The sequence below is a fragment of the Procambarus clarkii genome, chromosome 27, assembly GCF_040958095.1.
Source record: "Procambarus clarkii isolate CNS0578487 chromosome 27, FALCON_Pclarkii_2.0, whole genome shotgun sequence".
NCBI classification, from domain to species: Eukaryota; Metazoa; Arthropoda; class Malacostraca; order Decapoda; family Cambaridae; genus Procambarus; species Procambarus clarkii.
Genome location: NC_091176.1, coordinates 19,151,394 through 19,295,572, shown reverse-complemented (window position 1 = coordinate 19,295,572; position 144,179 = coordinate 19,151,394). Strand labels below are relative to the sequence as shown.

Below are 144,179 nucleotides of genomic sequence, written 5' to 3'. Positions count from 1 at the left end.
AACAATGGATTTGGCGGCTGGCTTAACGAGCATCTGACCAATGTCATCCATTCGTCAAAATAGGATTGGCTAGCTGACCAGCGCCAGGTCAAGGTGTGCGAAGCACCTGCTCTCAGTGTTACCCCAGCTGGCAGTGTGTCTGGACCAGGGGCGGTTCAGTGGTGCGGCCGGTTGTTTGTGTGGCGACATGGGACACCCTCTTTCCCACTATCCACCGATCAGAGACGATTGGATTGGAATTTTCTGGCTGGGCGTCGTACCTGGCAGTTGAAGTAGTCGTCTGGATATGTTCAGTGTTAATGTAGCAGATGTTTGTGGAGTGCAGATTCTTACGAACCACTGGGAGCTGGTTAAGTTCAGCTCTCCACCTGTTTACAAGGATCTAGTGGCCCGTTATGATGGTCATTTGTTCTCCCTCCCTGCTCCCAACCCTCAACTGTGGTACCGTTGCTGTTTCTGATCGCTGCTGCTCCCTCACTTATGTGGCATTGCATTGGGTCCCCATCGAGTTCTCGGACAGGTTACTACGTCGTTACTTTGCTAACTATGGGACCATGGTGTCCCTGCAGATGAACACTATCTCTTCTGTGTGGAGGTAGAGGGGTGTCTCGAGTGGTACCAGTACCATCGCTTTGTGTCTCAAGTCTCCTGTGCCGTTGACTGTCACGTTGATGGGCTACACCATGTATGCCGTCTACGCTGGACAGCCCCTGACATGTTTTAGGTGTGGCCATGCGGGGCACCAGGTGGCGGACTGCTGTGGAGTGTCCGTGGCTACCGTGAATCTGTTTAGGGAGGAGGACTCTCCCCCGTTGGTGGCACCAGACCTGTCGCCCTGTGATGTTATGGTGGGGGAGGCTTCCCTGCCGTCGGTTGCCCCTGTGGTGTTGCCGAGTTTCTCGCTCTGGGTGGACGAGTGTGCGATTGGTGGTGTGAATGCGGGAGTGGTGGTGCGAGGGGACCTGCCCTCGCAGCCAGCTTCCTCATCTCTGCCAGCTCCCTTGCCTCCGCCAGCTGTGCCTGCCTCTTCTTCAGTTCGGTGTCAGCTGTGAAGTGTGGGTTTGTGCCCTTTGTCATCGAGGCTGCTGTGCTTCGGGATCGCACTCTGCCCGGTGTGATGCAGTCTCCTCGGGTGCCTCCTGTTGGTGGCAACAGTTCGGATGATTCCCGGCCTGTGCCTAAACGCTCTAGGACAGTTAGGGGTATGTTGCCCCCTCGTGAGTGGGCTGCTGTGTGTGATTTTGGGGACTCTGAGGGCTTTTCCCTCTGTGGTGTTCGGTTCTCGTGTGCAGGGGACTGGTGTGATGCCGGACGGTGGCGTGGGCCTTGGCGTGGGTCCTTCGACAGTGGTGGCGGAGATTCACGTGCCTCCTGCTGGCGCCGGTGCGGGTGCCTGTGCATTGGCCTCTGTACCTCCTGCTGTGGGTTCCCAACTGTAGGGGATAGTCTCTCTTGTGTCAGATGCTGTGGAAGGTGGTGAGTCCCGGGGCTCACCACCTTCACCAACGTCTCACCAGCCGACATCCTGGAGACAAGAGAGGGTGTTTACCTGCTCTTCTCCAGTGATACAGACTTTGAGAAGATATTCACCACCGCCACCAGGACCACCCTGCAAGACGCCAGCCCCACACTCACGCCACCACTACGCTATCTGGTGGACAGGACCTTGTTCAATAGGAATATCAGCACGTGGATCACTGACCGTGACAAAGACGACATCCTTGCCAGCATCAACGACCAGAACCCGACACTGACAGCAGTAGCGGTCAAGACCATCTCCAATGCCGAAGTCAGCAGTAGACCAACACTGAAGGTGACCTTCACCACGGCCATCACAGCAACCAGACTTCGGACTTAAATGCGCTGGAATCACTATACCACCCACCCAAGTGACCAAGGAATGCTTCACAGAGCTTCAAGTGCTACCAATACTCTCACAACACAGGAAGTGCACCGAGCGAGCACAGAGATGTAGCCTCTGCACCCAGGAGCACCACTACATGGACTGCACATCCTTTCACTGACGTTATTGCTCTTCAATGGCCTACACTCTGGGGTCTCACCTGACTGTCTCCCCTCCTCCGGCAGGAGGAAATCCGAAAGATGATGGCTACAGCTTCCTCCACCACCATACCTCGACCAGCAAACCCACTCCCTTTGGAATTCCCAGTCATACCCACACATGTGACTCACTCCCCACCACCTGGCCCCCTGGGGATGCCGCACCCAGCCAGGCCAGTGGACCGCACCACCACCGACCCAGCCTGCAGCCTTCCTTTTACCTCCCTTCTGATCTCCTTCAAGATCACCCTTTTTACCTGTCTTCCTTCACTTCGCCGACAAAATGGTGGGCAACGACATTACCCGCTACATCCAAGTCATCAACAGACTACTCGTCGCGAATGGACTTCTGACAGCTGCTGTACCCGATGACCTTCTTCCAGCTTCGACAAGTACTACCGGTCCCTCCGCCCCGGGGACGCCTGAGTTGACCCTCAAGGGAACCCTCTCTGTCCAGCCACAGTGACTCAGCAGTCACCAAGCTTGTCCCACTGACAGGGATGGCAGCCGTCTCTAGGACAGCTGATCAGGACGACGAGGCCGACACCGAAGACCCGACCGACTCTGAAAACTCGACCAACTCTGAAAACTCATCCGACTCCAAAGACTTGACCAACTCCGAAGCCGAACCCAAGGAAGCCGACCACGATGACTCGACTGACTCCGATGCTTCCCTCGATGTCAGCGCCTCTTTCATACAAGAGTTGAGTACAAGTCAAACCCAACTTGCAGGGCAACCCATCCTCCGTATTGACAGTAGGTTTAATACTAAATGTAATTAGTTCTTTTCTTGACTGTTAGGAATAGTACATAGTTACACTTACTTGTGCCGTTACATTTACCTCCCCATTTATTCTCCTCGTTTTCTGTCAAGACACTAAGAATTTTAGGATGAATTTTTCAAGTTCAATTTGCTATGCACAAGTTTTAAATATCAGGAATTTCTTTTTCAGTTTTATTAAACAATAGAGATTTTATACAAAATTTGAAAATATCCTGAGTTACTTTACAATTTATTGAAATATTTTAGTTTTGTTTTATTAGTTTTATAAAACTGTAATATCAATATAGCTATAGGTTAAGTACTAATTATAATTAAGAAGCAATAAAATGCTTATCTTCAAATACTAGGAAGGTTAGGTTAGGTCGTGGTTTTCTATTCAGCTTTTCAGCCAGATTGACAGGCTCCCATGCTGCCTCCTCCGGGTATATCGGAGGTATGCCACCATATTAGTTACCGAACTGACAGATATAAGTTGCGAGGAAAGGCTACGGGAATTAAACCTCACGACACTGGAAGACAGAAGAATTAGGGGAAACAAAATCACCACCTACAAAATTTTGAGGGAAATTAACAGGGTGGATAAAGACAAATTATTTAACACTTGTGGAACACGAACAAGGGAACGCAGGTGGAAACGTAGTACTCAAATCAGCTACAGAGACATTAGAAACATTTTTTTTTCAGTATCAGAGTAGTTAACAAACGGGATGTTCAAGGAAGTGATGCGGTGGAGGCTGACTCCATACACAGTTTCAAGTGTAGATATGATAGAGCCCAGTAGGCTCAGGAATCTGTACACCAGTTGATTGACAGTTGAGAGGCGGGACCAAAGAGCTGAAGCTGAGCCCCTGTAAGCACAACTGGGTGAGTACAACTTGGTGAGAACGAACAAAGAATCCTCCAGCTAAATTTAATGTTCTGTTGAAAGAAGTAATTCCTTGCGCAAATAACTACCAACCATGTCCCCACAGATGGCGCTTGTTTTCGTTAGCTCAAAAAGTTAACAACAAAAAAACCAAGCCTTTCATTAACTTTGAGTGATTCTGAATGAGAAAAGAAAATGAATACCAATTACTCGCTATTCATCAAAGGGACATTTTTAAGGGTCTTGAAAACCCCACCAGCGGCCGGATAATTGAGAAGTGCGGACACAAAATAGTTATATTTTGCTGAAAATATAAGTGAAAAGGAGTTCGAGAAACGTCTATGTTGGTGAAGGTGAGCTGCACACCTGGCTCACACCTGGCTCACACCTGGCCCACGTCTGGCCCACGTCTGACTCACACCTTTCCCACGTCTGACCCACGTCTGGCTCACATCTGACCCAACTCTGGCTCATACCTTGCTCACATCTGGCTCACATCTGGCCCACGTCTGGCTCACATCATCTTAGTTTCATTACCTGTTCTTTCACTGTTGTTTTCCTCCAGATGTGACTATGGAGCAGCTTTGGTTCGGTCTTGGTTTTGTTTCCTATATCATTTTCAAAACTTTTCTCTGCTTCTCTTCTCACCCTGACATACTCATTCCTGGTTCTCTGGTATCTCTCTCTCTGCTTTCTGGTGTTCTGTTATTCCGGAAGTTCCTCCACGCCCTTTTGTTCAGTCCCTTTGCTTCCATACATGCCCTATTATACCATGGATTCTTCTGTTGCTTCTCGGATTTTTCCCTTTGGGACGGAATGAACCTGTTTACTGCCTCCTCACACTTTTGGGTGATATAGTCCATCATTTCTTATACAGACTTATCTCTGAGGTCTGTGTCCCAAGGTATTTCCCTCAGGAAACGTCTCATCTCCTCATAGTTTCCCTTTCGGTATGCCAGCCTTTTGTTTCCTAGTTGTTTTTTGGGGGAGATAATTCCTAGCTCTACCAGGTACTGGAAGTTTCCTACACTGTGGTCACTCATTCCCAAGGGTGCTTCCATCTTAACTTCCCTTATATCCCACTCATTTAGGGGAAATATCAGATCGAGCATGGCTGGTTCATCTTCTCCTCTCATTCTTGTTGGTTCCTTCATGTGCTGGCTTAGAAAGTGTCTTGTTGCCATGCCCAGCAGCTTAGCTCACCATGTTTCTGTGTTTTTGTTCCTCCATGCGGATCTCAGTTCTCCAAGTCTATTTTCCCGTGGTTGAAGTCTCTCATAATTAGTAGTCCAGATCCATTCCTGCTGGCAACAGAAGCTGATCTCTCTATTATGTTAATGGTGTCCATGTTGTTTCTATCATATTTCTGTCTGGGTCTTCTGCCATTCGGTGGTGGATTATATATGACTACGACTATAATTTTTTGTCCTCCAGTTGTTATGGAACCTGTTATGTAGTCACTGAAACCCTCACAACCCTGAATAACCATCTCCTCAAAGTCCCAGCCCTTTCTTACCAGCTGAGCTACACCACCCCCACCTCTTCCTTCCCTCTCTTTCCTCATAACATAATAGTCCTGTGTGTGTGTGTGTGTGTGTGTGTGTGTGTGTGTGTGTGTGTGTGTGTGTGTGTGTGTGTGTGTGCGCGCGTGTGTGTGTGTTCAAGATATGTGTGCGTGTGTGTGTGTTCAAGATATGTGTAAGTTGATCAGAATTGCTTGTCACCTTTGTAAACGCATTAATGATAGTGGCAAAGACACCTCGAACAGTGTTTATGTAGGACAGACGTAAATCTGTGTATATATGTAGTAATACATGAAGGTTAGATTAACCTTTTAAAGGCACTACCATCACCCTCTGTGGTTGATTGTTCAATAAATCACTGAACTATATGTTTAACAGATCTCTAACCCTGTCCATGGAGGACAGAATGAAATGTATATATTCTGGTTAGCATTCCAAATGGGTGGACGTGTCTGTGGTAGTAAAAAAACTTCTGTCCAACTATTACCGTTTGACCTATTAAATCTTTCATCCCTAAATCCACATCATATAAAATATGCTTAAAGTGTCATGTCAGTAAAACGAGTCTCGAGGCACTGAATTCAGTTCTGAAGAAGAAAAAGTAATATAAGAAAACCTGACAAAACGATAAGGTATAACTGCGTTGTTATTGTAATAATACTGTAAGACGTGAAGTGAGTACGGCGGAGCAGTGTGAACTCGAGGCAGCTCCAGCCCAGAAGTGCAACCTCGGGAGATACTCGCCAAGATGATCAATAATTGAGCCAATCTGACAAGGTGGGTGATGGCCGTGAAGGAACCGGCGCCTTGAATGATAGCGGGTGAAGACAAGCGGAACTGTCGCACTGACCCGTTCACCCGTGTTGCACCACCCCTGGGGCTCTCTTCTCAGCCACCCACCAACGCCTACAGCCACCCACCAGCGCCTACAGCCACCCAACAGCGCCTACAGCCACCCACCAGCGCCTACAGCCACCCATCAGCGCCTACAGCCACCCACCAGCGCCTACAGCCACCCACCAGCGCCTACAGCCACCCACCAGCGCTTACAGCCACCCACCAGCGCCTACAGCCCCCCACCAGCGCCTACAGCCACCCACCAGCGCCTACAGCCCCCCACCAGCGCTTACAGCCACCCACCAGCGCCTACAGCCGCCCACAACCAGACACCACCTACCATCCAAAACCCAGAAATATCCAGCTTCACCCACCAGACACCACCACCACCACTACCACCGCCCCCATCCCCCCGTCAGCACCACACTCCCCCCTCCGCTAGGTCATGCACTGCTTCTCACTATTGACTACCGAGATACTCAAACTCTGTTATTTTACCATCTCCGCCTCGGCTCGTGCCGCACCTGCCCCAATCTGGCCGGATAAATATGACGCGCGCAGTCTCAGTGCCGTGTGGGGTGCTGCCCCCCTCTACCATGGCCTTGTCTCCTGGTTACCTGTCTCTCTGTTTATCACACGCACACGCAAGTACACACACACGCAAGTACACACTCACACACACACAAGTACACACACACACACACGCAAGTACACACAAACACACGCAAATACACCCACACACACACACACACACACACGTGGTGGGGTCTTGCGGCTGAGTGAATAGCGTTCGGGAGTCGTAGTCCTAAGTGCCTGGGTTTGATTCCTGGCCGAGGTGAAAACAAATGGGCAGAGTTACTTTGACCCTGATGTCTCTGTTCTCCTATGAGTAAATAGGTACCTGAGAGTTAGACAGCTGCTACTGGCTGCTTCCTAAGGATCTGTGTGTGCGCGTGTGTTAGAGAGAATATATGTAGTAGATATAATAGAGGAAAAAGAGATTGGTTAGAAAGGCGGGGTCGTCCAAGAACTAATAGCTCGATTCTGCCTGCACAAATAGTAAATACACACACACACACACACACACACACACACACACACACACACACACACACACACACACACACACACACACACACACACACACACAGTGTTAAAGTTGTTAATAGTTGGAATTGGTTAGATGAATATGTGACTGAAACTAACTCAGTACACAATATGAATTGCAAAAAATGATAAGAACTAGAAAACTAAATCATTGCAAATACCTGCAACATGTTTGGAAGGCGGGGCTAGGAGGTGAGATCTTAGCACCCACATCTTAGGTGAGTACACCTCGGTAAGTATACACTCGCTCTGATTGCCTCAGACACATCAGCCGCCGAAACCAAACGATAATAACAATATTCGTCAAGATCGTTCGCTTGCAAACTGTCTAAAAGCTTTTTTGTCGACATTCTCTAACGAGAAATTGGCGAAGGAAATGATGGGGAGAAAGCACTAAGCCAGTGTGAGTACCAGCCCTTGGGAGGGACATGAGAACAAGGATCTGGAATAGGACGAAGAGAAGGATTTGTGCACAATCTCTTGAACCATCGAGGATCGAGCGCCGAGCTGCAAGAAGCAAGACTGTCGCTATACCGACCAGTTTAAATGGGTTATTGCTTCTGTAATGCTACGCAAGTTATCTTTTTTTTTGTTAACTCAGGAGTATATTCAGGAGAATATAATTACGGAAACTACTGTAGAGACTGTGGTCACGCACTTAACGCGGCGCGTCTCTCTCGCCCGTAACACCTCCAGGCATTTGTGTACTCACCTAGTTGTACTCACCTAGTTGTGTTTGCGGGGGTTGAGCTCTGGCTCTTTGGTTCCGCCTCTAAACCGTCAATCAACAGGTGTACAGATTCCTGAACCTACTGGGCTCTATCATATCTACACTTGAAACTGTGTATGAAGTCAGCCTCCACCACATCACTTCCTAATGCATTCCATTTGTCAACCACTCTGACACTAAAAAAGTTCTTCCTAATATCTCTGTGGCTCATTTGGGCACTCAGTTTCCACCTGTGTCCCCTGTACTCCCCTTCATATAGTTTAGGGCAGCTAGTTCTTGACACACTCTGTACTCCCCTTCATATAGTTTAGGGCAGCTTGTTCTTGACACACTCTGTACTCCCCTTTATATAGTCTATGGCAGCTGCACAAATGCAAATGTACCTAAATGTATTAAAAAATGCTGCCGGAGAAAGTGACAGGGCTTGACCCAGCTGCTGGACTGATTTGATTGACACGATTGAACGACAGTCCTGGAGGTGCGGTGATGTAGAATACTTTTTTCATTCTTCATAGGTCATCTTTCTTGGTGTAAACGTCATCTTCCTTCCCTTTCATTAGCCTCGTGTATCCGGTAAAACACCAACAATATGATCGTAAAAGAAACAAAAAAATCATGGCTAACTCAACCTTATCGTATCAATCCATTTCCAGAGCAACAATATATTTTCTTGGCTGAGTTGAGGAAGATCTGGCAAAGAAATCTGGCCCACTGAATAATGTTTCCCCCACTTGTTTACTGGGCCGAGGCCAGTGAAGTGTTTTAACACGGGAGATGACCAGACCTGGAGGAAGACCAGACCAGGAGGAAGACCAGACCTGGAGGAAGACCAGACCAGGAGGAAGACCAGACCAGTAGGAAGACCAGACCAGGAGGAAGAGCAGACCTGGAGGAAGACCAGACCAGGAGGAAGACCAGACCAGGAGGAAGACCAGACCAGGAGGAAGACCAGACCAGGCCATAATAGTGACTCCAACACCACACAAACACTCGTTGAAATTCTATGAACAATATTCAAAGTTTGTCTTTTAAGCTATTTTGGAGGTGCGTGTTTGTACAGGTGATGGATGCGGTTGTGACCGTGATAGTTGGGTTGGTTGGGTGTATATATATATATATATATATATATATATATATATATATATATATATATATATATATATATATATATATATATATATATATATATATATATCTATATATATATATATATATATATATATATATATATATATATATATATATATATATATATATATACATATAAATATATATATATATATATATATATATATATATATATATATATATATATATATATATATATATATATATGTATGTATGTATTTATATGCATGTATGAATAAATCAATAAATAACAATAAAAAAATGAATAGCCTTGAACAAAACAAGATGTGTGGAAGCATCGGAGTGTGTACATATGAATGCTACACAGTATTCATCTATAGACATTCATATATGGTGAAACACATGTGAAAAACCTCTCACACACTCACAGCTCCCTGACAAGAGAGAGCCAGCTTAGCTTAGCTGCCAACACCCACACATCGTGTCAGCAAGACAGACAGCCCGCCTGCTTTCATACCTCTCACTGTATTTCCCACTTCTAAACTTCCCTTCACCTATGCCTCTCCTTCCTCTTTACTCAAAAAAAATCTCCATTCTTACATGCAATAGATGGGGATGTTTCTTAAAATAAAAGAATTTTACCTGTCACAGGTGGGGCATGTATACTTATACTTACGAAATGAACGGTATGGTAAACAAAACAGTTCAATTCCAACGCAATGTCACAAAAAATACTTAAATCAAAATTAAAATCAATCGAAATCTATGAAAATTTAACTTATCAATGCAATCATAAACATTGAAATGGAATCATAACATATCTTGTAAAGCATGTGTTGCTCTTACGTGCAACAGATGGCACTGTTTAAAAAAAAAAAAATATTTTTCTGTCACAGGTGAGGCATGTATAAAGTAGGCATAAAAAAACACGCGCCTATTCGAATGCAACGTTGTGTTAAAATTTCAAAGCAATTGGTAAAGAAGTTCCGAAGATTTCCCTTACATGAAAAACACAGTTTTTTTAAGCATGTTTTTTCCCGTCAGAGCCGTGACATTTTTATTTCATGCATATAAAACCCCGCTCTGATGCAAATGGAAGGTTGTGTGAAAATTTCAAAGCAATTGATGAAGAACTTTCGGAGATAAGCGATTTTGAACAAACGAACATTTCCATTTTTATTTATACAGATATGTGTGAGTGTGTATGTGTATGTGTATGTGTGTGTGTGTGTGTGTGTGTGTGTGTGTGTGTGTGTGTGTGTGTGTGTGTGTGTGTGTGTGTGTGTGTGTCTGAAAGAGAGAATCAGTAGCAGCCTTTAGATGGATTCGAACCCGCTCAATTGGCACTCCCAAGCAATTGTCAACGATCTCTACACCACAACACAGTAAGAGAAATGCCACCTGGGATTCAGCTGAGTCTACTAGAAGTCCTGAGGCTTCCAACTGTAGCCACCAGGGGGGAGGACCACAACAACCAGGCCACCAGAGGGAAGGACCACAACAACCAGGCCACCAGAGGGAAGGACCTCAACAACAAGGCCACCAGAGGGAAGGACCTCAACAACCAGGCAACCAGGGAGGAGGACCACATACAGTAGGTCTTGCAGTCTCGTGTTGTGAGGTGGTAAATGCACTCTCTCGCTCTGGTTCCTTCACTCGTTCACTCTCAGTACCAGGAACACAGAGTCTAAGGCTGAAGACGCTCATTAATGTTACCGCTGTTAATTAGATATGAGGCGTAGCGCGGTAATTGTATACAAGGGGGCGCGGTAAGTGAACTAAATTAGGGGAACGTGGATGCGTAAGTCAGTTCCCGAGTTATATAGCCGCGTCTCTTGAAGATTTCTTGTTCTTGCGGTTATGGGGTTCAGTTTCATATAGACTCGATCGATAGATGTTTACTGTTCGCTGTCTCTGTTCGAAATAATGAAATCTTATCATATAAAAGCCAAAGGGTGTCGTCTCAGTTCGAAATTGTGAACTCCTATTGCAACCCGTCCTCGCATTCAAAGATCCAAGCTCGTTAATCCAGCCGCCAGTTCATGCAGCCCGTCCTCCAAACAAAGATCCAAAAGTGATTCCATGCACCCGCCAAACCCCCTGTTTATGAATGAAAAGCGGTTTACACACGACTCACAACTGCTGACGTTCGAACATATCCGGAACAAGTGCTTCACTGACGAATTTTGTTCGAATCACAACGCTATAAATGCTTCACCCACGTACTACAAATACAAATAATCGTCAACAGCACCTAAACACCTAACCTATCCTATGCCTATATATACACAATATGCTAATATAATATCATATTAATTTATACTTGCGAAAATTCCCGTTTTGAATGAACAGCATGTTAAAATTTATGAATGCGTCTGTGGGGTTGACCGCTGAATGTAATGGACTTGAGTCGAGGACGGATTGGTTCATGAATGGAAAGCGGTTTGCACACGACTCACAACTAATGACGTCCGAACACTTCCGGAACAAGTGCTTTGCTCACGTCCTCTGTTCGAACAATAATTCTGTAAATGCTCCACCCCACGTTCTTCAAATACAAATAATCGCCAACAAAACCTAAACACCTAACCTGAGCTACGCCTAACTATACATCAATTTTTTATTAATAATAATATTAATTTACATATGAGAACACACCAATTTGTAATACACAGTGTGTTAAAGTTGATGAATGCGTCTGGGGAGGACGGCCGCAGCTTTAAACAGCCTAGTGTGAGAACAGGTTGCCTATTGTGTGTACGGCACGGATTTTGCCTGTACTTAATAAATTCAAATTCAAATTCAAATGTTTATTCAAGTAAAGTACATACATACAAGATGTGATACAAATATTGATGAATTTATAGATAGAGCTAGTACATACAATGCCTAAAGCCACTATTACGCAAAGCGTTTTGGGCAGGAAACACTAAAGACTAAAACTTAATACTAATTGAGATTAAAGTATAAAATGTCTTGAGAAAATATAAAAATAAAAAAGGGGGGAACATGGCAGAATAACAGCAAAAAATACAATTTGGTCGACAAACAGCATTGTTTAAAAAAAAATAGCAGACATGGGTTGACATTATAGGGGTAAGGTAGGTTACAGGGAGTTAATTAGGTAGTACTTAGTTTTTATCTTAAACTGGTTGAGAGAGGTAAAGTCTTTAACATGATTGGGAAGGTCATTCCACATTCTGGGTACCTTGATGTGTAGAGCATTTCTAGTTTGATTAAGTCGTTCTCTTGGAATATCAAAAAGGTATTTGTTTCTGGTGTGGTGCTCATGGGATCTGTTACAACCTTCAATGAAGCTTTTAAGGTCAGGATTGACATTACAGTTCAGCGTTTTATATATATATATATATATATATATATATATATATATATATATATATATATATATATATATATATATGTAATACACATGAGAGGATGTGCAGTGACTTAATATTTAACATATTCGGAGATTTGAGTAGGGGTACCGAGTGATGTCTGGGGCCAGAGTTGGATATTGTCCGAACAGCAGCTCTGTGTTGAGTAATTAGATTACATAAATGATTTTGGGTAGTAGAACCCCAAGCACAAATACCATAGTTAAGATAAGGATAGATGAGAGAGTAATAGAGTGTCACCAGGGCAGGGCGATGTACATAATATCTGATCTTAGAAAGAATGCCAACAGTTTTTGAAACTTTTTTTGATATATTTAGGATGTGTCCCTGGAAATTCAGCTTGTGGTCAATGAGAATGCCAAGGAATTTGCCATCTACTTTGTTACAAATTTGGGTATTATTCATTCTGAGATTTATTTGATTTGAGGATTTATTGCCAAACAAAATATAGAAAGTTTTGTCAATGTTGAGAGTGAGTTTGTTGGCAGTTAGCCAAAGATGGACTTTATTTAGCTCAGTATTCACTGTGGCATTTAATGCAAGGGGGGTCAGGACTGGAGTAAATGAAGGTTGTGTCGTCAGCAAATAAAATTGATTTGAGGTGTTGGGAGGCATTTGGGAGGTCATTAATGTAGATGAGAAAGAGGAGAGGGCCAAATATGCTGCCCTGAGGAACACCAATGTTGATGGGTAGGGTGGGAGAAATGGAATTATTCACAGAAACATACTGGCGCCTGTCAGTAAGGTAAGATTTGAGGTACTGCAGGGAGTGACCTCTGACTCCATAATGATGTAATTTAAGAAGAAGGTTTTGGTGGTTGACAGTGTCAAAAGCCTTACGCAGGTCCTCAAATAACCCAACAGGGAACTCATTTTTATCAAGAGCTGCATGTATCAAGTTAATCCCTATCTTCCCTCTCATTTATCCAATTAATACCCATTGTTCCGCGTTCTGTCTAGTGTTGGTCAAAAGTTTGTTCACCTCATCCAAAACTGTTGCAACATATCACCTCACCCAAATGCGAATATATAAGACAAGCTGTTTAGCGTCAGAATAAGTAAAACAATGTTAAGTGTTTTCAGGTTACAGTTGTGTGTGTGTGTAAACTATATATATAGCTTATAGTCATGACTGGACTATATAGTCATATATATATATATATATATATATATATATATATATATATATATATATATATACATATATATATATATATATATATATATATATATATATATATATATGTATATATACATATATATATATATATATATATGTATATATATATATATATATATATATATATATATATATATATATATATATATATATATATATATATTATATATATATATATATATATATATATATATATATATATATGTATATATGTATATATATATGTATATATATATATATATATATATATATATATATATATATGTCGTACCTAGTAGCCAGAACGCACTTCTATGCCTACTATTCAAGGCCCGATTTGCCTAATAAGCCAAGTTTTCATGAATTAATTGTTTTCCGACTACCTAACCTACCTAACCTAACCTAACCTAACGTTTTCGGCTACCTAACCTAACCTAACCTATAAAAATAGGTTAGGTTAGGTTAGGTTATTAACCTATAAAAATAGGTTAGGTTAGGTTAGGTAGGGTTGGTTAGGTTCGGACATATATCTACATTAATTTTAACTCCAATAAAAAAAAAATTCACCTCATACGTAATGAAATGGGTAGCTTTATAATTTCATAAAAAAAAATTAGAGAAAATATATTAATTCATGAAAACTTGGCTTATTAAGCAAATCGGGCCTTGAATAGTAGGCATAGAAGTGCGTTCTGGCTACTAGGTACGACATATATATATATATATATATGTCGTACCTAATAGCCAGAACGCACTTCTCAGCCTACTATTCAAGGCCTGATTTGCCTAATAAGCCAAGTTTTCATGAATTAATGTTTTTTCGTCTACCTAACCTACCTAACCTAACCTAACCTAGCTTTTTTTGGCTACCTAACCTAACCTTACCTATAAATATAGGTTAGGTTAGGTTAGGTAGGGTTGGTTAGGTTCGGTCATATATCTACGTTAATTTTAACTCCAATAAAATAAAATTGACCTCATACATAGAGAAAAGGGTTGCTTTATCATTTCATAAGAAAAAAATTATAGTAAATATATTAATTCAGGAAAACTTGACTTACTAGGCAAATCGGGCCTTGAATAGTAGGCTGAGAAGTGAGTTCTGGCTACTAGGTACGACATATATATATATATATATATATATATATATATATATATATATATATATATATATATATATATATATATATATATATATATATATATATATATATATATATATAAAACTATACACAAACTGACAAACTGAGGTAGGTTGCTTAAAGGTTCTTTCAATAGATGGCCAATACAAATTCAAATAACAAATAATAATTCTATAAAACAAAAGTTACTTACTATAATATTATAATTACAATATAGTTAATTACTTAAGTTACACTGAAACAAAATGAGGTAGATTAGCTAGAAGTGCACTCAGGTACACTGAATGATAAAGTTTAATCTAGAGGAATGGAATAAGGGAGTATGGAATATATAAAAAATATAGTAACAAATAAGAAAAAAAAGACAATAACAAAATGAGAATTTAAAAAAAAATTAAAACCTTTTGAATGGAAAGGCAGAGCTATAGTACACATTGGTCGTTAGATGAGACTATAATTTGTATTCTGGTTATTCAGCTGTTATCTTACAATCATTCAGGAAAGAATTCATTAATAATAATGAACTTCTATGGCATATAAGCCACGAGCTTCGTCCCTGTTCTAAATAGTAAACTTATCACCAATTTTTGTTTTGTTTTTATTCTATCTAATGTTATAAATAGTTTTACGGTCGTTTGGTGAGGTCGATAACTAGTCTGATAGCGGTTATCGTGCGTGATGCGCGAGTAGATAATTTACCTCTAGTTACCGCGGGTGTCTGGGACCGCCAGGGTGGTGGTGGAGGCCGCCACGACTCGCTTCCCCTCTCACGTTCATCTTCGCTAAATGCAGTGATTGGTAATTACAATTTCTTGGTTTACATACAGTGAAATTAACAACTTAAAGCTTCAGCCTGGAGTGTAACTTGTGACCTTTTGTTAGGGTTTTAAGTCTTTTTGTAAGTACAAGAAATGTTACACTTTTATAGAGTATTAGAAATTGTATATTTTTTTGTAAAAGTTCAAGAATTATTTTATCTTTGCTCAAGACACCGTGAAATGTTGTGATCTTGCTCAGGCTGTGTAATCGTCCCCACCTTCCCTTCGTCAGCCGCTCTCAGCATCAAGGTGAAGACGAGCGGAGGTCAGGTGCTGGTGGACAGTGACTACACTGAAGACACAATTACAGACCCACTGAGCCATGAGCACCATGCTGGAGCGGGCGAGCCCTCCCTCCCTCACTCACCAGTACGTTATCTCTTATCCTAATGCTCTGACACCACTGTACATGCCCACTGCCACCACTGCTCGTATCTACTGCCACCACTGCTCGTATCTACTGCCACCACTGTTCGTATCTACTACCACCACTGCTCGTATCTACTGCCACCACTGTTCGTATCTACTACCACCACTGCTCGTATCTACTGCCACCACTGTTCGTATCTACTACCACCACTGCTCGTATCTACTACCATCACTGCTCGTATCTACTGCCACCAACTCTCTAGACCCTGAGCATCAGATCCTAAGGCAACAAACACACCTCCATCGTCCAACCTTCACTCACTGACTTAAATAGGAGTTACATCGTGAGTCGAATGCTTGTGCGTGTGTGTGTGCCTGTCCTCCTCGATATGGCAATGTTTACATCTGGTCAGAGTTCTCTGGGGCTCGAAGCAGAGAGAAAATACTCGCTGCCTTCATGGATGCAACTTCAGACACGATTTGGAAAAAGTGTCTAGACTGCAGATGGTCTCGTTTACAAGCTGTTCTTGTTTCTTATCTCGCATTGTTTCTCCTCTGATTTTAATCTATTCAATCTTCTGTGTCTGGTTTTTATTTGTGTCTCGCTTTCATCTCACATCCTTAACTGTAAGTAAATTGTTGACTCTACATGAAGATAGACAGTCCCTAGGTGATTCTACACGAAGGTAAACAAATTTAAACACAGGGTAAACACACACACTACACCAGAGGTAGACAAAGTTCCCAGTTGGATGACCAAATGGGAACTTTTTGTGTTCTTCTGATAACAGTCAGATCATGATAACTGATAAAGTGAAAATAACTGAAAGTGAAAGATGAAGTCCGCCAAACACAGTTATCATCTTCCAGTTTCAACCCTAATAAATGACCCCTTTACTCCCATGGTATGTAAAAACAATGTTTTAGATTCCAAAAGGGAATTAAATTTGTGTTTTTAAGTCAACTATGTTGCACCACTCCTGAAAGACTGTGCCTCCAAGACTGTGCCTCCAAGACTGTGCCCCCAAGACTGTGCCCCCAAGACTGAGCCCCCAAGACTGTGCCCCCAAGACTGTGCCCCCAAGACTGTGCCCCCAAGACTGTGCCCCCAAAACTGTGCCCCCAAGACTGTGCCCCCAAAACTGTGCCCCTCAAGACTGTGCCCCCAAGACAGTGCCCCCTAGACAGGGCCCTCAATATATATATATATATATATATATATATATATATATATATATATATATATATATATATATATATATATATATATATGTCGTACCTAGTAGCCAGAACTCACTTCTCAGCCTACTATGCAAGGCCCGATTTGCCTATTAAGCCAAGTTTTCCTGAATTAATATATTTTCTCTATTTTTTTTCTTATGAAATGATAAAGATACCCATTTCATTATGTATGAGGTCAATTGTTTTTCATTGGAGATAAAATTAAAATAGATATATGACCGAACATAACCAACCCTACCTAACCTAACCTAACCTATCTTTATAGGTTAGGTTAGGTTAGGTAGCCGAAAAAGTTAGGTTAGGTTAGGTTAGGTAGGTTAGGTAGTCGAAAAACAATTAATTCATGAAAACTTGGCTTATTAGGCAAATCAGGCCTTGCATAGTAGGCTGAGAAGTGCGTTCTGGCTACTAGGTACGACATATATATATATATATATATATATATATATATATATATATATATATATATATATATATATATATATATATATATATGTCGTACCTAGTAGCCAGAACTCACTTCTCAGCCTACTATTCAAGGCCCGATTTGCCTAATAAGCCAAGTATTCCTGAATTAATATATTTACTATAATTTTTTTCTTATGAAATGATAAAGCTACCCGTTTCACTATGTATGAGGTCAATTTTTTTTTATTGGAGTTAAAATTAACGTAGATATATGACCGAACCTAACCAACCCTACCTAACCTAACCTAACCTATATATATAGGTAAGGTTAGGTTAGGTAGCCAAAAAAAGCTAGGTTAGGTTAGGTTAGGTAGGTTAGGTAGACGAAAAAACATTAATTCATGAAAACTTGGCTTATTAGGCAAATCGGGCCTTGCATAGTAGGCTGAGAAGTGAGTTCTGGCTACTAGGTACGACATATATATATATATATATATATATATATATATATATATATATATATATATATATGTCGTACCTAGTAGCCAGAACTCACTTCTCAGCCTACTATTCAAGGCCCGATTTGCCTAATAAGCCAAGTTTTCCTGAATTAATATATTTACTATAATTTTTTTCTTATGAAATGATAAAGCAACCCTTTTCTCTATGTATGAGGTCAATTTTTTTTTATTGGAGTTAAAATTAACGTAGATATATGACCGAACCTAACCAACCCTACCTAACCTAACCTAACCTATATTTATAGGTAAGGTTAGGTTAGGTAGCCAAAAAAAGCTAGGTTAGGTTAGGTTAGGTAGGTTAGGTAGACGAAAAAACATTAATTCATGAAAACTTGGCTTATTAGGCAAATCGGGCCTTGAATAGTTGGCTGAGAAGTGCGTTCTGGCTATTAGGTACGACATATATATACATATACATATATATATATATGTCGTACCTAGTAGCCAGAACTCACTTCTCAGCCTACTATGCAAGGCCCGATTTGCCTAATAAGCCAAGTTTTCATGAATTAATGTTTTTTCGTCTGCCTAACCTACCTAACCTAACCTAACCTAGCTTTTTTTGGCTACCTAACCTAACCTTACCTATATATATAGGTTAGGTTAGGTTAGGTAGGGTTGGTTAGGTTCGGTCATATATCTACGTTAATTTTAACTCCAATAAAAAAAAATTGACCTCATACATATTGAAAAGGGTTGCTTTATTATTTCATAAGAACAAAATTATAGTAAATATATTAATTCAGGAAAACTTGGCTTATTAGGCAAATCGGGCCTTGAATAGTAGGCTGAGAAGTGAGTTCTGGCTACTAGGTACGACATATATATATATATATATATATATATATATATATATATATATATATATATATATATATATATATATATATATATATATATATATCTACACACAATGGGTAAGGTCAAATTGTACACAAGACAATACGATAAAACTTGTTTCTTGTTTGCTAAAATCGTATATATGTCATCAGATTAGTATGTATTATATTTAGTTAGGCAATGTTAGGTTCGTTTCGGTTAGGTTGGGTTGGCTAACGTAAATATGTTAGCGAAGCGTCTTGTTGTTAGCTAAGTTGGCTGTGATTCGTACCCAACGTGATATATACGGGTCTAACTATATAGGTAAACAATATGGCGGACCGTGTCAAAGAATGTTCAGCGCCTATAGTCTAACCTCATTCAAGAATTTTATGAACAGTGAACCTTATCTAATTTAAATATTATGGACATGTCGGATGCTGGTGAGCTTTTTAGGCCACGAGGCCATGGTGATCCGCGCTGTTTAAAGAAGAAGCCATACGGGATCGGTGAAGATATCAGGAGACAGGTCCACTGGCGATGCCTTGTCAGGTCACGTCATTCCGTTTCCAACTCGTCCTGTTCACCATTTCATTCTATCATATAAGCGAAATTGTCTATGGACTCTGGACTCACACTCGGGACAGTAACTGTTGCATCTTGGGAAGAGTGAGTAGTTCGTTCTCTCTCTCTCTCTCTCTCTCTCTCTCTCTCTCTCTCTCTCTCTCTCTCTCTCTCTCTCTCTCTCTCTCTCTCTCTCTCTCTCTCTCTCTCTCAACTCAAGTCATACGTGCTCCTCAGGAAGACACACATGTTATATCCATAAGCTGGTCATTCCATAGTGAAGTATTTGACTTTCATGTAAGTGGGTGCTTGTGGGAGTGGGCGTCGGTGTGTGAGGATGTGTGAGTGTGTGTGTGTGGATGATTGGGAAACTTGTGTTGAAGGTGAGGGTGGAGTGCGGCCGTAGTGTGTTTGGTTGTGTTGGAGTATTCATGATTGTACTTGATGGGTTATGCGCCAGCTCCTGGGTTCTGCTCCTCAACTTTCAATCCACTAGTCCGACCTATCATACCTAACCTAAACAGTGTATGGAGTCTCGTTCAACTGTTACATTTCCTGGTTCGCTTCGCTTTGTCATTGCTCTTGTTCAGCAGAGTTTATTTAAATGTTCCTTTGGGCGTTATGTTGCCATTTGTGACATCTCGTCCTAGCCATTCGCATGTAAAGCAGGCTGTTGTTTTTCCTCTGAGGATCTTGGATGGCGTAAACATGCGTCCCCCTGATTCCTCGCTCGTCCCTGTGTCTATAGACATAGACACGATATATGTTCTAACAGTGGGGCCAGTCGGTAAGGTGATGAGAGGCGAGGTGCTTGTATCAACCCTTTACACAGACCAGACGAGACTTACACAGACCAGACCAGACTTACACAGACCTGACAGCACCCACATCATCACAAGCAGACACATAGCAGGTAACACAAGTGTAAAAGTGATGTGCACTGACTCAAAAGTCTCCCTGCAAATCCTTGGAAGAATAAACGGTAGAAAACGAGCGAAGACTGAGATTGCAAACTAATAAAGGACGGAAACAAGGAAGGAGATAGAAGAAACAGGAGGAGGAGACGTTGAAAGGGAATTACGGGAACACACGTGATAGCAGAGGAGCCTGCGGAGAAGGAAATTCCTTCCGCACTGGTCCTTTTGTTTGCGAAAGTTAAGGTGTGTTGAGGGTGGAGGACATAGCATCTTAATGGACTTCCTCTCTCTCTCTCAACACTCGCCTGTATGGCGCCGTCAGCTGTACGTCAGTGTCGCCGGTGAGGGCACGATACTGGCGTGTGTCAGGACACAATACAGGCGTGTGTCAGGACACAATATAGGCGTGTGTCAGGACACAATATAGGCGTGTGTCAGGACACAATATAGGCGTGTGTCAGGACACAATATAGGCGTGTGTCAGGACACAATATAGGCGTGTGTCAGGACACAATATAGGCGTGTGTCAGGACACAATATAGGCGTGTGTCAGGACACAATATAGGCGTGTGTCAGGACACAATATAGGCGTGTGTCAGGACACAATATAGGCGTGTGTCAGGACACAATACAGGCGTGTGTCAGGACACAATATAGGCGTGTGTCAGGACACAAGATAGACGTGTGTCAGGACACAATATAGGCGTGTGTCAGGACACAATATTGGCGTGTGTCAGGACACAATATAGGCGTGTGTCAGGACACAATATTGGCGTGTGTCAGAACGCAATATAGGCGTGTTTCAGGACACTATAGGCGTGTGTCAGAACACAATATAGGCGTGTGTCAGGACACAATATTGGCGTGTGTCAGAACGCAATATAGGCGTGTGTCAGGACACAATATTGGCGTGTGTCAGGACACAATAAAGGCGTGTGTCAGAACGGTCGTAAATTTCGACACAATAACTACTAACCGCTGACATACCAAGTAAAAAGAGTTGTGTCAGGTACATACAGGACTAATGTTAATAACTCATCAAAGAGAATGGATTTGATAGGGTTCTAGAGAGAACGGGATGTTGCCACGTATGCAAAATCCACTATACCTTTAATATCTCTCCTGTAGTAACATGAAACTTTCTAAGTAAAGAGTAAATAAGATAAAACGTACTTATTAATAGTTTAACTAAATAAACAGTAAATCAAGCGTCGCTCTCCCTGCGTCGATAATGTCAAGTTTTGAACCAAGCCGAGGGCGGGTCCCGAGTTGGGGAGGGACGCGCCGCCGTGAGGGAGAAGGAACACGCCCTGAACGCTTGACAGGGAAGACAGGGAACTGCCAGCCATAGTCATAGTTCCCGAGGTCTTGAGGCAGGAGAGAAACATTTCCGCCCAGCCGACGAACTCATCGTACCGAGGAAGTGTCTTTCCAATTGTTGTAGTTTGTGTTGTTGGTCATTATCATGATCTTAACATTGTCCGGTTATGACGCATGCGCTCTGACCAAAATGGGTAAGTCTAATTATTTATACACACCCATCTTGCTGGAATATATGCCGTGTAGTGGTGGTCACAGTGTATTACTTATAAGTTATTTGGCAGGTATAGTACGAGCGGACATTATGGCGTCGACCTGGTGCACCACAAGGCTGCCTAAGTCACCATAGTGCTCCTCCCTACAACGGTCCAGTCATGACTACGGGCTCACCATAGCCCGTGCTACTTGGAACTTTTGGTTCCAAGTAGCGAATCTTTAACAACAACAACGGTCCAGGATTACTTGAAGGAAACTCCTGCCTATTACCAGGCCTTAGTGACTCTGAAATAAGCCTTACTGTTCTATATAGATTATATATATATATATATATATATATATATATATATATATATATATATATATATATATATATATATAGTAACCTAATATATATATATATATATATATATATATATATATATATATATATATATATATATATATATATAGTAACCTAACTAACAACTTGTGCAGGGACAACCCCCTGGTGCAAGGACTAATCAGTATAATACAGGCTATTTGCATCATGCAATCCACTTCAATTAATTAATTTTAAAGTAGATTACCTTCTTATGATAATTATTAACTTACTTTTAATGTAGATTTCTACAAGTACTTTAAATAGTTTTCAAATCAACTCCTGCCCACAAAGACACAATATTGGTGTGTGTGAGTACACAATATTGGTGTGTGTGAGTACACAATATTGGTGTGTGTGAGTACACAATATTGGCGTGTGTGAGGACACAATATTGGTGTGTGTGAGGACACAATATTGGCGTGTGTGAGTACACAATATTGGTGTGTGTGAGTACACAATATTGGTGTGTGTGAGGACACAATATTGGTGTGTGTGAGGACACAATATTGGCGTGTGTGAGGACACAATATTGGTGTGTGTGAGTACACAATATTGGCGTGTGTGAGGACACAATATTGGTGTGTGTGAGGACACAATATTGGCGTGTGTGAGGACACAATATTGGTGTGTGTGAGTACACAATATTGGCGTGTGTGAGGACACAATATTGGCGTGTGTGAGGACACAATATTGGCGTGTGTGAGGACACAATATTGGTGTGTGTGAGTACACAATATTGGCGTGTGTGAGGACACAATATTGGTGTGTGTGAGTACACAATATTGGCGTGTGTGAGGACACAATATTGGTGTGTGTGAGGACACAATATTGGTGTGTGTGAGGACACAATATTGGCGTGTGTGAGGACACAATATTGGCGTGTGTGAGTACACAATATTGGCGTGTGTGAGGACACAATATTGGTGTGTGTGAGTACACAATATTGGTGTGTGTGAGGATACAATATTGGCGTGTGTGAGTACACAATATTGGTGTGTGTGAGTACACAATATTGGTGTGTGTGAGTACACAATATTGGCGTGTGTGAGTACACAATATTGGCGTGTGTGAGGACACAATATTGGTGTGTGTGAGTACACAATATTGGTGTGTGTGAGGATACAATATTGGCGTGTGTGAGTACACAATATTGGCGTGTGTGAGGACACAATATTGGTGTGTGTGAGTACACAATATTGGTGTGTGTGAGTACACAATATTGGTGTGTGTGAGTACACAATATTGGTGTGTGTGAGTACACAATGTGGGCGTGGGGGGAGGAAGTGCCGAGCCATGGACGGGTGACAGGTGGACGGAGACAGTCTCAACAGCTCGCGTCAGGGAGAAATAACAGATGTTATAAGCCAAACAGGAGGAGAAAACAAGACACAAAAGACAGCAAATTAATCGACAAAAATTCAAACAAAAATCCGTGTGATGAGTTAGTAAGAAAATCACACAGAGAGACAGACAGACAGGGAGAGAAGATAAGCCTTAAACTAAAAAGTAAAGATTTTGTAATACAAAATAAATGTTGTCACCATTATGGTAGAGGTGTAGCCACACCACAAGAACAACACGAGGGTGTCGCCCACCAGGAAGATATTCTACCAGCCAGAAGCTGGCCTGCATATTATCATCTCCCTCTGACACTGACCTGCGCATGTAGGCGTGGGTGCCGGCGTGGGGGCATGTACCGGTGTGCGGGCAGGTGCCGCCCAGGGCAGGCGTGCCGGTGACGGCGTGTGGGTGGCAGCCTGGACGCAACAGGTCCTTGCCCGCACCTACCATTCCTGAAGCAAGTGTTGACGCGCCATTCATGGTAACGTGCCAGGGCGTAGGTAACGGGAACGTTAATCTAAGGGGTCAAGGGCGTGGCACCAGGGGACACTGGCGGTCAAGGGCGTGGCACCAGGGGACACTGGCGGTCAAGGGCGTGGCACCAGGGGACACTGGGTGTCAAGGGCGTGGTACCAGGGGACACTGGGTGTCAAGGCAGGCGGCTTGACATAGCAGGCGGTTTGACATCAGCGAGGCACTACTCATCAAAAAGTCAACACCAGCAATCAACAGCCAATTAATGCACAACTATATTCTACCCACTTCAAGACCCCGAACCAATATGGAAGCAGCAAGAGGAAGTATGGGCCAATAGACCTTCTGCAGTTACTTCCATTCATATGTTCACTTATCCAATTTATACCCATTGTTTCGTGTTCTGTCTTGTGTTTGTCACCTCACTCAAAACTTTTGTACCATATCACCTCATCCAATAGAGTATAAGTACGAAGAATTTGTGTGTAAATTAAGTCTTTGAAAATGTAATACGAATTACGAAACGCGTTCAGGCGTCAGACAATTAAAAAATGAATTTCAGAGAATTGTTATTTTTATTACCACCGACAGTGAAGAAAAACATAAGAAATATTGAGAAGATTCGTGTTAGAATTATTAATCTTACCTTTTCGGTCATATTTAACAACACACCATTATATATATATATATATATATATATATATATATATATATATATATATATATATATATATATATATATATATATATATAATAGGCCAAGTTGCCTAAGCCAATTTTTCCTAAAATAATTTTTTTCTTTAAAAAAATTCTTTCCTTTGAAATGATATCAGCTACCTTTACATTGCATATGATTTTAATTTTATTTACTTACATTCAAAACTAATAAATTTGATCAAACCGAACCTAACTTAATCTAACCTATTCTCACCTGACGTAACATCACTTAGCCAGTAATTCATGTTCCTAATATAGTAGATTATTTTGAGATATATACAAGAGTTGTTACATTCTTGTACAGCCACTAGTACGCGTAGCGTTTCGGGCAGGTCCCTGGAATACGATCCCCGCCGCGAAGAATCGTTGTTACAACCAAGTACACATTTTACTGTTGAGTTAAACAGAGGCTACAGTTAAGGATTTGCGCCCAGTAAATCCTCCCCGGCCAGGATACGAACCCATGACAGAGCGCTCACGGAACGCCAGGCGAGTGTCATACCACTACACCACGAAGACTGTGACTTGATTATTGATACAAATAAACCCATCTGGAAAGAATTATTTGAAAATACAGAAAATTATTTGCCCTATTAGGCAAATAGGACCTTGCATACTAAGCCAAGTGCGGTTCTGGCTATTAGGCACGACACGTTAGTGTATATTGCTCTCGTTTATTTCATTGGTATTCTTTTTTGGTTGGTGAGGCTTGAACGCAGTTAACATGGCGCTGATGTGTATATTATATGGTTTATGATAATTGGCTTACATTTAGCGGTGATATTTCCTCACACCGGGAAGATATGATTGGCCGCAAGTATCAAGGCAACCGTTATACTGACACCGACCATGTATAAGGAACTTCTTAGGCTGGGGCCCGGTCTCTCCCCTCCCCCCTCCCTCTCTTCCCTTCTCCACACTCTCCCCTCTCTCTCATCTCAAACTCCTTCCTCTCCTTCTTTGTTCCAACACTCCCACGTCTCCCCCTCTCCTTCCCACACTCCTCCCCATCCCAGAAAATTTAATATTACGAAACAATAAAAGCCTGTTAAATAACGCTACAGAAAACAATATCTGTTTCAGACGCATTCATGAAAATGTGAGGGGCCCGCTATTGATGCCGATATTTCTTAAAATGTGGCATCGAGGCCAACCCCCGACAGGCTTATGACACTCCCATACCCCCCATGTATCGTATTGGAAAGTTTGATGGGGCTAATCCCATGCATCAGGCCGCAAACTCAAACAGGCATTCATTTCCTTAGATGTAGATTATATTATGTGAAATTAGTTAGTTTATTATATTTATATAGGTTTCTAAATGTGTTGGAACATTTTTATTTGTATTAAAAATAAGAAACCGGGGAGAGTAATTCAAGTTTCAGTATCTAATTCTAATGAAGGTTTTCAGTCCTTCTTCGTGTGTGGAGAACTTTATATTTATTGTATTTAGAGAAACGTTGAGCAGCGTAGTTGTTGAGGGTCCCTGCGGCCCCTCGGCCCGTGCCAATACTCGCCCTTATATTGCTGTGTTAATGCGTTGTGTAGTACTGATGTGTTCTGTCTCTCTCTCTCTCTCTCTCTCTCTCTCTCTCTCTCTCTCTCTCTCTCTCTCTCTCTCTCTCTCTCTCTCTCTCTCTCTCTCTCTCTCTCTCTCTCTCTCTCTCCCACTCTCTCTAACTCTCTGTCTCTCTCTCTCTCTCTCTCTCTCTCTCTCTCTCTCTCTCTCTCTCTCTCTCTCTCTCTCTCTCTCTCTCTCTCTCTCTCTCTCTCTCTCTCTCTCTCTCCCTTCCCTTCTGTTCACTTACCCTCTTACCATCACTTTTAACGTATAAATATCGTCTTGTGTGTCGTGCGCTCCTAAAATTACGGTCAAGCCTTCCAGCTTGGCGTCTTCCAGGATTCTACAGATGGCTGGTTGCACCTGTTTGCCTTGTCAACCGTAGCCCGACCCGGTGGTGGTTAACCCTGTGAACGTAGTTTAGCCAAGCATGGGGTTAAAAGTGAACGCCGAACTCAGAGCAGCGTGATGAGCGGGTCTCGTTGACCTCTTGGTAAGACGGCCATGCTGTTCGTCTCGCTAAAGAGTTTCTGAACCTCCAAGAACAATGGATGTTCTTTCTCGCATGAGTTAACTTGTAAAAAATATCCTCCACTTTATCTTTCAGAGCTCAATCTTCCCTCACAGCTTGCCAGAAAATAGATCAAAAACCGGGTGGTCATCTGGCCATGATAATCCGGGTCCGTTGTTTTTTTTTCCGAATTGAAGTGGATAAACAATTTTTGAAAGTTAAGGTAAACGTTGGCGGGTTGCAGTTGGTTGCATCCAGTTTGGGGGAAGGTGTCGGCTCTTAACGCGCCCGAGGAAGTTAGTGGAGCTCCTGAGAGCTCTTATGGAGCATGTTGAGTTGCTGATGAAACGGGTCACTGTGTAGAAGGGGCTCCACATGCCACAATGGGGGACCACCACCTGCCACAACGGGGACCACCACCTGCCACAAGGGGGACCACCACCTGCCAGAGGGGAATGACCGTCTGTCACAGGGTGACCACTCTAGGTCTCGCAGGGAAAGACATCATCTATCTTACCAACAGCCAAATCCGTAAATAAAGTCTTTTATGTAAGTAAATTCCTTCATCTTCTCAAGTTGTTTCCGTTCATTCTTAACTTCTTCACTATTCTTCCTCCTTAATTTGGCATTATTCTCGCACGTCTGTCTTGTTGTTGTTTTTGTTGGCATCCATCAGTCTCAGGAGACTATGGAGTTGCGCTTTGGTTGCTCTCCAGGGCGCAAAGCCTGGGATAGGTAGATATGGAGGAAAAGCTGTTACCCATGCAGCAGGTCCCCCCTCTCCACGTTGCTGAAATTATCCAGCGGAAAGGTTACGCCGATACACATGGTTCCAGCACCGTCGCAGGAGCTGCCAGAACGAGGTCGAAGTCAACGACGAACTGCCTTAGGGGCTCCAACTCCGGATTTTTCCTCGAGGTTGACGCCTGAAGTCTTTCCCAAAAGAGGAGTATGGCCGCAAGACAGCGGAGGTTTAGAATCAGGATTTTCCTTCCCTTAGATGAGCTGCCTTTCCAGGCTATAGAGTCCCACCTACTCGGAGCAGCTGGTTTTAAGGGCGCCAGAGGCACGCCCTCGCCCCTTCTCCTGTCGGTAAAAACAGTTCCGCCGGACTTAAAGACTAAGCTACCCGTGCAGGCCAGGAGTTGGACTTATTTGTCAGAGGCTACTTGAGACGCACGCCGTACGGGAGCTTTTTATAGGTCATGGGAGCTCGTCCCCCATTACCACTCCCTGGCTATGTACAACCCCTTGGAACCTACGTTTGTCTAGTGATCAAAGACAATTATATTTGGATAGAAGCGAACAAGAAATAGTAATACCAATTATTGCCCCGTATGCTATATTTCTGGACACTTCTTGAAGGTAGTTCAGGACCGTGAGGGCGGCACCATGGCGGTAATTAGTTCGGTCCATCAGATGGCAGCTCACAGGAGAAACAGGAATCCCTAGCTTGCTATTTTTAGATCTCAACAGATACGCAGCATGGCTAAGAAGTTACTGGTTTAGGAGTGCTACTTGGCCACACGTAAAGAGACTGTAAAAGACTCGCAAGTTGCTTAGATTACATCGACAGCGGCAGAAGACTGCGTGGAGGAGACAACGACCTGTAAACTTGCTGCGGTAGGTTAATAAATGAAGCTTGGAAGGTCAGATTTCTCTCTTAATTGCACAAATAATATTGGTTGTTACAGCGGGTCTTCAGAACAAGTGAACAAAAGTAATTGAAGATAAAACTACTGTATCTATTTATTTGTTTAATAATTCCCAACATTTTACCAACTGCAGAGATGTGAAGGTTTCAAAGTACAATGGCTCTGGTACTGTTACAGAATTCACCCTCAAGTTTTCAGCTTTGAGGTGTGGAAATGGGCTGTTCAGCAGGACCAGGATTCATCAAGCACCTAAGCATTCACTTACGAAACCTGTAGATCTTTCCTCAATCATGATAGCTCAGTTCACATCAATTAAAAAGTTTGAGCTCCTACGCGCAACGAGGTAGTTAGTAACAATTACCACCTCGGGCTGCCAAGTTTCGGAGTTCGTAAAAGGTTTAGGTCCTACACCAGGAGCCTGGCTGCAGGGTCCTACACCAGGAGCCTGGCTGCAGGGTCCTACACCAGGAGCCTGGCTGCAGGGTCCTACACCAGGAGCCTGCCTGCAGGGTCCTACACCAGGAGCCTGGCTGCAGGGTCCTACACCAGGAGCCTGGCTGCAGGGTCCTACACCAGGAGCCTGCCTGCAGGGTCCTACACCAGGAGCCTGGCTGCAGGGTCCTGGTGTAGACCCTGCAGGCAGGCCAGCGTCTACCCCAGTCCCTACACCGCCTGACGTACTCTATACTGACACTAAGGCCAAATGCAGGCGATGAGTCACAATAACGTGGCTGAACAATGTTGACCAGACCACACACTACAAGGTGAAGGGACGACGACGTTTCGGTCTATCCTCGACCATTCTCAAGTCAATTGTCTAAGGCCAAAATTTGTCGTACTAGAAAATGGTAGCGCCTCACGAAATTGGCATACTGACCCGTCTTCTGCTTTGGGCCCTCTGGTAGTAAGTTAGGATAAGGGCATTTTAGTACGACAGATTGTTGACGTTGGGAACCTTAGGAGGACTGGCTGAGCTGCGAGGCTGGGTCCCGGTTGACACATGAAGGTGTGGCCAGTGGAGGTCGATAACCTTGTCTCCAAGTGGGGCGGTGAGAGGTGGTCCACAGTGGTGGTGGTCCACAGTGGTGGTGGTGGTCCACAGTGGTGGTGGTGGTCCACAGTGGTGGTGGTCCACAGTGGTGGTGGTGGTCCACAGTGGTGGTGGTCCACAGTGGTGGTGGTCCACAGTGGTGGTGGTGGTCCACAGTGGTGGTGGTGGTCCACAGTGGTGGTGGTGGTCCACAATGGTGGTGGTCCACAGTGGTGGTGGTCCACAGTGGTGGTGGTGGTCCACAGTGGTGGTGGTGGTCGCAATGACGCAGCGGTCGGCTCGTGACGCAGCATCCCGGACCACACTGGTCCACACCGGACCACACTGGTCCACACCGAACCACACTGGTCCACACCGGACCATACTGGTCCACCCCGGACCACACTGGTCCACCCCGGACCACACTGGTCCATCCCGGACCACACTGGTCCACCCTGGACCACACTGGTCCACACCGGATCACACTGGTCCACCCCGGACCACACTGGTCCACCCCGGATCACACTGGTCCACCCCGGATCACACTGGTCCACCCCGGACCACACTGGTCCACCCTGGACAACACTGGTCCACCCTGGACCACACTGGTCCACCCCGGATCACACTGGTCCACCCCGGACCACACTGGTCCACCCTGGACAACACTGGTCCACCCCGGACCACACTGGTCCTCCCTGGACAACGCTGCTTCACCCCGGACCACACTGGTCCACCCCGGACCACACTGGTCCACCCCGGACCACACTGGTCCACCCTGGACCACACTGGCCCACCCCTTGACCACATGCTCAACCCTAACCGGTCAGCTTAATTTAAGTACTAACATCTTATCTGCTAACCTAGCAACCTTCAAGTACATTTCTATGATTAGTTCGTCATTATTCCTAATACCCGCACACACATACACACAAACACACACACACACACACACACACACACACACACACACACACACACACACACACACACACACACACACACACACACACACACACACACACCACTGGGATTACAATCATCATCGGCATCAAAAAATCCCCGCAAATATCACACAAAAGAGATGAATGGCGACTGGCCACATCAATATATCAGGGAGGAAACGAGGCTCTCCGCGCGCTCCGGCAAGACGGCGTAGGGATAAAAACGAAATTTTATTCTCTTGAAAAAGCATTATTTTCTAAACCGCTCAATGCTTGCACAAGTCCTGAAGAAAGCATGTACCCCTCTATGTCACTGCTACTCTCCTCACCTAACCTAACTCAGCCTAACCTATCTTAACTTATCCTAACCTAATGAAAATAAGAGATATAATTATGTAGTTTATATATGGTGTGCACGAGACGAGTGACATTGGTACCCCTGGCCAGGTACCCCGGCGCTGGTACCCCTGGCCAGGTACCCCGGGGCTGGTACCCCTGGCCAGGTACCCCGGGGCTGGTACCCCTGGCCAGGTACCCCGGCGCTGGTACCCCTGGCCAGGTACCCCGGGGCTGGTACCCCTGGCTAGGTACCCCGGGGCTGGTACCCCTGGCCAGGTACCCCGGGCCTCGTAGCCTGGTGGATAGCGCGCAGGACTCGTAATTCTGTGGCGCGGGTTCGATTCCCGCACGAGGCAGAAACAAATGGGCAAAGTTTCTTTCACCCTGAATGCCCCCTGTTACCTAGCAGTAAATAGGTACCTGGGAGTTACAAAAAAAAGTAGTTAGTAAACAGTTGATTGACAGTTGAGAGGCGGGCCGAAAGAGCAAAGCTCAACCCCCGCAAACACAACTATGTGAATACACACACACACACACAGATTGACAGTACACCAGTTGATTGACAGTTGAGAGGCGGGACCAAAGAGCCAAAGCTCAACCCCCGCAAGCACAAATAGGTCAGTACAAATAGGTGAGTACACACACACACACACACACACACACACACACACACTCACACACACACACACACACACACACACACACTCACACACTCACACACTCACACACTCACACACTCACACACTCAGGCCAATCAACACTCACCTGTTGATTGACGGTTGAGAGGCGGGACTAAAGAGCCAGTGCTCAACCCCCGCAAGCACAATTAGGCGAGTACTCACACACTCACACTCACATACACTCACACACACACTCACACTCACATACACTCACACACACACTCACACTCACATACACTCACACACACACTCACACTCACATACACTCACACACACACTCACACTCACATACACTCACACACACACTCACACTCACATACACTCACACACACACTCACACTCACATACACTCACACACACACTCACACTCCCCAAAAATCTCTCCCCCAAAGAAGAACTAGGAAACAGAGGGCTGGCTTACCGAAAATAAAATTATGAGATGAGAAAATTCTTAAGGGATATACCATGGGACAAGGAACTCAGAAGTAAGTCCATGTAAGACATGATGGACTATGTCACCCAAAAGTGTCAGGAGGCAGTAAACAGGTTTATCCCGGCCCAAAAGAAAAAATATGAGAAAGAAAAAAAGAATCCGTGGTTTAATTGGGCATGTATGGAAGCACAGGAACTAACCAAAAGGACGTTAAGGAACTTCCGAAATAACAGAACACCAGAAAACCAGGAATGAGTATGTTAGAGAGAGAAGAGAAGCAGAGAAAAATTATGAAAATGACATAGCTGGAGACCAAATACAAGGTATCATATGGGAGATGAAATACTTCAAGAGTCGCCACTCCCTGTTCGGCTCGCTGTTGCCGTGAGGGGGGCTTGGTGGGCGCCTGCTGGAGTGTGATGCTCCTTGGGATAGTCCTCTGTCCTTTTGTGGCCTTATACACCTGCTGCTGTCCTCACCAATTTTGCTGGACAACTTTTCCTTTTCCTTTTGTTTCATTTTTCTCCCCCGACTTCTCCTTTCTAATTGTCATTTCCCGCTGACCTTGTGCCTGTTATGATCATTCTTTTGTTTTGACGCCCGGGTGTTTGAGGAGGCATACTCTTGCACCCGTAAAACTGTAGTACCCAACGTCTCGAGGGAGGGGAACCTATTATTGTCAATCCTCCTTTCGTCACTGAACCCGATCTCGACGGACTTATGATTCATAGAGTCAATAGAAAATTCAAATTTAATGTGTATAGGAATCCTACCAACGTGGGGTCGTATGTTCATTATTATTCGAATCATCATAGTAAAGTTAAACAGGCAGTATTTTCAGGAATGTTTCTTCGAGCTTTGAGGGTATGCAGCCCTGAGTTTCTTGATGAAGTGATTGCAGAAATATATAAAATTGGGAAGAGTTTACAATACCCTAAAATGTTTTTGGATTGCTCGTTCGGACAAGCTAAGCGTACATTTTATAATCATGTCCCCAAAACGAAACCAGAAATTAGAAACTAATTATGCATAAGGTATCCAATCGTACCTTATGTGATTGGACTTGAAAAACTTTCCCCGGTTTTTAAGAAACTTAACATCAATATGGCTACCCATTTCATTATGTATGAGGTCAATTTTTTTTATTGGAGCTAAAATTAACGTAGATATATGACCGAACCTAACCAACTCTACCTAACCTAACCTAACCTATCTTTATAGGTTAGGTTAGGTTAGGTAGCCGAAAAAGTTAGGTTAGGTTAGGTTAGGTAGGTTAGGTAGTCGAAAAGACATTAATTCTTGAAAACTTGGCTTATTAGGCAAATCGAGCCTTGCATAGTAGGCTGAGAAGTGCGTTCTGGCTACTAAGTACGACACACACATATATATATATATATATATATATATATATATATATATATATATATATATATATATATATATATATATATATATATATATATATATATATATATATATATACTATATGCATTTATATATGTATTATGAATTATATTTTTGACTCGGCTAAGTGACACAGGCATTTTAAATTAAAACATAGCATCTAATGAATTTCTGATGTTATCTCGGAGAAACCAGTTCCATCACACGCCAACCATCTCTCTTACGCTGTCTGGAACGATCTGTCATTAATCTTAAAGGATCAGACAAGTTGTCTGGATGCTGATGTGTCGCCTCGTGTCATCTCCGGCAAACTGCACTGCCTGCATGCTTTTGTAAGGCAACAGTTGGGGGTAGGCGTTTGCTAGCATAGTTGATCAGATACTAAATTAAGGAGTGTAGGGGGAAGAATTATCAGTATATAGATGCAGAGACTTGAATCTAAGCATAAAGAGAGAGAGAGAGAGAGGAGTTTGCATGCATGCACAGAGGGCATCGACGCTCCCTGCCTGCCTCCCTTCTTTAGGTATCTATCAAGGCTATCTTCCTCGAACACGAAGGTGGGACAGAAGGTGAACTGGTCCCCATTGTGAAGCTCTGAACAGGTCGCTCGAATGTCCGGGTGTGATGATAAACAATCTCAATGTCTATGAATCCTAGATCTGTTACGGGCAGCGAACCAAGACACATGTCTCCGTTGATACAGGCCCCTCAAGTGCGCGTAGAACAAGTAAAACAAAGCTTCTAATTGGCCAACAGATTTAAGCTTCCTAGTGGCTAGCGAGTTAATGTGTCCCAGTGGTCAACAGAATGCGTCAACCAACTGGCTAATGTCCTCCAAGCGACTTAATGTGAACCTGAGTGGCCGGCAAATCAAGGTCTGACCAGCCAGCGAAGCAAGTTTTCTGACTGGTTAGCCAGCAAAGACTGGTCGGCACAGGACGACGACATAATGTAATTGCAAGTTGTCAATTAATTCAATATGAATAGTAATCAAAATGACAATAAAATATATGTTATGTTAATAAGTCCACTTTATACATAGAGTGTACGATATACATCAATTAGACTCTATGTACAGAAATATTTGTATTTACATGCATTGATCTTGTAGGAAGAAGCGAAATGTGAGATTTATTTGAATAATTTTCGCATTAAATGAAGGCGAAGTTGTATGTGTGTGTTTAATGAGTAAAGAGCAGACTGTCGCCGCGAGGTGACACAGGCGCTTAGGTTTACCTGTTTAGTGTAGGAGCAGGAGTACTTCCCTCAGTGCTTACCTGTCCTGGTTGGTATCTCTGTGGCTAACCACCACCACCACCACCACCATGGAACCAGCACCAACACCACCACCACCACCACGCAACCAGAACCATCAACCCCCACACCACCATCATCACTGCACCACCACCACCACCACCACCACTGTAACACTCCGTATATGCCACCAGTGTAACACTTGCCACCAACACTTCTACTATCATTGTAACATTTATGACAATCAAGTACTGTTGTTATTGTACAACTTTGGTAACACTCACTGTAACGGCTGCTATAACTTGTATGTAACCCTTTACACTGTAATAATTTATTGATATAACCCCAAACAACTTGGAAGAGTCCGCCCTCGCAGCAGAAAATGGTCATCCAGTTATCAGGGGAAGGGGGGGGGGGGGGAACCAAGGTGTTAAAGATATCTTTACAATTTTTACAGCGCAGATGGAAGATAAGGTTACTCATAGAAACAAATAATGCCGTCACCACCACTCCTAGAATTTTAATAATTAGGCAAATTGACTCTGGAGGAGACCAGTCAACTAATCCCGAGTGTTAGGGAAATTTGGACTTTTAATACTTACTGGATGAAATGGAATTCCTTCACATTTACTTCGTGAATTATAAGGGGAAATATTTACTCATAAAAATGCTCAGATCACATGTACTGTCCAAAACACTTTAAGAACTTTGTCTCAGAATTAATTAAGGGAAAATATATAAAATACACAGGAGATGAATTAACAAACTATTTAATAATGCAAATTAATTAACACTAAGATAATTACATCATATTCTTTAGAGACATAGTAATGGAATACAAATTGTACAGGAAACTCAGACAATTACCTTGTATCCAGTGCCTCTCTCCCGGTGTTGTGCCCCCCCCCCCCTGACTGATCTCTCCCAACCCCTATGCACACCCAGGTCACATTATCTTTTTATCTGCATCCTTCAAGGTAGAGTCCTGGGTGCACCCCTATGGTTATTCGTGCCCTAAAAACTCCGCCCTCGTAGGCCTACACCCAATGAATTTGATCCAAGGCCTCTGTCCTGGCACCCTTAGTCAATGACAGGTAATGCCTGGCCCTTATCCAATCACAGAAGAAGTGATCTTTGGTTGTGAAAGGATATACTGTACTGCGTGCTTTTCTCGCATTTAAATCGTCAGTCCTTACTATGTGGCTGCTATCGCGGGGGGAGGATACTGTTTGACAGTATCTACGAGGAGTGTTCAGCTGCTGGACACTTTTCGCCACCAGAAGAGTGGCAGTGTTGATGGCTTCAGGATGGTTACTGCAAGATTCAGGGACTTTTGAAGCTCTTCTAAGGTCCTTGCTAGCTTTACATTCCGGGAGATAGTGAAGTAGTGGCTTTTCTGTGATTGATTGACAGAAGATACATTGACAGATGAATAAAAAGATAGCAAATTTGTTAAACATGAATGGCCATTAGTAAAACCATGTTGCAAATCATTTATTAATTTATGCTTTTCAAGATGAAGACGAATGGTATTTGCAGTTATCGATTCAAGTGTCTTTCCCACAAAAGACTTTAGGCTATTTAGCCTATAGTTTGACGCAAGTGATCTATCTCCTTTCTTAAAAATTGGTACCTCATTAGCAACCTTCCACGACTCTGGCATTCTGCCTGAATCTATTGATTTATTAAATATGATAGACAGTGGCTCGCAAAGCTTCTCTTTGCATTCTTTAAGCACTCTGGCAAACACTTCATCCGGCCCTGGGGATTTGTTTGGTTTGAGTTTTACTATTTGTTTAATAACATCCTCCCTGGTAACTGTTAAACTAGTCAACCTGTCCTCGTCCCCACCCACATAGACTTGTTTGGCTGAAGGCATATTGTTAAGTTTCTCTTTAGTAAATACAGAGATTAAATATTTATTAAAAATACTACACATCTCTTCGTCATTATCCGTTATCTGACCTGTCTCAGTTTTTAATGGACCTATCCTTTCCCTAATCTGTGTTCGATATAACTGAAAAAAAAACTTTAGGATTTGTCTTTGCTTGCCCTGCTATGCGAACTCCATAGTTTCTTTTTGCTTTCCTTATCTTTTTTTAACATTTCTAACCAGTTGTACAAATTCCTGTACTAATCTGACATCCCCATTCTTAATTCTTTTGTACCACGCTCTCTTTTTACCTATAAGGTTCTTCAGATCCTTTGTTATCCACTTTGAGTCATTAGTATTCGATCTATTCAATTTGTATGATATACTACGTTCCTGTGCTTTGCTTAGAATATTTTTAAATAAGTTATATTTTGATTCCACATCGAAATCCCCTTTTACATCACCTATCGCTGGGTTCACGTTTCGCTCTAAGACCGACCCACCCCCCATGCCCAAGACTTTACAATCTATTTGACCCAAAAAAAATTCTTTGGCTATTAAAATCAGCTTTTCGAAAATCTGGCACTTTAACAGAATTTTCTCCTACAGATCTATTCCATTCTAAACGAAATCTGATTACTTTGTGATCACTGTTCCCTCGCTCACTCCCTATTTCGATGTCGTTAATTTGTGTTTCCGTCTTAGTTAACACTAAATCTAAAATATTATTTTCCCGGGTTGGTTCCTTAATGTGTTGTGTAAGAAAGCAATCGTCAATTAATTCTAGAAAATCTTCTGCTTCATTATTCCCTGTTCTGTTAAACCAATTTATTCCACTAAAATTAAAGTCATCCATGACACAAATACTGCTAGACCTAGATACTCTAGATATTTCATCCCATAGATGCTTTGCTTCTATTCTGTCTAAGTTTGGTGGCCTGTATATAACTCCTATTATAAGATTATTTGCTTTTTCGTTTAATCCTATCCAAATAGTTTCCGTGTGTGCCTCAGTTTTGATTCCCTCTTTGAGACTACATTTCAAATTGTCCCTTACATATATGGCTACTCCCCCTCCTCGTCTAATATATCTATCTATGTGAAATAGTTTAAATCCATTTATTTGATATTCAGCTAATAGTTCTCTATTTTCTACATTCATCCACGTTTCGGTAAGTGCAATAATATCTATATTTTGTCTGTACAGACAAGAGCATTTAAATCGTTTATTTTGATTCTTAGACTTTTACTGTTAGTGTAATATACCCTAAGTGAATTGTTATTTTGAGGCTCCACTCCTTCCTTGATCATTTTGCCAAGTTGTTTCTCCAACAAACACGTAATTTTATTACCTTCTTTCTCCATATAAATCCCCATACCACTATCTACTAACAGTTTAAACCCAAATAAACCCCCTCCCACCACAGGTTCCAACGAGTTGGCAACAGCATCAACCCCAGCCCTCGATAGATGCACCCCATCCTGAGCATACATGCCATTTCTTCCATAGAAGTGTTCCCAGTTATCTATAAATGATATTGCCTTTGATTTGCAATATTTGTCAAGTAGGCAATTGATACCAAGTGCCCTCGACAACCATTCATTTCCAATTCCCTTTCATGGAAGAATGCCACATGTGATCGGGATTCCTCCCTTGCTCCTAACTATTTATATGGCTGTCTTAAACCTCTGTATCAGTTCCTCACTCCAAACTTGTCCAACATCATGTCCACCGGCACTGATACAAATAATGGGTTTGTTACCATTTCCAGCCATAATATCGCCCATGTTCTTAACAATATCACCAATTCCTGCCCCGGGATAGCAAACCCTTAATTTGTTCCCACTATCTCTGGCACAAAAAGTTCTATCCAGATACCTCACCTGTGAATCTCCAACAAGCAAAATTTGTTTAGGTACTTCCTATACTTTGTGAGCACCTTGAGGGACCTGCGCTCCTTTCGTTGTCTTGACTTTCGAGGAAACTACCGTCTCCACACAGCATTCGTTCTCCAGCGCGGCGAATGGGTTGGAAGTCCTTATGATATCTGTAGGTGGCCTTGTCAAAGTCTTCTTAAGACCCCTGTCCTTTACGACGTTCCAGGGCGACGACTTTCTACTGCTGCGTTCCTCATTCGCATCTTCTTGACGGTGTTTCGTCTGTCTTAGCTCCTTTATCTGTCGCCGCTCCTCCCGCAGGGAAACCACCTCTGCCCTCAGAGCTCCACATAACTCTCTTACTAGCACAAGTTCACTCACTTCATCTTCCATTTTCAGTATCAGGACAATTGGAGCTCCAGCTACACACACCCTCACAAAGTGACTACCTGCACCTGACGACTCTTACTAATTTTAGACGATTGTTAGTTTTAAATTCTTACTAATCATAACTCCCAGATCCCTTTCGCAATCTCATCACCATCTAGCTCGTATCTTGTAACTCTATCATCATTACGTAACATTAAAATTTTACATTTGTCAGCATTAAACTGCATCTGCTAATCTTTTGACCATTTCAAACCTCCTATTTAGATCGTCTTGAAGTAACAGTGAGTCTTTTTCCGTGTTTATTACCCTCCCGATTTTTGTATCACAGGCAAATTTGCAAATATTGCTGCTCAAACCTGAATGTAAATCATTTATAACTATAAATAACAGAGGTCCCAGGACAGACCCTTGAGGCACTCCACTTGCAATGTTTTCCCACTCTGACTTAACCCCATTTATACTAACTCTCTGTTTCCTTTGATATAGCCATGCCCTAATCCAACTTAATATTGCACCTCCAATACCATGAACCTCTATTTTCTTAATCAGTTTTTCATATGGCACTGTATCAAAAGCTGGGCTAAAGTCAAGGTACACAACATCACAAATCTTACAACTATCAACTGCCTCAACTATGCTGGAATAAAATGATGAGTAGTATTTTATATAAAAATATTGTGTCTGTATTCACTAAAGAAGATCTTTACATTATGCCTTCAGCTGAACAAGTCTATACTGGTGTGGAAGAGGACAGGTTGACTTGATTAGTAGTTACAGGGAGGATGTTAATAAACAAATAGTAAAACACCAGCCAAACAAAATCCCAGAGCCAGACGATGTGTTTGTCAAGGTGTTTAAAGAATGCAAAGTGGACCTTTGCGAGCTTTTACTATATTTAATAAATCAATAGTCAGGCAGAGTGCCAGAGTCGTGAAAGGTTGTTAATGTGGAACCAATTTTCAAGATAAGAGATAGATCACTTGCGTCAAACTATCGGCTAATTAGCTTAATGTCTATTGTGGGAAAGTTGCTTGAATCGATAATTGCAAAAGCCATTCGTCTTCATCTTGAAAAACATGATTAATAAATGATTCACATATTGGTTTTACTAACGGCGCCTCATTTTTAACAAATTTGCTATTATTCTATTCCAGCATAGTTGAGGCAGTTGATAATGGAAAGGTTTGTGACGTATACATTGACTATAGCAAATTTTTTGATGCCACTTGAGAGATTGATTAAAAAGATAGAAGCTCACGGTATTTGGGTCCTTTATTAATTTGGATTAGGGCATGGTTATACCAAAGGAAACAAAGAGTTAGTATAAATGCAGTTAAGTCAGGGTGGGAAAATGTTGTAAGTGGAGTGCCTCAAGGTTCTACACTTTAAGTAAAAGCAGAATAAAACCTTGTAGTGAATCATTTATTAAACTATGTTAATCCAACTCCTGACATTTCCTAACCACCTGGTATTCTTCAGTACTTGCTCTCCTACTGGGCTTCCACTACTTCCTTCCCTGCTGTGTGTCTGCCACTTCCGTAGCGGAAGTAGCTCCACTACTGCCTTCCCTAGTATGTCTCCAATACTTTCTTAGTTGTGTGCACTGGAGAGTTTACTGAAGAGTGGCGGTACTACTCTGTGATATCTGAGTAATAAGATATGAAGAACGAACAAGTGTTATCTCTCAACTCTTTCTGTCCTATATACTTCATTGTTCTTAAGCATTTCTGTTCTTGAGAATTTCACTCGACAAGTTAAGCACATCTGACAGGCTGGCGTAGACAAGCTCTGGGAAGTGAACTGAATGAACCAACTCACAGGGAAAAAGTCCTGACTTAGTTGGAATAACTGATGGTACGAGGTAATGCTCACAGGTGAAGACACATGTACAATCTCAAACTCAACAATATGGTAAAAACATAACATTAACATCTTACAACTCGCACCATACAGCATCAGATACTCTGGTCTGGAAAGCACAAGAATGTGAGAGTGTGAAATAAAATTTCTTTTAGGCAAAATTATAGTTTAATTCTTTGTTTATATATAGTAACAAAGGTAGCCATTGCCTTTTCACAAATTGACATTATGTGTGAAAAGACAATTCTCTTGTCACCTCATGCAGGTAGTAATAGGAGTAATGAGTTGACAGAAGCTGTTAGGATAGCCACTTCAGCTGGTTAGGTCAATAAACAGTTCAAGTAAATCAGTTGGCTTGTATTGATGGATCAGCAGCAGCAGTAGTGCCTGTTTCACAGCTTTCCCTTGAAGATGTCCAGATTCTGCTGCCTTCTGGAGACACTCGATGAGTTGATGTCAGTTAACAGTCGTAGTAGTTACCGTTAGTGCAACACAGATTACCATGGCTGTACTGACCGGTGGGTACCCAGGGACCTGAGTCGCAGACATGGTAGTACAGGTACACCTGTAATGATCACGAATAATTAGTGGAATTCTCTACACAATGAAAGAGTAGGGAACTATCAGGAGAAGGCGCCATACAATTACGACTATATAGCACATGGAAGGGATCAGGATAAGGATTTTGGATAGGACGGGGGAAAGGAATGAGATTCCACCGAAATTTCCTGTTCATGACTCTTTATCACTGGAATAATTCTCAACTCACTGAATAATAACAACCTTGGCAAACTTCAACTTCAGTTTTGTTTACTGTATGTTATTAGCATTGTGTATGTGTATATGTTAATTTGTGTATGATATTAGTTCAGAGTAATTGTGTTTGTTATTAGTTCTGTGTAATTGTGTATGTTATTAGTGCTGTGTAATTGTGTATGTTGTTATTGCTGTGCAATTATGTTATTAGTGCTGTGTATGTTATTAGTGCTGTGTAATTGTGAGCCGTGTAACACTTACTACATGTGCTCCAAGTTCAGTGTAGCCGTGAGTCTTGAGGGTGTCACACATGCGTTGACCGACCAAAACCCCATCCGGCCCGGGAATGTTCAGAGTCCCGTCTCCAGTGAAAATGTCCCACTGTAACACATAAAACACAATCATCGTTTTCCTCGGAAAGTAATGAAATGAATCGATATATTAATGCACGTTATGGATTGAAATGTACAGAGATATCACTTCGAATTTTAACTCTACAACGAGTAGTATATTATGTGACAAAATCCCTAGAGCAGAGTGTTGGAGTCAAACCTGCGTCCCATGTCGCCCCCAGACATACGTCTTACCCGAAGACCTCGATATTCTTGGTTAAGGTGTGCAACTGGGGTGACCTAGGACGAGGGTTCGATTCCACAGCCTTGTGATTTCATCGTGCAGTATATCATGCGTCGCGAGATCATTGTCAAAGCCACTACCACGCATTGGTTATTGGCAGAGGAAGGTTTGTGTATCTGGGGACGGCTTGAGGAGTCTTACCTCGTTGGAACATGTCTCGTAGCAGATTGTATAGTCCGTTGTACAGTCGTCAATGTTGGTGGTGGGGAAGTCGAGGACTGGAACCTCACTGTCACCAAGGGTAACAAACGCGGAACACTCGCAAGTGGGGGTATCTTGTGCCCTGTTGATGTGAAACAGTTGGTTACCTTCCTGTTGATACAATAGTACACTGTTGGGGTCACCTGGCTGTTGATACAATAGTACACTGTTGGGGTCACCTGGCTGTTGATACAATAGTACACTGTTGGGGTCACCTGGCTGTTGATACAATAGTACACTGTTGGGGTCACCTGGCTGTTGATACAATAGTACACTGGGGTCGTTCAGTATATAATAGTTCTTGGAGTCACCTGCCACCAGTCGTCATTAGTACCTGGGGTCACCTGAAATAAGTGTTTACCAGTACCTGGGGTCTCCTGGCACTAGTGTTTACCAGTACCTGGGGTCTCCTGGCACTAGTGTTTACCAGTACCTGGGGTCTCCTGGCACTAGTGTTTACCAGTACCTGGGGTCTCCTGGCACTAGTGTTTACCAGTACCTGGGGTCTCCTGGCACTAGTTGTTACACAAAATAGTCAAATTACTTTTCAATCAAGTTTGACTCAAGAATGCTTGAATTATTCGTCGTTCAACTACTCTTGTTCACTATTTTTTTCTACTCTAACTTTAGTTCTATTCAAATGCAGTTTGTAATCAACCGTAAATTCATTCAGGTTAGTCCTAAAGAATTTAATTTTTAATAAATGTTTTCATTAACCTTGGGGCAATCCAAAAAATAAACTTTGTTTTTAGATCCTCGATATTTTTTACACATTAAAGTTCTTTAATCCCACATCTGAACAGTTCTTAAAGAGGCTCGTAAAAACTCTTTTCTTGCTGTGTCTCTCTAAAGACAGTCTTCCAGAAGTAGAGAAGCTCTTCATGAACATATAGCTTAAATGAATACCTGTTCTTTGTCTTTGTTTACTTCCCAATATGAGTCGTGAGCTTTGCTTCTCACACTCAAGCTAAATGAACATATAAATATTTACTCTGTGATGGTATCGATATAATTCAGTTATTTGCTTCAATATTATTATTATATATTAAATAATTTGGAAATGTTTCAATGATTCCAAGTTCAGTTTAGCTATGGAATACAAAACCAGCTCAGTAATGATCCAGAAGTTTGGTTATGTGTCAAAGTGTTACCATGTGAGGGCGGCGAGGGAGAGGAGGACCAGGAGGCACTTCATCTTGCTGGCAGAAGCTGTGTGAGGAGCAGCCTCCAGCAGGCAGCTTTATACTGCCTCTCAGCCCACCCAAGCAACAGTCCAAGGTCCTGAGGTGAGGCAGCCACCTGGTCGCTCCCAGACTCAAGATGCAATACTTCACCGACCCGCCACTTTCCGTCCCCTTCCACCCCCTTTACTCAAGCCGTTCACCCCAACCCTTAAACTACGTCCTTCTTAAAATGTACACAAAATAATTGAGACAAATTTGTCTGTGAATTTTTTGACACAAATACTGGAGGAAAACAGCGACTTGGTATATGTGCTTCATCATTAACTAGGATTATATAGCCAGTGGTATTTGACAGAAGACTTGGATCCTTTTCCTTTTCTTTTGCCAACATTATTATTTGTCAGCTACAAAAATTTTCTTTAATTGATGTTACGATACCTTTATAAGAGTTATGTACGTTCATACTAAAATGAACTTTTTGGCTGTCTTGGAATACTTCATAATTGAATGTATTTGATTCGCAACATTGCAAAGAAAATAAAAACAAATATGGGAAACAAATTTATTCAGCGTAATGGTCGATTAATAAGTTGGATGCCAGAAATTCTTGGCATGTTATTGCTGTCAGAGCGCGTACAGGTAGTCCAAGGTTATAATCAACTACTTCTTTGAAGGCAGATTCTTTGGGTCTATCAGGCGGGAGATACATAATAATTTACACTTGGAAAAATATTAGATCGACTGGTTCCAAATCTGCACACGGAAATAACACCACATGAGATCCAGTGCAGACTCATCATCTGCACGTGCAATAGGTACACTGAAAGATAATTTTATCAACATTAAGGAGACAGGACTTTTCAACACACGCATTGTTTGTTCACTTAAGATATTGTAATCAATAAATTGACTGGACTAATTAATTCAAAGTTGTTGAATGTAAATCAGTGAAGAGACCGCCCCCAAAGGTGTTGTATTGCACCTTTGGGGGCGAGGCTTTGCCACACTGCCTAACATGGGATATTTAAGAGTGAACAGGCGACCTCTTTTTAAGGAAGGTTCGCTCTTTGCAATATGGTACCTTCAGGCCACCAAGTTAGACAGGTTAAATCTCCTCAAAGGAATCCAGAGGGAATTAGCAGTTCGGTTGTACAGACTACGTGTTGGTTACAGATGCAACTGCCAAATTAATGAACACAGAGAGAGGGAATGCATCTTCTGCCAAACAATTACATAAATGCCACTTCTTCAATATCTCCTGGAATGTTAAGCAACCAACAACCTTAGAAGAGCTCTAAGAGTCCCTGAATCTTGCAGTAACAACCCTGAAGCCATCAACACTGCCACTCTTTTGGTCAAAAAAGATGTCCAGCAGCTAGACACCCTCATAAATACTGTCAAGCATTGGGTTAAGTATCCTCTCCCGCGATAGCAGCCTCATAGTAAGACCTGCCAGTTTAAATATGCGCTCAGCACAAAGTATATCCTTTCATGACTAATCACATTCACTCCGAACATCTACCACTTACGGGCTACTCATGCACATGCCACCTCTTGGGTGGCTTAATGTCATCTATCACTCAATCAATCATCCTTTTTCTCAAGGCATACAGGAAAATATTCCTTGACAAACAAATTGACAGACTCGTCTCTTATCACGAACATCACACTGATTTCCTAACTAACACTCTCAGCAGACCACAAAACACATATGATCTCTTCAATACTGTACACGAACTACCACCTAAGCCTATATACAGACGATTCTTTTCTCTGTCTTAAAACAGCACCATTAACATCTGCCTACTCAGTCGTTGTGCTTTAGAGCCAATCACTTCAAGGATGTGATAGGATTGATGATAGCCTAGTGAAGTGAGTCTACCAAGTGAGAGTTATTCTGCTTACCTGACCAGAAATTAGGAGGTCAGAGGATGGAAATATATTAAGTAAACATCAGTGAGTGACTTGAAAGAGTTCAAGCAGAGGATGAGCATCTTGTAAAAGTGGGAATAGGATGTCGACATTTTATGACGTGACGTGACACTGGTGGACATCGTAACACTTCACTTTAGTTGACACAGTCGTCAGCAACGGATGTGTGTCACTGTGTCCTGGGAATATAGACGAATACTGTTCTGGATAAAGTGTTTGAGTGAAGGCTACAGTGTATTATTGGCGAGGAAGCTGCTGAGGACACGGCGTACATCATTTCTCAGATTATAAAGATTAGAAGCGGCCTGAAGCCTAGTGGTGGTCGTGCCTGTGTGGAACTCTAATGTGTTATATCCTCGAGTGAAGGAGAGTAAACAGGTATTTCTGTGTGGAGCCTGCTAGACGACTTTGTGTGCTCAAGTCACGAGGAGAGAAGCTGTGAGAGGCAGCCCCGATGTGATTTTGTTGGATGTCTGAGAGTAACGCCATCTTGGAGTGCCGTAATATTACTTTTATATATTCTTTTGTCTATGTCTTTATGTAATAAATGTTTTTTTGTTTACAGCTGGATTTTGCTCTTGTCCTGGTGAGGCTTCCTGGATGGACAGCGAGAGAGAGAGAGAGAGAGAAAGACACGGTTGCAAATTGGGTGACAGAGGTCAATAACTCATAAAGGGGGATTTAAGAGATCATCCCATAATAAGGAGAGTGTGGGGAAGTCACAGTGGTTCGAGTGGGTGTATACTCATGACAACTAGGCCAGTCTGGAGCTGCACCCTCGAATAAAGGTGATGCTGAACCCCTCTCCAAGAGCAAGACAATTACAGGGTGATCTCCCACCTAATTGCAAGCACTTCAGTGCTCATTCCTGGTCGAATGACAGCAACGGGAGTGTGGTTGCTGCAGTCGGGCGTATTTTTATCAGGGAGTGGTTGGGGTCTCTGTTCGTCGGGTAAGCAAGTATCAGTATGGTTCAATAACCAAGTGATATTAAATCTCCAACCCCTAATAGATTTCGGGGCCTGTCCGGGATTCAATTGACACACCCATACCCTGACCAGGAGAGTGAACTGACATTCCCATAGCAGCTGTTAATAGTACGGGTTACTGCAGGTAGATTTTCTCTTTCTCTCAGAAAGACTCACAGGACAAGATGTAGAAGGTACAAGCATTTGTAGAGTCAGACAAGCCTGAGGATTTAGAAGGGTGCACAAAAGAGCAGTTAAGACAAATTGCAGAGAAATGTGGTGTCAAGGTGAAGTCATCCAAAGTGGTAGGAATGAAGGAGGAGATCCTTAGACAGTTGAGAGCTAGGAATGAAGTGGTACAGCAAGGTGTCCAGAAAGGAGCCGAAGGCGGAAAGGAGATGATGGACAGAATGATGTGAGGTCCCAAGGATAAAAAAAGGAGTAGTAGGAGTAGCTGCAGTAGCAGAAGTAGCCGGAACAGGACCTTGGAAAGTTTCCAGCTAGTGCGCCAAGAGGAACGAGAGGACAAAGAGAGGCAGTCCCAACTAGAGAAGTTGAGGCTGGAACTGCAGATAAAAAAATGAAGCAGAAAAAGAGAAAGCTAAACTAGACTTAGAGGTAGAGAGAGAAAAAGAGAAAACTAGAGTACGAGAACTGGAGGTAGAACAGGAAAAGGAAAGAGAGAAAACTAGACAAATGGAGATAGAAGCAAGTAGAGCTTCGGTGGAGCAGAGGATTGAATGTGGGTCGCCAGAGAAGACCACCGTGTCTCAACCACCAGATAACAGAGTTAGGGCGAAGGATATTCCACTGTTTGTGCCAGAGGAGTCGGAAAGCTTCTTTGAACACTTTAAGAAAGTAGCCAATATCAAACAGTGGCCACAAGAGAAGTGGGCCCAATTGGTCAAGTTAAGGTTGACCGGCGCTGCCAGAGAGGCACATATACCCAGTTGTCTTTGAGGGAATGCCAAGATTACTGGACTGTGAAAACCAGCGTTATGCGTTCGTTCTTGTTGACTCCTGAAGCTTACAGAAAGCATTTCCAAGAGATGATTAAGGTTCCAGTAAATATTTTCGCTGAGAAAGCGTGGGACCTGGAAAGGCGTTTCCAGAGATGGATAAAAGCTGTCAGGGTGGAATCGTATAATGATTTGAAACAGTTGATGATAATGGAGAAGTTTCTAGAAAGAATGCACGCCCCGTTATGAAATCCAAAATCCAAGAGGCAGGAGTGAGGAATGTGAGAGATGCAGCAGATAGGGAAGATATGATTACGGAAGCCTATCGGAGCTTGAGGGAAAGCAGATTGAAAAGCGATATGAGACGGAACTATATCAGACTCAGTGGAGCCTGGGGTGAGAAACATTTTGGCAGACAGATAAATAAGCAGGTTAGCCCCAAACTGTGAAAGAAAGTTCCAGAGTCCACCTGCCGGAGACAAGCGAGTAACCAAGCATGGACAACAAAGTTATGAGTCCAGCCAGACACAGCATAGTGCAGGTGGTGTGCCTGTGCAGAGAAGCTCCAACACCAGTGGACAGAACCAAAGCCACTCAGGAGGACAAAGTAACACCGGATGGTGAAGGAGTATCCCCAAGGTGAGATGAGTAGAGTATAACACTGTATGGGGGGGTTCGAAAAGATACAACATGCACTGGATTCTCTATCAGCTGACAATGTGAATGTCAAGTGAATACAAGGCGAGAGGCAGAAGGATTGAGCAAAAAAATGGAAAACCTAGAAACAATCTTTCTCACAATTCTTTGGAATGACATGTTAGATAGAATGAACAAAACAAACAAGCTCCTGCAATCAAAGGATGTGAAAATCCTTGTTGCCACGAATCTCTTGAGTCTATGAAAATCTATCTTCAGGAAACTAGAGACAAATTTAGTGAGTATGAATTCAAAGCCAGGAGTATGTGTCCGGATACAGATTACAGGGTGCGGAAAAAAACGAGAACGAAAACGAAGTATGCGTTGTAGTATACATGATGGCTCAGCAGAAGAGGTACTTCTCATGAATTAAAACCGAAAAATTTAAGGTGGAAACTTTCCTCCCTATTCTGGACAATCTAATCTTTGAACTGACAAAAAGTTCAGAGGTTTATTCACAGATTGGAAATCTGTTTTCTTTGTTCAGTGAATTTAAACCCATTGTTCCTGATGCACTGAGAAAAAAGTGTGAACATCTGGGTAATATGTATTACAAAGACCTGAATTATGATGACCTTTTAAGTGAATGAAAGCATCTCAAGCACTACATGACTCTTGATGAAAATTGTTAGACTCTCCCTGCACTGTACAGAAAAATAATTTCGGACAATTTGAAATCTGTATTCCCGAATGTTGAAATTGCACTCTCATGTGCATGATGGTCACTAACTGTACAGGAGAACGTCCCTTTTATAGATTGAAACTTATAAAGAAAATGTGCTTCGCAGCACAATGGGGCAGCATCGTTTGAATTGCCTGTTACTCATGTGAATGGAAAATAACATCCTGAAGACTTTATCAAGATGACACCCTGAAAATGACATCCTGAGAACTTTAAGCCAATAATAAGGCAATTCTCTGAAAAGAAATGCTGCAAATGCTTGTTATAATAAGAAGTTCGTAGTAATTTCATACTGTGCCATCTAATCTGTGTAGCTTGCTGAGTATTGTTGTGTTTTTCAAGCCTTGTGTATTGTTCAAATGTTTATCATGTTGATTAGTTGCTGCTCAAAGGCATTTTTTGTAATGTTTTAACACCAGTTTTGTTGAAGGGCCAATAAAATAAATATATGTTTAATATTTTCGACCATTTACTTTTTATTCCTTGTGAGTAGTTGTCGTAAGAGCCCCAGCACACTGGTGTGCCCAGGGGCCCATAATGCTGTTAAGACGGCCCTGCCTCCAGCCATATATTCCTACGACTTTGCGAAAGCAACAACCCCACCCCTAGATAAATGACCCCATCCCGAGCATACGTATCATTCCTTCCATAGACGTGTTCCCAGTTATCAGTGAATGATATTTGATTTTTCAAATATTTGATTTGATTTTCAATATTTGTCCAGTCGGCAATGACACCAAGTGCCCTAGACAACTACAGTATTCATTTCCAACTCCCTTTCTTGGAAGAATGGCACACATACTCGGAATCCCTCCCTGGCTCCTAACAAATTCGATGGCTGTCTTAAACCTCTAAATTATTGCTTCACTTCTAACTCGTCCTACTTCAATTCCACCGGAACTGTTACAAATAGCGGGTTTGTTCCCGTTTCCAGCCATAGTATAATTCATACTGTTTGCAATATCTCCTGTTCCAGCTTCTGGACAGCAAACCCAAACCGGATAACAAACCCTTCACCTATTTCCCCTTATCTCTGGCAAAAAGAGTTCTATCCAAATACCTCACCTGGGAATCATTCACAACCAAAATTCGCTAACGTCTCATACCGGCGCTCCCTTCATTGCCTTGCCTTTCGGGTGGACTGCAGTCTCCCTACACCACTCATCCTCCAACGCGACGAATGAGTTGGTCTTCACGAAAGCTGTAGAAGGTCTTGTTAAAATCTTCCTAAGTCTTTCGTGACACTCCAAAACGAAGACTTCCTAACGCCACTCTCTGCTTAAGCTAAGAATTGATGCCTAGTCAAGCCTTTCTGGCGAGGATACGAATCTAGACCTAATCGCTCGTAAAGCGCAGGGCAAGTGTATTACCACTGCGCCAAAAAAGGAATTCCCTATTGGTGGGTGTTGTGGTCTGATTTATTTCAATACCGATGAGTGAATGTGTTTGTAGTGGCTAAATTAATACCCTGACCCCAACTCTAATGTAGTTATTGGCCCCCGCCTCTGACCTATCTCCAGACCTTTTCTTAACTATCTGGTATTCTCAAATAGTTCCCTCCCTACTGGGCTTCCTCTACTTCCTCTCCCTAGTATGCCTTCATTACTTCCTCTCCCTAGTATGCCTTCATTACTTCCTCTCCCTAGTATGCCTTCATTACTTCCTCTCCCTAGTATGCCTTCATTACTTCCTCTCCCTAGTATGCCTTCATTACTTCCTCTCCCTAGTATGCCTTCATTACTTCCTCTCCCTAGTATGCTTTCATTACTTCCTCTCCCTAGTATGCCTTCATTGCTTCCTCCACTAGTGTGCGTCCAATACTAACTTAGTTTGTATACACTGTTGATGATTTACTGAAGACTCTGTGATACACAAGTCCACTTCGGGCTAACCATAGCCCGTGAAACTTGGTACTTTTGTTCCGAGTAGCTGAATCTAAAGCAACAACAACAACAACTGTGACGTTAAGTGATAAGATATAGTAGAATGAACCAGGTGATATCTCTCAACTCTTTCTGCCCTATACTCTGCTCCGGGCTGTTGCCTTCCCACTCTCAGAGATAGTGGAAGACTGTGTAACGATGACGATGAATAACTAGGGGAACACTGTGTAACGATGACGATGAATAATTAGTGGAAGACTGTGTAACGATGACAGTGAAAAAATTGTAAAGAAATCAGTCTCGAAAGCTTTCTATTTATTCACCCCAGAAGGTCTATTGAGACTTACATTTGGCACATTTCAAAGTCTTCATAAGCTTCCACTTACACACCCTAACAGGTCTCATTGAGCCTACATTAACATACCATTGCAAGGCCTTCAGAAGCCTACATTAACACCCTCAAACGGGTATAATTAGGGGAAGGAACAGGTAATGAAACTCAGGATAAGGGCAGACAGATTCACCACAAACGATAACTAAGTATCTGAGGAACTCAATAAGAAATTTCTGGAGATCTTCACATTAGAGTAAGGAGACTTTCCAGATATCAGAGAACGAATAGATAACCAGGTACCAGGCGCCTGATAGCTGGGAGGACAGCGCTTCGGATTCGTAGTCCTGAGGTTCCGGGTTAGATCTCCGGTGGAGGCTTCTTTCACCCTGATGCTCCTGTTCATCTAGCAGTAAATAGGTACCTGGGAGTTAGAGAGCTGCTATGGGCTGCTTCCTGGGGATGTGTGAATAAAAAGGAGGCCTGGGGAGCAGATGGCCGAGCGGACATCACGCTGGACTTGTGATCCTGTAGTCCTGGGTTCGATCCCAGGCGCCGGCGAGAAACAATGGGCAGAGTTTCTTTCACCCTATGCCCCTGTTACCTAGCAGTAAAATAGGTACCTGGGTGTTAGTCAGCTGTCACGGGCTGCTTCCAGGGGTTGGAGGCCTGATCGAGGACCGGGCCGCGGGGACACTAAAAAAGCCCCGAAATCATCTCAAGATAACCTCAAGATAGATGCTTCTATACCTGGTCGAGAACCGAGCCGCGGGGGACGCTAAGCCCCGAAATCATCTCAAGATAACCTCAAGATAACTTCAAGATAACCACTAGAGGAGTTTGGGATTACCAGTGGGGATATAAGGAAGTAGGCGATGAGTCACAATAACGTGGCTAAAGTAAGTTGACCAGACCACACACTATAAGGTGAAGGGACGACGACGTTTCGGTCCGTCCTGGACCATTCTCAAGTCGATTGTGCTTGGAAGCTTTTACTTCTTTTTTGGAAGAAGTTTGATGTGACAAACGCTATAGGCCCGGATGGAATCTCGCCATGGATCCTAAAGGAAGCAGCAGAAGCACTGTGCCTGCTACTCTCCATAGTGTTTAACAAATTACTGGTAATAGAGGAGCTGCCAAAAATTTGGAAGACTGATAATGTAGTCCCGATATACAAAAAGGGGGATAGGCAGGAGACACTAAACTACAGACCAGTGTCCCTAACTTGCATACCATGCAAGTTGATGGAGAAGATTGTGCGAAAAAAGCTAGTGGAAAATCTGGAGCGAAAGAACTTTGTAACACAAATATCAGCATGGGTTTAGGGATGGCAAGTCGTGCCTCACAGGATTAATTGAATTTTATGACTAGGCAACAAAATCCGGCAAGAAAGAGAGAGGTGGGCAGACTGCATATTTTTGGATTACAAGAAAGCCTTTGACACAGAACCACATAAGAGACTAGTGCACAAGCTGGAGAAGCAGGCAGGAGTGAAAGGGAAGGTACTCCATTGGATAAGGGAGTACCTAAGCAACATAAGACAGCGAGTCACTGTGAGGGGCTAGGTCTCAGACTGGCGGAATGTCACCAGTGGAGTCCCGCAGGGGTCAGTCCTTGGACCTATACTGTTTCTGATATATGCAAATGATCTCCCAAAAGGTATACACTCGTTCTTCTCAATGTTTGCTGATAATGCAAAAATTATGAGGAGGATTAAGTCAGAGGATGATAATATGAGGCTACAAGATGATCTTGACAAACTGAATGAATGGTCCAACAAATGGCTACTACAGTTCAACCCGAGTAAATATAAGGTAATGAAACTAGGCAGTGGAAACAGGAGGCCAGAAACAGGATACCGAATGGGAGATGAAGTTCTTCATGAAACGGACAGAGAGAAAGATCTAGGCGTTGATATCATGCCAAACTTGTCTCCTGAAACCCACATAAAAAGTATTACATCGACGGCGTATGCGAGGCTGGCTAACATCAGAACTGCCTTCAGGAACCTGTGTAAGGAATCATTCAGAACCTTGTATACCACATATGTAAGACCAATCCTGGAGTATGCGGCCCCAACATGGAGCCCGTACCTTGTCAAGCACAAGACGAAGCTGGAAAAAGTTTAATGGTATGCCACTAGACTAGTCCTAGAACTAAGAGGCATGAGTTACGAGGAAAGGCTGCGGGAAATGCACCTTACGCCTCTGGAAGACAGAAGAGTAAGGGGAGACATGATCACTACCTATAAAATCCTCAGAGGAATCGACCGGGTAGACAAGGATAAACTATTCAACACTGGTGGGACGCGAACAAGGGGACACAGGTGGAAACTGAGTACCCACATGAGCCACAGGGACGTTGGAAAGAACTTTTTTCAGTGTCAGAGGGTTGAGCTTTGGCTCTTTGGTCCCGCCTCTCAACCGTTAATCAACTGATGTACAGGTTCCTGAGCCTACTGGGCTCTATCATATCTACACTTGAAGATGTGTATGGAGTCAGCCTCCACCACATCACTTCCTAATGCATTCCATTTGTCTACTACTCTGACACTGAAAAAATTCTTTCTAACGTCTGTATGGCTCATTTGAGCACTCAATTTCCACCTGTGTCCCCTAGTGCGTGTGCCCCTTGTGTTAAATAGGCTGTCTTCTTCTATCCTATCAATTAATCTTAGAATAGTGTATGTGGTGATCATGTCCCCTCTAAGTCTTCTGTCTCCCAGTGACGTGAGGTTTAATTCCCGTAGTCTCTCCTCGTAGCTCATACCCCTCAGTTCGGGTACTAGTCTGGTGGCAAACCTTTGAACATTTTCTAGTTTAGTCTTATGCTTGACTAGATATGGACTCCTTGCTGGAGCCGCATAATCCAGGATTGGTCAGACATATGTGGTATATAATGTTCTGAAAGATTCCTTACACAAGTTTCTAAAGGATGTTCTTATGTTAGCCAACCTGGCATATGCCGCTGATGTTATCCTCTTGATATGAGCTTCAGGGGACAGGTCTGGCGTGACATCAATCCCCAGGTCTTTCTCTCTCTCTCTGACTCTTGAAGTAGTTCATCTCCCAAATGATACCTTGTATCTGGTCTCCTGCTCCCTACACCTATCTTCATTACATTACATTTGCTTGGGTTATACTCTAACAACCATTTGTTCGACCATTCCTGCAGCTTGTCCAGGTCTTCTTGAAGCCTCAAGCTGTCCTCCTCTGTCTTAATCGTTCTCATAATTTTGGCGTCGTCAGCAAACATTGAGAGTAATGAGTCTATACCCTCTAGGAGATCATTTACGTATATAAACAACAGGATAGGTCTGATACCGAGCCCTGTGGGACTCCACTGGTGACTTCACGCTAATCTGAGGTCTCGCCCCCTCACTGTAACTCTCTACTTCCTATTGCTTAGGTACTCCCCTTATCCACTGGAGCACTCTACCAGTTACTCCTGCCTGTTTCTCCAGCTTATGCATCAGCCTTTTAAGGGGTACTGTGTCAAAGGCTTTCCGACAGTCCAAAAAAATGCAGTCCGCCCATCCTTCTCTTTCTTGCTTAATCTTTGTCACCTCATCGTAGAATTCTATTATGCCTGTAAGGCAAGATTTACCCTCCCTGAACCCAGGTTGATGGGTTGTCACGAAGTCCCTTCTCTCCAGATGTGTTGCTAGGTTTTTTCTCACGATCTTCTCCATCACCTTGCATGGTATACAAGTTAAGGACACTGGCCTGTAGTTCAGTGCCTCTTGTCTGTCACCCTTTTTGTATACTGGGACTGCATTAGCCGTCTTCCATATTTCTGGTAGGTCTCCCGTTTCCAGTGACCTACTATACACTATGGAGAGTGGCAAACAAAGTGCTCCTGCACACTCTTTCAAAGCCAGCCAGAGGCTTAGGGCCCGCGCAGGAATATCCCTGCAAAAAAAAAAATCTTTCAATACCTATGGTGAGATTCCGTCCGGCAAAACTTGCAACTAAGAGAAGAAATGTAGACATCTACATACCACAGAGTCTATCACAGATTAAGAAAGTAATTAGAAACAGAGCAATGCAAAAGATGTACAGTGACCACAACACAGCAGTTGCAACATCAGGATCTGCGGGTTGGTACAAGAATTCAACCAACTACGAACCACTTAGTTTGATGAAAGGGAGCAGTAGAGCAACAGAAGTGCACTTACATCGTATCAGGCTTGGATACCCATGTGCATGGGACATAGGCTTACAAGTTCCAGAAGATGAGAGGAAATGTCAACACTGTGGAGAAGTGCCCGATAGACCACTGGAACATTATCTAACACAGTTACAAACCCATTAAGATTTCAACTTAGATTCAACAGAGCAGAGGAAGTTGTTAAACACATAGGCAAAATCTTACTGAAGCGACCATACGAGTCATAAATACTCATACTCCGCCCAAGTAAAACAGAAACAAGCAACACTTAGCCAGTGGCTTAGGGCCCGCGCAGGAATATCCCTGAAAACAAAAGGCTAGGGTACCCCAGATTAAAATGAGGTCATTACCCCAAATGGAATTAACTGCCTTATTAGTAGGTGTAAGACTGGCTCATTGCCTGATCAAAACACTCAGTAATATTCACTTTGGTGAAATAGTAGTGTGGTCAGACAATAAAGCAGTATTACAGTGGGTAAAAAACGACAACAACAAAACTCCCAACGTCAGCAATCGAGTAAGGGAAATTTGAGAACTGTCTGCTGGTTACAAGTTGTTGAGACATGTCCCCACCAAGGACAATCCAGCTGACTACTTATCCAGAGGTTTGACTGTAAAATAATTAGTTAAAACCGAGATGTGGTTTAATGGATCCCAATGGCTAGTTAGTGGTCAGTGGCCCCAACAAAAGCCACAAGTCATTGTGACCAATACCACTACTCCTGTTGTGGATCCAGAGCCCCCTTGAACTTTAGCTATCAATCCTCATTGTTATTCCAATTTAGGTAAACTGTTAAGAGTTACCGAAATGGTATTTGATTTCATCAACAAGATAGGGATCAAGTATCGATTTCCTAGTTCCATCAAATATTGGGTCAAACAAGCTCAACAAGAGACTTAAAACAGAGTCCAGTTTATCACTTCCTTTACTAAGGATAATTGCTTACTAATAAGTATATTTTCGTAGCACATTGCTGCTTACTGGAACTCCCTTATTTAGTTGAAATTAAACACTCCAGTGGAAATTATTAAAATGTAAAATAATTCCACTTTATATTCCACATTTATTTACGTAGCTTTAATAACCCGACTTACGCTACGAGAGGTTATATTATAACATGAAAGACTTAAACGTGACATAAATACTCGTCACAATCTCTTCCTTCCCTAGTCAATTCCGAAATGTATAAATTCATTTACGCTCGAGGTACCTACCGAGAGCCGAGCATGCGCAATCGGAAGAGGGAGGAAAGAGAGCGCCTCTTACTTCTCCGACGCCATTACATGGAAGCGTGGGCTCCTACTTAACGACTCATAGTCACGTCATCCTTGCATCAGCGGGTGTCAGAGTTCGTGGAGATCTACATCTGCATTCAACACAATTCCGGGTGAGCATAATTCCCAGTTCCTACTGATTTTTTGTTATAGAAGTGCACTTGATAATTTTTCATGTGTAAGTTGCTCGTTTTTTTATGCCACGCGACAACACCATCAACAAAGTTAGTTTAATTAAGTCTAGATTCCCACTTTTCAATCAGAAATAGTGATATTATTAACTATAGTCTAGACAACCTTTATATTTAATCTGCCTTTCAGCTTGACTGGAAGCGGCGTGAAAGAGAAGAATTACTTTCGTTCCATGTGGTTGCTGGACATCGCCTTGTAACAAGTGTGCTGTCGTTATCACCCCGCACTTTTCCAACTAGTCCAGTCGAACAGCTAAGCTGACATTATTTTTCTAGTAGTGTAGTATTAGATATACTAACATCTAGTTACATGAATGATTTCTTTTCAAATTGCCATTTACTTGTCATTTATGAACGTTATACTATTTACTAACTCCATTTCATTTGATTCTATGTGTATGAACTATGATTTGAATTTACATACACGTTTTCTTTCTGACGGTTGAGCCAGCATTAGATTATTGGTGCTAAGACTTAATTATATCCTAGCGCTCGTACCCCTCAAATTGTGAAAGTTAATCTGACTCTTATTTCATGATAAATACAGTCCCATTAAGCTCCATAGGACACTAGTTCTTGGTATCAAATTAATTCACTTGATCATTTTTGTTTTCCATTTTTTCTCAAAAAGTGGTGGTCCTTCGTAGCTATTGAAGTCCTTTCATTTTAATTACAAATATTGGAGTCAGATTTTCCCACACAACTCGCGCCATACAGCATCAGATACTCTGGTCTGGAAAGCACTAGAAAGTGAATATGAAATAAAATTTCTTTACGTAAATTATATTTTAATTCTTTATTTATATACAGTGACAAGGGTAGCCATTATCTTTCCACAAATAGACATTATCTGTGAAAAGACCACTCTATTGTCACCTCAGGCAGGTAGTTATAGGGGTAATTAGTTAACTGAAGCTGTTAGGATAGCCTCTTCTGCTGGGAAGTTAAGTAAAGAGTTCTAGAAAGACAGTTGGCTTGAATTGATGGAGCAGCAGTAGTGCCTGTTTCACAGCCTCCCCCCTTGAAGATGTTCAGATTCTGCGACCTTCTAGAGACACCCAATGAGCTGATGTCACTTAACAGTCGTAGTAGTTACCGTTAGTGCAACACAGACTACTATGGCTGTACTGACCGGTGAATATCCAGGGACCTGCGTCGCAGACATGGTAGTACAGGTACACCTGTAATGATCACGAACAATTGGTGGAATACCCTGCACAATGAAGAGAAGGGAATTTTCAGGGGAAAGCAACAAGCCCTTACGACTGTATGGCACTTGGAAGAGATCAGAAAAAGGATTTGGGATGGGATGGGGGGGGGGGGGAATGGGACTCATGACTCGTGAGTCCCTGTCATGACTCTTTATCACAGGGATAATACTCAACTCACTGAATACTAATATCTTTGGCAAATTTTAGCTTCAGTTTTGTTTAGTGTATGTTATTAGTGCTGTGTATGTTATTAGTGCTGTGTATGTTATTAGTGCTGTGTATGTTATTAGTGCTGTGTATGTTATTAGTGCTGTGTATGTTATTAGTGCTGTGTATGTTATTAGTGCTGTGTATGTTATTAGTGCTGTGTATGTTATTAGTGCTGTGTATGTTATTAGTTCTGTGTATGTTATTAGCGCTGTGTATGTTATTAGTGCTGTGTATGTTATTAGTTCTGTGTATGTTATTAGCGCTGTGTATGTTATTAGTGCTGTGTATGTTATTAGTGCTGTGTATGTTATTAGCGCTGTGTATGTTATTAGCGCTGTGTATGTTATTAGTTCTGTGTAATTGTGTATGTTTTTATTGCTGTGTAATTATGTTATTAGTGCTGTGTAATTGTGAGCCGTGTAATACTTACTACATGTGCTCCAAGTTCAGTGTAGCCGTGAGTCTTGAGGGTGTCACACATGTGTTGACCGACCAAAACCCCATCCGGCCCGGGAACGTTCAGAGTCCCGTCTCCAGTGAATAATTGCCACTGTAACACACAAACGTTGTTATCCTTAGAGATTATTTAAATTAATCGATATAATAATGCACGTTATATATTGAAATATACAGATATATTATTTCGAATTATAACTGTAGAACGATCAGTATTATGTGACAAAATACATATTCCTGATATTCTGATGACCCTGATATTCCTGGTGTGTGCCTTTGGTAACCCAGAACGAGGGTTCGATTCCACCGCCTTGAGGTGTCATCGTGTAGTATATTACACGATCAATATCAGAGCCGGTAACACGCATTGGTTATTGGCAATGGAAGGTTTGTGTATTTGGGGCCGGCTTACTGAGTCTTACCTCGTTGGCGCATCGTTCGTAGCAGATTGTATAGTCCGTTGTACAGTCGTCAATGGTGGTGGTGGGGAAGTCGAGGACTGGAACCTCACTGTCACCAAGGGAAACAAACGCGGAACACTCGCAGTCGAAGGAATCTTGTGCCCTGTTGATGTGAAACAGTTGGTTACCTTGCTGTTGATACAATAGTACACTGTTGGGGTCACCTGGCTGTTGATACAATAGTACACTGTTGGGTCACCTGGCTGTTGATACAATAGTACACTGTTGGGGTCACCTGGCTGTTGATACAATAGTACACTGTTGGGGTCACCTGGCTGTTGATACAATAGTACACTGTTGGGGTCACCTGGCTGTTGATACAATAGTACACTGTTGGGGTCACCTGGCTGTTGATACAATAGTACACTGTTGGGGTCATCTGATACCAGTGTTTACAAGTACCTGGGGTCACCTGGAATAAGTGTTACCAGCACCTGGGGTCACCTGGAATAAGTGTTACCAGCACCTGGGGTCACCTGGAACGAGTTGGTACGAAAAATACTCAAATTGTTGTTTGAGGAAGTTTGACTTAAGAATGCTTGAAAATTTCTTAAGTTTATTATTCTCGTTCGCTAGTGTTCTACTGTATCTTTAGTTCTATTGAAATGCAATTCGTAATCAACCCTTAATTCATTTAGGTCCGTCCTAAAGAATTTTTTGTTTATATATGTTTTCATTAATTTTGGAGCACTTCCCAAAACTTGTGTTTTTAGTTCCTAGATATTTATTTAGCATTATGTTCTTTACCTGATACACACAGAAACCACAATAGCGTGATGAATCAAATGAACAAATCCACAAAGAGCCGTGATGAAGGTTCGAACTTACGTCTGGGATCATCCCGGGCGTATGTTCGAACCCTCATCACGGCCCTTTTGGATTTGTTCTTTACCTGAATTTACCCGAGTCACTAACTCTAGTGGCCTCGACGAGGACAGGAAGCCGGCGGCTTGTCGAAGGTCCCCCCCCCCCCATTTGCCTTGATGATCTTTTCCAGTTGTTCTCTAAGAGTTAACAGAGTTTTGGCATTTAGTCTCACACCTGAACAGTTCTTTAAGAGACTCGTAAAAACTCTGTCTCTCTGTTCCTTTTCTGTCTCTCTGTTCTCAGAGAGACGTCTCATTATCACACAAGAAGTACAGAAGCATTTATGTAATTTATGTAAGTACATTTTATATGAATACAAATTTAAGAGGTCGACAGTTCTATTAAACTGTTGTAACAGGTGTCCTTCATCTTGGTTTTCATAATATGATTCGTGAGCTTTGTTTCACACACGCAAGCTAAATGAATATAATTGTTTACTTTGAGATGGTATCGTTATATAATTCAGTTATTTACTACAATAATATTAATAAATAATAAATAATTTGGAAATACTGCAATGTTTCCAAGTTCAGTTTAGCTATGGAATACAAAACAAGTTGAGTAATGGACCAGTAATGTGGTTGTGTCAAAGTGTTACCATGTGAGGGCGGCGAGGGAGAGGAGGACCAGGAGGCACTTCATCTTGCTGGCAGAAGCTGTGTGAGGAGCAGCCTCCAGCAGGCAGCTTTATACTGCCTCTCAGCCCACCCAAGCAACAGTCCAAGGTCCTGAGGTGAGGCAGCCACCTGGTCGCTCCCAGACTCAAGATGCAATACTTCACCGACCCGCCACTTTCCGTCCCCTTCCACCCCCTTTACTCAAGCCGTTCACCCCAACCCTTAAACTACGTCCTTCTTAAAATGTACACAAAATAATTAAGACAAATTTGTCTGTGAATTTTTTGACACAAATACTGGAGGAAAACAGCGACTTGGTATATGTGCTTCATCATTAACTAGGATTATATAGCCAGTGGTATTTGACAGAAGATTTCGATGTTATTCCTTTTTCCTTTGTCAGCATTTTTATTTGTCAGCTACGACAACTTTATGTAATTGATGGTACGTCGCCTTTATAAGAACTATGAACTGGCGTCACTAAAAATAATTTTTCACATGTCTAGAAATACTTCAGAATTGAATGTACAGTCTTTGATTCGCAGTATTAAAATTAAATAAAAATATGGGAAACAAATTTATTCCGTGTAATTATCGATTAATAAGTTCGATATCAGAAGTCGGAAAACTTGTTGAAAAAATAATCCAAGATCACACACTTCACCATCTGGAGAAACAGTTACCGTCTAAACATGAAGAAAGCGACATATATCAATTTTTCAGAAATAAAGCAAATAATTTACAGCTATTAGGGACGACAAAACATAAAGAATTAGGAAAGGATTAATGCCAAGAGGGAAAGAATACTTTAAAATAAATTATATATGGTAAAAAAAATTAATTGAGAGATTTGAACATATATTATAAATAAGCTTAAGACTCTTACATTATACAATCTTTAGTTTTAGCAAGAGTGCAGAAATAGTACTTAACATCATTAATAACTGCAAAAATATACACAGGTGTATTTTATTGAAGTCACTAGAACTCTTAGTGATTAGGGTATAGCATAAAATAAATTAGTTAAATTAGTAGGTTTAATGAGGTAAACAATTATCATTAACTAAGAAGTAATCTATCATATGAACGTCTCCTCCTACAAAGAACGCCGCTTTTCACTCGTATGTATTACATAAGGCCAAAAACCGTCGAACTAGAAAATGAAAGCGGCTCGCAAAAGTGACGTACTGCCCCGTTTTCTGTTTTGGGTCCTCTGGTAGGTTAGGAGAGGGTACTTTAGACTGACCGTTTTCTTGACGTTAGGAAACCTTAGGAGGACGTACTGAACATATATGACTTGATTATGTAATTTAGAAAATTATATATATTAATTACTTGATGCTTTCTGGTGGAAGGCATATGAAAACATTTTTATTATATGAAATATAAAATAAAATCAAAATACAAAAATATATTTTTTCATGAGAAAGTATGTGTGAATTTTTTTGCATGATGCTAAGCAAATATTTCTTAGTATTTATATTTCAAACTGGTTGAGAGACGTACAGCTTTTAATTACATTTGGGGAAGTCATTCCACAATCTGGGACTCTTAATTTGCATAACATTTCAGCTCTGCTTGAATCTCACCTTAAGGATATTAAAAATATATTTGATTAGTCATGCAGTGCCCATATGTTCCGTTTTAGTCCTCAAGGAAGTGCTTAACGTCAGGCTTAGCATTGCAGTGAGGAGTTTAATAGATATAGAGGATACCTGAGAGGATATGCTATGACTTCTTGTTGTTTTAGATTCAGCTACTCGGAACAAATGTTGCAAGTAGCACAGGCTATGGTGAGCCCGTAGTGGGCTCTGGCACAGGAGTGGGGCTGTAACTGGGGGGCCGTGACTTGATAAAATATTCAGTGATTTCAGTAAGGTCGAGTGCTGTCTTGGACTGAAATTTGTGACTTCTAACTGCTGATTTATGCCAGGTAATTAGGGGTCGAGGGTAATTCAGGGTTGTAGATCCCCAGGCACAGATACCATAGGCGAGATATAGTAGGGTATTTGACAACATAGATAGACCCTTGAATTTGAGAGAATGAGAGTGGGAATAGGGAATCTGAATGGTTGTGATCACGCGCATGCGCGAAGTCAGTAAGCAAAGCTTATCTAATTATCTGAGCCTAGACAGATGCATTTACAGACTCTAACGCTTGGGACCCGGTCTTTGTAGATTCTCATGTAGATTCCATTATATATTTAAACTGTCGTATTTTGTACATAGTAAAGATAATTAATCTCTGTATACAGTACTTAAGAGTTCCTACTCATTTCCGTGTACTTGCTTAGCCTGTTTAGAGGTTCTAGCTCTTGGGGGCCAGTCTTAGTAGTTTTCTATTATACATTTAAACCGTCGTATTTCGTACATAGTGAAGACAATTTGCCTATGTGTACTTAAGAGTTCCTAGTCATTCCAAATTACTTACCTAATGTGCTTAAAGGCTATTGCCCTCGGGGCCCCATGTAACACAACTCAAGTGTCACCATTGTAACGATCACTGACAATCAAGTACTGCTGTTATTGTACAACTATGGTAACACTCACTGTAATGATTGATATAACTGGTAACCCTTTAGGCAGTAACAATTGTATTGTAAAACCCCAAAGAACTGGGAAGAGTCCACCCTAGCAGCAGAAAATGCTCATCCAGCTATCAGGGGAAGGGGGGGGGGGAGAAATGACCAAGATGTTATAAATATATTTACAGTTCTTACAGACCAGATGGGAGATAAGGTTAATCATAAACAAATAATGCCGCCACCACTCCTCCTAGAACTTTGTTAATTAGTCTAATTGACAGTAGTAGGGATGACGCCTTAGCTGAAACTGAGAATATTTGGGGTCAGTTTCAGCTAAGGTCTTAAAGGATTCTTATGGGAGAAATTCACGGTCTCAGTTTCAGCTATGGTCTTAAAGGTTTCTTATTATGAAAATATTTTCCAAGAACATAGAAGTTTCTTATAAAAGTCAGGGTAAAGTCCGCTCCCATCTTACTGAGATTAAACTCTACGGTCATAAACAGATACTTTAGACTGTATACGTTTAAGTAAAATTCCTACTTAGAAACTAGAATATTTCTATATAAGTAACTAAAAATGTAGCATTTACCGGCTACATCATATGTCGTTAATTAACCCCCCCTACCCCCCCTTCCCGGCCTACCCCTCCCCCCCCCGGCCTACCACCCCCCCCGGCCTACCCCTCCCCCCCCTTCCCGGCCTACCCCTCCCCCCCGGCCTACCCCCCCTCCCCGGCCTACCCCTCCCCCCCCGGCCTACCCCTCCCCCCCCCTCCACGGCCTACCCCTCCCCCCGGCCTACCCCTCCCCCCCCGGCCTACCCCTCCCCCCCCCCCTCCCCCCCCTCCCCGGCCTACCCCTCCCCCCCCCCGGCCTATCCCCCCCCCCGGCCTACCCCTCCCACTCCGGCGCCACCTTACGTCACACCTCCCCCCCTCCCCCCTGCCGCCGACGCTGAATCTACCGTCGTAATATCAGGTCAGCCCCTCCCACTACCCCCTCTCTACCTGTTACCTTACACCCCCTACCTGTTTCAACCTTACTCCCCCCTACCTCACAACCCCTCATCGTTATCTTGATATCGTTCATTCATATTTTCTTACAGCTATTTATATATTAAATTTTTTAGACATCGTAATGTTTAGACATCGTAATGTTTAGACATCGTAATGTTTAGACATCGTAATGTTTAGACATCGTAATGTTTAGACATCGTAATGTTTAGACATCGTAATGTTTAGACATCGTAATGTTTAGACATCGTAATGTTTAGACATCGTAATGTTTAGACATCGTAATGTTTAGACATCGTAATGTTTAGACATCGTAATGTTTAGACATCGTAATGTTTAGACATCTTTTGTATTAAAACGAGTCATCAGATCTGTTTAACTCAGATCAACCGATACATCTCAATGTGACCTTCAACACTTGAGCCATTAAGTTGCCCCGAAGGCTACCTGCCCCGAGGCTACCTGCCCCGAGGCTACCTGCCCCGAGGCTACCTGCCCCGAGGCTACCTGCCCCGAGGCTACCTGCCCCGAGGCTACCTGCCCCGAAGGCTACCTGCCCCGAGGCTACCTGCCCCGAGGCTACCTGCCCCGAGGCTACCTGCCCCTAAGGCTACCTTCCCCGAGGCTACCTGCCCCGAAAGCTACCTGCCCCGAAAGCTACCTGCCCCGAGGCTACCTGTCCCGAAGGCTACCTGCCCCGAGGCTACCTGCCCCGAGGCTACCTGCCCCGAAGGCTACCTGCCCCGAAGGCTACCTGCCCCGAGGTTACCTGCCCCGAAGGCTACCTACCCCGAGGCTACCTGCCCCGATGCTATCTGCCCCGAGGCTACCTGCCCCGAATGCTACCTGCCCCGAAGGCTACCTGCCCCGAGGCTACCTGCCCCGAGGCTACCTGCCCCAAGGCTACTTGCCCCGAAGGCTACCTGCCCCGAGGCTACCTGCCCCGAAGGCTACCTGCCCCGAGGCTACCTGCCCCGAAGGCTACCTGCCCCGAAGGCTACCTGCCGCGAGGCTACCTGCCCCGAAGGCTACCTGCCGCGAGGCTACCTGCCCCGAAGGCTACCTACCCCGAAGGCTACCTGCCCCGAGGCTACCTGCCCCGAAGGCTACCTGCCCCGAGGCTACCTGCCCCGAAGGCTACCTGCCCCGAGGCTACCTGCCCCGAAGGCTACCTGCCCCGAGGCTACCTGCCCCGAAGGCTACCTGCCCCGAGGCTACCTGCCCCGAGGCTACCTGCCCCGGAGGCTACCTGCCCCGAGGCTACCTGCCCCGAAGGCTACCTGCCCCGAGGCTACCTGCCCCGAAGGCTACCTGCCCCGAAGGCTACCTGCCGCGAGGCTACCTGCCCCGAAGGCTACCTACCCCGAAGGCTACCTGCCCCGAGGCTACCTGCCCCGAAGGCTACCTGCCCCGAGGCTACCTGCCCCGAAGGCTACCTGCCCCGAGGCTACCTGCCCCGAAGGCTACCTGCCCCGAGGCTACCTGCCCCGAGGCTACCTGCCCCGAGGCTACCTGCCCCGGAGGCTACCTGCCCCGAGGCTACCTGCCCCGAAGGCTACCTGCCCCGAGGCTACCTGCCCCGAAGGCTACCTGCCCCGAAGGCTACCTGCCCCGAGGCTACCTGCCCCGAAGGCTACCTGCCCCGAGGCTTTCAATACCTGACTCATTAAATTACCTGCCAGCAGTCCGTCAGTCATTGCCAGCGTTCACCACCGAAATAATTTATGTATGATGATGAACAAAACTGTATATCAATAATTGATATGTGCTAATCAGTGTCTTGAAGATGTTGAGATGTATAAGAGATTGAGTTTCAGCTTGGGTGTCAGTGGATAACTTTATACAGATGTAAATTAACATTTAAATTTATGATTTTTTAATCTGTAATGAGATAAGTGTTTTATAAGATATGTTATTTACATCACCTCATGTTGCTAATATCAGTTATCCTTCCATGATGTGCTATATGCTTCGGTGATAACTTGCTTGTCAATTCCATAACTTCAATGAAACTTATTTTGCGATTGTAAAATAATGTTTCATTAAAAATATTCACTTCTCCATTTTTCGTCGTGTCCGACACAATCATATTTTGTTCGCTACATGTGGGTCAAAGTTTTATTTGCGCATGTTAATTCTCTGGTACTCTAACTACACTGTGATTCTTGTTCTTGAAGGCTAATTTTTTTTTTTTTTTTTTTTTTTTTGAGATATATACAAGAGTTGTTACATTCTTGTACAGCCACTAGTACGCGTAGCGTTTCGGGCAAGTCCTTAATCCTATGGTCCCTGGAATACGATCCCCTGCCGCGAAGAATCGTTTTTTCATCCAAGTACACATTTTACTGTTGCGTTAAACAGAGGCTACAGTTAAGGAATTGCGCCCAGTAAATCCTCCCCGGCCATGATACGAACCCATGACATAGCGCTCGCGGAACGCCAGGCGAGTGTCTTACCACTACACCACGGAGACTGATTAATTTTGTATATATAATGTTTTTGTTCAGCTATCAGTAAATAGGTAAATAGTTAGTCAGCTTTTTATAGGGTTGCATCCTGAGGAGGATCAGTAATTCGACCGTGGGGAAGGGGGGGGGGGGACCTTGATATAATCCTAACGTGTACTTTATGTACAAACTGGCTTCCTGTCCCCTGACACAATGAAATCTTAAATATTGAGGACTTACAATAGAATCCAAGCGTCCCTGTACTCATCAGGTACACTGGTCAGGAACGCTGGTTCGATCCCATTGTACGGCCTCAATATTCATGAATTCATCAAATTCTTAATATTTCATTGTTCTTAGGCGTTTCGGTTCCTGAGAATTTCACTCAACAAATTAAACACATTTGTCAGGCTGGCATAGACAAGCTCGGGGAAGCGCACTGAATGAAATTACTTACAGGACAAAAGTTCTGACCTTACACCTTGCTGCAATAACTGTGATTGCGAATATCAGTTATTCATTTAGCTGTTATAGTCACACGTGTAAAGGAATGTACACTCTCAAGCTCTAAACATTAAGGTCAAAACGTAAAAGTCTAAGTCTCTCACAACTTGCACCATACAGCATCAGGTACTCTGTGTGGGGTCTGGAAAGCACAAGAATGTGCGAGTTGTTGTTGTTGTTATAGATTCAGCTACTCGGAACAAGTTCCAAGTAGCACGTGCTATGGTGAGCCCGTAACTTACCTGGCACAGGAGCGGGTAATGTGCGAGTGTGAAATTAAATGTCTTTGCAAAAATCATATTTGAATCCTTTATTTATATATATTTATAAAATGGCTAAGGTAGCCATTGTGTTTGACAGATAGCCTTTATCTGTGAAAAGACGACACTCTTGTCACCTCGTGCAAGTAGAAGTCCTAAGAGCTTCTAGTTGACGGAAGCTGTTAGGACGGCCACTTCTGCTGAGTAGTTAAGTAAGCAGGTCTAGGAAAAACAGCTGGCTTGTATTGATGGATCAGCAGCAGCAGCAGTAGTGCCTGTTTCACAGCTTTCCCTTGACGATGTTCAGATTCTGTGGCCTTCTAGAGACACCCGATGAATTTATGTCACTTAACAGTCGTAGTATTTACCGCTAGTGCAACACAGATTACCATGGCTGTACTGACCGGTGAATATCCAGGGACCCGCGTTGCAGACATGGTAGTACAGGTACACCTGTAATGATCACGAACAATTTATGTACTGCACAATGAATGAGACTCCGCCCAAGGTTCCTCTCATGACTCATTATCACAGGAATTATACTCAGCTCACTGAATACTGTACTAATAACCTTGACAAACTTCAGCTTCAGTTTTGTTCAGTATATTTAGTGCTACGTATGACTTACTACATGTTGGCCAAGTTCGGTGATGCCAGAACCCTTGAGAGTGTCACACATGTGTTGGCCGATCAATATCCCGTCGCCGTCCGGACCGACAATGTTCAGACTCCCGTCTCCTGTTAAAAAGTTCCACTGCAACACAACACACAAACATCGTTATCCTCCGAGAGTAAGGAAATAAAACAAAATGTTAATACACGTTATCTATTGAAAAATACAGAGACATTACTTCGAATGTTATCTCTAGAAAGATTAGTAGATTATGAAAGAAAATCCTTGGAACAGAGTGTTGGTATCGAACCTGCGTCCTACGCCACCCCCCAAATGTATGTCTTACCCATGGACCACGATATGCTTGGGTAATGCGTGCATCTAAGGTGTCCCAGGAAGCAGGTTCAATTCCACCGCACTGCTCCAAAGATTTTATTATAGATATATTACGTTACTGTAATATCATTGGACAGGACGGTATAGATCGGCTATCTGCCTCTTTCAGGCCAGCGTTCAATCCTCGCCCGTCCGTGTAAGTAATTATCAAAAGAAGGCACCAAGCCGGGAAGACTATGTAGCCACGACTGTCCAAGTGGTTGGGCACTATTCTCTTCCTTCGTTTTAACCTAAATCCTTATCCACATCCTTATCCTTATCCCTCCAAGCTCTATATAATCATAATGACTTGGTGTGTTGTAATCCACAAGTTAGTAGGAATTATTAGCTAGAGGATCATTACTACAACACTTGTGGATTACAACAGGTGTTTTCACCTGATAATTACCTTACACGACAAGAGATCATAATATATTGACAGAGGAAGGTGTGTGTATCTGGGGATGTGTTACGAGTCTTACCTCGTTGGAACATCGCTCGAAGCAGACCGGATAGTCGGTGGTACAGTCGTCAATGGTGGTGGTGGGAAACTTGAGGACCTCAACCTCCTTGTCGCCCATTGTAACATAGGCGGCACACTCGCACTCAAAGGTGTCTTGAGCCCTGCACATGTGAAACACTCGGTTACCTCCTTGTTGATGCACTAGTTACGTGACTAGTACACTGGGAGTCACCTGGTACCGGGGTTTACCAGTACCAGGAGTCACCTGGTACCCGGGTTTACCAGTACCAGGAGTCACCTGGTACCGGGGTTTACCAGTACCAGGAGTCACCTGGTACCGGGGTTTACCAGTACCAGGAGTCACCTGGTACCGGGGTTTACCAGTACCAGGAGTCACCTGGTACCGGGGTTTACCAGTACCAGGAGTCACCTGACACCAGGGTTTACACGAAGGAAAGTTCCCGCGTGAATTTGATAACATAATTCCTCCCGTCATCATGATACCATAATTCCTTGTTGATACAAAAATAAACATTCCACCACCGCCCGCGAGAATGGTACATAATAAATTACTAAATAATAATACTACAAAAGATACTCAAATTCGTTTTCGACCAAATTTGACTCAATAATTTTGTTTAATCTTCCTATTTCATTTATTCCCCTATTACTTTGTTCTATTATGCCTTCAGTTTCGTGCAGATACTGTTCGTAGTCAAGCTTAAAAGAATCGAGGTCAGTCCCTGATGTGTCCTGTTCTGATAACTGTTTCATTAACAATGTTTTTCATATATTTCCTCGATTATATTTATGTTACACATTAATGGTCTTCATTTTAAGCCCCACATCTGAGCAGTTAGTTATTAAAGAGGCTCGTACCTACACTGTTCCTTCTTTATCTCTGTGAGAACTGTCCCAAATATTATTTCATAATCACTTTTGAAGTACGTAAGTTATTAATGTAAATACATCTTAAAAAATACAATTGTGAGAGGGTGTCAGTGTTATAACAGGTGTGATGAGACACGTGTTATAACAGGTGTGATGAGACACGTGTTATAACAGGTGTGATGGTACACGTGTTATAACAGGTGTGATGGGACACGTGTTACAACAGGTGTGATGGGACACGTGTTACAACAGGTGTGATGGTACACATATTACAACAGGTGTGATGGTACACATGTTACAACAGGTGTGATGGTACACATGTTACAACAGGTGTAATGGGACACATGCTACAGGTGTCCTTCCCGTTGTGTTCCTGCCCAGCATGATGCTGAGCTTCACTGAACATAAACACAAGTTGAATGAACTTGTACATTTTTATATGATGGTATCGATATCTAATGTACCGCCATAAGATTAACAAATATAAACTATTTGGGAAATCTTGTAATAAATATTATAACTTTTCCACCCCCAAGTCTTGGTGGTTGACTGTTGTGTGGAAAGTTTAGCCAGGGAGTACAAGACCAGTTGAGTAATGGACCAGAAGTTGGGTTGTGTAGCAGAGTGTTACCTTGCGAGGGCGGCGAGGGAGAGGAGGACCAGAAGGCACTTCATCTTGCTGGCAGAAGGTGTGGGGGGATGAGCACCCTCCAGCAGGCATTTTTATACTGTCTCCCAGTCCTACCTAGCACGAGTCCAAGGTGCTAAGGTATGGCAGCCACCTGGTCGCTCCCAGCCTCAAGACCTATTGCTTCATCCACCCACCACTTCCCTCCGCCCCGTACCCTTACTCAAGCCGTGTGTACCAACCCTTCTATTACGACATTTCTAATTATAAAATCCATAAAATTATAAACAAATTTGTCTGAGTCTATTAATTAGCAAGTAGTTGCAGGAAATTGTGACTTTGTTTATTCTGAAGGAGTTGCAACGAAGATTATTATGTTGTTTTTGCGTTGATATTTACTACAGAAGACTTGGATCTAATTCCTTTGCTTATTGCCTTATTACTTGGCTAATATGAAAATTTTATTTGCCTTATGTTACGACGCATTTACGAGAACAATGTGCAAACGTAACAACAATTTATTTCCATGTGTCTAGAAATATTAAAGAACTATATATATTTGATTCGCAAAATTACATATAAAAAATGGCAACTGAAATAATTCTGTGTAATTATCAACTAGTAAGTATGAGAGCAGTGGTCGGAAAACTTATGGTAACAATAATCCGAGATCACACAGCGCACCGTCTGAAGAAACCCAGCATGGTTCCTCAAGACAGTTCTCGTGCTGTTGTATCTTCTGCAACCCGTCCTCTTAAAAATAATGTCACTTTTCACTGGTATGCGCGCTATGGCCAAATTTGGACGTAATTTTAAATTAAATCGACTCACAAAAGTGACGTACTGTTCCGTTTTCTGTTTGAGTCGTCCGGCCTACTCGGTAAGGTTAGAAGAGGAAACTTTCAATTAACGTTTTTCATAACGTTTTGAAACTTTATGAGAATTTTCTGCCCACCTAACCTATCAGAGGACCCTTAACTTACTGTTGTTGAAAATAAAATCCCAAATTTATTTTCATGTTTTTTTTCATTTTCAAATTACGTCCACTTTCGGCCATACTGGCAAACGGCCAAAGCGACGTTATTTTTAAGAGGACAGGTTGGGCAGCTGAGTCTATCGCAGTGACCTTTGAGTATAGGTCATATATGCGATACATAGCTACCAGTTAGTTACATTACAGTCACATTTAATGTAACTAGTGCATAAGTTGCATATTAAGTAACTTGTGCACTAGCGAAAAAGCATTCCATAACACAGGTTCAGCAAGAGACCTTTCCTAATTAGCCTCCATTCACTTTCCAAACATAGAATAATAGTGTGCACGAGCCTCGAGGACCGTAGGGAAGCTGGGGTAAACTTAATGTTTTGCGCTGTCATCACCGATTGATTTCCATATATTCTTTAATATAATTTGATGTATATACTTGAAAATTTATGACTTGAACAGCTTAAGAGCAGCGCGCAACGACTAAGCTCCACTTTCGAAGTCTTGGAGTCCTGGTTACCTGGTTGATGGGGTTCTGGGAGTTCTTCTACTCCCCAAACCCGGCCCGAGGCCAGGCTTGACTTGTGAGAGTTTGGTCCACTAGGCTGTTGCTTGGAGCGGCCCGCAGGCCCACATACCCACCACAGCCCGGCTGGTCCGGCACTCCTTGGAGGAATAAATCTAGTTTCCTCTTGAAAATGGCCATGGTTGTTCCGGCAATATTTTTTATGCTTGCTGGGAGGACGTTGAACAACCACGGACCTCTGATGTTTATACAGTGTTCTCTGATTGTGCCTATGGCACCTCTGCTCTTCACTGGTTCTATTCTGCATTTTCTTCCATATCGTTCACTCCAGTACGTTGTTATTTTACTGTGTAGATTTGGTGTAGTAGTCGCTACCACAGAGTGAGGAATCTTTGAACAAATTGAATTTTATCAGGAAGTCTGTGGGTGATATAGTTACACTACAGTCAGTGAATTTTTATTCGCTGCTGGATTATTTTGGACAGGTAACCTTGCTTGTGTGGTGGGAGGGGGTGTTACAGCGACAGTCAGGTTAGTTAGTGTCCATTATCCACAAGAAAACGCAAGTGTAGATTCTAAATAATCATTGTTGCCATTTATTTGTTGTTTACATTTTGAGAATTAAAAAGATCACTAAAATTGTCTATGGAGACGTGGTATTCCAGTGACCTCTTGCAGGTGGTTGTTAGGGCAGGTGGTTGTTAGGGCAGGTGGTAGAAGTTGTTAGAGTGCCACCTCAGGTCGTTGAAGTAAGGCAGAAACAGTAGTTGTAGTGTTTTTTTCAGTTCCTACTAGACTAGTTTTGAAAGACTGTGGGGGGTGGCGGGCAGGTGAGGTAATTACTGCTGCTGCAACAAAGAGTATTTCTGCTCGTCTGGCCGGTGTAAATCCAGGGCCCAAGGCAGATATTGTAGTACAGGTACACCTGGAAATATTTCGGAAAATTAGCGGGGATCTATATGCAGGGGGAAACCATTATCATCTATGTGTACGCAACCCATCCTTTTAATAGAACCCTGCATTTTGACATATACTCTACCCAATGCCAAAAATTGTGTGCAATTCCGCAGCTTGCGAAAGTGACATATTGGCCCGTTTCCTGTTTTGGGTTCTCTGGTAGCTTAGGAGAGGGCACTTTACTTCAACAGTTTCGTGACGTTGGGAACCTTAGGAGGATGGGTTGGTGTGTGTGTGTGTGTGTGTAATCACCTAATTGTGCTTGCGGGGGTTGAGCTCTGGCTCTTTGGTCCCGCCTCTCAACCGTCAATCAAGAGGTGTACAGGTTCCTGAGCCTATTGGGCTCTATCATATCTACACTTGAAACTGTGTATGAAGTCAGCCTCCACCACATCTCTTCCTAATGCATTCCATTTGTCAACCACTCTGACACTAAAAAATTCTTTCTAATATCTCTGTGGCTCATTTGGGCACTCAGTTTCCACCTGTGTCCCTTAGTGCGTGTGCCCCTTGTGTTAATAATCTCTCTTTATCTACTATATCAATTCCTTTGAGAATCTTGTTTGTAGTGATCATGTCCCTCCTAACTCTTCTGTCTTCCAGTGACGTGAAGTTTAATTTTCGTAGTCTCTCCTCGTAGCTCATACCCCTCAGTTCGGGTACTAGTCTGGTGGCAAACCTTTGAACTTTCTCCAGACCTCACTGGAGGTCCTCACTGTGTGTGTGTGTGTGTGTGTGTGTGTGTGTGTGTGTGTGTATTCACCTAGTTGTATTCACCTAGTTGTACTTGCAGGGGTTGAGCTCTGCTCTGTCGGCCCGCCTCTCAACTCTCATTCAATCAACTGTTACTAACTACTAACTAATTTTTTTCCACACACACACACACACACACACACACACACACACACACACACACACACACACACACACACACACACACACACACACAGGACTATTATGTTATGAGGAAAGAGAGGGAAGGAAGAGGTGGTGGTGGTTTAGCTCTGCTGGTAAGAAAAGGCTGGGATTTTGAGGAGATGGTTATTCAGGGTTGTGAGGGTTTCAGTGACTACATAGCAGGTACCATAACAACTGGAGGGAACAAAATTATAGTCGTAGTCATATATAATTCACCACCAAATGACAGAAGACCCAGACAGGAATATGATAGAAACAACATGGCCACCATTAACATAATAGAAAGAGCAGCTTCTGTTGCTAGCAGGAATGGATCTGGACTACTAATTATGGTAGACTTCAACCATGAGAAGATAGATTGGGAGAAAAGAGACCCGTATGGAGGACCAGAAACATGGAGAGCTAAGCTGCTGGACGTGGCAACAAGAAACTTTCTAAGCCAGCACATTAAGGAACCAACAAGAATGAGAGGAGAAGATGAACCAGCAATGCTTGATTTGATATTTACCCTAAATGAGTGGGATATAAGGGAAGTTAAGATGGAAGTGCCCTTGGGAATGAGTGACCACAGTGTATTGAACTTTGAGTACCTGGTAGAGCTAGGAATTACCTCCCCCAAAAAAGAACTAGGAATCAAAAGGCTGGCATACCGAAGGGGGAATTATGAACAGATGAGAAGTTTCCTAAGGGAAATACCTTGGGACACAGACCTCAGAGATAAGTCTGTACAAGGTATGATGGACTATGTTACCCAAAAGTGTCAGGAGGCAGTAAACAGGTTCATCCCGGCCCAAAGGGAAAAATCCGAGAAGCAACAGAAGAATCCATGGTATAATAGGGCATGTATGGAAGCGAAGAAACTGAACAAAAGGGCGTGGAGGAACTTCCGGAATAACAGAACACCAGAAAGCAGAGAGAGATACCAGAGAACCAGGAATGAGTACGTCAGGGCGAGAAGAGAAGCAGAGAAAAGTTTTGAAAATGATATAGCAAACAAAGCCAAGACCGAACCAAAGCTACTCCACAGTCACATCAGAAGGAAAACAACAGTGAAAGAACAGGTATTGAAAATTAGAACAGGCGAGGACAGGTATACAGAGAATGACAAAGAGGTGTGTGAAGAACTCAACAAGAGGTTCCAGGAGGTCTTCACAATAGAACAAGGTGAGGTCACTGTGCTAGGAGAAAGGGAGGTAAACCAGGCGGCCTTGGAAGAGTTCCAAATTACGATAGAGGAGGTCAAGAGACACCTGCTGGATCTGGATGTTAGAAAGGCTGTTGGTCCAGATGGGATCTCACCATGGGTACTGAAAGAGTGTGCAGAGGCACTTTACTTGCTCTCTCCATAGTGTATTGTAAGTCACTGGAGACGGGAGACCTACCAGAAATATGGAAGACGGCGAATGTGGTCCCAATATACAAAAAGGGCGACAGGCAAGAGGCACTGAACTACATGCCAGTGTCCTTGACTTGTATACCATGCAAGGTGATGGAGAAGATCGTGAGAAAAAACCTGGTAACACATCTGGAGAGAAGGGACTTCGTGACAAATCGCCAACATGGGTTCAGGGAGGGTAAATCTTGCCTGACTGGCTTAATAGAATTCTACGACCAGGTGACAAAGATTAAGCAAGAAAGAGAGGGCTGGGCGGACTGCATTTTCTTGGATTGTCGGAAAGCCTTTGACACAGTACCGCATAAGAGGCTGGCACTCCAAAAATATGCAGTCTGCCCACCCCTCTCTTTCTTGCCTGATTTTTGTTGCCTGGTCGTAGAATTAAATTAGCCCTGTGAGGCAGGACTTGCCATCCCTGAACGCAGGACTTGCCATCCCTGAACCCATGTTGATGGTGTGGTACAAAGTTCTTTCGCTCCAGATGTTCCACTAGCTTTCTTCGCACAATCTTCTCCATCAGCTTGCATGGTATGCAGGTTAGGGACACTGGCCTGTAGTTCAGTGCCTCCTGTTTATCCCCTTTCTTGTATATCGGAGCTACATTAGATGCTTTCCAAATTTCTGGCAGTTCCCCTGTTGCCAGTGATTTGTTTCACTATGGAGAGTGGCAGGCACAGTGCTTCTGCTCCTTCCTTTAGTATCCAAGGGGAGATTCATCCAGGCCTATAGCCTTTGTCACATCCAACTCTAGTAAACACTTCCTTACTTCCCCACTGGTAATCTCAAACTCTTCTAGTGGATCTTGGTTAACTATTCCCTCTCTTATCTCTGGAATCTCTCCTTGTTCTAAGGTGAAGACCTGGAATTTCTTATTCAGTTCTTCACACACTTCCTTGTCGTTTGTAGAGAATCCTTCTGCCCCTATCCTTATATTCATTACCTGTTCCTTTACTCTTGTTTTTCTCCTGATGTTGCTGTGCAGCAATTTGGGTTGAGTCTGCCTTGCTTGCGATGTCATTTTCGTATTGTCTTTTTGCCTCTCTTCTCATCCTGACATATTCATTCCTGGCATTCTGGTATCTTTCTCTGCTCTCCAGTGTCCTGTTATTCCCATAGTTTCTCCACGCCCTTTTACTTTGCTGCTTAGCTAGCCTACATCTCTGATTAAACCATGGGTTTTTCATCTTCGTTTCACTGTTTTTCTTTTGGACTGGGACAAACTTGTCTGCTGCGTCCTTACACTTCTGCGTGATGTAGTCCATCATATCTTGGGCCGTCTTTGCCCTGAGCTCTGTTTCCCATGCTATATCTGTTAGGAATTTTCTTAACTCCTCATGGTTTCCCTTTCGGAATGCCAGCCTTTTGCTTTCAGTACCCCTCCTCGAGTTCAGTAACGCTTCCTCAACCAGATACTGAAACGCCAGTACGCTGTGGTCGCTCATTCCTACTAGTGTGTGTGTGTGTGTGTATTCACCTACTTGCGTGAAGGCGGACTCCATACACAGTATGTGTATAGAGTGTGTGTGTGTGAATGTGTGAGTGTGTGAGTGTGTGTGTGTGTGTGTGTGTGTGTGTGTGTGTGTGTGTGTGTGTGTGTGTGTGTGTGTGTGTGTGTGTGTGTGTGTGTGTGTTAGTTACCTCATGTGGGCCAACATCAGAGTGGTCATTATCGTGGAGAGAGTCACACATGTGCTGGCCGATGGTCACCCCGTCCAGCCAGGCGTAGTCCAGATCCCCGTCTTCAGTTATTGTCGTCCACTGCAACACAAACATCCTTGTCATCAGACAGTAATAAAAAGTAAAGACACATTAATACACGAGTTAATTACTCAGAATGATATCTCTGCCGTGATCAATATATATCCGGTGAAGATTCTCTAGCAAGATCATATACTATAGTAATGAAAAATTATATTATGGGGATGGAGGGAGCGCACTGAGTCCTACCTCATCTATGCACCTTGCGCGGCAGTCCGTAGTGGCGTCACAGTCCGCCACTTCGATGGGAGGTAACCTGAAGACCTCAATCTCCTCTTCCATCAAGGTAATAAAGGCACCGCATAAGCAGGCTGGAAATTCTTGAGCCCTGCAGCAATGAAACAGTCGGTCATTTCGCTCCGGGTGCAGGAGGAGCAAGTACATTAATGATAATAAAGCAGTTACTTTAACTATCCCCAAGTATTCCACAGTTACAGGAATCCCTCATACAACTGCTGAAAACTGCAAGATGCTCCCAAGAAATCCCACAAACTAATAATATCATCCAACAGAAGTCAAGCAGTTCCCATCAATGGAATTACGAGCAGCCTGCGGCAAGAAACAGAGGTCAGGACGTGGATACAAGGCGCCGGAATCGTAGCTTAACTAGACTCACTTCACAGGTGGTCAAGAATAACATCACTTTCGATATACGACGAGCCGCCTGGCCAGAAGTTAATTGTCATCTCTACTGCAACTAGGGTTCAAACACTCCGGCTCAACCTGCTACAACGTCCACATACTATTTATCACCAACCTCTGTAACTAATTTGTAATAAATATATATTGTATCAGTATTCTGTGTTTGTTGTTACCAAAGGCTAATTTTAAACAGTAGTACACAGCCATCGTCTAACTTAGTCGGATATATTCACATCGTACATGAGACGAAGTGTGAAATATAGCACCAGAGACCCAAGGGCTTCCAGTTTTTTGTTTCAGCGCCTCAGTGTGGCGATCCACAGGGGAAATGCTTGCTGCGTCCTCTGTTCCTGTCCAGAAGCGGAGGAGCTTCAAGAGATCCATAACCTTTAGGCATTTGTCTTGTATGTTTTGTAACCTTTAAATACACAATAAAGGAAAAAAAAGGGAAGGGGGTGGTAGGAGAAAAGCACACAGAAACTGTATTGGAGGGGACCTACATTCCCTCCAATGCGTTATGTGTAGTTTCCTCCGAGGCTATGGGTCCCCCTTCTTCCAGCCAGAGGTATATATATATATATATATATATATATATGTATATATATAATATATATATATATATATGTGTGTGTGTGTGTGTGTGTGTGTGCGTGAGAGAGAAAGCTGCATGATATATATATATATATATATATATATATATATATATATATATATATATATATGTATATATATATATATGTATATATATATATATATATATATATATATATATATATGTCGTACCTAATAGCCAGAACGCACTTCTCAGCCTACTATTCAAGGCCCGATTTGCCTAATAAGCCAAGTTTTCATGAATTAATGTTTTTTCGTCTACCTAACCTACCTAACCTAACCTAACCTAGCTTTTTTTGGCTACCTAACCTAACCTTACCTATAAATATAGGTTAGGATAGGTTAGGTAGGGTTGGTTAGGTTCGGTCATATATCTACGTTAATTTTAACTCCAATAAAATAAAATTGACCTCATACATAGAGAAAAGGGTTGCTTTATCATTTCATAAGAAAAATATTATAGTAAATATATTAATTCAGGAAAACTTGGCTTACTAGGCAAATCTGGCCTTGTATAGTAGGCTGAGAAGTGAGTTCTGGCTACTAGGTACGACATATATATATATATATTATATTACACAGCTCAATGTGTGTGAACTTGCCTAAACCACAAGTGAAGTTTAACAAACATTAGACAGCACCCACCAGTGGGCCTCGAACCCAGAAAGCACAACCACCTTCCAGTAGCTGCCATAACTAGTATGCCTTAGCCCACTACACCAACTCAGACCCTTAAAAAGAGATAGAGATTTCGAGGTATTTACCCCCACATATCTCCACCTCCCAAGGGCACCAGAGTGGTGAGGGGTTGCTTCACGTTTTTCATCAAACCACTGTCAATATGGGAAAACTCGTGTCTGTGCAATTTGCACTAACTTGCCTAAACCACAAGTGAAGTTTAACAAAGCCATTAGCACGCATTTAAGGCAGGTCCTTAATCTTAATTTTCCCTGGAATACGACCCACCAAATCGTTTAACAACCAGATACCCATTCACTGCTGGGTGAACAGAGGCGTACAGTTAAGGATTGGCGCGTAGTCAATCCTTCCTGGCCACGATACAAACCCCCAGGCCAAATCGTTCGCGAAGCTCAGAGGGAGTATCTTACCACTGTACCACGAGGACAGCATATAAAAGTAAAACTAGCTTCTCTCAACAATCAACAAGTAATGAGTTTTTCGTTTTAGTAACCTAATATATTTTTATATAATTATTTAAATTAACCTCTTGGATGTGAGCATGTAAAAGGGAGTGAGAATAATAATGTACACCACTGTGCTGCAGGACATCTTGTACTCTAGTGTTGATAAACATATTGATCCATTTGCTTCAATATAAATAATATTAAATGTTTGGGAACTGTTGTAATGCATCTCATAACATTCCCGTTCTGCATCCCAAGCCTTGGTGGCTGACTGGTGAGTTGACAGTCCCTGAATAATTCCCAATATTAGTTTAGTCCTGGAGTACAAGAACCGTTAAGCAACCCCTCTTGCTACAGAAGTGGGGTTGTGTAGCAGAGTGTTACCTTGTGAGGGCGGCGAGGGAGAGGAGGACCAGGAGGCACTTCATTTTGCTGGCAGAAGCTGTGTGAGGAGCAGCGTCCAGCAGGCAGCTTTATATTGCCTTCAAGCACTCCCCAGCTTAAGTCCAAGGTCCCAAGGGAAGGTAGCCACCTGGCCGCTCCCAACGTCAAACCCATCCTTTTCTGATTTTTATGAACAAGATTAGGTGCACGTGACAGTGTGCTGCTACCCATATCTGTACGAAGGATTACAGATCCTTCACACAGAATAAGATCAAATGCTAGCTCTTGAGCGCTGTATGAAGTAGATACACAGCTCAAGGTATTACATACCTTGTGTGAAATCAGAGCACCACCAAACATAGTGTTGGAGAATGTGTCCTAACTTTTGCTCACATAGTTTACAGTTAGAATGTTCAACATTGGGGGGATTCATTACCTGTAGCCACCAAACATGGCTTATTAGGCAAATCGGGCCTTGCATAGTAGGCTGAGAAGTGCGTTCTGGCTACTAGGTACGACATATATATATATATATATATATATATATATATATATATATATATATATATATATATATATATATATATATATATATATAGAGAGAGAGAGAGAGAGAGAGAGAGAGAGAGAGAGAGAGAGAGAGAGAGAGAGAGAGAGAGAGAGAGAGAGAGAGAGAGAGGGGAGGGAGGGAGGGGGGGAGAGAAAAAAAGAAAAAGCTAAAAAATCTTAGGATAGGTGTTATATAGAGGCCACCAAACTTCGACGGAATGGAAGCAGAGCATCTATGGGATGAAATATCTAGAGCATCTAAGTCTAACAGTATTTTTCATGGGCAACAAAAAGAACTTAACAGAACAGGGAATAACGAAGCTGAAGATTTTTTAGAATTAATTGACGAGTGCTTTCTTAAGCAACACATTAAGGAACCAAAGCAGGAAAATAATATTTTAGACTTAATGTTAACTAACAGGAAGACACAAATTAGTGACATCGAAATAGGGCGTGAGCTAGGAAACAGTGATTACAAAAAAATCAGATTTAGCATAAACCGGAATAGATTTGTAGGAGAAAATTTCGTTAAAGTGCCAGATTTCAGAAAAGCTGATTTCAATGGCCTAAGAGATTTTTGGTATGAAATACATTGGAAAATCCTGGGCATAGGGGGTGGGCTGGTCTTGGAGCGAGACGTGAACCCAGCGATGGGTGATATGAAAAGGGATTTTGATGTGGACTCAAAATATTGCTTATTTAAAAATATTCTAAGCAAAGCACAGGAACATAGTATACCAAACAAATTGAATAGATTAAATAATAATGACCCTAAATGGATAACAAAGGATCTGAAGAACCAAACATTATATAAATACTTGAATCTAATGCTGGTGGGTACTATATTAAGTTGGACTAGGGCATGGCTATGCCAAAGGAAAAAAAAAGAGTTAGTATACATGGGGTTAAGTCAGAGTGGGAAAATGTTATAAGTAGAGTGCCTCAAGGCTCTGTCCTGGGACCTCTGTTATACATAATATATATAAATGATTTAGATTCGTGTTTGAGCAGCAATATTTGCAAATTTGCCTATGATAAAAAATCGGGAGGGGAAATAAACACGGAAAAAGACTCTCTATCACTTCAAGACGATATAAATAGGGTTTTTGAAATGGTCAAAACATTGGCAGGTGACAGGTTTCTAATTTGTGGGATTAACTTTGTCATCCTACGCTGGACGCATTCTAGTGAATTAATATCTATTCTATAGTACGGCGACCAAAACTGAACTGTATCATCTAAATGGGGCCTAACCAGAGCAAGATATAGCTGAAGAACAACACCAGGTGTCTTGTTACTAACATTTCGATTAATAAATCCCAGTGTCCTATTTGCCTTATTACGAACATTTATGCATTGATATTTCGGTTTTAAATTCTAACTAATCATAACTCCCAGATCCCTTTCGCAATCTGACTTAACAATCTCAATACCATCTAGCTCGTATCTTGTAACTATATCATCATTACTTAGCTTTAAAATCTTACATTTGTCAGCATTAAACTGCATCTGCCAATCTATTGACCATTTCAAAACCCTATTTAGATCGTCTTGAAGTGATAGGGTCTTTTTCCGTGATTATTTCAAACCCGATTTTTGTATCATCGGCAAATTTGCAAATATTGCTATTCAAACTTGAATCTAAATCATTTATATATAATATGAATAACAGAGGTCCCACGATAGAGCCTTGAGGCACTCCACTTACAACATTTTCCCACTCTGACTTAACCACATTTACACTGACTCTGTTTCCTTTGGTATAGCCATGCCCTAATCCAACATAATATCGCACCCCCAATACCATGAACCTCTATCTTTTTAATCAGTCTTTCTGGTAGCACTGTATCAAAAGCTTAGCTAAAGTCAAGGTACACAACATCACAAACCTTACCACTATCATCTGCCTCAACTATGCTGGAATTAAATAATAGCAAATTTGTTAAACATGAACGGCCATTTGTACAACCATGTTGTGAATCATTTATTAATTTATGCTTTTCAAGATGAAGACGAATGGTATTTGCAATTATCGATTCAAGTAATTTTCCCACAATAGACGTTAAGCTAATTGGCCGATAGTTTGACACAAGGGATCTTTCACCATTCTTGAAAATTGGTACCACATTAGCAACCTTCCACGACTCTGGCACTCTGCCTGACTCTAATGATTTGTTAAATATGGTACATAATTGCTCGCAAACGTCCTATTTGCATTCTTTAAGCCCCCTGGCAAACACTTCATCTGGCCCCTGGGGATTTGTTTAACTTCAGTTTCACTATCTGTTTAATAACATCCTCTCTGGTAACTGCTAAACTAGTCAACCTGTCCTCGTCCCCACCCACATAGACTTGTTTGCCTAAAGACATAATGTTAAGTTCCTCTCAAGTAAATACAGAGTTGAAATATTTATTAAAAATACATACTCATCTCTTCGTCATTATCCGTTATCTGAACTGTCTCAGATTTTAATGAACCTATCCTTTCCCTAATGTTTGTTCGATATAACTGAAAAAACTTTAGGATTTGTCATTGTTTGCCCTGCTATGCGAACTTCATAGTTTCTTTTTGCCCTCCTTATCTCCTTTTTTTAATTTCGAACCATTTGGACGAATTCTTCTCCTAAACTGACTATAGATGATGTTCTAATACAAGCTCCCACCTTGGGAAAAATTGAACAGTTCATTGAACTCCTTGGAAAGAAATGTATTGAGTTCGGTTTCACTCTCTCCACAAACAAGACGAAGGCATACTCCCATCACAAGCGGAGAGCAAATGAAGAACTGCAAATTAATGGTGTAACACTTGAATGGGTTGACCACTATCGGTACCTTGGCGTCACTGTCGGCTCTAACAAGGGAAAGAAAGAGGAGCTCAATCAACTCATAGGAACATGCAAAAGTCGACTCAGGGCACTGAAAGCTATGACCTGGAATGGACATGGAGCCTCTATTGCCGTGCTTAAAATGATGTACACAGCCTATGTGCGCTCCGTCATAGACTATGCCGCACCAGTTCTGTGCACCTACTCCCAAAGCGATATGAAAAGGCTTGAAAGCATTCAAAATGAAGCCATGACAATCATTCTTGGAGTTCCAAGAACTGCCAAAACGTCTAATCTACGAGAGGAGTTGTCCCTTCCCAGTGTTAAAAGCAAAATTCAGGAGCTGAATGCTAAGCTTGCAATTAGGATAGCCAGAGATCCCCATTACAATGATATTGCCAAGAAAAAACTGAGCTCTGTGCTACTTTCAGGGGGAAACAGGAGAAGCAAAAAATGGCATCACAGAGCAGTCTGCTACCTTGAAGAGCTTCACCTGCTTGAGCAAGCCCGTGAGCTCCTGCCTGTAGAGAGGTTACCTCCCTGGGAGGATGACTCGTGCAAGATTATCATCAATGAAATGGCAACGAAAAAATCCAACATGATACCACAAGAAATGAGGCACAAGTATCTCGAGGAAATTTATAAAGAAGCCGGAGATGAACTTGATCAAATCTACACTGACGGGTCATCTAATCCTATCAATGGCAGGGCTGGTGCAGCATACACAGTAATCAAGGATAATACTTTCCAACGCAGAAATGAAGAAAAAGCACGTATTGAGAACTATGCCTCTTCAACGCAAGCAGAGCTAACTGCCATTGTTATGGCGTTAAGGTTTCTTGAACGGAACACTAATGGTGCAGTGATTTGCACCGATTCGAAAGCAGCACTGCAAAGCCTAAGTAAAAATCAGGCAGAAAATCTTGCAATAGTCGCTGAAATTAAGAGAGCTGTGAGAGTACTTACCAATCAGGGAAGAGTCATCAAGTTTCTGTGGATCCCCTCCCATGTTGGAATATGTGGGAATGAACGAGCAGATGTGCTGGCTGCTGAAGGCGCTGAAGGAGACCATATTGAATACTTCATACCCAAGACTCAACTACAAATTAGAGGTATTATCAGGCAACATCACCGTGACAAGGTAACTGAGGAAAGGAGGATAGAAGCACAAACCAGTGAATCTGTACGATGGTACAACATGGTTGCAGCTGGCAATCCCAATCATTATGGCCGAAGAGGAGGACGACGAGGGAGAGAATCAGTAATAGCGAGAATCCGTCTTGGATACAAATATCCATGGAGATTTGGAATGGAAACAACAGTTGATCAGCGAAGTTGCAGAATCTGTGGTGAGAGTGATGGACACCGCCTTGACCACTATCTACGTGAATGTGAACACCTGAGAGACATTAGGAATATGTGTAGAATAATAAACCCCACATTGTTTGAGTTAGGAAAACACTATTTGTCAAATATTGATACTGTTCTTAAAAGATTTCCCCATTTTGCACCCGCAAGATAACGTAAACTTTTAAGGGTTGATAAATGTTAATCTTCTTGTTTGAGGAGCTGTTCACTTGAGACAGTTAAGCAAGTCCCAGCTGTGTCTGGGTACAAGTGACAGGATGAACAACCCAGCGGGTTTTCTTCCTATTGGGGAGTGTTGTACATTCTGCTATGGCGGTATGTTCACTCACAAGATGAGTGGCGCTGCCCAATAAACTCGCCCCTCGGGGCAAAATTAAAAAAAAAATTTAATCTATTGTTTCTGTGCAAACAAGAGCATTTAAATCGTTTATTTTGTTTCTTAGACTCCCACTGTTCGTGTAATATACCCTAAGTGTATTGTTATTTTGAGGCCCTTCTCTTTCCCTGTTCATTTTGCCAATTTGTTTCCCCCACAAACACCTACTTTTATTACCTCCTTTATCAATTCCCATAATACTATCTATTAAGTTTAAACCCAAAGAAGTCCCTCCAACCACAGGTTCCAACGAGTTAGCAACAACAACAACCCCAGCCCTAGATAGACGCACCCCAACCCGAGTATACATGTCATTTCTTCCATAGAAGTGTTCCCAGTTATCTATGAATGATATTGCATTTGAATTTCAATATTTGTTCAGTCGCTAATGGACACCAAGTGCCCTCGACAACCATTCATTTCCAACTCCCTTTTCCTGGAAGAATGTCACATATGATCGGGAATCCTCCCTTATTACTAACTAATTCAATAGTTGTATTAAACTTCTGTATCAGTGCCTCACTCCTAACTCGTCCTACATCATTTACACCAGCACTGATACAAATAATGGATTTGTTCCCAATTTCCAGCCATAATATCATTCATGTTGTTTACTTATCACCAATTCCAGCTTCCGGATAGCAAACCCTTAACCTGTTCCCCCCTGTCTATAGCAAAATGTACTTACTTTAGTGTACTTTAAATTCTTAACGTTCACTCGCGATTGTACTTTCTGTAGATAGTTTCTTCTCTGATCATTATTGTGCGACAAGGTTCTATTTTGTCTGAACTCTTCCAGCTGTGGTTAATCACGCATTCTCAGCGTTACCCTGGAAGAAGACCTCGAGGCCTTCCCCGGAGTACCTATCATGAGGTAAAGGGCCCAGAGACCTTCATCGGAGGGCAAATAAAAAGGTTACCAGAAAACCATGAGATTTTTATGTCCCGGAAACCTGGAAAGATTCCTCGGCCCTCTTGGGAATGTTTCTAGGCCGTCCTGTGACATTGATGCGTCCTCGTGGCTAGGAGACACACCTTCTCAAGCGTGGTCAAAACTCTTCTGGTGTGGGTTCACAAACCTTCGTTGAACACAGACATAATTAATAATTCAATGTGTAGAGGGGACAGGAAGCCAGAGTGTATTCATACACGTTAGGCTTATATCGAGGTCTCCCCTTCCCCCCAAGGCCGAATTACTGACCCCGCCCAGGATGCAACCCCACAGCAAGCTGACTAACTCCTGAGTACCTACTTGCTACTAGGTGAACAGATGCATTAGGTGATAGGAAATGAGCCCAGCCATTTATATCTCGCCCGGGATTCGAATCCGGAACTTTCGATTGTGAGTCGAGAACGAACCCGGCTGTACTACCAGGACACTTAACGAAGAGTATCCAGAGGTCTTTCTAGGAATATATAAAGAATCCTGCAAGTATTGTCTAAAGACGGTTTCAAGAAAATTTGAAGACGTTTCAAAAAGGGCCCAGATAAATTTGCAGTATGCGCCAAATATATTGATAAAAGAACCTATAAGCCTTCCCAGGATTACACAGGCTTTCAGAAAATACTCTGTCTTTCCTAGAAGGGCCCTTGATATCACCTCAATAGGTCCAGGTGACCACTTCCGTTGTTTAACCCAGTTTCTGTCTCCCAAGAGAACCCAGAAATTCTCTCAGGAGGTTCCGTCTTTCACACATCCGAACAGCTGACAAATGATAATTTAGTCACAGCATCAATATTTTTCGTACAAAGCATGATAAGGTTAGCCTAGCGCGCCTTGCCCGTCCTTCAGAGCCCCTTCGACACAAACACGCATGCTAAAGTTCTCATGGCCCGGCAAGCAGCTCCACCCAGACTCCCGCATTATCAATACTAATGTCATTTTTTTTAGATTCCTATCACTAATGCTGTTGTTGTTTTATATTCAGCTACTCGGAACAAAAAGTTCCAAGTAGCACGGGCTTAGGCTTAGATCAATTAAAGGGCGATTTAAGTAGGATAATTGAAACACATTTGTCTCACTAATTCATTGTAAATATTTACTATTTTATGCTATAATTATCCATGTGTGGTCCTGTGTGTGGTTGCTGCATCGGATGGGCCAATAGGCCGTCTGCAGTGTCCACGTATTGTACCTCACCTCACTCCACCATTCTCTCCTGCCTATTTATGTCCAGTACTCGACCTGTAAAATCACTCCTTCTGAAGATGTATTAATATACCAAAGTACTTAAGGAAATTCCTGTTTCAATTTTCCTCCGTGGTCTGACACTGTCATATATGTACATGTATGTATGAGAGTGTGTACATATGTATACAACATTAATAATTTTGTAACTAGCGTCAAACATTGTTATTTGCTTAGCTAAACGCACTAGAGGGTTCAGTTCCTGAACCGATTATGTGCCTCTGTAATCCTTTACACCACCGCCCACGGGATGGGTATGGGGTGCATAATAAAGAAAGAAATTGAAACAGCGTTGTTTAAAAAAAAACAGACATGGGTTGACAATATAGGGGTAAGGTAGGTTACAGGGACTTTATTAGGTAGTGCTTAGTTTTTATCTTAAACTGGTTGAGAGAGGTACAGTCTTTAACATGATTGGGAAGGTCATTCCACAGCATTAAAGGCACTATACGATGCACTTATTAGTATGATTAACTTGATACATGTAGCTCTTGATAAAAATGAGTTCCCTGTTGAGTTATTTGTTGATCTATGTAAGGCTTTTGACACTGTCAACCACCAAAACCTTCTTCTTAAATTACATCATTATGGAGTCAGAGGTCACTCCCTCCTATATCTTCAGTCTTACCTTACTGACAGGCTCCAGTATGTTTCTGTGAAGAATTCCATTTTCTGTGGTTGGAAGAAAACGCGCTCAGAGTGGGGACTTGTTTATTTTGTAATAATAAATAATAAATTAATAGTAATAAATAATAAATTAATAATAATAAATAATGTAATAATAATAATAAATAATATAATAATAATAATAATAAATAGTATAATGATAAGCAATAATTTTAATGAATCAAATAGCTAATTAGGATGAATGATAAATAATTAGTGACTGTAATGCATAACAATAAAGTATTAAAGAATAATTATAATGAATAATCGTTATAATGATAAAGTATTAAATCAATTACAATTAATAGTTACATCTATAATTAGTAATTGAAAGTTGCATTATTTGAATTTACAGTAATTACAATTCATGGTAATATGTCTTAGCTATCTGCAGGCTTATCACTATGGGGGTTCTGGTGGAGCACCCCCAATCCCGCGAGGGCCAGCGGCGCGGAACCCCCAACCCTGAAGGGCGAGCGGCGGCTGGCCGCTGTAACTAGGAATGTCACTACTCGCACTGTGGCTGTAACCGTGCCCGTGACAGGTTCCCCTGACTGAAAAAGTTACCAAACCGGGTCTACTAGACAGATGCTGCAAGTGAAACGGCTTCCTTGATAAGGCCAACGGAGCGCCATCGCGACGGGTCATGGGCATAGAGAGACGAGAGCCACCAACTAGACCTTGCGAGGTGAGCGTTCCTCGCAAACCTTTAACTAGGAATATGGCCACTCGCTTCCGTGACAGTAACCGTGCTCGTATCCCCAGAGAGGGCGTTAAAAAACTGTCGGGTTCCTCCTGACTGAAAAAGGTACCAAACCGGTTCTACTAGGCAGATACTGCAAGTTAAACAGCGTCCTTGGTGAGGCCAACGGAGCATCATCGCGACGATCCACAGAGCGTAGAGGCATGGTGGACCCCCATTCCATGTCCTTGCGAGGTGATCGTACAGCAGGATTGTACACCCATGTAGGGGGTGCACGATGTCGTAAGACTGGTCGTCGCTGGAGCCCGCCCTCATTTTATCACTTTGCATGTTAGTGGCTTTGCAAGAAGGTAAAAACACAAATGCCATGTACTCTCATAAACCCAATGTACCTTCTTGTATACTGTACATATAAATAAATCCTTAACTGTAGATATTGGTTATAGAGTTGTCTCTAAATTCATGTATCTTTTCGCACTCCATCACATAGTGACGGAGGGTGTGCGAATAATTTTGTTGACACAGTTTACATTTGGTCAGGTCTACATCGGCAGATAATGAGAATTCCCAGAGATACTTGTAACCGAGTCTAAGCCGAGCAGTAGTAACATCTAGAAGTCTGCTGATTTTATTGGATGATCCATAGATGTGTGGCTCCTCTTGCATGATAGTATGATGATAGATGGAATTACTGGTGTCAATTTCACTTTGCCTCAGATCTACAAGATCTTGTTGAAGTTCTCGGTGTACTACTGCTCTCAGATTGCTCATTGACAATCCAAGGTTACACTCAACGGCTCCTTTAAAGGCAGATTCTTTGGCTAACTTATCAGCTCTATCTTTGTAACTTGCTTAGCTAAATGAATTGTGGGGTTCAGTCCCTGAGCCCATTATGTGCCTCTGTAACCCTTTCCACTACCGCCCACAAGATTGGTATGGGGTGCATAATAAATGAACTAAACTAAACTCCTTAACTATAGCCTCTGTTCATCCAGCAGGGAATGGGTATCATTTGGCGGGCCGTATTACAGAGGAAATTAAGATTAAGGACCTTTCCGAATCACTCTGCGCGCTAGAGGCTTTATAAGAATGTAAGAACTGTTGAGTATATAAATAATAATACCCAAAATGAAAGCGGCGGCAACTGTAGTGAGGAGCAGGGTTGCCAGATTGGGCTACAAGTAGCGAATTGGGCTACTTTTGAGAGCCCCACGCTCCCAAATTTTTAATTTCGCTACTTGCTACTTTTTGGGCTAATTTAAAGCAAGTTGGGCTAATTTGGGCTATTAATCATTGAGTTAAGCAACTCAATGATGATTATTTATGGTCAGATGCAACACAAACAAGCACCCCGCGATAGGAGCCATAGACTGACAATTTAAATGCGAGCACAGCACGCAATATATACTTTTACGACCAAAGATCACATTCACTCCAAAAAAATCTTCCACTTACGGGCTATTCATGCCTGTGCCACCTCTTGGGTAGCTTAATCTTCATCAATCAATCACAAATAAGGAACAACGATTTCAAGTTCAACAAGCTACAACTTAGGACAGAAAACAGGAGATTTTTTTCACCCATGTGGGACTTAACAATGCACAACTACCAAATCATCAACATTATCTTGGAGTCAGAATCCACCAATCCCTGATAGTTGTACAACAAGTGGAAGCTGCAGTTATAAAAGCAAACCAAATCCTTTGGAATAGTCAAACGAAATTTTGACGAAGGAAAAGGTACTTTATACAACTGTATAAATATCTGGTGTGCTTCCGCTTGGATTATTATATCCACGCATTGAGACCTCGTCTTCAGAAAGACATATCTGCTTTGGAGAAAGTTCAACACCGGGCGACTAAAATCTTTCCCGAACTAAGTCGACTTTCATACCAGGGACGGTTGAGGGCCACAGGGACCAGACATGACAGGGCTGCTCTCAGCAAAACATTTAAATTATTGAATAATTTGGAAGATATTGACCCAGAACACTTCTTCAAAAGGCTAGATGTAAGACGAACAAGGAGCAACGGTTTCCAGCTCAACAAGCCACACTGAAGGATGGAAAATATTTGTTTTCACCCATAGAATTATAACGTTGTGGAAACGTATACCCGCCGAAGCCGTAAATGCCAAAACATTGCTCGATAAAATCACCAGGACAAATAGGGGACATTTGACAAGCCGTCGGCTTCCTATCCTCACTGAGATAGTGACTGGTAAATTCAAGTAAATCTTAGCTAATTAAATAATCCTGAAAAATTTGCTTATTGAAGGCAGTGCTGTGTTAGCAGCATTATACTCTCTGAGCAAAGCAATGCACTGTTGCCCTCTAACCCAGATGATGGGCACTGGGGCCCATGTGTGTGGACCTATACTTACAACCACGTTCTCGTATGTGGACCCTCCCTACTTTGGTACGGATATCAGTGTGCTTGGTAGAGTAAGGGGGGGGGGGTGTTTGTCTGGTTAGGTGAGGTGTTTGTTAACCAAACCACACACTAGAAAGTGAAGGGACGACGACGTTTCGGTCCGTCCTGGACCATTCTCAAGTCAATTGTGCATTCTCACAATCTACTTGAGAATGGTCCAGAACAGACCGAAACGTCGTCGTCCCTTCACTTTCTAGTGTGTGGTTTGGTCAACATATTTCAGCCACGTTATTGAGACTCCTCGTCTGCAGGTGTTTGTTTGCTAGGTCAGTATAGGTACACAACTGGTCGGGTTCTTGTTACACTCGGACACGAGACGATTCGGCTAAACTCATTATTTTCTGTTTTAAATCCTGATGTATTGTTATTGTAACGGTGTAACGGTTCTATTGTTACGTAAAGTATGGTGACAAATAAACACAGACACTAAGATACTATATATATATTTGGTCGAATATACAGAAGTACACAGGTGATACTTTGGTGTGAGTTGAGCGCACTGACAGTTGGTACGGTAATGGTCCAGTACGGTAATGGCCCGGGCAACACCTCACCGTGTTGCCCGGGCAACGCCTCACCTCATTCATCTCCAAAGGTTGACAGGAATATTAACAATGCATTTGGAGCGAGTATATTATTGGGATAATCTACTCGCTACATTATGCTAGGCTGTATTAGGCTATGTTATTAAGGTTAGGCTGCATTGGGCTCGGTTGAATTAGATTGGTTTGATTTGGGTTACGTTAAGTTGGGTTGAGCTATGTTAGTCAGGTTTCAAAATTCAAAATTCCACTACGCCAGGGAGCAGTCTCTGTGGCGCAGTGGTAAAGCACGCGCCGGCTCATCGTTAGCCCTTTGAACTGGGTTCGTATCTTGGCCGGGAAGGATTGACCGGGCGTTGGCGCCCGGTCATTCCTTAACTGTTCACCCAGCAGTAAATAGGTTGTTAAACGATTTGGCGGGTCGTATTCTGGGGAAAAAATTAGGATTAAGGAAACGCTATGCGTGCTAGTGGCTTTACAAGAATTTAAAAACTTTTTTTATATATAAATAAAAAAAAAATCCGCCGACGAATCTTCTTGTGTGCGATGAGACTTAACGGCTAACGGAGTTTGCCCGAAACGCATTGCGTAATAGTGGCTTTAGGCATTGTGTGTACTAGCTCTATCTATATATCAATCCATTAATGTAACATCACTTGTATGTATATACCTTACCTGAATAAACATCTGAATCTGAGTTCCTAAACCGATTTTGTGCCTCGATGAGACGTGTATCTGGCATAATTAAAATCTTAACTTAAATAATTCGTTTGTTAGACAATATATGATATTCAGATCTATAAATTACTTTAGAAAGGCCTATAATGCCTATAAATATTAATTTACACATTCCTGGCGCTATACGCTAGGAATTTCAATATGGTGTTCAAATAATTTTAGGCAGGGAGTCTCTGGCTCGGTTGGTCGCTACGGGTCTTCGACGACGACCCGTCAGTCGTTAGGAAGCAGCGGCGGTGTGAGCACGTCGCTCCCGTGTAGGTAAGGCTGATAAGTTTTGGTTTTTCAAATATATCTGAACAGTTGGGACGTGCGCATGAATGTATAGTCTACCTCCACCTACAATGCTTAATGCATTATACATTTGATCGCTATTATAACATTGAGTTTTGTAATGTCTCAAGGGTCATTGGAGGGTCATTGTTTCCGTATTTTTTTCATCCGGGTTCTGTAGTATTCAAATGTTTGTATTCCATTAATGCTAAATAGTCCGTCCTCTCTCGGATATTGTGGGAAATTTTGAGGATCATGATTTTCCAACATTATATGCGTAGGATATTATGTAGAATACACTTCCCAGTGTTAAACTACCCCGTCGTCAGGCTAGGCTCGTTAACGCGGTGGTCGTCTCCCCCACATCCCAAAACGCATTTATTATCGTCTTTCATGTACTGTGTATTACAAATTGTTTTTATTGTGTATAAATTAATTTTATATTCTATAATTAATTAGGCGAATAGTAGGTTCGGTATTTAGGTTCTGTTGGCAATTATTTGCACTTAAAGTATGTGGAGGGTGAAGCATTTGCAGTTGCCTGTCCTCAGGCCAGGCTCGCCTCCGTGGCCGCCCGACCCAAAGCCGCATTCGTCAATTTTATCGCTGTGTATTCAGAATTATTCTCGCGTATAAGATATTATTTCATCAAGTTAATAGTTAACAACTAAGTTTAGTGACAAGCGACAGGCCAATGTACAAATACTGCAATAGTTTAGTTTTCGGGCTCGGGGGGGTTGGGTTCTCTGTAGGGCTTGGGGTGGGTTCTTGGTAGGGCTCGGGGTGGGTTCACTCAACTGGCGGGCTCCGGTTTATTAAACTGGCGGGCTCCGGGTGTTTGACTGGTCGGGCTCCGGGTGGGTGACTGTTCGGGCTCCAGGTGGGTGTCTGTCCGGCTTCGGGTATGTTCTTGGTAGGGCTTCGGGGTGGGTTCTTGGTAGGACTCAGGGTTGGCTCCCGGTCAGGCTCAGGGTGGGCTCTTTCGGGTTCGGGATGGGCTCTCGGGCTTGGGGTACCTCTGTAGGGCTCGGGGTAGGTTCTTGGTCGGGCCCAGGGTGGGTTCTCTGTAGGGCTCAGGGTGTTTTCATGGTAAGACTAGGGGTGGGTTCTCTGTAGGGATCAGGGTGGGTTCTCGGTAGGGCTCTGGGTGGGTTCTCGGTCGGGCTCGGGGCGGGCTCCAGGTACTCAACTGACGGGTTCCAGTTCACACAACTGGCGGGCTCCGGTTCACTCAACTGGCGGGCTCCGGTTTACTAAACTGGCGGGCTCCGGGTGTTTGACTGGTCGGGCTCCGGGTGGGTGACTGTTCGGGCTCCAGGTGGGTGTCTGTCCGGCTTCGGGTGGGTTCTCGGTAGGGCTTGTGGGTGGGTTCTCGGTAGGGCTTGGGGTGGGTTCTCGGTAGGGCTTGGGGGTGGGTTCTCGGTAGGGCTTGGGGCTGAGTTCTCGGTAGGGCTTGGGGCTGAGTTCTCGGTAGGGCTTGGGGCTGAGTTCTCGGTAGGGCTTGGGGCTGGGTTCTCGGTAGGGCTTGGGGCTGGGTTCTCGGTAGGGCTTGGGGCTGGGTTCTCGGTAGGGCTTGGGGGGTGGGTTCTCGGTAGGGCTTGGGGGGTGGGTTCTTGGTAGGGCTTGGGGGGTGGGTTCTCGGTAGGGCTCTGGGTGGGTTCTCGGTCGGGCTCGGGGCGGGCTCCAGGTACTCAACTGACGGGTTCCAGTTCACACAACTGGCGGGCTCCGGTTCACTCAACTGGCGGGCTCCGGTTTACTAAACTGGCGGGCTCCGGGTGTTTGACTGGTCGGGCTCCGGGTGGGTGACTGTTCGGGCTCCAGGTGGGTGTCTGTCCGGCTTCGGGTGGGTTCTCGGTAGGGCTTGTGGGTGGGTTCTCGGTAGGGCTTGGGGTGGGTTCTCGGTAGGGCTTGGGGGTGGGTTCTCGGTAGGGCTTGGGGCTGAGTTCTCGGTAGGGCTTGGGGCTGAGTTCTCGGTAGGGCTTGGGGCTGAGTTCTCGGTAGGGCTTGGGGCTGGGTTCTCGGTAGGGCTTGGGGCTGGGTTCTCGGTAGGGCTTGGGGCTGGGTTCTCGGTAGGGCTTGGGGGGTGGGTTCTCGGTAGGGCTTGGGGGGTGGGTTCTTGGTAGGGCTTGGGGGGTGGGTTCTCGGTAGGGCTTGGGGGGTGGGTTCTCGGTAGGGCTCTGGGTGGGTTCTCGGTCGGGCTCGGGGCGGGCTCCAGGTACTCAACTGACGGGTTCCAGTTCACACAACTGGCGGGCTCCGGTTCACTCAACTGGCGGGCTCCGGTTTACTAAACTGGCGGGCTCCGGGTGTTTGACTGGTCGGGCTCCGGGTGGGTGACTGTTCGGGCTCCAGGTGGGTGTCTGTCCGGCTTCGGGTGGGTCCTTGGTAGGGCTTGGGGTGGGTTCTTGGTAGGTATTGGGGCTGGGTTCTCGGTAGGGCTTTGGGCTGGGTTCTCGGTAGGGCTTTGGGCTGGGTTCTCGGTAGGGTTTGGGGGGGTGGGTTCTCGGTAGGGCTTAGGGGGTGGGTTCTCGGTAGGGCTTGGGGGAGTGGGTTCTCGGTAGGGCTCGGGGTGGGCTCTTTCGGGATCGGGATAGGCTCTCGGGCTTGGGGAACCTCTGTAGGGCTCGGGGTAGGTTCTTGGTCGGGCTCAGGGTGGGTTCTCGGTAGGGCTCGGGGCAGGCTCCAGGTACTCAACTGACGGGTTCCAGTTCACTCAACTGGCGGGCTCCGGTTCACTCAACTGGCGGGCTCCGGTTTACTAAACTGGCGGGCTCCGGGTGTTTGACTGGTCGGGCTCCGGGTGGGTGACTGTTCGGGCTCCAGGTGGGTGTCTGTCCGGCTTCGGGTGGGTCCTTGGTAGGGCTTGGGGTGGGTTCTTGGTAGGTATTGGGGCTGGGTTCTCGGTAGGGCTTAGGGCTGGGTTCTCAGTAGGGCTTGGGGGTGGGTTCTCGGTAGGGTTTGGGGTGGTGGGTTCTCGGTAGGACTTGGGGGGGTGGGTTCTCGGTAGGGCTTGGGGGAGTGGGTTCTCGGTAGGGCTTGGGGGGGTGGGTTCTCGGTAGGGCTTGGGGGGGTGGGTTCTCGGTAGGGCTTGGGGGGGTGGGTTCTCGGTAGGGCTTGGGGGGGTGGGTTCTCGGTAGGGCTTGGGGGGGGTGGGTTCTCGGTAGGGCTTGGGGGGGGTGGGTTCTCGGTAGGGCTTGGGGGCGTGGGTTCTCGGTAGGGCTTGGGGGCGTGGGTTCTCGGTAGGGCTTGGGGGGTGGGTTCTCGGTAGGGGTCGGGGTGGGCTCTTTCGGGATCGGGATAGGCTCTCGGGCTTGGGGAACCTCTGTAGGGCTCGGGGTAGGTTCTTGGTCGGGCTCAGGGTGGGTTCTCGGTAGGGCTCGGGGCGGGCTCCAGGTACCCAACTGACGGGTTCCAGTTCACTCAACTGGCGGGCTCCGGTTCACTCAACTGGCGGGCTCCGGTTTACTAAACTGGCGGGCTCCGGGTGTTTGACTGGTCGGGCTCCGGGTGGGTGACTGTTCGGGCTCCAGGTGGGTGTCTGTCCAGCTTCGGGTGGGTTCTTGGTAGGGCTTGGGGTGGGTTCTTGGTAGGTATTAAGACTGGGTTCTTGGTAGGGCTTGGGGGTGGGTTTTGGTAGGGCTTGGGGGGTGGGTTCTCGGTAGGGCTTGGGGGGTGGGTTCTCGGTAGGGCTTGGGGGGTGTGTTCTCGGTAGGGCTCGGGGTGGGCTCTTTCGGGATCGGGATAGGCTCTCGGGCTTGGGGAACCTCTGTAGGGCTCAGGGTAGGTTCTTGGTCGGGCTCGGGGTCGGTTCTCGGTAGGGCTCGGGGCAGGCTCCAGGTACTCAACTGACGGGTTCCAGTTCACTCAACTGGCGGGCTCCGGTTCACTCAACTGGCGGGCTCCGGTTTACTAAACTGGCGGGCTCCGGGTGTTTGACTGGTCGAGCTCCGGGTGGGTGACTGTTCGGGCTCCAGGTGGGTGTCTGTCCGGCTTCGGGTGGGTCCTTGGTAGGGCTTGGGGTGGGTTCTTGGTAGGTATTGGGGCTGGGTTCTCGGTAGGGCTTTGGGCTGGGTTCTCGGTAGGGCTTAGGGCTGGGTTCTCGGTAGGGCTTGGGGGTGGGTTCTCGGTAGGGTTTGGGGGGGTGGGTTCTCGGTAGGGCTTGGGGGGGGTGGGTTCTCGGTAGGGCTTGGGGGAGTGGGTTCTCGGTAGGGCTTGGGGGGGTGGGTTCTCGGTAGGGCTTGGGGGGGTGGGTTCTCGGTAGGGCTTGGGGGGGTGGGTTCTCGGTAGGGCTTGGGGTGGTGGGTTCTCGGTAGGGCTTGGGGGGGGTGGGTTCTCGGTAGGGCTTGGGGGGGTGGGTTCTCGGTAGGGCTTGGGGGCGTGGGTTCTCGGTAGGGCTTGGGGGGGTGGGTTCTCGGTAGGGCTTGGGGGGTGGGTTCTCGGTAGGGGTCGGGGTGGGCTCTTTCGGGATCGGGATAGGCTCTCGGGCTTGGGGAACCTCTGTAGGGCTCGGGGTAGGTTCTTGGTCGGGCTCAGGGTGGGTTCTCGGTAGGGCTCGGGGCGGGCTCCAGGTACTCAACTGACGGGTTCCAGTTCACTCAACTGGCGGGCTCCGGTTCACTCAACTGGCGGGCTCCGGTTTACTAAACTGGCGGGCTCCGGGTGTTTGACTGGTCGGGCTCCGGGTGGGTGACTGTTCGGGCTCCAGGTGGGTGTCTGTCCAGCTTCGGGTGGGTTCTTGGTAGGGCTTGGGGTGGGTTCTTGGTAGGTATTAAGACTGGGTTCTTGGTAGGGCTTGGGAGTGGGTTTTGGTAGGGCTTGGGGGGTGGGTTCTCGGTAGGGCTTGGGGGGTGGGTTCTCGGTAGGGCTTGGGGGGTGGGTTCTCGGTAGGGCTCGGGGTGGGCTCTTTCGGGATCGGGATAGGCTCTCGGGCTTGGGGAACCTCTGTAGGGCTCGGGGTAGGTTCTTGGTCGGGCTCAGGGTGGGTTCTTGGTAGGGCTCGGGGCGGGCTCCAGGTACTCAACTGACGGGTTCCAGTTCACTCAACTGGCGGGCTCCGGTTCACTCAACTGGCGGGCTCCGGTTTACTAAACTGGCGGGCTCCGGGTGTTTGACTGGTCGGGCTCCGGGTGGGTGACTGTTCGGGCTCCAGGTGGGTGTCTGTCCAGCTTCGGGTGGGTTCTTGGTAGGGCTTGGGGTGGGTTCTTGGTAGGTATTAGGTCTGGGTTCTTGGTAGGGCTTGGGGGTGGGTTCTTGGTAGGGCTTGGGGGTGGGTTTTTGGTAGGTTTTGGGGTTGGCTCCCGGTCAGGCTCGGGGTGGGCTCTTTCGAGATCGGGATAGGCTCTCGGGCTTGGGGAACCTCTGTAGGGCTCGTGGTAGGTTCTTGGTCGGGCTCAGGGTCGGTTCTCGGTAGGGCTCGGGGCAGGCTCCAGGAACTCAACTGACGGGTTCCAGTTCACTCAACTGGCGGGCTCCGGTTTACTAAACTGGCGGGCTCCGGGTGTTTGACTGGTCGGGCTCCGGGTGGGTACCAGCGGTTGTTTGTGTACTAGTGCTCCAGGTTTGTTTGCTAAGGCTCTATAATAAATAATAAATAACTAAATGTTTATTTAGGTGAAATACGTACAAGAGGTTATACAAAAATTGATAGATTTGTAGAAAGAGCTAGTACATTCAATGCCTAAAGCCATTATTACGCAAAGCGTTTCGGGCAGGAAAACATTAAAGACTAAAACTTAATACTAATTGAATTAAAGGATAAAATGTGTTGAGAACAAATAAAAATAAATATAAAAATGAGGGGAACATGTCAGAAAAAGCAGCACAAATACAATTAGGTCGACAAACATCGTTGTTTAAAAAAAGACATGGGTTGACAACATAGGGGTAAGGTAGGTTACAGGGAATTTATTAGGTAGTGCTTAGTTTTTATCTTAAACTGGTTGAGAGAGGTACAGTCTTTAACATGATTGGGAAGGTCATTCCACATTCTGGGTCCCTTGATTTGTAGAGCTCCGTTTATATGTTTATATGTGTGAAATATGTTTATATGTTTGCTAGAAATCCGGGTTTCTTTTTGTATGTGTGTGTGTGCAGAAATAATATGAATAAATTGTTTAACATCGTGTAGTGTACTCTATTTATCAAAATATATTACTTTGAAACCCGTGTCAGTCACTCAACAAAAAATTAGGCTACTCTTATTACTAATTCGCTACTTTTTGACCGTCAGCTCGCTACTTTCAGCAATTTGTATCGGGCAACCCTGGTGAGGAGCGAGGCGGGTCCCAGCTGACGCCGTCACCCAGGAGAGACACCACACTCTTCACCACCACAATGCCCTACGCCAACCAACCCTCCCTCAACCTCACCGAACTCTCAGAGGAGAACATCAAGTTTTACATAGAAGACACAGATCTAAGGTATGGCTTGCATTGGGCTGCCCTCGTCCCTGTAGTTGCATGTGTGTTTTTACTAGAGAAAGTTCAAATACATGAGCGGGCTCCTCCATGGCAAGCGCTTGTTTTTGTTGATGTCTGATGTCACATTTTCGGGGCTTAGAATCATATTATAAAGAAAAATATGCCTCTTACGGAAACAGACCCATGAAAATATAAACAGCATTTTAATTGACGTACTAATTACTCTTCTCCCAAGGCACGTGTATGGCTATCATGTTTGGGTAAGTAGCCTAACAGTGGAAAACTCGCGGATATTTGATTTATTATGATCCCTAATATACATCTCTTTGAGTGGTAGAAGGGTTGCAGAGGCACATAATGCGGGTGGGAACTATAGACTTGAGATTTTTTGTTAAGTAACGAAAAGAATGTTCCAAAGATCGTGAATTGGGAAATATCTTGGAGCATGCACATGCTAGAGAGATCATAAAGTTTGGTGCGGCGGGTCTTGTAAACTTGCAAGGACATCTGACTAAATGTGAACTTGAGCAAAACTATTCTTACTCCCTCTTTATCAATTATTTTTTACCAAATGAGCGCAAGAGATACTTTGAGCCTTGTAATTATTTAATTCATACTTGGATATTGGAAGGTACAGTATTATAACACTACCCAAAGTTTGCTAATGCGAGCTAGTATGCTAGACATGGCTCGTTTTTTCTCTGATCCCATGCATGACTTAACCATCCTGTGAGATGGGGACATTGAGCATATATGTAGCTCTAGATCTATACCCTAACCCCCCCCCCCCACTCCATATAGAGTAGAGCAGAAACATACTGCTGTGCTTACCTATCAGTGTTTACAGGGAAGTGAGTTAGCTCTTTATGCCCCACCTACTAGCCTTGTCCCTGCTGCATTTCAACTTTCAAATTCTTTTGTCAAATTAGGCTTTAAAGTTGTGGATGGAAGTGGCTCCCACAACCTCCTCGTTTTAGAGCATTCCACTTGTTAACTACCCCATACAGGGTACGAATACCTTCCTTCGACCTTTTGGCTGTAAAAACATTTTTGTTTTTACAGCCAGTCATTCGCGCTTCCAGCTTGCACCTGTGTCCTCTTGTCTTGCATTCTCTCAATCTGAAGAGGCTATACTTGTGCACGTTATCTATTCCCCTCAGTATCCTGTAAGTTGATAATATCCCATTTGCTGAGAGATTTATTCACCTGGCCTGTATAGGTCTTGAACCGTGGACCCCTCACATGTGAGGCCGTAGCTCTATCAACTGGGCTATGAGCAGTCTTAAAAAGGAAAGTTTCCAGAAGCAGCATCCTGCTGCCAAACTGGAATTTTGGTGGCAGGTTTATTTCCACAAGTGTGGATGGCACTTTATTTTGTGAGATTTAGTTCCATTAGCTTATGATTGTAGCTTAGCTCTCTTAGCTCCGACACCAATTTTGTTGTGAACCGTTGTATGTCTTCAATTTTGGCTTTATACTTCACAAGGTGCAGATTCAATGTCAGTGATGCATATTCTAGTATTGGTCAAACAAATGTTGTGTAGATTAATTTTAATTCAGTGTGTCGGGGGACAGGCAGCTAGTTTGTGTTTATACATACAGTATTTGGCTTATATTGAGGTCCCCCCTTTCTTCCCAAAGATGCAACTCCACAACAAGCTGACTAACTCCTGGGTACCTACTTGCTGCTAGGTGAACAGAGTCAGGAGGAGATAGTAAATGCGTCCAACTGTTTGTCCTGCCTGGGATTCGAAGCAGGAATTCTCGAATGTGAGTCGAGAACGAGGACTTGAGAACAGACGTTCTGATTCAGGTTCCTAAGCGATGTTCTTATCGTCCTGAAACGATGAAAACAATTTGCTAGGGCATATGCTGCCAATGTTACCCCTGTTTCTGTTCCTCTGGTGTAAGTGTGTACCCTAACTTGTTACAAAAATAATTGATTATATAAGCAAATCCAAAAATGTTATCAATAATAATCAAGAAATGTCATATTTCATAAATAATATATTACCACGAGGTTGTTCTTTTGCATAACTGAAAGGTCCCAGGTTCGATTCCTGGGCAGGGCAAGATGTTTGAGCATATTTGCTTACACCTGATGCTTGTGTTCACTTCAGTTAGATGTAGGGTCTATCCCAGTGAAGAGCATGGGTGCCATAGGCACAATCAGAGAACACTATAAACATCAGAGGTCCATGGTTGTTCAACATCCTTCCAGCAAGCATAAGAAATATTGCCGGAACAACCGTGGACATCAAGAGAAAACTAGATAATTTTCTTAAGGTGTGCCGGATCAACCGTTTGCAGCTTTTGCTGCTGTGTTGGTGACGTCTAGGGCTCATTTTGGGCGCAGGGAATTGAGGGTCGCACAGGTTCTTGGCCGCCCATTCTTTATGCGCGTCTGCTCCTGTGCGTTCTTGTTGCCTTGGGTTGCAGGTTGCATCCTGTTGTCTCAGCTTCGCGTTGCGGAGTTTGTGGCAGCCGTAGGGGCTCCCCACAGAAAACCAGCATTGAATGTAATGAAATGCCATTTTCTGGGTGAGCCCCGGAGGCTCCCTGGCAACCCTCCCTCCCACCGGTCTGCATTTTTTTCGCGTTGGTTGAAGCTTGGTTTCCGAACTAAAGCTTGGCAGCCAGCACGGTAGGTCCTGGGCTTCCCCCTTCCCCGCTCAGGGCGGGGAGGGCTGCAAGGACAATCGGCACGGCAGTAAAGTGTGATGTTTGCTTGTTTCCTTGGGATTGTAGGGAGTTTCTACCTCTCTGTTCGTTTTTTTTTAGTTTTTTACCATGTGGGGTTTGTTTTGTCATGCCTACCTTTCTGGGTGCCTGACCCCGGTCAATGGCAGATAAGGAAAACCCCAACCACAAGAGGGTTTTTCAGGTCCATTACTCCATGAAACCTCTCTGAAGGGGCCAGGTTCTGGCGCTGGTCCCTGGTAGGTCTGAACTTCTTAGCTAATATCCCGGTCTAATAAAACATACATTAGTCCGATAAGCTCCAGGGAGCCTCCGGGGCTCACCCAGAAAATGGCGTTTCATTACATTCAACACTGGTGTTTTGAGGATATACAGTATAGTAGCTGAATTCAATCTCAGTTTATTTCATCAATAGTTTGCATCATATCAAAATGTTAATATATTTTAATGCAAAATATTTTTAAAATTTTTCCTTAATATTTTGTTTACAGCGTGGCGAATAGTATCCGGCGAATTTTTATGGCCGAAACTCCCACTATAGCAATTGATTGGGTTCAACTCGAGGAGAATTCTACAGTCTTGAGTGACGAGTTCATTGCACATCGCATTGGCCTCATTCCTTTCACATCTGATGAGCGTGTTGAACAGATGAAAGGCCCAAGGGTTAGTGAACCACCTATACAGTATATAAATGTTGTAATCTAATGATCTTTGTATAATACAGTACTGTAATCTGTTTTTCAAATGGCAGTTTCATTTTGTAAATACCAGTAGATTAAATTATATAATACTGTACAGTACTTAACTTTTTTTTAATTTTAAGTTTAATACTCCTCTTACCTAAATTGCTTTTGTGGGGGGAGCCCCTATGGCTCCACGGAGCTATCCATGGCTGATATGGATATCCATAACTTTGGCATCAGTCTGTGGGTGGAGTTCTAGGCCTACTGGGGACCACAAGCCAGAACCTGGCCCCTTCAGAGAGGCACGAGGAGCAATGGCCTATAGAGACCCCCCAGTGTTCCTTCAGGTTTTCGTCTTCGTGTACTTACTGGGTTCGTTATGAGGTTCTGGAGTCTTTCTGGCTTGCGGGCTGCCCTCTGCTTTCGATTGATGCTTGGGACACCTTCTATTACACCCACACGCTTGAGTGGCATGAGGCATTGACTGTGGTCCAGGTTTACCTGGGTGGCAATTTTGCACACCTTAATGAGTGCCTTTTCGCTCCAGCTCTTCTGCGGGATATTTGCGCGGGTTCTGCTTCATGTGCTAGTTCCTTCCCTATCAGCTGCGCCTGTGGCTGAGGACCTACGCGCTCGGGGCTCATTGGCTTCGGTCCTGCATTTCTTTCTCTCCTTGAGCTGTCTTCCGACTGGCTTAAGGAGGATGTAGGAGCACTTGGGGCCGTTCCTGGATCTAGCGCCTTGACTTCGGCTGCTTGTTCATCATCTGCACTTTTGAAGCTATTTGCGCCGATTCTGCGGGATATGCTGTTGCAGTTTTTCGCTGCGCACCTCGTGTGTTGGCAGGTGGTGCTCGCTTCCTCCTTGGAATACGCTTGGGCCCTGGCTCTTAGATTGTCTTTGCCTTTTTGCCCTTTATTGTCTGCGCCTTCTGCGGTCGAAAAATATTTGCAAGCGGTTTCCTCCAGTTTCCCTAATATGTCTGGCTTGTTGGTTCTCTGGGGATCCTGGGTGGGTTCCTCCCAGAGGGGTCGTGCCAGGGCCCGCGGTTCTGCTTGTCAAGGTGGACCACAGGTGCCAGTTTCGGAGCTGGTGCCACCAGCAGTCCTGGCTGTGCCTGGTCGATGCAGTGTTTGCTCTGTGCACAGGTCAGTTTCTCGTACGGGGCACCAGCCCTTTCATGGTTCACCCCTTTGATGGGATGATGTGGGGGGGGGGAGGCTTGCTCTGCTCATGCCTGGTCCCACAATTTGTGGGCTTTTCGGGTCATTTCTTACAGCCTTCAGTGGCGTTGGGTGCCTCCTCCTCCTCCAGTGGGTTCAGGGCTGTGGGGTAGGCCTCTTCTGCGTTCTGTCAGGTCATCTTGGAGTGGGTGCGTGATCGAAACGACGACGTCCTTCAGGTGGGTTTCCCGCCCGTTTCCAGTTCCGAAACGGGACTACAGTATGCGGATCTGCGGTTCATTCTGGACTTGTCTCGTCTGAACCCCTGGGTTTTTTGCCCCCTTCTTTCAGATGTTAGGTGTTCGGGTGTTGGCTTACCTAGACGACTGGCTGGTTTGGGCTCCCAATCGGTCCGCGTGTCTGCTTGCCAGGGATTTGGGGCTTTCCCAGCTTTTCGGGTTCAGGTTCCTGGTGAACTGGCTCCCCCCTCCCAGGGAGGGGGGAGCTGCGCAGACATGCGGCACGGCTCATGTGATGTCATGCTTGTTTGCTCGTTTTCAATTGTGGAGTTCTGTCCACTCATTTGTCTATTTTCTTTGTTTTTAACCAGAATAGGGGTTTTTGTGGTGCTTACTTTTCTGGGTGCCTATCCCGGTCGATGGCAGATATAGAATGCTCCAAAATCGCATGTGCATTCTATGGGCCATTGCTCCTCGTGCCTCTCTGAGGAGGCTAGGTTCTAGCTCGTGGTCCCCGGTAGGCCTAGAATTCCATCCACATCGACTGATGCCAAAGTTAGGGATATCCATATCAGCCATGGATAGCTCCTGGGAGCCTCTAGGACTCTCCCAGAAAATGGCGTTTCATTACATTCAACGCTGGTTTTTTAGATACTAAAAGCTATATAAATTGCTGGTCACAAATATGTACAGTACATTTATTCTGAAAGTACAGTACAGCATACTGTACATCTATTCAAATGTACAGAGTTGTACCATATCCCTTTTGTTGCAACTGCAGGTTCACAGCCACCCAAATTTAGCATTGTCTGTCATTTTATACCAAACATTATCATCACATTACAAATTATGGCAATGAACACAAAACTGCATACTATTTGATACCAAAGTTAGTTAAAACAAAAAGTTTTTAAATACTTGTTATACTTTATTTTACTCAAGTTTTTGGCTACATTCAAGTCCAGTGAATGCATTGTCATTCCAGTGGACATTTTAATTTATTTTCCAATATAGTAAAAAATAAAAACCATACAGTACTACCATAACAAACTTCTATTGCTTTTGGGTTTCCTAGGCATTAAGTCCATTGATATATTTTTTTTTAACATTTGTAGATTGTTTAGACAGGTAAAGTGGCCCAACTTTATTATAATTTAAATTTAACATTCTAAGGTATAGCTTAGTGATTAACACTTTGTTCTGCCGGTTTGGCCTGCATACTACCTATCAGTTCAGCTCGGCACATGCACTGCCCAGCAAAGGTCAAAGTAGGCCGTGAGCACTCCATCACACTTCAATGTTTATACTCTTTCCAGTTTTCTGACCTTATGGTTTGCATTACTTCGTTTCACTTTAGTAACGTTTTTATTTTCTGGGTGCCTGTCCTGGCACCCAGGATGGCAGATATAGAATGCTCCAAATCCCATGTGCATTTCTATAGGCCATTGCTCCTCGTGCCTCTCTGAGGGGGCCAGGTTCTGGCTGTTGTCCCCGGTAGGCCTAGAACTCCATTCACACTGATGCCAAAGTTTAGGGATATACATATCAGCCTGGATAGCTCCGGGGAGCCTCCAGGACTCGCCCAGAAAGTGGCGTTTCATTACATTCAATGCTGGTTTTTTTAATGAATTCTAGAACGTCATTATGGGGCCAAATTATTAACCCTTGAGAGGTGCCTGCCTTAATAGCCTTCAACACTGCCAGGTGCAAAAAGTAAAAAAAAAAAATCATCTCGAGTGTTCCTTTGTATTCCCTGATCACGGTAAAAATAATAAAAGAAATCTTAGGTGACATAGTTTGGTCGCATAGGGCGGGGAATTCTTTGAAAATTGGTGCATTGACAGAGTAAGCTTCATGTGATGCTTTGCTCCACCTGTGCTGACAGGTGGAAGTTGCCACAAAGGTATTATTTCCCAATTATTTCAATGTCTGATTCATTGATTTTTTTCAGTAATATTACTGTATTCAATAATGTGTAGTGTGGTATATTTATATAATAAAATGTGTGAACCAACTGTACAACTAAGCTGGTATGATATCCAAACAACATAGTGGCCACCAATATATCAACCAGCAGACGATGCTAACCAACCTCCCCCACCAACACCTCCCTCGCCAAAATGGCTCTTCCCAGCATACTGTTCGTGCTGGTATTACACTATATACATATATATACAAGTATCTACATATGTGTAAATGTAGATGTACCACTAAGTTGGTATGGTGAGTCAAGACAATAATTGAGGTCGCCACTCAGTCAGCTGACGCTTCCTCCCTCAATCGCCAACATTCCTCCTCCCACTATACTGTTTGTGCTGTTTTTACACTATATACACACACACATTATATATAAGTATCTACATGTTTTATTTACCATGACTGTATAACTAAGCTGGTATGGTGTCCAAACAACATAGTGGCCAGAAAAAAATTGCATGACAAGTGGGTCATTTAAATCATGTGTAGCATCCTCATTCGTCTATGTATGATGTGTGCCATTCTGTGACATTTACTCCAATCGTCTATGTATGTATTGCGCCCTTGAAGGGTTAATGTCCATCTTGGATTATGTATTGATTCTTGACCTTATTGTTGCAGGACTGCTTATGCACAGACTATTGCCCAGAATGTTCAGTAGAGTTTACTTTAGATGTCAAGTGTCAGGATGACCATACACGTCAAATCACCACGGCAGATCTCAAGTCTTCGGATGCCAGAGTAATACCAGTCACCTCACGCCACCGTGAGGATGAAGCTAGTGAATATGGTGAATCTGATGGTGAGTGCGCATGAGGAGAATGATTGTATATGCTTTACAATTGTTCATTTGACATTTTGCGCAATTTAAGGGTTAACCACTGCACTGTGCAAAGCTCCTTTAGGCACACACTGTGCAAAGCTCCTTTAGGCACACTGAGAGTTGTGCTATTTTTTTTAGTTAGGCTATATTTTAATGTTTTTTCATGTTTTCATTACTGTGTTTTGAAATGGAAATAGTTGAGTTTGGAAACACTTTGACATTAACTTTACCTGAATATTTATAAAAACAACTAGAATATGTCCTTGACAATTGCACTAAAACGTTTTTGCAGAAACCAGGTGCTCAGTGCAGTGGTTAAATCTATTTTTTGGTGTCGCCCTGTTGCATACTTTAATATACTAACAAAACCTGTATGGTGTGTGTGGGTGTGATTTGCATGGCATGAGTTTTTATTGTGTTTTATGCATTTTGGCTTGTACAGTACCACCTTGATTCAACAAATTATATGGGACCAACCCAAATTTTTTGCAGCGAGTGATTTTTTTGCAACTGGAGATCCCTCCAGGATGCATTAATGTCCTTTGCCCTATGCTAATTTCACTTAGCATAATTTTCATTCCAACCTATAATATCATAGACAACCACTTAATGAACCTGTCTGCAAACAAATATAACACCTCTAGCTTATTTCTCTTATCCCCAGCCTCAAAACTTATTTTCAAAAGGTAGCAGGGCCATACCTGAGTGAACGAAATTCTTGCCAACTCAAAATGAAAATGAACCATAGAATTTGGGTTTAAAATGGTAATAATAATAATATTATTATTATGATTATTAACATAATTTGTATGATAAGCATACAGTAGACTCGCACTCAGACAAATTTGTGCAAGACCCTTAGTCACAAACTTGCATTGTATTTGAACCATATTATTTTTCATTGGTTTATATTCAAAAGATGCTGGTTTTTATTAATGCAATCTTTAGTATATTATTCTTTCCCTATTTTTATATCAAAATTGCTTCTATGAAATATATTTTGTAGAATGGTTTCAATTTTCAGTTTTTTGGGGAGCAAAAATACACTAACAAACATGAGGACTTAGTCTTCTGTAATTTCCCTTTGCAGTCATAACACACAACCAAAACTATTATTATACGCTCGAATAGCATGTGTTACTGTGTTCACGGTTGTGTCCTGCAGACATTGTTACCCATTTACTGCCTGTTCTTGTCTTTACTTTTCTGTGACCATATTTTTGCCTAATGAAATTCAGATCATATTCAGTCTCACTTAACCATTTGAATCCTTCAACCAAATTGTTAGGGCTACAAGGACAAAATATAAAGGCATATTCTTGGGCAAAGTGTTATGTTGTCTATGTAATGTGTACAGAGCCTCATTTGAGGAAATGTGGCATTGGTGCATGTTTGAATGTTTACTCACTCGTGCACTTGTCAGGAAATGACAAATATTTAAACCGTATACTTGTGTAATTTGAGTTTCATTTTTTTATTTTCTCCAGACATTCTTATAGTTAAGCTTCGCAAAGGTCAGTCATTAAGACTCCGAGCTTATGCTGTTAAAGGATTTGGCAAGGAGCATGCAAAGTGGAACCCCACAATCAGTGTAGCCTTTGAGTACGACCCAGACAACGCTCAGAGGCATACTCTTCTCCCAAAGCCAGAAGAATGGCCCAAGAGTGAATACTCTACCTTGGATGAAAATACACGTAAGTAACATTCTTTATCATTAGCTAACTTTCAAGTTTATGATAAATAGCATTGAGACATTTTGGGGGCCCTAGTTTGTATCCTAAATTAAATATTAATGTAATACTGTACTGTATATATAATATTTGTATTATTTTTCATATCTTTGTCATGTTGACAAATAAACTGCATAGCTCATGGCCTTTGCTAGGTTATAAATTAAAAATAACTTGCATAAATTTTACTTGTGTATTACTGGAGCAATATTCTTATTTGTCAATCGCATTTATACCAATTTTTCTGAGGTGAGCCCAGTCGCCTCCCTGAAGCTAATGGGACTGATGTACAATATTTTAGTCCAGAGCATTGGTTAATTGGAGTTCTTGGCCTACTGGGAACCACGAACCAGAACCTGGTTTCCTCAGAGAGGCGCAGGGAGCAATGGCTTATGAACTCCACTTTGTGAGAGAGTAGTCATGTTTGCCATCGACCGGGGGTATCACACAGACAGGTGGGTGAACCATTACAAACCCCTACTGGTAAAACATTGCAACCCAAGATCAAACAGTGCCCAAGAACTACCCCCAAGAGTAAACTACTACTATCCACTCATTAGCACGCCCGCAGCAGCTGCATTGCAGTTCAGGTTTTTAATGTTGTAATGTGCCCGGTTGATTACTCAGTTGAAAGCCCTGGGGCTGCCCTACTTTGTTTAGGGACCTGGATTTGGGGGCGTTAGTCACATCGACTTAGGTCTTTTCCGTGCCCCTTTCCTTTCCTTTCCTTTCCCTTCCTTTCCCTTCCTTTCCCTTCCTTTCCCTTCCTTTCCCTTCCTTTCCCTTCCTTTCCCTTCCTTTCCCTTCCTTTCCCTTCCTTTCCCTTCCTTTCCCTTCCTTTCCCTTCCCTTCCCTTTCCCTTCCCTTCCCTTCCCTTCTCTTCCCTTTTCTTTCCTTCCAGCTCTTCCTCAAGCTGGCGGCTCCCAGACGTCTGAGGGTTTTGAAGTCAGGGTTGGATTTAGCTCGGGATGAGACTCGGGTGGCTTCGGGGGCCACCCCTTCCAAATAGGGTACGGAGGTGATTGAGCCTATTTATCCCGCCTAGCCTTGTTGGTCGACCCAACGGACTCTCTCCTTTGAAGTCTTTCTCCTGGACTCTGCCTTTTCTTCCGGGGTGGTGGGCATGAATGAGGGCTCTGCCTCAGGGCCTGTCTGGGATTGTTCGAGGCTTTGGGGGGGAACCCGCTTGGAGCGCTTGGAATGTTTGCCCCGCATGGGCCTTTGTGCCTTCTAGGTTGGGGGTTTTGCGGTGGGGAGAAAGGTTTTTCATCCCCTCCTCCCCTTCTGCTTTGGTTTTACCACATTTGCAGGCATAATTTAAGCACCCTTGTGTCGGGCGCATCTCTTTTTGGCTGGTGTTGCTGCAGTTTCGTGATTTGTTTTGGCAGCCATTTTGCTTTACTGAGGAAGCCTTTACAGCTTGCAACCAGGGCAGCAAGCTGTCTTGTTTACATAGGCCAGCTGGGTGTGTGAGCTCGCATTTTTGGGGGGCGTTTTCTGGGGGGAAACTCTTCGGCTCCCTGGACCTATCAGGGCTGATGTGGATATATTAGACTTTGGCATGAGTCACTGTGAATGGAGATCTAGGCTTACCTGGGACCACCACTTTCTGGGTCAGGCACCCAGAAAGGTAAGCACCCCAAAATAAACCTCTATTTGGGTTAAGAAATTGCTACTGAAAGCCGAACTAGTGGACAGACTCCCCAAATGAAAACGAGCAAACGAGTCTGAGATCACCACCGTGCACCACGTCACCGCTCCGCTGTCTGCACAGCTCCCCCCTCCCCGGGAGGTGGAATGGGGAGCCTCAGACCCCAGTTCTTTGGCTGATGTGATTGGCAACAGTCGTGTGATGCTGACTCCCGTTTTCCTGTCTTTAAGCTCTGTGCCTAGTGTTGTGGTGTTAATTTTCTGGTGGTGCATGACCCAGGAGAAATTTCATAAGTACTCAGGCTGCATGTGTCTAGGGTCACCTTCCCTAGGTGCCCTGTAAGTACAGCCCCTGGGGCTTGAGACCACCTTCCACAAGTCACCTTGGGATCTACCTCTACTTGATCTTTTGCTGCTCGGTGTTTGACCGCCCTTAGTGTGTTGGTGTTTCGTGCACCCTTGTTTGCCTTTGAGTAGGGGTAGCTTGCACTGGTTGGGGCACAGGTTACTGGGTGCAGCTGGTACTGGTTCACAGTACCAGCCATTAAACCATTTGCTCCTCACAGTACAAGTGCAGTACGTTGCTCGGAATGGCTGCCGGGACCATGTGCGAGTGGCCATTGCGGCTTACCTTCTGTGGGACCTGGAGCATGCCTTTATAATGGATCTTCGTCTCCATACTGGGTTCATTACGAGATTCCAGAGTCATCCTGGCTTCCAGACTGCTCATTGTTCTCTTTAAATGTTTGGGACGCCGTCTGTCGTACCCGCACGCTTGAGTGGGGCAAGGCATTGACTGGTCCAGGTTTACTTGGAGGGCGACTTTCAGCACCTTAACCCTTGTGTTGCTCAGGGCTAATTAGCATTGGTCACCCACAGGCACATACAAAAAAAAAATCTAAACCTGTTAATTTGTATTCTCTGATTATGGGAAAAATAAAAAAAAATCGTAAGTGGCATATATTGCCAGCTATAGGGCGGGGAAGTCTGGCAAAAAAACAGGTGCTGACTCAGCGTGCGTCCCAGACGGTCTGTTGCTCCCAGCTGTTGGGCAGGAGTGGCCACAAAAAGATAATTACCTAATTATTTCAATGTCTCTGATTGATTTTTTGTAGTTTTTTTGCTGTAATATTATTCAATAGTGTGTAGTGTGATACATTTATATAATAAAATGAGTGAATCATCGCTGTACTCAAAAATATGATGTGCATATTGTTGATTCAATTATGTTCATCAGTGAACAAATACTTTATCGGTTATTACACTATATACACAGGTATATAGTGCTCCTGCTCTTCTGCGGGATGCTGGCGTAATTCACTTTCAGGTGCAGGAGGATGTTGAGGTGCTTGGGGCTGTTCCTGGGTCTGGCGCCTTGGTCTCGGCTGCTCATGCATCGTCTGCGCTTTTGAAGCTGTTTGTGCCGATCCGGCGGGATAATCTGTCGCGTTTTTTTGCTGCGCGTCTCGCATGGAGACGGGTGGTGCTCCCGTCTTCCTTGGAATCCGCTTGGGCCCTGGCTCTTGGGTAGTCTTTGCTCTTTTGTCCTTTGGTGTTTGTGGCATCTGCGGTTGAGTTGTATTTGCAGGCGGCTTCTTCCATCTGCCGTCCGATGTCCGACTTGTTGGTTCTCTGGGGGTCCCAAGTGGGTTCTTCCTGGAGGGGTCGTGCCTGGGCTCGCAGGGTAGCCCACAAGGGCCAGTTTCAAAGCTGGTGCCACTTTTGGAACCGTTTGTGTCTGGTCGGTGCGGTGCTCGCTCTGTGCTCGGCGATGAGGGGGAGTGGCCTCCTCCTTCGAGGGGGTTTGGGGCTGGCAGGGCAGCCTTCTTCTGCGCTATGTCAGATCATCTTGGAGTGGGTGCGTTTGGGCGTGGTCGAAACGACCACGTCTCTCAGGTAGGTTTCCCACCTGTTTCCAGTTCCGAAATGGGACTGTGCAAACCTGCGGCTCATTCTGGACTTGTCCCCGTCTGACCCCCTGGTTTCTTGCCCCCACCTTTCATTGACTGCTCTGCCCCAGGTCCTTCTTCTGTTGGAGCCAGGCGCTTGGATGGTGTCCCTGGACCTCATGGATGCTTCTTGGCACATCCCGATTCATCCATGGGTTTAGGGACTGGCTCGGTTTTGTTGTGGGGCGTCAGAGGTACCACTTTCGTTGTCTCCCATTCGGGTTGAACCTGGCACTTCGCGTGTTCACATGCCTTACCCGGGTCATGGTGGCCCATCTTTGTCTGTTAGGTGTTCGGGTGTTGGCTTACCTTGACGACTGACTGGTTTGGGCTCCCAGTCAGTCTGTCTCTCTGCTCGCCAGGCCTCTTGGGGCTCATCGAGGAGCTTTCGGCTCTCCTCCAGCGGACGAGTTTTTTCTGCTCATTTAGTCCTGGTGGTAGGTTTGTTCGTTAGCGGTAGTCTTTCTTTTCTGGTGATGTTTGGGTCTGCTGTTTTCTAGAGGGTCCTTGGGTTGTTGATGCTTGGTTGTTCGGGCTGAGGCTACATCGTGTGTTGCATTTGGTTGTGGCTTTTCGCTGTTCTCTGCGCATCCTGTTCTGAGGTTCTGGTCTTCCAGGTCGTGTGCAGTCCTTTGGTTAGGCCTGTTGTCTTGTTTTTGAGTTCGGGCGTTTGGCATCCACCTCCTGGGTCCGTCCCTCTTTTCCTGATCTTTGGTAGGTAGCTCCGGGAAGCCAACGGGGCTTCCCCCAGAAAACCAGCATTGAATGTAATGAAACGTCAATATATGGGCGAGTCCTGGAGGCTCCTTGGCAACTCTGCGGTTTTTGCATTTTTGATATCCAGCCTTAAAACTGGGGTGTGGATCGCCGGCGCGGGGGTTACCTGGTTGATGGGGTTCTGGGAGTTGTTCTACTCCCCAAGCCCGGCCCGAGGCCAGACTTGACTTGTGAGAGTTTGGTCCACCAGGCGGTTGCTTGGAGCGGCCCGCAGGCCCACATACCCACCACAGCCCGGTTGGTCCGGCACTCTTTGAAGGAAACAATCTAGTTTCCTCTTGAAGATGTCCACGGTGCAAGGGGAGCCTCGTAGCCTGGTGGGGAGCCTCGTAGCCTGGTGGATAGCGCGCAGGATTCGTAATTCTGTGGCGCGGGTTCGATTCCCGCACGAGGCAGAAACAAATGGGCAAAGTTTCTTTCACCCTGAATGCCCCTGTTACCTAGCAGTAAATAGGTACCTGGGAGTTAGTCAGCTGTCACGGGCTGCTTCCTGGGGTGTGTGTGTGTGTGGTGTGGAAAAAAAAAAAAAAAAGAAAAAAAAAAGTAGTTAGTAAACAGTTGATTGACAGTTGAGAGGCGGGCCGAAAGAGCAAGCTCAACCCCCGTAAAAACACAACTAGTAAACACGGTTGTTCCTGTAATATTTCTGATGCTCGCTGGTAGAACGTTGAACAACCGTGGACCTCTGATGTTCATACAATGTTCTCTGATTGTGCCCATGGCACCTCTGCTCTTCACTGGTTCTATTCTGCATTTTCTCCATGTCGTTCACTCCAGTATGTTGTTATTTTACTGTGCAGATTTGGGACCTGTCCCTCCAGTATTTTCCATGTGTATATTATTTGGTATCTCTCTCGTCTCCTTTCTAGTGAGTACATTTGGAGAGCTTTGAGACGATCCCAATAATTTAGGTGCTTTATCTCGTCTATGCGTGCCGTATATGTTCTCTGTATTCCCTCAATTTCGGCAATCTCTCCTGCTCTGAAGGGGGAAGTGTAATTCTGAGCAGTACTCAAGACGGGACAACACAAGTGATTTGAAGAGTACAACCATTGTGATGGGATCTCTGGACTTGAAGGTTCTCGTAATCCATCCTATCATTTTTCTGGCTGACGCAATACTTGCTTGGTTATGCTCCCTAAATGTTAGTTCGTCGGACATCATTATTCCCAAATCCTTGACATGCTGTTTTCCTACTATGGGCAGATTCGATTCTGTTTTGTACCTTGTATTATGTTTAAGATCCTCATTTTTGCCGTATCTGAGTACCTGGAATTTATCACCGTTAAACATCATGTTATTTTCTGTTGCCCAATTGAAAACTTTGTTAATATCTGTTTGTAGTTTATCAATGTCTTCAGCAGAGGTAATTTTCATGCTGATTTTTGTATCATCTGCAAAGGATGACACAAAGCTGTGACTTGTGTTTTTGTCTATATCTGATACGAGAATAAGGAACAGCAGTGGTGCAAGGACTGTAGGGTCTAGGGCTTTCCCTTCCTCCTTACCCCTTCCCCTCCCGGGGAGGGGGGAGCTGCGAAGACATGCGGCGCGGCTCGTATGACATCATGCTCGTTTGCTCGTTTTCATTTAGGGAGTTCTGTCCAGCCGTTTGTCTATTTTTAACCAGAATAGAGGTTTGTTTTGAGGCACTTACCTCTGGGGGCCTTACCCGGTCGATGACAGACATAAAATGCTTTAAATCACGTGCGTTTCTATACGCCATTGCTCCTCGTACCTCTCTGAGGGGGCCAGGTTCTGAATTGTGGTCCCTGGTAGGCCTAGAACTCCACCCACATCGACTGATGCCAAATTCTAAAGAGATACATATCAGCCTGGATAGCTCTGGGGAGCCTCCAGGTCTCACCCTGAAAATGGTGTTTCATTACATTCAATGCTGGTTTTTTAATCTTTAGCATTCATACTGTAATACAGCTGAAGCTACATTTTGATCTTTCTGGGAATGAAACCAGTTTTATATCGGTGCCAAGGAAAAAGTGGACCAGCAAACTTGAAAATATTTTACAATGTAGTCCAAAAGTCCCTATTCCTTATACATAAACTGATTAATTTCTTACAGCCCAGGCAGAGTTTGATCCAACAGCTAAACCCAACAAGTACTATTACAATATTGAGAGTGCAGGAGCTCTTAAGCCAGAGAATATTGTAATGATGGGGATTGCAGCTCTTAAGAAGAAACTCTCAGATTTGCAGAACCAGTTAAGTATGGAGGCTCAGTCAGATGCATTGGCTATCAATTAAAAAGTTCATTCACATCCAATACCTTATCAATTTTATTTGTCAGTATTCATTCATTCATTCATATTATTTTAAGTAATTTTAGAACACATCAGGATTAGTATTTTTTGGTTAGGTGTCTTTACAAATAAGATGTAAGTTTATTTTACCAGCTTGTGAAACAAATCAGGTCACAAACACTGAACAATTTAGGAAGATTGATAATAAGAAGCATTTGTATCAAATATTACATGTTTTCTGTGATTAAGTGGCTATATTTCTGAAAGGGCCCCCTTGTGGCATTCTGTAGCTAACATCTCCAATGTGTGTAATGTCTAAAAGTTGCCATCAGTTGTGCAGTTCTCTGGCATACTAGAGACCCTGTGCTAGAGCCTGGTATCCTCACAGAGGTGCAGGGAGCAGTGACATGTGTGTTTTTATATGCCACCACCAGGGAAGGCACGCAAAGTTGCCAAGACAAAACAGTAGTCTTGTTGTTTAGTTTCCACCATTGGCTACTTTTTATATCTGCAGACTCACAATAGCCAAAGAACTCTCTAAACTAGATAGACAAATGGCCAAAATCATTAAAATACTCGTTTACCCCACCCCCACCCTCGTTTTGGGGTGGGGGTGGGCAGTCTGTGGTTCCTAGGCCACACAGTAGTCAGTTCTCCTCTGATATGTTGGGCTGCCACAGTCACTCTGGCCCCAGTGTTGTTTTCTTGGAGATCTTTTGCCCTGGTGGCGGTTCTTTATGCTTTTAGTGTGAGTGCACCAGGAGTTTTGTTCACTAGGAGCTTCATGTGCTCATGGTTCTCTTCTCTGTGCACTCCCTAGTTCTTCCCTTGCATTGCCAGGGACCTCTTCCCAGAAGTGTTCGGGGACATTCCTTTGAAGATCTGCCTTGCTTGTGGTAGTTTTCAATTTGGGGTGAGTCTGTGGTTTTCACCCTTCATCTTTCCCCTGGTTTTGAACATCTTTGGCTGGTGGAGCATCACTGGTTATTTGCAGCTGCATTACAGTGCACTGAGGTGGATTCTTCTAACCGAGTGGTCCAGGTTAAGCTGATTTACTAGAGAGCACCGGTGTCATGTCCTAGTGCCTGAGCTTCCCACTTAGCTCCAGCTTTCAGGCCATGGAAATTCCCTAACCTGTCCTCGCACAAAGAATGTTCCTTTTCACTTGTATATGTTACATAAAGTAAAAAATTGTGGTACTAGAAAATGGAAGTAGCATTCTTGAGTGACGTACTGTCCCATTTTCTGTTTTGTGTCCTCTGGTAGGTTAGGAGAAGACACTTTAAATTTACCATTTTCTTGACGTTAGGAAACCTTAAGAGGACAGGCTGAATCCCCAGCAGGTTCAGCAGTTCACATGGGTTTACCCATTGACCCTGCCCTCGCTGTTTCCGAGGTTATGGGTGTATACAGTATTATGTCCCACCGGGCCGTGTTTATTAACCCTTCCTCCACCTGCTGCCAACCTGAGTCCTGCAGGGCGTGTTCCCATTGTGCAAGTCATCTTCCAGCCCTCCTGATAACTTTTGGGTTTGCCACTCGGTAACTGATCTTTGTCTTCATTTCTCTAGGTTACTCTAGATACATTTACATTTCAGTTACATTTCTCTAGGTCCAGATTGTATGCCCAATTGGATGCCCCAGAGCTACCACAGTTTACCTATTCCTTTCGTGCCCTGGGAGGGTCCAACGTATTGGCCGACGGTCTATCCTGTTCTGTCCCATCTCCACAGAGTGGACCATCGATGCTGTTGCCTTCCTATGGCTGTGCAGGGTGTTTGGTCGCCCAGACGTGGACCTCTTCATGTCAGCATCTTCCTCTTCTGTAGCCCTATTCCCTGACTGCAAGGCTCTTGCAGTGGAAGCCTTTCAGCAAGACTGGGCAAGTTCAGGGTTTCTGTACCTCTTTTTTCCAGTCCAGCTGTTGCTCCAGGCCCTGGAAAGTTTGAAGTCCTTCTGGGGGGCGTGTGCTCCGTCTGGTTCCTTGGTGGCTGACCCACCCCTGGTTTGTAGCACTGGTTCCGCAGTGCTCGAATCCGGCCATCTTTCCGCAGCTCCACATCTTACAGAAGGTCGAGCAGCCGCTCCTCACTGAGCCGACCTCCGCTCTTCGTGTTTGGTCCTCCTGACATGTGGGTATTTCAGAGGAGCGGTCTTCCTCAGGATTGGGCCGAGGGCCTGCTTGATGCTGTCATACATTCCTCTTACATTGCCTGTATCCGCTGCAGTTTGTATTTGGGAGCAGAGCTGGAGCCAATAGTTATTGGCACATTGCCTGGCGCTCTGCTGCACTTTGCAGCGGACGGCCCGAAGGATCTGTAAGTTGCGCCGACTTGGGCAGGCTTTGTAGGCTGCCAAGACGTTTCTCTTCTCTTCGATGACAGGTGTCATCTCTTCCGAGTGAGTCTCGAACCAGTCTGCCGACCTGCTGGTCTTCTTTCCAAAGGTGGAAATGGCAGCGTTGAACACAGCGTCTCTGAAGTGCTCTCATCTTTTACAGGCAGTGACCCCGGCTGGGCCAGGGAGAGCTTCCTCGAGCACGCATGCAAAATCTTCCACCTTGTCCTGGTTGCGGGTCTTGGTGGTGTCGATGCGAGGTCTGCCCGCCTTTTTCGAGTGATGAATCTTCTTTGGTTGCATCTTGACCCTGCTACATACCAGGGAGTGGTCGGTGTCACAGACAGCACTCTGGTAGCTACGCGTAATCTTGACGCTGGGTAGGCTTGCACGCCTGGTAAGAATCGGGTCAAGCTGGTGCCAGTGCTTGGATCTGGGGTGTCTCCAAGATACTCGGTGTTAAGGCTTTGTGCTGAAGAATGTCTTCTTCGAAGACATGTCTTTCTATACATGTCTGCATGTATAGAAAGTAGCCAAATGTGGTTTTTGTCTCTGACTTTCTGGATGCCTTCCCTGGTGGTGGCGGCATATAAAAACACAAATGACACTGCTCGCTGTGCCTCTGTGAGGAGACCAGGTTCTGGCTCTGGGTCTCCAGTGGGCCCGAGAACTGCACATCTGACGGCAACTTTTTGACATTGCACACATCGGCGATGTTTGCTACAGGGAGCCACCGGGTCTCGCCCAGAAATTGGCTTTAAATTATATTCAATTCTTTTTTTTTGTATTGGTAGTAAAATACTGCGATGAACTTGTACAATAAATATAACTCTTTTTTTTTTATAAGGCAATTAGGTTAATGGAATTTTGCTATAATTTACAGTATTGTACCGGTTTGGTGCCTTCGTTTGATAATTACTTACTTACAGTATTGTAACTTAAATTTGGGAATGGCTTTGATTCCAGTAAATATTATGCTAAATTCCAATTTACAGAACTTGTATTATCCACATAATAACAGAGAATAATCAAGCAATACTTGGTCTGTTATTTGTCATTGCCTGCATTTCACACTTACCTTGATAGCATTTTATTGCAATTTTAAGTAAAATTTTTATTTTAAATTTAAATACAGGTACTGTACATTTTTTTTTTAATTCTACATTGTGTAAGACTATTGCATATTGGGGAAGATTTTTCCCATGGGAATGTGCCTTCAATTTTGTAATTAAAGTACTGTAGAGTAAATATGAATATAGATTGTATAGGGCTTGTTTTATAGAGTAATTTTCATGAATGTATCTTAATTTATATATCAAGGGCCCCCCCTGTTATTTAAAACTATTTGTTCTGCTTTTGTTCTGGGTAATATAATTTTTGAGGTCTTTGTGAACTGTCATTGGCTCACAACTGAGGGTCCAAAGCTTGATTTCCAAGGTAGAACAGAAACTGGTGGGCATGTTTCCTTGAACCTGATGCCTCGGTTCACTTGCCAATAAATTGGGACCTATAAATTAGGCAATTATTGTGGGTTGCATCCTGGGGAAGGTCAGAAGTTGCCCCTACATGAACCTTAAAACCACTGCACTGCGCAACGCGCCTGTAGGAGCTTGACGGGTGGTACGCAATACGCCTGTAGGAGCTTGACGGGTGGTGCGCAAAGCGCCTCAGGGATCTTATAGGTATAGCGTATAATTCACAACTCCCTCGGCTGCATGGGGTTCACATCAGCTTCCTCAGGGCTCTTGTAAACAGACCCTATTTAAAAAAAAAAATCATGGGCAACATTCCCAGGTGTGAAAACCTCAGTACTGAGTGAGCAACCAAGGCTGGCGCACGCAGCATGAGCTAACAGCTCTGCTGTTCAGCTTGTGACAACAGCATCGCCTAATAATGTAAAAAATATATGTAACTGGTATTATTTAGCCATGATAGTATTACAGAAGAGCCTGAGTGTGATAATGACTGTGTACAATGTTCAAATATCAGTGAATCAATGCTGTTCAAATGATCACAGCACCACAGCATTTTTTGTCCATCTAGGAATCTTCAAAAGACTTGTGTTCCTTTACAAAATAAATTTGTGGTCAAATATTCATTTACAGGATTTAGTGACCAGGATTGTGGTGATAATTAGCGCTGTGCATAGTATTGTGGGAGGAGAAATTTTGGTGAAGAGGGAGGGAATCTAAGTAGCATCACTGTGTGGCAACCACTCTTGTTTGGCTCACCATACTAGCTTAGAAGTTTGCTATGGTGAACACCAATGTAGATACTTATATATAACGTGTGTATATACCGTAGTGTAATAACAGCAACAGGAGTATGTTGGGAGGAGACATTTTGGTGAAGGTGGTAGCGCCGTACTCGTAGTGTCGTCTGCTGTGTGACTTGTCATATAGTGCATGGTGGCCACTGTGCTGTTTGGACACACAATACCAGCTTAGTTGTATAGTTATGGTGAATAAAACACTTAGATACTTATACATAACGTGTGTAAATAGTGTAATAAAAACAATAACAGTATGGTGGGAGGAGGAATGTTGGCGAGTAAGGTATTGGGGGAGGGAAGGAGGGCTGGCTGGGTGTGGCAGCTCACTCATTATTTGGGGGGTTCACCATACCAACCTAATGGTTTGTTATGGTGAACACTTATGTAGATGGGTATATACAATATATATAGTGTAATAACAGCAAAAACACTGATTGATCGTAGAATATAATATACAGTATATGTCACATATGAGCCCCATAATTTTGAGCATAGCGATGTTCCACACTGAACTATATAAATTCCACAAATTACACACTTGTTTTTTCTGTAATATTATTCAAAAGAAGAAACAAATGAGAAATATCAAAATTATTGAGATACATTATATTTACGGCAACTGCCGCCCCACGGGGTCGCAGGGCCGACTGACCCCAGTGCTCCATCGTTCAGTGCCCATAATTTGCTCAACTTCCCAGCTTCATCGCAGCTAATGTATGTTACATACAATATTTTTGTTTAGTTTCCTGTGATCAGAGACTGCATTTTAACAATAAAGAAAAGAAGAACATTTTTTGGAAAGAATTTATTTCCTGCGCACCAGGGGGTTGCCATATTTGGAGGCAGAGCAGTTCAGTGGTTAATAAGTCAAGTACAGGCTTCCTGTTCCACAAAATGGGAAGCCTTACCAGTGGTTGTAGAAATTGTATATCTGGAAATGAGAATCATTAATGAATTGAAATACCATTTCTTTGGGCATACTTCATGTGGCATGAAAACTAAATATTACTTTTAAAATTACTGGTCACTACAGTAGTAATAAATTTTGTGACCTCTATATGAATTACAACATTAAAAAGCTTTAAGTTGTGATACAGTACTTATACTAATTTGCTATAATTTAAATGGATGAGTACTTATCAAGTACATTAACTTTGTCATTTGTAGTTAATTATGTTTTATAAGGAGTTTGACACTACCTGATTATCATGAAAATTAATACTTTTTATTGGTAAACCTGTATCCATGCAGTGTTTGGTTATCACTCATATTTTGTTAAATTACTTAATTGTTCTTTTTTAAATAAATTCATAATCATGTAAAGTATATTTTTCCTATTCCTTTAGTAGTACTGTATACTGTTACCGGCCTGCTTGAGCCAGTAATCGGGTTCTTTCTGTTTAATGTGCCTTATAGCCTCCTCTTCTGTGATCCCACCCCAAGTCAATGGTAAGTTCTCAAGAATGTGAGTAAGTAGTAATTGTGCAAGGAATAAAGGGGGGGGGGGTTAAACAAAGACGCAATAACACCTTCACCCCCAATATATTATCTATCGAAGTATAACTACATTTATGTACAGAGTGTTGCTTTCACCCAGGACACTCAATATATCTGCAGTGTTCTTCAAATCCCAGTGAGTCCACTATCTTTAAGTATAAGTTGTCCATGCTCAATAGTAATCACTAGCGAGTTCACCTTCCTCAACATGGGCCATTCCACACAGTAATATCACTGTCCAAATATATACCCCCCCCCCCCCCCACATCTGCTCTCCAGAAAAACACTGGCAGATTTTAAGCAACATGCTGACAGGGGTCACAAAATCACTTCCAAGGGTCTCTAACACCCTGGCAGAAGTCTCTAGTAACACGCTAGCAGTACTTCTCGGCAGACGGCCAGTACCGTACTGTCATCTAGTAACTCCTCCAAGTCCCAGGTACGTTGGTCCACATGACACTGCCTAAGTACAGCAGCCAACACACTGCTTACCGACAGTGGCCACTTGTCCTCGCAGGAAACGGGTCAGGAGTTCAGGACTGCCCAGGGTGAACTGATTTCCACACGGCAATAGACTGTACGTCACCTCTGTGAACTGATCCCTCCACAGTCCAGACATTTAACGACGGTCTAGTACAGAGCATTCAGATGTTTGCTGACCCTTTAGGTCGGCCCCCTGCACCATCCAATAGTTGGAACGATATGAAAGGTAATAAACACCATGCCTATTACAATGACCCCAAACTGCTGACTTTGAAACGCACTGCCAGACGAGTTGGGCTTGCATATAGGGAAACACGTACGCCAGCAATGCTCAAGCTCTTTCAGAAAGCCCTAGCCAAGGCGAGGGAGCGCATGACAGAGCTCAGGCAAGATAACTGGGAAACTTTTGTTAACAGTCTCAACTCTCACACCCCCCTCAGCCAGGCATGGAAGGATATTAAAAGAATTAAAGGCGATAAGATCGGCCAAGTAGCACACCCTCACCCTCTACACAGAGCAAACGAGTTAGTCGATGCTTGGGCAACCACCTCTAGCTTCAATAATCTTCCCCCAGACATACAGTTCAGATTAAATGCTGGTTACGGAGATCGAGAAAGGCTCGTTGACTTCATGCTCCACAAGGAAGATGAATGCAACGTGCCATTTACTGAGTTTGAATTACTCGCGGCCCTAAACAAAGGCAAAGCCACATCCCCCGGTGAAGATGGTATCACTTATGACATATTGCGTCTGCTCCCTTTAGTACCAGGGAATCCCCTGCTTGAGCTGTATAATATGAGCTATGTTACTGGGGAGCTTCCTAACTCTTGAACCAACAGTATAATCATTCCAATTCCTAAGCCAAATCAAGAGAATGCTTTCCGCCCAATTTCCCTTACTAGCTGCATTTGCAAAACATTCGAGAGAATGGTCCTAAACCGTCTCCTCCATAGAATAAGAACCATGCTATCCCCCCCAGATATATGGCTTCATGCATGGAAGGAGTGTGTATCATTGCATCACCACCTTTCTTACCCTGCACACTGAAAAGTCATACACCACCTTCCTAGATCTTAAGTCTGCCTTTGATATTGCAAATAGACATGTTATCTTGAGTGAGCTTGCAAGAATGAATATCGGTGGTCGGCTTCTTTGTTGGATCAGGGGTTACTTATCCAACAGAAAGTCATCTGTATTTTTCCAGGGGCATAGGAGTGTAACAAGAGACTTTGAACTAGGTACCCCGCAGGGTGGTGTCCTCAGTCCTACCTTATTTAATATCTTAATAAACACGCTGTTAAACTCTATACCGAGCAAACCCAACGTCCACATCATTAGCTATGCTGATGATATAATGATACACACTACTGGGTATACTAACACGCAGAACACTCTTAACTGTATTAGACTCATGTCAGGACCTAGGTTTAATTATCTCAGCAGAGAAAACAAAGATACTAAATCGGTGCCCACCCAGGCAGGGAGGAGCTGTTCGCAAGATGCAACTGTCTGATGGCTCCCAGCTTGACTATGTAAACAGATTCAAATACCTTGGCCTTGAGGTGCCACTGTATGGTCCTGTTGTATTCAGACTCTGTCGTCAGTATAAAGAGAGGCTCCGAGCTCTCAAGGCTGTTGCAGGTTATCACTCAGGCTATGGTGCCAATGTCAGAATTGTCTGCACCTCTGCTTGTTTTGATGCCTGAAAGAAAGCTTGGAAGGCTTGAAAAATTGCAGAACGAAGCCTTGAGGATAATCCTTGGGTGCCCTCGTACCACAAAGATACTTAATATGAGAAAGGAACTTAATATTCTGAGCGTTGTTGATCGTGTTACTGAAATTAACTGTCAAATTGGTATAAAAATGCTTAGGCTAACTCATCCTAATCCTTGCACAGAAGCCCTCCAGAATTTCTTTATTGCATTGATCAGCATTGCAGATCAACTCAGAATGTATGGGGTTCATGATTTGTACCAAGAGAAACAACAACGGCACTTTCCTGCACCGTGGGAGGTTACACCCTTTCCAGTTTTAATCCCTCCCTTTCCACCCAAGAAGCAAATTAGAGATCAGCCCAAGCTTCGTCTTGAGGCAAAGCTCAACGCCTTAAGCCATATTGATGCTCTGTCCACAGAGCATTCTCTCTCTCAAATTATATACACTGATGGTTCCCTACACCGCACCACGGGTGCAGCTGGAAGTGCAGTTGTCCTGACAATGGGCGATGGCCTATACTTTGAGTGGGGAGTCCGTATAAACAACTGGGCCTCTACCCTTCAGACTGAACTATTTGCCTTGATCCTTGCACTGAAATGTGTACAAGTCTCCAAACTTGATACATTAATTGTAAGTGACTCCTTATCATCCTTAAATGCTCTCAACTCTAAGACATAACTGTAACATGCTCGTGTCCGAAGCTAGACACAAATACAACAAAATTATTAAGGATGGTAACAGAGTCCATTTCATGTGGTCTCCATCTCATGTTGGCCTCCGAATGCATGATAGAGCTGATAAGTTAGCCAAAGAATCTGCCTTTAAAGGAGCCGTTGAGTGTAACCTTGGATTGTCAATGAGCAATCTGAGAGCAGCAGTACACCGAGAACTTCAACAAGATCTTGTAGATCTGAGGCAAAGTGAAATTGACACCAGTAATTCCATCTATCATCATACTATCATGCAAGAGGAGCCACACATCTATGGATCATCCAATAAAATCAGCAGACTTCTAGATGTTACTGCTGCTCGGCTTAGACTCGGTTACAAGTATCTCTGGGAATTCTCATTATCTGCTGATGTAGACCTGACCAAATGTAAACTGTGTCAACAAAATTGTTCGCACACCCTCCGTCACTATGTGATGGAGTGCGAAAAGATACGTGAATATAGAGACAATTCTATAACCAATGTTCCAGCGATGTGTCAATATTTCATTCAAAATGATCTGCTACCAGAAATTTTAGCCAAATATTCCCAGTTTGCTAACTGTAGGTAGTAACTAAGTGATTGTAACCTATCCACCGCTGCCCACTGGATGGGGGGCGGTGTGCAGGACAAACATATAAATTTTGACACTAGCTCTCCACATATGTCAGTTGCTTAATTTAGAACCTGTACTTGAGGTCGATCTCGAACCCATTGTTGATGTGACGACTTATATTGAATTTTGTAACTAGCTCATCAAGATTGTAACTTGCTTAGCTAAATGAATTGTGGGGTTCAGTCCCTGAGCCCATTATGTGCCTCTGTAACCCTTTCCACTACCGCCCACAAGATGGGTATGGGGTGCATAATAAATGAACTAAACTAAACTAACGCCTTAGGATTGTTTTACCATAGGCAGTGATAATTATTAAATAATAATTATAATAATAATAATATATATAATTAACAATTGTTGTATTTAATAATTATCACTTTTTGGGGGGATGAAAGAGGGCTAAGACGATCTCTGTCTGGAACCCGTAGGTGCGAGACCGGGACGTCCATCTCCTGGGGCTCGTTCGGCCCAAGCTCTGCTTTGGGAGGCTGGGATTGTTCTTGTCCTTGCTGGGGTGGTTCTTCTCCTTCCCCGACCACGGAGGTCTCCAGGTTTGGAGTCCCTGTGCCTTCTTTCACCAACTTCGAGGTCAACTCCGGAGCTCAGTTCCTGCGACGGCGCTGGAACCAATCGTATTGGCGTTTGCCTTTCCATTGGAGACTTTCGGCGCTGTGGATAGGGGGAACCTGTTGCTTGGGTAACAGCTTCTCCTCTGTATCAACCTACCTTGGCTTTGTGCCTTGGAGAGGCCACTCTAGACTGACAACCAGAGCGCAACTCCATAGTCTCACGAGACTGATGTATGCCTACTACTATAGGCAGCCTTTTTCATTGGAAGACCTTCTGTTACCATTTTGAAGGTAGGCTCCTCCCACGGTGGGGAACAAGTATAGTTTGGGTGTGGTTGATCACCTCTGTCAAGAATCATTCTTTTTAATTTTTACCTGTTCAGGACTTTTCCAGGTCTGGCAGCCCAAGAGTTTCCGTTGTTTTGGCCTAGTCTAACCACCAAGACCTGTCGAACTGGGACTGGATCAGGGGAAACAATGATCTTAATGATAATCTTAGCTGTTCTTTGAGATATTCTTTCTTGAAGAGAGGGCAAACCCGTTTCAAGTCTTAGAGTTTCAAGCTTGGTCCACATCGGGGCTCCCAGGGCAGCTCTCATAGCATTGGTTTGTGCTACTTCAAGCTTTTTTTCCACTGTTATTGTGATAAGCTTGTGAGTGCAGGTGCGGCATAGTCGATCACTGATCTGGCTGCCTGTACACAGTATGTGCGAAGGACTTGCAGATTGGCTTCTCCAGAGAGGGAGGTTAACGACCTGAGTATTGTCGTCCGGGTCGCAGTTCGATCTCTCTCTCAAATAAGTGACCTCAGCATTAAAACTGATGTGTAATTACCTAAGTGTAATTATCTAAGTGTAGTTACAGGATGAGAGCTACGCTCGTGGAGTCCCGTCTTCCCAGCACTCTTTGTCATATAACGCTGATCTGGATGTGTGTATCCAAGATTATTCCTAGATACTGATAAGTGTCAACCCATTCAATTGGTTGACCCTGTACTGTTAGTTGGATGTTGGGCTTCACTATTTTTATGAGCATGACTTTTATCCTAGTGGGGTTGAGTTTGATACTGTAGCGAGTAAACATTATACTCACTCCAACCTCTCATTACATTAATGACAAACTCAATTAACACTAAATGCGAAGCTATAATCTTTTCCCTAATTACAGGTAACATTCTTTCCATTCTATGGGAGGAAGCTGAGGTGTTGTCCAACAATATAAGCGCAAAGAAGCGAATAGCCAACCACAGGCTAACCATAGCCCGTGCTTCTTGCCCCGCTCCTGTGCCAGGTAAGTTACGGGCTCACCATAGCCCGTGCTATGGTGAAGCTGAATCTATAACAGATTCGTAGCTGAATCTATAACAGCAACAACAACGAATAGCCAACAACTCTACAGCTCCACTTCGTGCCAGGTAAGTCCACTACGGGCTCACTATAACCCGTGCTACTGGAAACTTTTTGTTGCAAGTAGCGAATCTTAAACAACAACAACAACAACAACGAATAGCCAACAATACAATTTCCACAGTGATTCAGTTAACTTGAATACAGACGATTCTGATTTACCACACCTCTTCAACCTCAAGAATGTTGCACTCGGCGTGTACAGTTCTAGTTGACCCCAAGACGCTACAGCTTCGATATAGAGCAGACAGCAGACTACGACCGTATCGAGTTTAAACACTCACCACCCCATCGAGTTTAGACACTCATGATTCCCCATCGAGCAGCCACGTTTGCCCGCTTCGAGATTCGCGACTCCGGCCTCACTCAGCTCTCTGCTTTGCTCCAAGCTCTGTCTCAACTTCTACGACACTGCTGTGTCCAAGACTACTAAATAAATATGAAAACTCACTAAACACTGTATCTAATCTACTCAACAACGTAACATAATCGTACGTTACAATACCAATCTGCTTTGCCTCTTCACTGATGCAGTCAAAGCATTTTTTTTTTTTTTTTTTTTTTTTTTTTTTTTTTTTTTTTTGAGATATATACAAGAGTTGTTACATTCTCGTACAGCCACTAGTACGCGTAGCGTTTCGGGCAGGTCCCTGGAATACGATCCCCTGCCGCGAAGAATCGTTTTTTCATCCAAGTACACATTTTACTGTTGCGTTAAACAGAGGCTACAGTTAAGGAATTGCGCCCAGTAAATCCTCCCCGGCCAGGATACGAACCCATGACATAGCGCTCGCGGAACGCTAGGCGAGTGTCTTACCACTACACCACGGAGACTGTAACCAACTAGTATGTATATACATTTGGGTGCAAGGTGCGCCGCAACCCTTCCTTTTATGATGATGACAAGGTCGTCTGCGAAGTTTAGCAGCCTGCAGTGTTGTGGGAGTTTCAACCTCATTATTCTGTCCATTAAACAGTTGAAAAGAAGGAGGCTGAGAATGCCTCCTTGCGGTGTACCGTTTTCATGCCTTTTGTATTCAGAGACTGTGCCATGAAGTTTCACGCTTGCCTCTCTGTTTATGAGACAGTTTTTGGTCCAGGAGAGCAGGTTGCCTTAGACCAACCATTTGACCTTTGACCACGTCGATGAGGCAGCAGGGGATAGCTGGGGCGCTAGCTAGTTCAAAGGCTTTCTCAAGTGTTGCTGATACAATATCAGCATTCCTGGTCTGTCATTCAAGTGGGCTAATAGAGTTGTAATACACTTCACTGTGCCAACCCCTCTTCTATAGGCATACATATCATGATGCAATTTAGGCATTTTCCCATTCAAGTCTGTTGAGTGCCATTCTGTCAGCCGTGGTGGCTTAATCTTCATCAATCAGGTAAAGAAAGGTAATGTTCGTGTTTCCCGTGCACTGGGTATATCTCTTGGCCCCGGTGTTAAGGTTATATCGACCACAATAACTTACTGGCCAACTAGTAAGTATATACTTTAGTTCTTAACTTATATAGTTTATGACAAAAATAACACTGTATGCACCAAGAAGCGGGGCGCACGTCTTGGTGTACTCGACATATTTCTTTCTGAAACCCGTTTAAATATCCCGCTCGTGGCGTCACTAGCTGCTGCATTCACACCTGCTCTATGTAATTTATACCTATATTAGGATATTTTGTACTATCGAGAATTTGAACAGTGTTATATATCTGTCAGATAACGATAGTTGTCGAGTGGATTAAGAATATAATCTGCAAAGATTCTGAAACTAATATAATTTTGCCTTTTATAAATAGTAGAATCACGTTTACTAGCAACATTAGCCGGGTTACATAACATTGATCAATATACCATCCCACCATGTATGACAACATCTGTGTTATGCATTACAAGCAACTTGTTGTTATATTGTATATTGAGAGTAACTGCAGCACTGCATGACGGTGGTAGTGTGGCTAGAGGCTACCTGTACACAGAGCGCCCCGGGTGGAGCGTGAGGCCCCGGCCACACACACACACACAGCGCCCCTCGTCCAGGCTCACGCAGACTCCCTTAAGGGTGACGGCCGAAATTGATTGGCACAGCTGGCTTGACATAGACTGACACAGCTGGCTTGACATAGATTGACACAGCTGGCTTGACATAGACTGACACAGCTGGCTTGACATAGACTGACACAGCTGGCTTCGCGTAGACTGACACAGCTGGCTTGGCATAGATTGACACAGCTGGCTTGACATAGGCTGACACAGCTGGCTTGGCGTAGACTGACACAGCTGGCTTGGCGTAGACTGACACAGCTGGCTTGATATAGGCTGACACAGCTGGCTTGGTGTAGACTGACACAGGTGGCTTGACAGGCTTGACACAGACTGACACTTGAGGCCCCAAACAAGAGTGTGGAGCAGCAGTCATGCCTTACGCTAACCAACCCTCGCTGAACCTCATGGAACTCTCTGAGGAGAACATCAAATTTTTCATCGAGGATACAGATCTAAGGTATACAGATGCTCTCGCTGGTATTTATGGATGTATTTTGTGCTTCTGTTATCCTTATCTAAATAAATATTTGTGAAGTGCATTATTATATAATATATATATATATATATATATATATATATATATATATATATATATATATATATATATATATATATATATATATATATATATATATATATATATATATATATATATATATATATATATATATATATCTTGGCTATCAGCATGTACCTAGCAAACATACAGTCTTGCCATAATTCATTTATGTTTGGTAAACATTAATCAGGTATTAAATAATTATGCGCCAGATGAGTTAGCGCAGTTAACCCTTAAACTGCTCGGCATAAGGGGGGCATAATTCGAAAAATATTCAAATTATGTAAACATTACTTATTTATTTATTTATTTATATACAAGAAGGTACATTGGGTTAGAGAGAATACAAAGCCTAGTATTTACAATCTTGTAAAGCCACTAGTACGCGCAGCATCTTGAAAATGTTAAACAAATCTCAAACTTATTGGCTTCAGTGTCGTTAAACTTTCATCAAAATTTTTTCAAAAATTTATTTTAAACGAATGTTAAAAATAAAAAAGCATTTTGTTGATGATGAGAACAGCTCCTATTAACTGGAACTGATGGATATTGCAATAATAGAGAGATGCAAGCACCTGTCCCACGCACACAAAGAAGAATAGTACTAAGAAGTGTCCACAAAGTAAATATGCAGTCGGTGCCTTTATAGCATTGGTGAGTAATAGATAACAACAAATAATAATGAGTGAGTTATATAACAAAGTAGAGCATATCATATAAATTCATTGCCTAATGTTATTATCAGTTCCAGTGGTACCTCGGCTTACGAGCGCCCCTGGTTACGAGTTTTTCGGGTTACGAGCAGGATTTGCTCGGAAAATTTGTACTGTATCGGGATACGAGGGTTGCCTCAGGCTACGAGGGTGTTGATACACGTACAGGCCAACTAGCGCTTGGTGGCATGGCGATCGCTGCTCAGTTTACCAGTGCCTCTTGTCCAGTGACTATCCCTCAATTCTTCACCAGGATTTACGGTGTTTTGTTGGATATTTGACCATTTGAACATAAAAGTTGTTATTATATACAGTATTTTTTTTCTTATGCTCTATTTTGTTATATAACTCACTCATTATTATTTGTTGTTATCTATTACTCACCAATGCTATAAAGGCACCAACTGCATATTTACTTTGTGGACACTTCTTACTACTATTCTTCTTACTACTATTCTTCTTACTACTATTCTAGTGGTGTAAGTTACGTATTCTCATAGGAGGCAGGTTGTCAGTGGTAGAAGTTGTCAAGGGAAGCTGAAGTAATGGTGTTAGTAGAGGCTGTAGAGACAACATGTGACTGGCGCCTCTATGCTCCCCCTCCAGCCCCCCCCTCCCAGCCTCCCCCCACCCTCCCTCCGACTGCGTGGGTCCTAGGTCCTGGCTCGCTTGGAGACTTACCAGGGGAGAGTTGTCCTTCTGATTCCTTGGTGGCCGACCCAGCCTTGGTTTCAGGAGCTGCTTGTTCAGTGTCTGAACCCGAGGGTTTTCCCGCAGCTCCACCTCTTTCTGCAAATCGGTCCAGGCCGGTATGAGGCTGGTTCGTTCTTCTCCTTGGGTCTTTGCATCTGGAGGTTTTGTCTCCAGTTTCTCATTTCTTGTATGGGGTGCAGGTAGCTTCGTTGTTGGTCTCCCACCTGCATGCTTCGACTCGGCGGCGATCTGAAGTTGCTGGCGGACCTTCCAGTTCCTAATACAGTACTGTGTAGGTATACTTCGGTCCCTGATAGGGTTGTCTTGTCCTTCCTTTCATGGTTGTTCCAGGCCCGTCATCTTATGCTTTATACTGTCGTCTCATATCGTGCAGTGCTGGCGGAACTGCTCCAGCTTGCGTTCGGTATTGGTTACTTCTGCCCCATTCCGCAAGCTGTTTCGTGCATTTTCACCTCCGGCCTGCTCATGCACCTCTGGTGCCATCCTGGTCGTTGGACCGGGTACTCTCTCTTCTCTCTTCTCTTCGGTTCGCCGTGGCCCCTACGGTTCAGGATTGTTTTTCCTGGTCTCTTCCCTGTTGGCATTGTCCTCTGGAGGTTGGATCAGGAAGCTTCAGGCTCTCCTCTGGTGCAGGTGTTTTTCTGCTCGTTATGTCCTGGAGGTAGGTTTGTTCGTTTGCAGCAGTCTCCGTCTTTTCTGGCGATGTATGGGTCTGCTGTTTTCCGGAGGGGCCCTTGGATTGTTGAAGCTTGGTTGGTCGGGCCGGGGGTGCATCATGTGTTGTGTTCGGTTGTGGCTCTCTGCTGTTCTTGGCACATTCTCGGTGCCGAGTTCTTTGTTTTCGGCGCACTTTGGATTGCCCGGGGTCCCTTCCTTCCCTCCTATTCTGGGGTTTGGGTCTCCCAAATTGTCTGCTGGGTCCTTCGGTTTTGCCAGTTGTCTTGTTTTTGAGTTAGGATGCATGGGATCTGCCTCCCAGGTCGTTCCCTCTTTTTTCCTATCTTTGGTGAGGTAGCTCTGGGGAGCCAACGGGACTCCCCCCCCCAGAAAACCAGCATTGAATAAAACGCCATTTTCTGGGTGAGACCAGGAGGCTCCCGGGCATCCCTCCCTCCCTCTGGACGGCGGTGTTTTTGCACGTTTTTTACATCCAGCCTAAGAATTGCGGGTTGGATCGCTGGCGCAAGGGTCTGGGGCTCCCTCTTTATCCTACTGGGGAAGGAGGGGGTTTGCACAGACGGTGGGGCGGCGATGTGATGACGTCATGCTAGTTGCTAGTTTTCATTTGGGGAGTTGTGTCCACTCATTTGGTTTTCAGTAACAATACTTTCACCACGATAGGGCTTTGTTTTGAAGTGCCTGCCTTTCTGAGTGCCCGACCCGGTCGATGGCAGACATAGAATGCTTCCAACCACACTGGGGGTTTCTATAGGCCATTGCTCCTCGTGCCTCTCTGAGGGGGCCAGGTTCTGGCTCGTGGTCCCCGGTAGGCAAGAACTCCATGCACTTTGATGCCAGAAAGCTAATAGTTACATACCAGCCTGGATAGCTCTGGGGAGCCTCCGGGTCTCACCCAGAAAATGGCATTTCATTACATTCAACTCTGGCTTTATCTATTGTAAAAATCATAATACAGCATTTAAAACTTGTGATGACAATACACATTTTGTTTACAGTGTGGCCAACAGTATCAGACGAATTCTTATGGCTGAAACTCCCACTATTGCAATTGATTGGGTCCAACTTGAGGAGAATTCAACTGTCTTGAGTGATGAGTTCATTGCGCATCGCATTGGTCTCATTCCTTTCACATCTGACGAACGCATTGAGCAGATGCAGTTCTCTAGGGTTTGTGAACTATAATTCTCTGCTGATCAGTGTACAGTAGATTAATGAACTGTGTTAAAATAATACTTTTCCTCTAACTGTGCAAATATAGGTGTACTTGTATTTTTTTGTAACATGAATTTTTAAGCATTTTAAAAACAATTCCGAGTTTGTTTATAAATTGAAACTGCTGTGAACAATATGGATTATTTAATTTACAGTACTGTAATTGCATATTCTGGAGTTGTATAATGCTTGTAGATTTCATTTGTACACAGTCAGGGACCAAGCTGTCTGAATAAATGTGGCTTTTATATTGAAAAATTTAGCTTGGTGCTTAATGTACATCTATGAAAGGATATTGTGTATCAAGCTTTAACTATTGCAGGACTGCTCATGCACAGACTACTGCCCAGAATGTTCGGTAGAGTTCACTTTAGATGTCAAGTGTCAGGATGACCATACACGTCAAATCACCACAGCAGATCTCAAGTCTTCAGATGCCAGAGTAATACCAGTCACCTCACGCCACCGTGAAGATGAGGCCAGTGAATATGGTGAATCTGATGGTGAGTGCACATTGTTTTGAGAAGTGGAGGTAAATATATTTATAGACAATAGACTAATATCAGATTGAGTACCTCTCATTTTTATGAAGCAGTATTAAAATGAAACCTGACAGATAAGACATCTGCTCTGAAAGAGAATTCCTGATCCCAGAAATCAATTAGGCTTGGTCTCACTGTTAACGGAGGAGGTCGGTTTCCTCCGCTTCCCTTCCTTGTGTGTTCCCTTTGTGTCCTCCTCTGCCACAGGGGTTTTCTTTGTGTTCCTTGGCTTCTTGGGCGTTCCTTCAGCCTGTGTTGTATGGTGCGCTTATGTGTCTTGGTCTGTTTTCATTGCTCGTACCCCTTGGTTCAGGTACTGGGGGGGGGGGTTAGACTTGAATCTGGCTCCTCGCATATTGACGCGTCTTACCCGGGTCGTGGTGACCCATCTGCCTCTGATAGGGGTTCAGGTTCTGGCCTACCTCGACGACTGGTTGGTGTGGGTTCCCAGCCGGTCTGCTTGTCTGCTCGCCAGGGGTGTGGTTCGTTCCCAGCTTGCCGGGTTCGGGTTACTGGAAGAAGTCCCATCTGGTTCCATCATGACTTTTGGACCGCTTCCCTATCTCTTCCTCCGAAGGCATTGCTGTGGCTACGGTCCCACCTTCAGATGCTTCTGGGGGGGGTTGGTCGGTCCCGGGTCACTTACTGGTTGCTTGAGCAGTTCTGTGAGAGTCTGAACTTCCCCATGCTGGTTTTCCTGTTGGGTCGGGTTTGGCTTCAGCATCTGTTCTGGTTCCTCCGGGGACGCCCCTTCTGCTCTCGCAATCGGTAGGTTTGGCCTCCATGGGCCTTGCGTCCGTTGCTGTGTCACCAGCTTCCTCTTCGGATTTACTCGAGCTCTTGATCGATGTGTTCACGGACACATCATCTCTCGGCTGGGGCTTTGAGACCAGTGCTTGCCATGCTGGTCAGGGGAAGTGAGGTCCGTCTTTCTGTCGGGCTCACAGCACGGTACGGGAGTTTGCGGCGATTTGGCTGTCGCTTCGGAGGATTAGGGATCAACGATCCGGCTACATTCAGACATTCGGTGGTTCATTGATTGAACTGCGGGGGTATTCTTCGGTCCTTGGCTCTTTGGGGCTGGTCGCTTCGAGTGGCTCGTCTGCTGAATTCTTGGGGTTTGGCTCTCGGTGTGGTTCATATCCTGGAGAGTGTCCAGCGTCCTTACGGACGACCTGTCCCGATTCATTCCCCTGTCCACGGAATGGACGGTCCACTCCGATTACTTCAGTTGGCTCTGCCGGATGTGCAGGTTCTCGGTGGCGGACTTTTTCCCATCAGCGTGGCCTTGGCATCTCCCGATATCTGTGGCGCACTTCCCCGACTGCAGAGCCATCACAGTGGACTCCTTTCGGCAGCACTGGTCGAGGTGGGGTTACATGTACCTTTTCTTCCCGGTCCAGCTGTTGCTTTGGGTTCTGGCTCATTTAGAGTCTTACTGCGGGAGAGTTGTCCTAGTGGCCCCCTTGGAAGCCAGCCCTGCCTTGGAAGCCGGCCCTGCCTTGGTTTCAGGTGGTGGCCGTTTGGTGTTAGAACCCGTGGCATTTTCCGCAGCTCTGCCTCTTTTAGCAGATTGGTTCAGTCCGGTACATGGCTGGTTCGTTCTACTCCTCCACTCGTTTGCTGCTTTGGCTGCCATCTTCAGCAACATGTCTTGGGCTGACATTCAGACACAGGGATTTTAGAGATCGAACTGGGTCCTGGCTGCCCATTATTTGGTCAACATTCGTGGTTCTGCACATTCATGTGTGGCTGGTTGTAGCCAGTTGTCTCGCCTTTGGGTTGAGGAACGCATGGCGGCTGCCTCCCGGGTAAGTCCCTCTTTTACATATCTTGGATTATGTAGCTCTAGGGAGCCGTAGAGGCTCCCTACAGAAAACCAGTTGAATGTAATGAGATACCATTTTCTCGGTGAGCCCCGGAGGCTCCCTGGCACCCTCCCTCCCTCTGGTCGGCGGTTTTGTTTTGCTTTTGATGCTTATCCTCCGAACTGGGGTTGAAAAGCCGGTGCTCCCCTTCCCCCTCCTAGGGAAGGGAGGAGAGGGGAAGGCTGCGGCTGCGAGGTGTGACTTTACTTGTTTCCTTGTTTCCTTGAAAATTAGGGGAGTTCTGCCTCCCTGTTTCAGTCTTCGGTTGCAATTTTCTTACCAGTTGGGGTGTGTTTTGTTATGTTTACCTTTCTGGGTGCGCAACCCAAGTCAATGGCAGATAAGGAATACCCCCAACCACAGGGGGATTTTCCAGAGGCCATTGCTCCTTGTTCCTCTCTGAGGGGGGCCAGGTTCTGGCTCGTGGTCCCCAGTAGGCTGAACTCCATTGACTAATGCCCTAGACTAGTATATCGCATATTAGCCCGATAGCTCCAGGGAGCCTCTGGGGCTCGCCCAGAAAATGATGTTTCATTATATTCAACACTGTTTTTTTTTCCAGACATTCTTATCGTTAAGCTTCGCAAGGGTCAGTCATTAAGACTCCGAGCTTATGCTGTTAAAGGATTTGGCAAGGAGCATGCAAAGTGGAACCCCACAAGCAGTGTAGCCTTTGAGTACGACCCAGACAACGCTCAGAGGCATACTCTTCTCCCAAAGCCAGAAGAATGGCCCAAGAGTGAATACTCAACCTTGGATGAAAATACACGTAAGTAACATCTTTCATGATGAGTGCTAACTTACAGGTTGGTGATAAACTATTCTACCAGCACTGTATTATTTAAGTAAATATTTCATGTGACTTACAGGATGTTATGGATACTATATATTTAAATTTCTTAATTTTAATTCTGTTACTTTAGCCGTTTAATATTAAAGACAACACTGTTGATCATGACCTGAACCAGGTCATTACAAACTTGAATTTTGTTGTGTGTTCCACTCTGTAATTTCTTTAATTATAGTTACTTTTCTATGCTTCATCAGCCATATTTCCATGAGCTCTTGACACTCGCATTTTCCTCCATACTTCTTGGCCTGGTGCCTTCTTTTGATAATTACTTCCTTTCATACTCATGCAGCTCAGGCACCTTTTGATCCTACTGGGAAACCAAACAAGTATTACTTCAACGTTGAGGCCTCTGGGGCCCTCAAACCTGAAAACATTGTACTAATGGGTATTGCCATCCTAAAAAAGAAGCTATCAGATATCCAGAACCAGCTCACCATGGAGGCTCAGACAGATGCACTGGCCATCAACTAAGCAAAAATAAGGTTCAAGTTTGAATTTCTAGAATGAGTGTGATAATAATAATATGCATCTTTTATGCATTTGGTTAGTGTCCTTGTTTATTAGGGCCTCACTTTCTTGAAAAAAATTAGAACCAAGGAATTACATTGCATGAGGAGCTTCTGACTGCGTTATATTAAGGCAAAACACGGAACATTCCAGTTTGCAGAACTATTAGTTGTGAATAGCTTGCTAACAGAATGCTGCCTTTGTAATTTCAATAAAAAAATATTCAGAGAAAGCTATTTTTGATAAATAAATCTGGCAATATGATAACTTTAACTTGATGAATGTTGTGTGCATCTATGTACAGAATTGGCATTGGAATAAGATCATTAGAACTGCACCGTAATTAGGCAAGAGAAGTAGTCAGAGACTCTCCACATAACCCAGGTATCTGGAGATACCACAGCTTGGTGGGAGTAAATTCACATTACAGAGTTATGTTGCTGCTACCTCTGCTATATTGATTAAAGTTGTTGAAATTACAGAAGAATCCAGACTACTTTCTATTTAAATTCACTTCAATCAACATTAAAATTCCTCTGGTAATTACTGCCAACTAACATACTGCAGGCTTGAAGCTCTGTGCATGATTTCCTAAACAATTTCTAACTTTTCTTATTCCTCCTTGGGCTGAGCTAACATCCTTATCCATACAATTGTTGTTACTATGGGTGGATACCAACCCTGTTCCATCTCTAGGTATTGTAAAGCTTCCTGTCACAAATGCTGTGATCTACTTTTTGAAAATTTGCTAGGCTCTCCAAAAAACAATGCCACACAAAACTGGGTATGTCTATGATGCCAATGATTTATTAATGAATTTGATTACTGTTAAAGATCATATGCAATAAAGGATTATTTTTTAATTTATAGATTCTATAGTGATTCACCATTTCTATTAGTAATTTGTGTTAGAACTATAGTTTCTGTGGGGAGCCCCTACACCTCCCTGGAGCTTATCTGGCTAATGTATGTTATATTAGACTGGGACATTAGCTAAGGAGTTCAGACCTACCAAGGATCAGTGCCAGAACCTGGCCCCTTCAGAGAGGTTTCAGGGAGCAATGGCCATGGAAAACCCCCTTATATATGGATGGGGTTTTCCTTATCTGCCATCGACTGGGGTTATTCACCCAGAAAGGTAGGCATAACTAAACAAATCCCACATGTTAAAAACAAAAACTTAAAACCGAACAGAGAGGTAGAAACTCCCTACAATCCCAAGGAAACAAGCAAACATCACACTTTACTGCCGCGCCGATCGTCCGCGCAGCCCTCCCCACCCCGAGAGGGGGAGGGGGGAGCCCTGGACCTCACCACGCCGGCTGCCTAGCATCAGTTCGTAAGGTGATGTCAACCGGGATAGACGCTTCTCTGGCCTCAGTTTCCTAGGCGATGTTTGCCTATCGTGGTGTTCACTGCAGTGTGTTGTGTTGTGCGGTGGCCAGGTATTCCTCATCAGTACCGGGGCTGCATGCACTTAGGGGCTTCCTCCCCTAAGCGCTCTGTGAGTACTGCCCCCTGCATTACAGCGTTATCTTCCCTGGGGCATTCGGGAACCATTCCCATAGAGGTTCTTGCTGCTTGGCATTTGCCTCGCCCTTGGGGCCAGCTGGGGCTCGGAACCCTTGTTTAGCCCTGGGTAGGGACTGGTATTGTGCTGGTTAGGGCATGAAGGTGTTGCGCGACCTGCCACCTAAGCGACGACCGGTTCCTGTTGCCTCTGGGGACGATGTACTATTGCGGGGGTTTTCTTTTTTCATTCGCCTGGTGGGGGTCTGCCTAGTGTGGCTATAATTCCACTGGTAGTGTTTGGTGGCCCTCTGCTAGGCCCCCGTGATTGTACACGTCGCAGGGGTTTTCAGTGTTGTCCTCTACTCCTTGTTAGTTTTGGGTTTTAACTGGTTAGCAACACCTTGCCCAGGCTTCCCATAGTTGTTACCCTACGGGCCCTGGAAAACCCTGTCGGGGCTCGGTGGACCATTGAATGCGTCTTCCGGGTTCCAACCCATCTTGTGCGAGTTCGTTGGTTGCTGTGCCCTTGTCTCCGGGTGACAGCCGCCACTTTTACCTCCGTCATGTTGCCTGTTGGGTCACTGACATCTTCACCCGGAATCTTGCAAGAGATATTCACTGCTTGTTCTCCAGTACTCTCCGGATGTTATTACTGTTCAGAGTACAGGCGGCATCCGTGTTGCAAGCTAGGTTAGGTTGCTGCAACACACTAGGTTGGTTTCCCACTCGGATGCCCCGGGGCCGCCCTGTTTTGGTTAGGTGCTGTTCGCCCCTTTCCCTCCCTGTTCCCGGCTCTGGACCGTCTGCAGGTTTCGGGGTCGGGGTGTTGTCTAGTTGGGGCCGAGACTTGGGTTGTTTCGGGGGCCTGCCCCGTTCAGGTTGGGGATGGAGGTTTTCGAGCCTGTTCCTCCTGCCAAGGCTTCTGGGTCTTACCAGCGGCCCTTGCTGCCTTTCCAATGGACTCTTCCTTTTCTTTAAGGGCTGAGGGCTTGGAGGACGGCTCTGCCCCAGGGCCTCTGTTGCAGGTTCCCGGCGCTGGGGGGGGGGGTGGATGCCTGCTAGCAGTACTGGGGCTGTTTGCCCCTGCCTGGGTTTTATGCTTCTGGGCGGAGTTTTTCGCCCATCCAGTCTGCTTGCTTCCCACTTTTGCTGGCGTGTTTTCGTATCTTTTGCGTCGGTCATAGCCTTCTGTTCTGGTGGTCATTTTCTTCTGCCAGTTTCCCGGCGTGGCCACCAGGGCGGCGTTGCGGTTTATTTACATGCGCCTGGGTGTGCGAGCGAGCTGCTTGGGTGAGTTTTCACCCTTTTTCAGGGGTTTTATTCTCCTGTTGTCGTTTCTTTGCTTTTCTGGTGTTTTCTGCCCGTCTTCTGTTCCTCTGGGAACGTTTGGGGTGTTGATTTTACACCAGGTTTTCCGTTTTGTCTGTTTTGGGTTTGGGCTCAGTGTCCCTATCTGTTTATGCTTGTTCCCACACCTTGTCCCTCAGTTTTCGGTCCGTTTTGGCCATTTCCCGGGGGTTCTGTCTGGGGGCTGTGCTTTGCCTTTCTGTGGTGTATCTCCACTGGCAAATGTGGTGGTTTGGGCTCCCCTGGGTTCGATTCCGGGTTCCTTTGGGTTCTTTGGTTTCGTTCCGGAGGTTTCTTCCTCTTTGGCCTCCTTTGTGGGTTCGGGGGGCTTTGTTTCCTTGTGTGTGACCCGGTTCTGCCTTCTGGGGTTCCGGGGTCTTCCTGGCTTGCAGGCTGAACTTTTTGGGTCTTGGCACGTGTTGTGGTTGTGCCGGGGCTTTGGATTTTGTTGTCGACGTGGGCCTTTTGATGCAGTTTTGTGCCTTCTTCGCCTGGCCGGCGTGGTGCTCTCTGCCCACTGGTCGGCGGATTGTAATTTTCTTCTCACGTGTAGCTGTGTGTGTACACATGTTCATGTACATGTGTACACTGTGTGTGTAATTACCTAAGTGTAGTTACAGGATGAGAGCTACGCTCGTGATGTCCCGTCTTCCCAGCACTGTCATATAATGCTTTGAAGCTACTGATGGTCTTGGCCTCCACCACCTTCTCACCTAACTTGTTCCAACCGTCTACCACTCTTGTTTGTGAAAGTGAATTTTCTTATTTCTTCGGCATCTGTGTTTAGCTAGTTTAAATCTATGACCTCTTGTTCTTAAAGTTCCAGGTCTCGGGAAATCTTGCCTATCGATTTTATCAATTCCTGTTACTATTTTGTATGTAGTGATCATATCACCTCTTTTTCTTCTGTCTTCTAGTTTTGGCATATTTAATGCCTCTAACCTCTCCTCGTAGCTCTTGCCCTTCAGTTCTGGGAGCCACTTAGTAGCATGTCTTTGCACCTTTTCCAGTTTGTTGATGTGCTTCTTAAGATATGGGCACCACACAACCACTGCATATTCTAGCTTTGGCCTAACAAAAGTCGTGAACAGTTTCTTTAGTATATTGCCATCCATGTATTTAAAAGCAATTCTGAAGTTAGAAAGCATAGCATAGGCTCCTCGCACAATATTCTTTATGTAGTCCTGAGGTGATGGTTTTCTATCTAGAACCACCCCTAGATCTCTTTCTTTATCAGAATTCTTTAAAGATTTCTCACATAATATATAGGTTGTGTGGGGTCTATGTTCTCCTATTCCACATTCCATAACATGGCATTTATTCATATTAATTTTAAATTCCATTTGCCAAGTGGTGCTCCATATACTTATTTTGTCCAGGTCATCTTGAAGGGCATGGCATTCATCTAAGTTTCTTATCCTTCCTATTATCTTAGCATCATCAGCAAACATGTTCATATAATTCTGTATACCAACTGGTAGATCATTTATGTAGACAATAAACATCACTGGTGCAAGAACTGAACCCTGTGGTACTCCACTTGTGACATTTCTCCAGTCTAATACATTGCCTCTGATTACTGCCCTCATTTTTCTATCAGAAAATTTTTCATCCATGTTAGAAGCTTACCTGTCACCCCTCCAATATTTTCCAGTTTCCAGAACAACCTCTTATGTGGAACTCTGTCGAAAACCTTTTTTAGGTCTAGATAGAAGCAGTCAACCCAACCATCTCTTTCCTGTAATATCTCTGTGGCTCGATCATAGAAACTGAGTAAATTCGATACACAGGATCTTCCAGATCGAAAACCATATTGTTTGTCTGGTATTATATAATTTCTCTCCAGGTGTTCTACCCATTTAGTTTTGATTAGTTTTTCCAATACTTTCACTATTACACTTGTCAATGATACAGGTCTATAATTGAGGGGGTCTTCCCTGCTGCCACTTTTGTAGATTGGAACTATGTTAGCCTGTTTCCACACGTCTGCTACGATTCCTGTACACAGGGATGCCTGAAAGATCAGGTGAAGTGGAATGCTGTGCTCAGATGCACATTCTCTCAGAGCCCATGGTGAAACTCCATCTGCTCCAGCTGCTTTGTTCTTCGTATTTTCCACTTCATCTCTAGACACCTCTATCCGCTTTATGTTGTTCTCTGGAATTCTTATTGTGTCTGGTTCTCTGAAGATTTCATTTTGTACAAACACACTTTGGAACTTTTCATTTAATGTTTCACACATTTCCTTTTCATTTTCTGTGAATCTGTTTCCCATTTTCAACTTCTGGATATTATCCTTTACCTGCAATTTGTTGTTTATGAATTTGTAGAATAGGCCCGGTTCTGTTTTACATTTATCCGCTATCCCTTTTTCAAAATTTCTTTCTGCCTCTCTCCTTACTGCCGTGTAGTTGTTTCTCGCATCTTTGTATCGCTGGTATGTTTGGGGGTTTGGCCTCTTCCTATACTGATTCCATTTTTGTGTCTTTTGGTCTCTGGCCCTCTCACAATTTCTGTTGAACCAATCCTGTTTTCTGACCCTACATCTCTGTTTTGGTATGAATGTTTGTGTGCCTTCCTCGTATATTTTTAAAAACTTGGCATACATTTCATTTACTTCCCTGCCTAGCAACAAGTCTGTCCAATTACACTCGTTAAAAAAATTTCGAAGTTCCCCATAGTGACCTCTCCTTAAATCGAGTTTATCAACTGTTTCAATCTCCCCATTTTCTTCTAGATGATATCTTAAAGCATAATCAATGCCTAACAGGACGTGATCACTCTTTCCCAAGGGAGGAAGGTACTGGATGTTCAATATCTCTTCTTCTTTCCTGGTGAATACTAGATCCAGTACTGATGGTACATCTCCTTCCCTCATTCTTGTGGCCTGCTTTATGTGTTGATACAAGAATGTCTCTAGAATGAGGTTCACAAATCTGCATGTCCAAAAGTCCTCCGTTCTTGCTTCATAGGCCTCCCAGTCTGCTTTAAAGTTGGAGTCCTCCAATATCAACAGTCGTGATTTATCCTTATCTGCTTGTACAATAATATCTCTCATGACCATTGAGGCCCTCTCGTTTATCATCCAGTTCTTCCTTTGTCCATGTGTTGCTTGCTGGTGGGCTGTAGGCATTTAATATTATCAGCTTATCATCCTGATTCCAGATCTGCAATGCCATTATGTCAATATCTCGAGGGTTTTCAAATATTAACTCTCTTACCTTCAGGTGTTTTTTTCACCAGTACAGCCACTCCTCCTCCCTTCCTAGTTTTCCTGTCACATCTCCAAACTGAATAGCCCCTTGGGAATATGACTTCATTTATTATATTTCCTTCAAGTTTCGTCTCTGATAATGCGACAATATCTGGGACCCTAAGCTGGATTATATCTTGCAACTCTAAAGTTTTTGACCTCACCCCATCTATGTTGGTATATACAGTTTTCAGGAACATGTTCCCTTTTCCTTTGCTCTTTACTTCCCCCTCCACTACTGATCTTGTTGCTTTGTTTCTATGTACCATTTCACAAGCTTTCCAGTCCCTGTCACTTTGTAGAAAAAAAGAATCTGTCTTCTTCATTTCTATCTCCATTTAGACGTTTTGCCTCAATTAGGTTCATTTTCAGCTTTTCTCTGTCTTCCTTGGACAGGTCTTGTCTTATTGACCAAAGTTTGCCAACCTCATCACTCTGCAATTTCCTGGCATTTCTAAGCACTTCCATCATGTTTTTCACTCCATTAACCCTCACCCTTAAGGGGAGGTTCTTGTCTTTCTCATTTTTCATTTCTTTCTTTCTCATTTCATTTGTGTGTGTGTGTGTGTGTGTAAAAAATTACCTAAGTGTAGTTACAGGATGAGAGCGACGCTCCTGGTGTCCCATCTTCCCAGTACTCTTTGTCATACTGTATAATTTTTGAAACTACTGACGGTTTTGGCCTCCACCACCACCTCACTCTAACAATCCCCCCCTGCTTCCTGATCCTCGTGTTCGGGCTCTAGTCTCCAGTAGGCCAATCGGACTCTTGGGGCTGATGTGGCTCATTGGTGTGGAGCTATCTCTGCAAGATAGCTACTGGGAGCGACCTCTCGGCCCCCTGCAGAAAATTACCATATACTATATACAAAAGCAGACAGCCTTTAACAGTTTATCCACAAACTGACCAGGCAATCTAAGTAATACCAAATTAATTTAAATTATTCCTAAAATATCATTATTTGAATATGGTACTATAAATTGAAACTAGAAATATATGTTTTCTCTATTGTATATTGAATCGCAAAATAGGTTCTGCTGTTTAAGGCTTAATCTGCCCAGTCTTGTATGTACAGTACTGTATATTGTACATGTGTCGTCACCCAAGTCTGAATATGTGTGTGTGTGTGTGAAATCATTTATGATGTGTGTAATATATAGAACTCTTTTTATAACTTAATATATTTCTTGACAGCCCAGGCAGAGTTTGACCCAACAGCCAAACCTAACAAGTACTACTACAATGTGGAGAGTGCAGGAGCGCTCAAACCAGAGAATATCGTCCTGATGGGGATTGCAGCTCTTAAGAAGAAACTATCAGATTTGCAGAACCAGTTAAGCATGGAGGCTCAGTCAGATGCATTGGCCATCAATTAAGTTTTGTTACACACACACCACACACACTCACACACCACACTCACACACCACACTCACACACACCACACACACCACACACACGCACACGGCTTATTCATTCTTTCATATTAGTTAAAATAATTAAAGATGATATTGATTGTTTTGTGTGATCACTGGTGTGGTAGCTTAAGAAAAGATTGTTACAGTAGTATTTACAGTAATATATAATCTTTGCCACAAATGCTTTAATTACTGTGATTATTATGTATTTTTTGTTTATTGACAGTTTTTGCTGAATTTATAAAGGTAGTATACATTTTTATTTGCTCTGGTCTCCAATTCTAGTTACATAGTTTATGTAAACAGCAGATATGAGATGGATTTATTCCACAAATATAATGATTCAAGAATGTACCGTGCCATATCCATTGTAATATTACAAGATGGAGGGGGTTATTTGTAGAGTTCTATATCATTTACAGTTGTGGGGATTCCTTGTATGTGTAGCATTTCAGGCAAGAATAAAGCCAACAATTTAAGACTGTGTATTGATTAGGCCAAACAAAAAAGTAAAGTTAGTTTCTGTACACGAAATAAATAGAAAATATGACTGGTCGATCAGAAAGCTTTTCATTGTCAATCTGTTTTTTTTTTTTCATTGACAGTAGGGGTAGTGGTGGAGTATATATATATATATATATATATATATATATATATATATATATATATATATATATATATATATATATATATATATATATATATGTCGTACCTAATAGCCAGAACGCACTTCTCAGCCTACTATTCAAGGCCCGATTTGCCTAATAAGCCAAGTTTTCATGAATTAATGTTTTTTCGTCTACCTAACCTACCTAACCTAACCTAACCTAGCTTTTTTTGGCTACCTAACCTAACCTTACCTATAAATATAGGTTAGGTTAGGTTAGGTAGGGTTGGTTAGGTTCGGTCATATATCTACGTTAATTTTAACTCCAATAAAAAAAAATTGACCTCATACATAATGAAATGGGTAGCTTTATCATTTCATAAGAAAAAAATTAG

At 43.8% G+C, this 144,179-nt stretch overlaps 6 protein-coding genes across 9 annotated transcripts; 2 read left to right on the top strand and 4 right to left on the bottom strand.

Moving 5' to 3' along the window:
* Positions 1-40,739: 40,739 nt before the first annotated feature.
* On the bottom strand, positions 40,740-43,492 carry LOC123762614 (uncharacterized). Its single transcript, XM_045749225.2, has 4 exons — positions 43,339-43,492; positions 42,128-42,269; positions 41,612-41,731; positions 40,740-41,159 (listed from the first exon to the last, which is right to left on the bottom strand). Exons 1-4 carry the CDS (start codon positions 43,380-43,382, stop codon positions 41,055-41,057), a joined length of 411 nt encoding a protein of 136 aa, XP_045605181.1. The 5' UTR covers positions 43,383-43,492; the 3' UTR covers positions 40,740-41,054.
* Positions 43,493-57,239: 13,747 nt separating this feature from the next.
* LOC123762616 (uncharacterized) lies at positions 57,240-60,416 on the bottom strand. 2 transcript variants are annotated; one of them, XM_045749227.2, is made up of 4 exons: positions 60,262-60,416; positions 58,758-58,899; positions 58,310-58,429; positions 57,240-57,639 (listed from the first exon to the last, which is right to left on the bottom strand). In XM_045749227.2, exons 1-4 carry the CDS (start codon positions 60,303-60,305, stop codon positions 57,535-57,537), a joined length of 411 nt encoding a protein of 136 aa, XP_045605183.2. In that variant the 5' UTR covers positions 60,306-60,416; the 3' UTR covers positions 57,240-57,534. The 2 variants fall into 2 exon arrangements, with proteins under 2 accessions (XP_045605183.2, XP_069188508.1); XM_069332407.1 differs by lacking the exon at positions 60,262-60,416 and adding an exon at positions 59,689-59,786.
* A 6,647-nt stretch (positions 60,417-67,063) lies between these two features.
* LOC123762615 (uncharacterized) lies at positions 67,064-71,923 on the bottom strand. Its single transcript, XM_045749226.2, has 4 exons — positions 70,002-71,923; positions 68,499-68,640; positions 67,657-67,782; positions 67,064-67,481 (listed from the first exon to the last, which is right to left on the bottom strand). The coding sequence occupies exons 1-4, from the start codon at positions 70,043-70,045 to the stop codon at positions 67,377-67,379; spliced, it is 417 nt and encodes a 138-aa protein (XP_045605182.2). The 5' UTR covers positions 70,046-71,923; the 3' UTR covers positions 67,064-67,376.
* A 155-nt stretch (positions 71,924-72,078) lies between these two features.
* LOC123762617 (uncharacterized) lies at positions 72,079-79,466 on the bottom strand. Its single transcript, XM_045749229.2, has 4 exons — positions 79,322-79,466; positions 76,728-76,866; positions 76,419-76,538; positions 72,079-72,434 (listed from the first exon to the last, which is right to left on the bottom strand). The coding sequence occupies exons 1-4, from the start codon at positions 79,363-79,365 to the stop codon at positions 72,306-72,308; spliced, it is 432 nt and encodes a 143-aa protein (XP_045605185.2). The 5' UTR covers positions 79,366-79,466; the 3' UTR covers positions 72,079-72,305.
* Positions 79,467-87,804: 8,338 nt separating this feature from the next.
* On the top strand, positions 87,805-120,284 carry LOC123762618 (DNA-directed RNA polymerase II subunit RPB3). Of its 2 annotated transcripts, none has more exons than XM_069332406.1 (6): positions 87,805-87,981; positions 98,228-98,403; positions 101,595-101,766; positions 105,787-105,967; positions 107,476-107,682; positions 114,175-120,284. In XM_069332406.1, the coding sequence occupies exons 1-6, from the start codon at positions 87,940-87,942 to the stop codon at positions 114,354-114,356; spliced, it is 960 nt and encodes a 319-aa protein (XP_069188507.1). In that variant the 5' UTR covers positions 87,805-87,939; the 3' UTR covers positions 114,357-120,284. The 2 variants fall into 2 exon arrangements, with proteins under 2 accessions (XP_069188507.1, XP_045605186.1); XM_045749230.2 differs by lacking the exon at positions 87,805-87,981 and adding an exon at positions 91,870-91,969.
* A 7,509-nt stretch (positions 120,285-127,793) lies between these two features.
* Positions 127,794-143,656, top strand: LOC123762619 (DNA-directed RNA polymerase II subunit RPB3). 2 transcript variants are annotated; one of them, XM_045749233.2, is made up of 6 exons: positions 127,794-128,457; positions 131,663-131,834; positions 132,202-132,382; positions 134,852-135,058; positions 135,432-135,624; positions 142,957-143,092. In XM_045749233.2, exons 1-5 carry the CDS (start codon positions 128,372-128,374, stop codon positions 135,611-135,613), a joined length of 828 nt encoding a protein of 275 aa, XP_045605189.1. In that variant the 5' UTR covers positions 127,794-128,371; the 3' UTR covers positions 135,614-135,624; positions 142,957-143,092. The 2 variants fall into 2 exon arrangements, with proteins under 2 accessions (XP_045605189.1, XP_045605188.1); XM_045749232.2 differs by lacking the exon at positions 135,432-135,624 and having other exon boundaries at positions 127,806-128,457; positions 142,957-143,656.
* The last annotated feature ends 523 nt before the right edge of the window (positions 143,657-144,179 follow it).

Bases quoted from the DNA above. Each gene is read 5' to 3' on its own strand.
- LOC123762617 (XM_045749229.2), bottom strand. From the start codon at position 79,365: ATGAAGTGCCTCCTGGTCCTCCTCTCCCTCGCCGCCCTCACAAG. The intron at 76,867-79,321 runs GTAACACTCTGC...TCATTGCTGCAG, and splicing joins TCCCTCGCCGCCCTCACAAG to GGCTCAAGAATTTCCAGCCT. The intron at 72,435-76,418 runs GTAACTAACACA...AAATATTTCCAG, and splicing joins CTGATGTTGGCCCACATGAG to GTGTACCTGTACTACAATAT.
- LOC123762614 (XM_045749225.2), bottom strand. From the start codon at position 43,382: ATGAAGTGCCTCCTGGTCCTCCTCTCCCTCGCCGCCCTCACATG. The intron at 42,270-43,338 runs GTAACACTTTGA...TCACATCAACAG, and splicing joins TCCCTCGCCGCCCTCACATG to GGCACAAGATACCCCCACTT. The intron at 41,160-41,611 runs GTAAGTGTTACA...TGATCATTACAG, and splicing joins CTGAACTTGGAGCACATGTA to GTGTACCTGTACTACCATGT.
- LOC123762616 (XM_069332407.1), bottom strand. From the start codon at position 59,771: ATGGGGGGGGGGGGACCTTCGACAAGCCGCCGGCTTCCTGTCCTCGTC. The intron at 58,900-59,688 runs GTAAAGAACAAA...TCACATCAACAG, and splicing joins AGTGACTCGGGTAAATTCAG to GGCACAAGATTCCTTCGACT. The intron at 57,640-58,309 runs GTAAGTATTACA...TGATCATTACAG, and splicing joins CTGAACTTGGAGCACATGTA to GTGTACCTGTACTACCATGT.
- LOC123762615 (XM_045749226.2), bottom strand. From the start codon at position 70,045: ATGAAGTGCCTTCTGGTCCTCCTCTCCCTCGCCGCCCTCGCAAG. The intron at 67,783-68,498 runs GTAAGACTCGTA...GTTGTGTTGCAG, and splicing joins TCGAGCGATGTTCCAACGAG to TGGAACTTTTTAACAGGAGA. The intron at 67,482-67,656 runs GTAAGTCATACG...TGATCATTACAG, and splicing joins CCGAACTTGGCCAACATGTA to GTGTACCTGTACTACCATGT.
- LOC123762618 (XM_069332406.1), top strand. From the start codon at position 87,940: ATGGGCATAGAGAGACGAGAGCCACCAACTAGACCTTGCGAG. The intron at 98,404-101,594 runs GTATGGCTTGCA...TTTTGTTTACAG, and splicing joins ATAGAAGACACAGATCTAAG to CGTGGCGAATAGTATCCGGC. The intron at 101,767-105,786 runs GTTAGTGAACCA...TTATTGTTGCAG, and splicing joins AACAGATGAAAGGCCCAAGG to GACTGCTTATGCACAGACTA.
- LOC123762619 (XM_045749232.2), top strand. From the start codon at position 128,372: ATGCCTTACGCTAACCAACCCTCGCTGAACCTCATGGAACTCTCTGAG. The intron at 132,383-134,851 runs GTGAGTGCACAT...TTTTTTTTCCAG, and splicing joins TGAATATGGTGAATCTGATG to ACATTCTTATCGTTAAGCTT. The intron at 135,059-142,956 runs GTAAGTAACATC...ATTTCTTGACAG, and splicing joins AACCTTGGATGAAAATACAC to CCCAGGCAGAGTTTGACCCA.